This window comes from Equus asinus, chromosome 21 (genome assembly GCF_041296235.1).
Source record: "Equus asinus isolate D_3611 breed Donkey chromosome 21, EquAss-T2T_v2, whole genome shotgun sequence".
Taxonomy (NCBI): Eukaryota; Metazoa; Chordata; class Mammalia; order Perissodactyla; family Equidae; genus Equus; species Equus asinus.
In genome coordinates this window covers 28,248,517-28,359,593 of record NC_091810.1, presented here as the reverse complement: position 1 = coordinate 28,359,593, position 111,077 = coordinate 28,248,517, and the positions used below count along the sequence as shown (strand labels likewise).

Here is a 111,077-nt window from a genome sequence, read left to right as displayed (position 1 = left end):
TCCCCAATAGGGGCCACGCAGGTAAATGCAAAGAAGCAAGCTTACTGGGTAGAGATGGGCACAGTGGAGAACACGTGATCCACCAAAAGGACTGTCATTCAGAAACACGGGTCTCAGTATTTTTGATATTTTTATCTGTTCAAAAGAAAATGCAAATCTAGAGTTTTAGAAAGTGAAATCCATAGATTTTTAATTAATAGGCTAATTTAAAAAAGATTTTTAAAGAGAAAATGCCATGTGCATCAAAGAAAATATTTCTGGAAGACAGGGCCCTGAGCCCTGAGCTAAAAGTTAGTCTGGGATCTAGAATCAAAGCCATGAGGTTTGGTGGACTTTTTTGTCATTCCTTGAGGTCCTAGGCCAAAGCCCTGGCAATCTAATCAGATGACTATCCTCAAGATAAGCCTATTTCAGCCTAAACGTATATGGGCAGCAAAGAGTTGCAAGCCCAAAACAAGACAGCTTGCTTAATGGCTTGAGTGGACATGGTGGGGCCACTTGATCAAACATTTTTGGGCCCAGCTAGTAGTTCTGGAGCCTATTCTCTTTGCCAGTGGAATCAGTTAAGTTTCCCCAGTTCCTAGCAAAAGAATGACTGCTAATCATTCCAACTTATTGGAATGTTGCAATTAAACAACTGGGAGTTTGGGAAGAACAGGAACCAGTGAAACTCCAGGAATCTTGGTTTTGCCAACAAGTAGACACGACATCAAGTATCTTTTGAGTCTTTGATATCTTAGCTGGAGATCCATGCCCGCAATCAACAACTGCTAAATGGCTCTGAATAAGGGACCAGTCAACTATGTTATGATACGCACAATGACTAGGCTGCAGCCATTAGAAAGAGTGTGGTAGATCTGTTTGCCAGACAGAGAAGTGGGGCACCATGGTCAACAGCCACAGAGTGGGCCAGGGAAGTTCCACAAACAAAAACCAGGAGAAAATATTCCTGGGTAGGCCAAAACAATATAGATAGCCACAATCATAACAGTTTTCTTGTGGAGATTTCCTCCTGACATTTCTTGGGAAAGTCATTTTTTTCTGAATCTCATATCCTGAGAAAAATGAGTTTTAGAAGTTAGGAAGATGGGGGAAAGTATTATAATTCTCTGTGGGAATAAAAGATTATTACTCAATGTAAAGACATTACTCTTCAAAGGAATCCAGTGATGTCAAGAAGAAAGCAAGAGCAAGAAAAGCTGACACGCAGAGTTGAAGGTCAAAGTCAACATTTCTGGTAACCAGGATGGGGCAAGGAGAGAAACGGTCACAATGTAATCAGTTTAGCTCGTGTCCATGTTGTAAATATACATTCATGACCCTGTCTGCTGCTAATGGTGAACTCTTCTTACAAATAAAGTAAATGCTAAGGTTAGTCACATGGTAGCCTCTATGCTAAACCTATGAGTGGTGTTCCAAGAAACAACAAAGTTTTGAAAGAAAAATAAGTTCTTAAATTGGCAATTTCTACACACGCTTCTGTGTAGAGCCGTTCATCTTACTAGAATATTAGAATGTTACATAATTTAAAAACCACCCAATAATGTCCCCAGACATTTTCCAGTGTTTGAGTATTCAATCTGGACTCTAGTTCTTTATGAATATTGCTAAACTTATGTATCTTTCTTATTAAACATTTTTTTGGATATTCCTAATGATGAATTTAGTGTATGAAGAATGTTGGAGGTATTTTAATAACAATTTGTGATTAAATTTGAGGTATTTCTGAGAATTCCAATCTTTTTTCCAATTTTAATGTCTAATGTTAATATGTGTCTGGAGTTTGGAAATTAATTCTACCTGCCACAGGGAAGAAGGATTGTCCAAAGAGAGTGCAGAGGAGGGAAGCAGAGGGAAGGGATGCTGGCGGAGTCTCCCTAAGAGGGAGAGCTGAGGCTTGTCTTTATGCTCTCACAGCCCCGAGAAGCAGACAGAGACTCTCAGGAGAGGAAAGCAAAGGAGAGGCAGATCAGGCTCCTCCTTTAGGGAGGACTGAGGGAGGGACAGGTGTGACCGTGTGTGTGACACGGGAGAGAGCAGGGGGGAAGGAAGAGAGCAGAAATGAGCTCTCTCTAGGGGCCAAGAAAATCCGTCAGAATTCTAACTATTTTTGGAGTGTTTAAGATGGGAGAATTGTCCGAATGTGGCACTGGGAGCTCCATTTGGGCTGACCAGACAAGGAGCAGCTAGACCCGAGGTCCCTCCCTCCCGCACTGAGAGGGGGTGCACCTGCACATGGTTTCTCATGGGGCCGGCAGACCCCTTCTGCCAGGGAGAGGCTGTACCTTCCCATTGGCCTCAAGGTCTCTAGGAGTATACAGCTGGCACTCTCAGACCACTGCTGTAAACAGTGGGACCACGTTGTGGAAACTATCCCCTAAACTCCAGCGGAGACCCAAAAGAACTCACCTGGTGGGAGAAGGAGTAGAGGAATGAACGCTTAGAAAGAGATCTATCTCATCAATGACTTAGCTGACCATTCAAAAGACACGCTTAATGAATCTGTGAGGGGCATGAGGCCGCGAGGTAGAGTGAATGTGTGACTATACAGCTGGAATGTTGATGGAATTTGGCAGGCTGGAACAGCGAACACAATCTAGCAATGTCGGATCTCATGGATGAGGGTCAAGTCCTGACCTCGGGTCGAAACACTAACTGTGCAAGTACAAGCAGTGAAGAGACTCCAGAATTTAAATAGACAGGAAACTCAGTCTGAGTGAATAGTGGACAGGGCTGTTGAAAACCTAATGTTATATGTGACGAATTAACAATAGCATCGCTTGTGAATTGAATGAGATACCACACGCGGCGCCAGGAATATATTAAGTGCTCAATAAATGCTAGCTATTATTATTGCTATGGCTACTGTTTGCTATTGTTGACAGGAGGGCGAAAAGCAGAGGGGAGAGGGTTGATGACTGCAAGGTTTCTGGGTTTGCTCTCATCCTCCTGTTTCATCTCTTTTCTTTTCTTCCATGTTCCCCCTTAAATTACTTCAGCGTTGCTGGGATTGATCAAAGAGGAGTCAGGCGCTGAGCGGAGATAGGGGCTGGGACCAGGAGGCAACTTGAAACCCTTCCTGCCTTCCAGGCCCATGTCAGAGCTTTATCTGGCTTGTGGGACTGCATCCTCCCCACAACCGCCAAAGTTCCAACTTAGAGTTTCTCCATTTTCCAGATGGCAAACTGAGGCTCAGAAAGTGACTTCACTGATGTGGTACAGAGCTAACAGGAGGAGGCAGAACTGGGGTGTAAATCTACATCGTGACATTCTTCTCTGTGGCTTTATGTGGTGACTGGGGACCCCACTGTAGCAGCTGCGCTATCTGGGTCTGCAGCAGGGATGGTGGGGGTGGGGGTGGAAATGGGGCTCAGGGGAAGGGTTGGGGGGGTTCTGAGTGGGGAGAGGAGAAGAGGAGGATTACACAAGCCACTTATATGTGTGTATCATATTTCCAAACAATTCAAAATGTTTGTTCCCTTAAGCGTGGCTCGACAATAGTATCTTTGCCTTTAGTGCCAGAAAAGTGGTCGGGGTTTGGACTTCTTAATATGCCCACAGCCTCTGATGGGCCAGATAAAGTCCTTCCAATTTTCAGTGACCCCACCCCGCCAAGGAAAACTGAGTTGTGAGATCGGTTGTTAAGTTTGTATTTTCCTTTCTCTTTAACCCAGACAAAACTATCACACTCAATTAAAAAAAAAAGGTTTACAGGAAGAAAAAATCTCTTCCTTTGAGATAAAAATAGCATCTGCTTCTTCTGAGAGCGAGTCAGCAGCTGCAGGAAATTATTTATATCTTATCTCTGACCCTTTTCTAAGTTCGCTGGTCACTTTTCTGTTTAATTACTTTTGCCATTATGATTTAAAATGCTCACCATTTTAGTATCCGTTACTTCAGTCGCACCTGCATGCACAGATTTTTTTGCTCAGCTTTCAAGTTTAGCCAAGTTACACCAAATAGCAATTTTAGGAGCCCTTCACCCACTTCTAAACCCTTTACCCTGAAAACAATAGCTATAATTTTAGAAGAAAAAAAGTTCCCAAATAGTGAGTGACTTCACTTAGATTGCAAAATTTCAACAAATTCTTTGGGTTTGAATTAAGCTATCAGTTTCCAAAACCATGTAGGAAAAACAATCAAGTCTTGGGGGCTGTCTTTGTTTTCTCTTCAAATGTTATATTTTGAAGTAAATTATATTTTGAGGGGCATGGGGAAGAATACATATTTAAAATGTGATTTTTTTTCATTTACAGAAAAGCTTTCTGGTACCCAGTGGACTCAGGGTAGGCAGGAACCTTATCATTAACTAAAATTTGAGAACTCTGTAGTATGGTAACTTTGAAGTGCCTCTTTGTTGTGGTTTGAAGTCTAGGATGGGAGCAAAAGCTGTCACGAACCTTGGGAAATTACTTAAGTTTTCCTGCATTTGTTCCTCCCCAATATAAGAAACTGCTCTCTTCAGCATGGGGAGTAGTGAAGCATGCTTTAAGGACAGGATAGTTTTTCTATCTTTTTGAATTCTTTTATCCTTGGGAAGAAGGAAAAGGCTTCTAAACAGAACTTTGTCTCATTATCTTTGGTGATCAAAAAGTATTGATGCCGGGAGAAAACAGGCCAGGAGAGATGACAAACAGAAAGAGAAATCAGCAACAGTCCACCTCTCACCATCAGCACACTCAGATCAGAAGACTCACAATTATTTATGAGGTGGCCAAGTTGTGAGTTATTAACTGTAGGGTAATGAGGCTGCTGGTGATAGGATTTCATTAGTGCCATGTTTGTGTTAGCAAAGATTTGCTCTCACACTACATTGAGTGAACATTTAACAGAACTCTACCAAAGTATTTTTGTCAGTGTGTTTGTCATTTAGATTTAAGAAGAAAAAGAGCATCGACCTCATGCAATGAAAACTCTCACTTGCAGCCTGGAGGAAGCCAAAGACGTAGGGGTGATCCATATCAGTGCTTGTGTGGACAGGATGGGCGGGTGTCTGCCTCACAGGGCCAGCAGCCCTAGGGAACGTGGTTGCTAGGAACAAATCAGAACACAGTAGGTTTGCACCTTTCTGGGCTCAGTTCAAATTTCTTCAGGGGCGTTGGAACCCAGTCTCACAGACTGGAGAAGGGAATCATTCAGACAGACTGAATCTCACAATGTCAACTTGGCTAGTCTTCTGCCTTTGGGAAGGATGTAAATAGAGGACACAGGAAAGTGAATGCCCTATGGCAGGCATCTCTCCATTGAAAAGGTAGCATTTAACTTCAATGAAATAACAGTCTGGGACTGAACTTACATTTAAATTGACAAGTGTAATTTTGAATAGCTCATTAATGTTGTCTAATTTTTGAGTTAGAGCTAAACAAAAAGAATTCTGTGATTCCAAACTTTCAGTTTATAATGTAAAAACTAAAAATAATAAAATTCTGAATTATACTTTACCTCTTAGATATGAAATTCAATGACAAAGTTCCATAATAAACAATTAAAAATTTTGTTCCTTTCCTTCTCAATTGACCAACCGATAGCAAAAATCATCCTTCTGAGGCTAAAAGGAGTCCACATTTGGCATGTCTAAGAACTTCTTTTAACTTTGTGGTTTTAATTAATTTTCAAAATACTTGATCATTAGAATCAATACTCTCGCTTTCCATTTTGCAATCATTTAAAAATAAAAGCTTAACTCTGGAATTCAGTAAAGCATTTAAAGTATTCCATAAGCTCTGCTTTATAGGCAAAGTTGTTGATACTATGGTTCAATGAGCCAAAAGGCAGAGCAAACAGAATATTAGGAAATGTTCCTTCAGTCAATGTATCAAAGGATGTATTTGGTTCTTGGGTGCTTTAAGGTTACCAATGTGTGAATGTAGTGGTTGTATGATGTTTGAGGACCGTGTGTGCAATAATACCCTATGTTTATATAATAGTTTTACCTTTTTTGAAACATTTCAGACAGCCTCTTATGAAAGTACTATTTCTCTGTGAAAATACGCGGTTGAAAGAACATACATTGATGAAAGGAGAAAATGAGGTTAGTGAATTATCTCTGATAAGTGCGATGACCGTGGCATCAGATGCTGGGGCTTGAGATTCTGTCTGGAATGTGGAGAAAATTAATTTTCTCTTGAATGCAATGTCTGCCCAATTCAGACAACAGCATCTTCATTTCCATCTTTCTACTTTTTTTTTCTTTATAAAACTACTTAATCTGGTGACAGCTCTTGGACTTAAAAGTACTTGGAAGATAATTTCTTCTCCTTTAAATATTGCATATAATGACAAAATAGGCTGCATACAATAGAAAAAATACTTGAAGAAGTGCTCTGTCATGGTTATGAAGGGGGACTCTGAGATTGAGTGGGCCTGAATTGTACCCTAGCTCTGTCACTTACCAGCAGCAAGACTATGGGCAAGCCACGAAACTTTGTGCCTCAGTTTCTGCTTCTGTAAAATGGGAACTAGCAGTGCTTGTGCATAGTTGTTGGGAGAATTAAATGATAGGATGCATGTAAATATTTTGGAACAGGTCCTGGCTTAGAAAATTGGTTACTATGTTTGTTTAATTCACACATCAGAAGTTAATTACTATTATTTCTCCCTTATGGGTCATTCTTTTACTAAAAAGAATTTTTCTTAAAATTTGTCTACCACAAATTTTTATTTATTTTACACATACCCTAACTACTTTAAGAGTAATTTCATTCAGTTTAAAATGAAACAACGGATATGATAAGACCAATCAATGAATATAAAAGGCAAAAATCTGAACGAGAAATGGATGAATTCGAGTGAGAATTCTTGCTTGAAGAAAAATAGAGCAATGAGCACAAAACTTAGCTCTGCGATTCCCGGCAGCCAGGGCAGAGAGAAAACACAATGGATGAAACAATGGATTACTTCATCAACTTGAAGAAAGTGCTCTGGTTTGTTTCACTTACAGATAGCTGCATAACATACCACCCCAAACCTGTGGCTTAAACCATGCAATTTATGATTTTTCAGGGCTCTTTGGTTGGCTGGGTAATTCTTTGGCTGGTCTTGCTTGGGCCCACACACGTGGCCACTCATAGCTGGAAGATCACTAGAGGCTGAGATTGACTGGGGCTGTTCACTGGGATGTCTTGGTTTGTCACCACACAGCCTCTTGAGCCTCCTCACAGCATGGCAGTCTCAAAGCTGCACTCCAATAGGACGAGCCTCAACATGCAAGTGCTCATCCAGTCTCTGCTCAGTCATGCTTGCTAATGTCCCATTGATGAAACAAGTCCTATGACCCAGCCCAGAGGAATGCAAGGTAGGAATGTCCGAAGGCACGATCATGGGGTCCATGGTCTACCACGGTTTCTTAGGACAGGCCAATTTGGAAATCTGGGACTTGTTGCCACCTGTTTGTTGTTGCTTTTTTTTTTGAACCGCTCTCTTTGTGTTTCATATCCTTTTTACTACTAAATCTTGCTTCCATGTATTACATTGCTTTTTCTATAGTGAAATCATCAGCTCCTATCACTTGGACTTCAAAGACGTTGTTAGCCTGCTGCCTCTGGCAGCTCTGGAGTCATTTTCTCTGCCCTTTTGGTAAAATAAAACTTTAGCCATAGTCCTGCACGTGTTGTCCATGGATTCAAACACTTCAGCAGATCTCCTGTGAGCTGTGATGAAGGACTGGCAAAAGTTTTATGGAGTTGTAGGAGGTGAGGATCAGACCAACTGGGGGGAACATTTGAAGTGCAGACTCCTGGGCCTATCGAAACTTAATCCACAGCAAGCTGAGAGCATATGGGGCATTTCATGAGGACAAATAAAGACTGCTCTCTGAACTATACCCTCCTGCCCTTCTTCTGCCTTCTGACACTGATTTTTCTTTCAGTATTTTAATGACTTCTCTTTGGCCTATTTTACCTCTGTGTATACGAGAAGGGGTGAGAGAGTGGGAGCTACAACCAGATGGCCTTGGGTTTAATTCTCCTCTCACCTCTTTTGATAACTGTGATTTGAATAAATCACTTCACCTCTCTGAGCCTCTGTTTCTATGTGGGTTAAATGGAGTTAATATTTCCCGCCTCATATTATCTCTGTAAAGGTTAAATGAGACAATATAGGTAAAGTACAGTGTCTGAAACATAGTAAGAATTCTATTGTTACTCTTTTTTATTTTTTTTTATTTTATTTTTCCTTTTTTTCCCAAAGCCCCCCGGTACATAGTTGTGTATTTTCAGTTGTGGTCCTTCTAGTTGTGGCATGTGGGATGCCACCTCAGCATGGCTTGGTGAGCAGTGCCATGTCCGCACCCAGGATTCGAACTGGCAACACCCTGGTCCGCTGAAGCAGAGTGTGCGAACTTAACCACTTGGCCACGGGGCTGGCCCTATTATTACTCTTAATACTGCTGCTATTACTTCTTCTGCTGCTTTAGGTTGTGCTTAAGAGTAAAGCTAATGCAGAGGAAAACAGAGTTGAGACACAGGAGAGCTACTCAATTCCTGATGACATTGCTTGAGCACTTGGATCCAGCTGTGCCTGAAGCCATCTCCCTGTTGGACTTTTTAGTTCCTAGAGTTGACTGGTTCCCTTTTTGCTTTAAGCCAGCTGGAATTGGATGTCTGTCACTTGCAACAGAGATGTCCTGGCTTACGCAGGACCCAAAACTGCTCTGTATTAGTTTCATCTGATGAATGTGGTTAAAAGATGCTTGCTTCAATCCTTGGAGATTCTGATTTTGTTAGCTTGGGGTAGGGCCTGGGAATATGTATTTTTAGAGGAGCCTAAATGACTCAGATGTCACCAGCCTATACATGAGCTTTAGGGAACTGCTTCCTTAAATTATGAGTTCTTTATTTGGCCATCCCTCCAGGACCTTGTAAAGGGTCTGTACATAGAATGCCTTAAATATTAAAAATCTTAGCCCATTAAAATATTCGTTGAATTGAATGCACATTCCAAGAACATGAGTAATGAGACAGGACAGATTATCCTGATAGGCTGATTATATGAAATTGGCAGGATAGTTAAAAAGAATCAAATTACTTCCAGAAATTTCTAGCATTTTGGGGTAGCTACCTTGCTTGAATTAATTTAATACAAATTTAAAATGCTGTTTCACTTTCTTTTTCTAGCTTTAATGTTTTGGTTGTGATCCATTCATCATATGGCCTTGGACCCGTTTCCTGACATAATTTAATACTGCATTTTGGGTTTTTTGTTTCAAATTAAGACCTCGTTGCTACATATAAAGATTTCATGTTAGAGTTGACCTTTATGATAAATTTTATTTCAGCTGAATGATTGTCTAATAGAAGTTTCGGTCTCAGTCCAACCACATCAAGAGGTTCCCAGAAAAAACAGTTTCATACGTTCAGGATCCTGATAAATGGGGTAGGAATCCTCTCTTATTAAAGACACGCAGTCAAAGGTGCTACTGAGGAAAGCATTAACAGCACACGCTATCAAAATGGGAAGGAAATCAGAGCCCACCTGGAACAGAATTTGGCTTCATGTATTTGATGCGCACTTGGGCGATTTCACGTTCTTGGCCCCACAAATGTTACAATGGCTCCTTTGGAAAAATGCATCTGAAGGTCTGTCTGGATGGATTTTTAAGAGTTGTAGACTAGAGCTGACAACACAACCACAGAAAAAGATTTATTCCAAAGGCTTTCAGTGGGAACCACCCATCATTTGTGCTGAGAGGGAGGCCGTTTGGACGTGAGTCCTGAAAGATTACTTTTAAAAGCAGCATTGCATTGATGGTTCAAATTATAAAGCTGAAGGAGGCCAAAGATAACTATATTCAAACCAGTGGAATTAAGTTAGAACTTAGAAAGTTACAAGCCAGAAGAAAAAATGCATGCATTCATATATTAGGTCTCCTTCTGATTAGATGCCCATAAAATATCAGGGTGAGACACATCATCCCATTTTAAACATCATGACAAAATTTATACCCCCACAGATTTCACTCTACGTGATCACCATCAACAGCTCCATCAGAGCCGTGGGTTCCCTAAGTGGAAGAAAAGAGGCTGAGGATTTCCAGCAGGGAGGAAAATTCTCCGTTCCTCCTGCTAAAATGACACATCTTTTGAGATGGAAGAAAACTTAAGCATCGTATAGCCCAGAAATCCTTAACTCTGATTTCAAAAATCTGTTGCAGGGTGGAAGGGCTCAGTGGTTCAGGTTTACAGCATCTTTGGAACCCGTGAAACGTATAAATAAGATTTTGTGTCTGCGCGTATATAAGATTTTATTGGGCAGAAGACCCTGAGAAAGATTAGGAGTCGTGAATTTTCTCCACTAGACCCATTTTACAGATCACTGACGTGCCCAATGTCACACCATGAGTTACTCAAAGAACTAGCTCCAAGTCTTTGGCTTACAGCTGACAGCTGGGACCTGTCTGTGAACTTGAGGCAGATGGAACAGGAGTTGTGAAGTGAAAACCCTAGAGTGAACTTAGCCCACAGTCCAGCTCTGTTTCACCCGCACGGTGTTTTAATGCATTAGGAAAAGTCACCAATATCCAGCTGCTTCTCAAAAGTTGCAAAATTTGGCAAGAGGGAGCCCACATTTCTTGAGCATGTGCCCTCCGGTTTGATCTAGTCCCTTCCACTCTCTCCTATCGTATGCTCAGCTGCTTCGCTTATTTACCCTGCGCTGCCTGATCTGTGTTAACACCTGCGTTCATGGTTCTAGTTACAGAGACTCCTGACACCTGCTGGGGCCTGTGGGAGGTTTACAAAGCTCCTTTAGGTCTGGTTCTGTATCAGGATGGTTGTGGTTTATATAAAAACAAACAAAACCCAAATCATGATGGCTTAGAACAAGTGTTTCCTTCTTGCTCATGCTCCACGTCCATCAGGGTTGGGGCAGAAGCCTGCTGTTATAGTCATTTGGGCATCCAGACTGATGGAGGAGCTACCACCTCAAACACCCCCAGCAAGACTTCTGGATGGTCTCACACTGACAATGAAATGCTTTGGCTTGAAAGTGACACACGTGGCATCTGCTCAAGCTCATTGGTCAGCGCTAGTCTCATGGCCTCATCCAACCTCAAGGGGGCGTGGGGCTGTAATCCTACAACATGTGCAGAAGGCAGAGGCTGAGGAATATTTAGTGAGCACCACTGGCTCCTTCTGTCAGTCTAGTTGTGGAAACCTGCCCTGGGCCGTGAGCAGAGGATTGCTTTGGGCTTTTCACGGACACCTTATCTACAGTGACAGAGCACTCAGTGTGAGGGACGTGAAGGCAGCAAAGTCTACATGCGGTTCAGGATGTCCTGTGGACACAGTTGTCAGGCTTTTGTCCTGGATTCAGTCTGCAGGTGTTTTACTGTGTGATATTGGGTGAGTGTACCATCTCTCTGTGCCTCAGTTTCCCCATTTGTAACTTGGAGTAAGAACACCGTCTTATGGGTTTGCGGAGGTAATTGCGTTAAGTGAACTTAGTATGTGTAAAGTGCAAGGTCTCCATCAACTGAAGCTGCTAGTTTGGGAGGTGGTACCTCTTAGTGGTTATAAAAGTGGGCTTGCAAGTAGCTGGATGACTTTGGGAAAGTCACTGAACCTCTCTAAGCTTCGATTTCCTCATCTTAAAAATGGGAACTCACTGTGCCTGCTCCTTAAAGTTGCTATGATGGTTCAATGAGGTTACGTACGAAAAGCACCTCACACAAATAAAGCACTCAAGAAATGTGGCATCTGTATTTTAAAAATATTTTTATGTGTATTAGTATGTAGATACTGGAATTCTTTTCTTTTTTTTTTTTTTTTTTTATTAATGTTATGATGGATTACAAGCTTGTGAAATTTCAGTTGTACATTTTTGTTAGTCATGTTGTGGGTACACCACTTCCCCCTCCGTGCCCTCCCCCCACCCCCCCTTTTCCCTGGTAACCACCGATCAGATCTCCTTCTCAATATACTAATTTCCACCTATGAGTGGAGTCATATAGAGTTCGTCTTTCTCTGACTGACTTATTTCGCTTAACATAATGCCCTCGAGGTCCATCCACATTGTTGTGAATGGGCCAATTTCGTCTTTTTTTATGGCTGAGTAGTATTCCATTGTGTATATATACCACATCTTCTTTATCCAATCATCAGTTTCTGGGCATGTAGGCTGGTTCCACGTCTTGGCTATTGTAAATAATGCTGCGATGAACATAGGGGTGCAACGGACTCTTGAGATATCTGATATCAGGTTCTTAGGATAGATACCCAGTAATGGGATGGCTGGGTCATAGGGTATTTCTATTTTTAACTTTTTGAGAAATCTCCATACTGTTTTCCATAGTGGCTGTACCAGTTTGCATTCCCACCAACAGTGTATGAGGGTTCCTCTTTCTCCACAACCTCTCCAACATTTGTCGTTCTTGGTTTTGGATGTTTTTGCCAATCTAACGGGGGTAAGGTGATATCTTAGTGTAGTTTTGATTTGCATTTCCCTGATGATTAGCGATGATGAACATCTTTTCATGTGTCTATTGGCCATATTCATATCTTCTTTTGAGAAATGTCTGTTCATGTCCTCTGCCCATTTTTTGATCGGGTTGTTTGTTTTTTTGTTGTTAAGCAGTGTGAGTTCTTTGTATATTATGGAGATTAACCCTTTGTCGGATAAGTGGCTTGTAAATATTTTTTCCCAATTAGTGAGCTGTTTTTTTGTTTCAATTCTGTTTTCCCTTGCCTTGAAGAAGCTCTTTAGTCTGATGAAGTCCCATTTGTTTATTCTTTCTATTGTTTCCCTCAACTGAGGAGTTACAGTGTCCGAAAAGATTCTTTTGAAACTGATGTCAAAGAGTGTACTGCCTATATTCTCTTCCAAAAGACTTATTGTCTCAGGCCTAATCTTTAGGTCTTTGATCCATTTTGAGTTTATTTTGGTGTGTGGTGAAAAAGAATGGTCGATTTTCAATCTTTTGCATGTGGCTGCCCAGTTTTCCCAGCACCATTTGTTGAAGAGACTTTCTTTTCTCCATTGTAGGCCCTCTGCTCCTTTGTCGAAGATTAGCTGTCCATAGATGTGTGGTTTTATCTCTGGGCTTTCAATTCTGTTCCATTGATCTGTGCACCTGTTTTTGTACCAGTACCATGCTGTTTTGATCACTGTAGCTTTGTAGTATGTTTTGAAATCAGGGATTGTGATTCCGCCGGCTTTGTTTTTCTTGCTCAAGATTGCTTTAGCAATTCGTGGTCTTTTGTTCCCCCATATGAATTTTAGGATTGTTTGTTGAATTTCTGTGAAGAATGTTCTTGGGATTCTGATTGGGATAGCATTGAATCTGTATGTGTATTAGTATGTAGATACTGGAATTCTTTTCTTTAAAAAAAAAAGAACAAAAACCACATAATCATCCAGCCCTGCTGACCAATATCACTATCACTTGATTTGAGCCTGTTTTTGGCATAAAATGTTCTGACTTTACGACTTTCTTGGATATAAACCACCCTGGTCAGGGCTCCAGGCCTCCGTGGTGTTTTCTGATGAGGATGAACACTGTTCCGAGAATTTGGCAGCTCTGGCGATCTTTGATCCACATGCACGTCTGTGCAGCAGTCAGAAATGTACAGCACGGTCCAGGGAGCCCCTGCCAGCGCTGATCAGAGCCAAGCCGCTTAAGGAGAATTATGGGAAACCTTTAGCCTTATCTACCCAAATCCTCCCCGAGAACCAGTGAACACATTGACCCCAGGAAATCAAGCAGATTACTTTTTCCACAGATCTTATGAGTATCCCTGACAAGTAGATGCAGTAAGATAAGTAAGATAAGTAAGATCCCCGACAATAAGATACTTGATGCAGGCAAAGAAAAAAAATCAGGAAGTCCAGAGAGGGTTGTCTATACCCAAAACTTGAACCCCAGTTCCCCAAATGTCAGTCTTCAATGAAGACACCAAAGGATGAGAAAGCACATCTTTTGGAGGGCTACTACACACTTTATTATTCTATTGAATTCTCTAGACACTGCACTGTGAGGTGGTTCTACTTGTTTCCATTTTAGAGTTGAAGAAACTGAGGCCCAGAGAGGTTAAGCAATTGTCCAAGGTCACGCAAGATACACGGCAGATCTCAAATTTAAACCATACCTGACTAGCTTTTTCTACTATAGCATACAATTTCTCCTGCCAGGAAAAAGTTAGCTCTCAAATGTCAGCTCAGAGTCCCTTTGAAATGTGGCCTAGAGAGGTTACTAATTTTCCCAGAGAGATCAAATAATTTGCTGACGGTCCCGCAGCTAGTTAATGGGGAGCATTGTCTCCAAAGCCCGCGTTCTTGCCCTGATTCTGCGCAGCCTCCCAAACCAGGCTGAAACTCCGTCCAAATGTTGGCTCCTTAGGCTCCCTCAGGTTTCCCCAGTCACCAGGGACCTAGGGACTCATTCAGGCATCTTCCCAACTCACTTTAGAACCAAAAGACTTATTTCAGATAAATGCGAAGCCTGGCCAGTTTTGCTGGCTTTGGAATAAAGAACTGTGGTCACGTCTCACTACCCTCTCTCACATGGGGACCACATAACGTTGCTCCCAAGCTGCCAAGAGGCTCTGCATTTTGAACCAGTCTGCCAGCCAAAGATCACTTTAATTTTTCATCTGCTTTTTAAGGCAACTTTCCACTCCCTAGCTCTGATCGATACGAGGTATGACACCAACCCTGCCCAGGCAAGCCGCTTCAAGAGGACTGGAAGTGAGCAACCCTGGATCCTGAGCCAGGGAGAGAGTGATGAGGTCAGCACATCAGGTTTCAGCCCCCAGGTTTCTCTACACAGGAGGGACGGGTGCCCCACAGAGCCCGGCTCTCCCCCTACCCTGGGCGTGTCAGAGTCCTTCAGCATCAAGCTGGCAGAGGCTCTGAAAGCTTTTACGGAGGGACAGAGCAGTTTTCCCAAGTGATGGGGAATTTGTTTCAGAGGTGTCAAGAGATCCAAACCAGGCCTGACGCTTTAAACCCCAGCTGGCGCTCAACTGAAGCCCTTGGGGGTGGAGACACGAATTGGTGGTTCCTAGCGCCGAGGAAATAAGCCGCTGGCAGAGTATGGGATTGTACAAGGCCCTCGCTATGTCTTGGGCAGAGTTTCCTTCGGCGCCATTCCATCAGGAAGAAAAACGATGATGGTGGTGAGCAGAGAAGGATGTTTGGTAGTGACATGATTCTTCCTGACTCCTGATAGTTCCTTCCCAGACAGGGCACGCAACGGACAGAAGCTGTGCTGGCCTCTCTGCCTCTGGACTGCCTCCACCCAGCAGGGACTTCTCTGATTGGAAAATTTGGGAAGAAAAAACTAGATCTTCCTTTTCGTCCTTCCAGGTGTGAACCTATGAGTGGAAACATGAGTCCTTCTCCGCAACTCCATGCTGTAAATCTTATCTGGCAACACTGCCTGGGCTGGTTATGTTAATCTACCTGGCAGAGGGTGGCGCGTTGGGGGTTCCCAATTCCACTGCACCCACTTACCTGAAAATACAAACCACGTCTTCCATCCTAGCCTTTGCCTGTCATACAAGTGACAGTGGATTTTCCAAGCCGGAGCTCTTTTGTCTTATTTCTCTATTTGTTCAGAATCCAGGTGGGGAAGGGGGTCACATTTATTGGGTCCCTGTGATGGTTAATTTTATGTGTCAACCTGGCTAGGCTATGGTGCCCAGTTGTTTGGTTAAACATCACTCTGGATGTTGCTGTGAAGGTATTTTGTAGATGTGATTGACATTTAAATCAGTTGACTTCAGGTAAAGCAGATTAGCCTCCATAATGTGGGTGGGCCTCATCTAATTCGTTGAAGGCCTTAAGAGCAAAGACTGAGTTTTCCAGAAGAAAAAGCAGTTCTGCCTCAAGTCTGCAACATTGGATCCTGCCTGAATCTCCAACCTGCCAGCTTGGCGTCCAGATTTTGTACTTGCTAGCCCCCACAGTTGCAGCCAACTCCTTAAAATAATGATCTCTCCATGTCTCTATTCTCTGTCTCTGTCTCTCTGTTTGTCTGTATCTCTCTCTACATGTGTATTTTATTGGTTCTATTTCTCTGGACAACTCCAGCTAATACAGGCCTTTTAACACACCAACAAAAAAAACTAAGAACAGTGGCTGACATCACTGAGTCTTCCCTTAATCCTCCAAGTTACTTACATGGTCAGCAACTGCATTCTTCCTATTCTTAGGGCAGTTAAGTAACTTACTCAAGGCCATGCAACTTGTAAGTGGAGATGCAGCATTTGAATTCAAAGTTTCTTGAAACAATAGCTGATTTTTTTTTTTTGGAAGATTAGCCCTGAGCTAACATCTGCTGCCAATCCTCCTCTTTTTGCTGAGGAAGACTGGCCCTGAGCTAACATCTGTGCCCATCTTCCTCTACTTTATTTGTGGGATGCCTATCACAGCATGGCTTGCCAAGGGGTGCCATGTCTGCACCTGGGATCCGAACTGGTGAACCCTGGACCGCCAAAGCGAAACGTGCACACTTAACTGCTGCGCAACCGGGCTGGCCCAGTGGCTGATATTCTTAACCATTATACCACACTGCCCCCAGAGCAGGAAAGAAAAGCATAGTCAGAGTTATGATATGGTCTATAATTAAGGTTAAGTTGGATATACCCATTTGATTGTGGTCAAGTGACGAAAATCTTTGTCCATTGATCGTCTTGGGCTGAGTGTTTATATTTCCAGGCCCTCTCTGCTTCAGGGCTGGATGAAATAATTACATGCTAAGGCTGACACTAATAGCCCAGTGCCTGCTCCTCTGGCCGGCCTCCTTGGTGTTCACAGGGCCTGGTCTGGCATGTGACCTGTGGTTCTCAGTGTCCCTTTGATATTTGTTACTCTAATCTTCACCCAGAATCAACAGTTCCCAAGGCTGGCTACATAGAGCACACATTCCCTTTTTTTAGTTAGGTCCAAAATTTGCTATTATAAAAACTTCCAAAATTAGCAAGAATAATAGCTTGAAGAAACAAAGGACTCTTCCTAGATCAAATTCGCCTTTGAGGATTTATTCATCCATTATTCTACTCATAAATTAATAGTCAGCCAGAAAGGTTTACTGAGAATTTATTCTGTGCGTGTGTTTTACTTCACTTTTCGATTCATTCAAAGTAATTATGGAACTCATGCTACATGGTCTCTCTTCCTAGGCAGGCTCTCCTAAATTTCTCCATCTTTCTCACAGGAGCTGTGTCCTCTGATGACAAAGGACCCCCTCCTGCTCTGGCTTTTCCATACCCACCTCTTGAAAATGTACCCAGCTTGTTTCTACTCCCTCAGAGCCTTGCTCTCCACTTTCCGTGATAATACTTAATTTGATAAACTAATACGGAGAAACAGATTAATAGATCTTGAATAGCATAATGGTTACTCCTTCCAAGTAACATATATTCACTTCAAGAAAGATCTTTTAGAACTACACCATCACGATGCAGAAGGACTGGCTTTCATGACGGATGTTTCAGGAAATATATCATGGGTGGTTTTGGTCAGATGAGCTTTCTTAGTGTCCTCCCAAATTTTATGAGAAGTCAGCAATGTGTCATCCTGCATGATGTCATTCTACTTGTTAATTGCAGGATTTTATCAGAAAACAAAAAAGAACCAAGTAAGTATGTATTTGCATCAAGAAAATAATTTGTGAAATATTTACATAAGGTATAAGATAATGGTTAAAACAGACCAAGAGGTTTCAAAGTGTCTTCTCTCCAGGTTCAGGAAAATTTACTTTGCCCGTATGACGGACTGAAGTGACCCAGTCAATATTCACTCTTCTTGTATTTTCTAGTAAGTTAACCAACATTTTGGTTAGGATGCCAAAAATGTGTCTAGCTAAAAGACTGCATTTCCCAGCCTCCACGCATCCAGCCAATGGTGTGTGTACTGGTTAGTACCCAGCCGTGAGTTTCTTCTAGGAGGGTTCTTCAAAGAGAGCTGACTCAGCCAGTAGGTGTTTGCCTTTTGCTTTCCCCTCTCCCTCCTGCCCGGAAAGCAGACATAAAGGCCATAACGCCAGCAGCTGTTTTGGAACATGAAGCAACATGGAACTGAAGTCACATGATAAGACCGTAGAGCATAAAGATAGAAAAAGCTTGGGTGAGTAGGGAATTATTCTGTCAGTACTGGACTACTTACCTCCAGAATTCTTTCAGGTAAGATAGAAATGCCTACCTGATTTGAACTACTCTAATTTTTGGTTTTTTTGAGTGTCCTATGTGGTTGAACATAATTATAACTAGAGCATCCCTCAGGTGTATTATTGAAACCTATAAACTGTGTTATTCTAATAACATTTCATTAATGAGCCAACCTGGGATCTTGAGTTTACTCACAGCTGACTGTTCCAGCCGGTTAGTGTGAGCAGAAACTGAGTTCCTGAACATTCAGGTCCTGGGTCCTGCTCTCTTATTCTCAACAGAGACCCTCAATTTTCTTTGCTGCATTGCTATTGCTATTCATGGGTTACCCAATATATTTTCAAAGAAGTCATTGTCCAGAGAATGTAACTTTCACTTTAAGTGAAAAGCTGTTCATTCCTCTTCATTTTTTTTTCTTTCCTCTGAAGTGCAGTAAAATTATGCCTGGTGTCATTTATTGTAATCCCCCCCCCCCACCGCCCCCGCTCTTTCTCCTATACCATATCTGTCTGGGAGAATTGTAAAACATTTGTGACTCTCACTTGTCCTAATCAGGAATTAAATAAAAAGACATTTTGAAATCTTGGAGAGATTGAGGGTTTCTGAACTTAAACTGATCTGTTAAACCAGTTAGTTGAGCAAGGCCGGATGAGCCCGCAGGAAAAAATCATGAAAACTAAATTAAACTGAACACAAAAAGCAATTTGCCAGCAGCAAACCTAATTCACAATTTGCCTCCTCCGGAGAAGAGTATTCCGCCTTGGCCACGTGCCAACGAGAGCTCCGTGCGATAATCTACAGGATTGCACAATTCCTCTTAGGACGGTTATGAAAGGAAAAATAACATTTGTTCTGCCAAAGTATGTGGACTCGCTGACATTTGCTGAAATACAGATATCAACTGAGCGAAAAGCGAACAGGATGTTATCCTTAAGGTGCTTTAGAGAGCAACTATGTTACACATCTTTTCCACACATACATAAGGCGGCTTGAATTTCTGGTAACTGAGAGGGCTTGACTCTTGCAACTATTTCCAAGAGACCCCTGGTAGCTTTGGGGCCTTGTGAAGATCATCCCACGATAGACTTGACCTGGTGAGAAAGCGTTCTTCACAATTTTCAGTGATGTTTGTCTATTTCTCTCCTCGTTGCAGTGGTGATTTAGGGGGCTAGAATCTGGAGCTGTTGCTGGGGAGGGGAGTCAGCACACTTTAAATCAAGTGTACCTGTCAACTGAATTGCCTGATTCTGGACTGAACAAAAGAAACATGCTGGGAAAGGATGGGGAAAAGATGCCGTATATTACATCCTCTTTTGGAGAAAATGGGCGGAGATTTTTAAATGATGGAGTTTATCACCAATTTATACTGGATGCTTTCATGGGAGAAGGCTCCGGGCATGGATTTGTGGAGGGCAAAACGCAAGAAATTTGACAGCTAATGGCGAATCTGAACAGTCTTGCTTAGAAGATCTGTTGTATTTCACTTACTCCTAGGCATTTCACTGTTGAAAGATTCAAATCCAAAGTAGGCTTGGAGGTATGGAAAGGAACTCGTTGCAAGCTAAGAAATGGAGTATAATCAAAGTTAAACACAGATGCGTGGTACTACGCAGATGGTAAAAGCATCTCAGAGTGAAGTCTGTCGAATAGCTCAGAAGCAGAAAATATGAGCAGTGATGGACAAATCATTCAGTAACAGAATCAAAAAGGACTTGGCCCACCGTCATCAAACTATTAGAGGGTCAAAAAATAATCCACAGAAATCAGAAGATGTGTTTTAATAATATCTATCCCCATATATTTTAAGGATGATAGATACACGGGTGTGTGTGCATGTATTCCATATATATATATATATATACAGAAACTTATGATTGAGAAGACAACTGTGGAAGATTTCATATATACACAGATTGGATTTGATAGGCTCAAATTCATTGTTGACATTCTTTTATTCACTAGTAAATACAAGCACCTAGTTTAGACTGCTGATGTGTGATCTTGCAAGGAAAATGGTAGCCTTCTCTAAGCTGGCAACTAGGGTTTGAAGCTCATTTATAGCTGGGAGTGGGGTCAGTTGGAGGCTGAGAAACTATTAGTAAGTGAAAATGTCATGTTAGAAAGGGCCTTTGCTATCACAGTGATGTAAAATCTTACAGTTAAGCTGGAATGTTGCAGTTATACAGCACTTTTTGTGTAGATGGGGTGGTTAATGAGATGAAATATATAGTTGTCATTGAATCGAATTCAATTTAATTCACATCAATAAATACACAGACTGGCCCGGTGGTGTAGTGGTTAAGTTCACATGCTCTGCTTCTGTGGCTTGGAGTTCACAGGTTTGGATCCCTGGTGAGGACCTACACATGGCTCATCAGGCCATGCTGTGGCAGCGTCCCACATACAAAATAGAGGAAGATTGGCACTGATGTTAGCTCAGGGCTCACCAAAGACAACAAAAAGTTATGTATACAGTGCCCACTGTATGCCAGGTACTGTGCTAGTTGCTGTGAAGCCAAAAATAAATAAGTTAGAGCACCTGTCTCTAATAAACTTACAGTCCTCTGAAAGACACAAGGAAGACACCTAAGATATGAGAAATAAGCCAGAAAATGATGTATGTATGTAATGAGACATATACCATTCCAGGACATGTACAAGGTAGAGAAAGAAAATGATAAGGGAACAAGTAGCATTGTCTTGTGGGTGTGACTTTTTCTTTAGGGGTGGAGGAGGTGGGGAAAGTGAAAGCTCAAGGGAGAAATTTCCACCTGAGCTTTTTAAAGATGAGGAAGAGCCAGTCAGAGACATTCAAGGATGGAGAAGAGGAAAATAATGTGGGAGCATCAATGTAAATGTGTGCTTATTTGAAGGAAGGGAGTTAGAGCCAGATTACTCATTAGCATCTCTTTTAGACCCAGTATTAAAATCTAGAATTTCACGGCTCTCATTAAAGTTTTGGGTTTGCATATTCATCACATTCATTTTTTACCTTTTTTGACACAACTCAACGAACAAGCTCATCTCATGCTTACAGTTTAAAGGATTTGCAAGATCATCTTTGATTTCCCCATACATAGTTATTCAACAAATATTTATTGAGAATCTACTATGTGCCAGGCTGTAAGGCACTATTCTAGGCAATTAAAGTGTATCAATAAATAAAAGAGACTGATATTCTTGCCCTCGTGAAGCTTACATCCTGAGAGAGTGAGAGACAGACGATAACTAACACACATAATAAATATGTAAATATTATAGCATGTCAAAGGGCGATAAATACTAAAGGGGAAAACCAGAACAGGTTAGGTGTGGGGTGGGTGTATGTCTCTGTTTGCCCAAGGCAGGCTCAGTTTATTACCATTGTCCCAGCATCATTATTAATAGCACCCCCTTTAACTCTAAATGACATCCCAGTTTGGGTCAGACACTATATAAGTGAGTAACCATAGTTCCTAATGTGTGTGCATGCGTGTGTGTGCGCACCTGGAGGGCCACGTTACGATATTTAACATGGTAATCCAGGTAAGTCTCATTGAGGGGGGGACTTCTGAGCAAAGACCTGAAGGGAGTGAGAGAGCGAGCCACCCAGACACCTCAGTGAGGATTGCTCCAGGCAGAGAAGTACACAGGGCAAAGGCCTGAAGACTTCCAAGGAATGCAAAGGAGCCAGTGCAGCTGAAGTGGAATGAATGGAGGAAGAGCAATCGAGGACGAGGTCGGGAGAAAAGGGGCAGGGAGCCAGATAGGGTAGGGCCCTAAGCCACTGCATGGGAGCTGAGTTTTCTTCTGAGTCTGCTGGGAAGCTATAAATGTAGGAACTCGCTGGTTCCTGTATCAAAAGGACATAATCTGCCAGATCTTGCAGTAGTAACCAACGATTCCTTACAGAACTAGTTCAACAACTCTTGGGTTTTGGTTCTAAATGAGCTCTTTTTTAAAACATTTATTTATTTATTTTTTCAAGTAATTTTATTGGGACTATAATGGTTTATAACGTTGTGTAATTTCGGGTGTACATTATTGTTTATCAGTTTCTGAATACACTTCATCGTGCTCACCACCAGCAGTCTGATTTTTGTCCATCACCATATGTTCCCCTTTATCTCTTTCGCCTATGCCCCCAACCCCCCTCCCATCTGGTAACCACTAATCTGTTCTCTGTATCCGTGTATTTGTTATCTTCCACATATGAGTGAAATCATGCAGTATTTGTCTTTCTCTGTCTGGCTTATTTTGCTTAACATCGTACCCTCGAGGTCCATCCATGTTGTTGCAAATGGAACAATTTTGTCTTTTTTATGGCTGAGTAGCATTTCATGTATCTGTCTATCTACTCTATCTATCTATCTATCTATCTATCTATCTTCTTTATCCATTCATCTGTAGAAGAGCACTTGGGTTGCTTCCACATCTTGGCTATTATGAATAACACTGCAATGAACGTAGCGGGGCATAAATCTCTTTGGATCATTGATTTCAAGTTCTTTGGATAAATATCCTAACTGAGCTCTTAAAAAAAGAATCACTTCTCCCACTTTGCTTCAAAGCCTTGCCTTCCCTTTCAAAGCATCTGCAAAATGGTAAGTTCTGTTGAAGTTTAGTTGCACAAATAGCAGCTTCTGTCTCATAAATCTTAAGGATGGTTCTGATATGGAGAGTTCTGATTAACTGCAATGTGGTATGTGCACTACACTGAAAGAGCGAGTTTTGTCAACACAGGCCTTCTAAACAGTAACAAATAGGTAATCAATATTTTGAATGGTAAGCTTACATTTTGAAATGGTGAATATTGTTGATGGTAGGACACCAAGTGGTGACATGTTACTGTGAGTGGCAGAGTAAAGAGTCAGGAACTCTGCCCATGTCACTAACCATCCCTTAACCATTTAACCACCCCTTAACCTCTCTGAGACAAATGCCATTGGTTGTAAATGGAGCATTTTATTGTGATTGCAGCTCTGTGTCTTGATGTTCACTGCGTTTTCGGTTCTGACATTCTGCGACTCTGCAAGTACTTGGAAAGCCAGGTGAGGGGATCAAGGCTATTGGACAGACAATTAGGATCCTGAGCTCTCATAGCACTTTCTACTATTGTTATGGTTGTCTCAGTCCTCTTCTTTGCGTATGTGTGCAACCTGAGTTCAAGAACTGACATCTTTTTTTCCCTTTTTATTGAGTTCATAATAGTTTACACTGATGTGAGATTTCAGTTGTACGTTATTTCTTGTCTGTCACTACGTAAGTGCTCCCCTTCACCCCCTGTGCCCACCTCCCACCCCTCTTCCTCTGGTGACCACTGAACTGTTTTCTTTGTCCATGTGTTTGTTTATATTCCACATATGAGTGAAATCATCTGGTGCTTGTCTTTATCAGTCTGGCTTATTTCGCTTAGCATAATTCCCTCCAGGTCCTTCCATGTTATTTCAAATGGGATGAATTTGGTTTTTTTAATGGCTGAGTAGTATTCCATCATATGTATATACCACATCTTCTTTATCCAATTATCAGTCAATGGGCACTTGGGTTGCTTCCATGTATTGGCTATTGTGAATAGTGCTGCAATGAACACAGGGGTGCAGATGTCACTTTAGATTGTTGATTTCAAATTGTTTGGGTAGATACCCAGTAGTGGGATGGCTGAGTCATATGGTATTTCTATTTTTAGTTTTCTGAGGAACCTTCATACTGTTTTCCATAGTGGCTGCACCAGTTTGCATTCCCAACAGCAGCGTATAAGGGTTCCCTTCTCTACACACCCTCTCCAACATTTGTTATTTTTAGTCTTAGTGATTGTAGCCATTTTAACAGGCATAAGGTGGTATCATAGTGTAGTTTTGATTTGCATTTCCCTGATGATTAGTGATGTTGAACATCTTTTCATGTGTTTATTGGCCATCTGTATATCTTCTTTGCAAAAATGTCTGTTCATATCCTCTGCCCATTTTTTGATTGGGTTGTTTGTTTTTTTATTGTTCAGTTGTGTGAGTTCCTTATATATTGTGGAGATTAACCCCTTATCAGATATATGATGTGCAAATATTTTCTCGCAATTTGTGTGTCGTCTCTCTGTTTTGATCCTAGTTTCTTTTGCCTTGCAGAAGCTCTTTAGTCTGATGAACTCCCATTTGTTTATTTTTTCTTTTGTTTCCCTTGTCTGAGAAGACATGATATTCGGAAAGATCCTTCTTAAGGAAATGATATCTTTTCTGACAATGCATTATTCTCACAGGGCATAATCCAGAGATGCTCTTATCATGATGATTAAGAACACAGGTATGGAAAAAATTGGAAAAAATAGTAACTACATCCTAAGGGTATCATTCTAAAATATAAAAATAAGACAGATAATAACAATTAATTTATTATAACCAATGTTGATTAAAAGTTTACTATGAGTAAGGCACTATATTAAATGTTTTATAGGAAATCTTTTATTTAATTCTAAAGAAAAAAACAAACAAGACTCTATGGCTAGTTACTCTTTTTGGAGAGGGGGAAGCAGAACCAGAGAGAACTGAGTAAGTGCCCAAAGTTGTTCAAACCCAAGCAGTTGGCCTCCAGACCCTGCACCATCTTAACCGCCATACCCGACTCTCCCCAGTGCAGAGAGAGTTTCCGCAGCATCTGGCAATAGTGAGAACTTAATAAATGGAAGCTATTCTGATGACAGTTATTATAGCAGTGGGATTTCAATACCTCCTGGGTAACTGAATGCATCCATGAGTCATCTCTACGGAGGCAGTGAGGTGATAATTGAAATTAGGAAGAAATGAGCTCATCCAGGGGAAGAGGGCAGAGAAGAGCTGAGGACTGAAACTTGGAGGATGGATAACCGTATGCCCTAATGCACACCTGGATGGTGTTCAACGTGGAAGTGACTGTTCTCATAAGCTGCAGCAGAAACAAATGTTTCCTCTAGGGCTGGTGGAGAGACTTTTGGATTCTGCTCCTAACTCTTTGAAACCATTTCTCCCACTTTGCTTCAAAGCCTTGTCTTCCCTTTCAAAACATTTATAAAATGGCAAATCTTACCGCCAAAGAGTCCACTGAAGTTGAGTTGCAAACATAACCGCTTCTGTCTGGCAAAGATTAATGATGTTTCTCATATGGATAGTTCTGATTAATTGCTGTTGAAACTCTTGAGCTGAACGTCAAAGCTGGAGAACGAACTCTTAAATGTACTCAAAATGCAAGAGGCCTGTGTATCCTTGAACGTAATCCAATCAAAGAGATTGCAAAGGAAAACACAAGAGACAGTATTAAATTCATGGTGACATGAAAAATCCTTGTTCCGTTTGTGAAAAAACCACCAGGTCATCACTCTCTAAGTGAATGTCCTTTGATATTGACCTGCCTGAAATACAAAAAAAAGTCTTTCTAAAACATGACTCTTGACTTCACTTGCTCAAAATAAATCAGTTCTTGTAATCCTGGTTTGCAAGTCCTGATGCTCAAAGTCATATTAAAAGAACCAAATAAGAAAATTCAGTCAAAAAAATTGCAGCACTCAATCGCCTATAATGCAGATTGTTAGGTAAGGGTTGGTATCATCTGTTGGCAAACTGTCATGCTATTGAGACTAAGACTTAGTTCAGTCTTATTAAAGTTGTCCCAAAGGAACAACAGGGTCTTATCCCTGGACACTGGCACATGAGTATTATTGGATGGTAATATCATAACCAGGCAAAATTAACCCAAATCAACTGTTCATAAAGCTCGAATGGGACTAAGTTGAATGATGTTACGAGCATGTTACTTTAAACACGTCTACCAACATCACTGGTTCTTTCATCCTAACTAACTACTATGCTGGTTAAAGTTACCAATGATAAGGAGTAGGCTAAGTTTTTTCTTATTGGGCTAGTGATGAATATTCAATGTTAAATGCTACCCACAGATTCTTCCTATCCCTCGTCATCCTTCCCAATGTTAGGTAAAATGGGGTTTGTCCTGTGCCAGAATCACCTAGGATTCTGGTGAAAAATGTAAATTTCTGGGCTCCATACTAGAAATAGTGAATTAGAATCTGTGGGAGGTAGGGACAAGAATCTGCATTTTAAACAAAATCCTCTGTTGGTGCGCAGGCATACAAAGTTTGAAATCATTGGGTAGGGCACAAAGACATACTTGACTTCAAGCTCTGCCTCTAAATAGCTGTGTGAACTTGGACAAATCACTTAATGTTTCAGAGTCTCATTTCACTCGAATAAAATGGGGATATTAACGCCAATCTTGTTTACAACAAAGAGGTGTACAAGTTGAAATGAGGTTACAGATGTGAGACTGCTTTGTAAACTACGAAGTGTGGTGTATGTGTAGGATACTGTTGTTGTCATGGTTGTTGTGTAGCCTTTCCCCTCCTCCTCATCCATTCAGTTGGCTTGTGATACCATGGGCAGCAATTACATGCAAAACATGGGCAGAGAATTGCAGAGGTGTTTGATATCTTGACTCTAGAAGTCTGTTTTAAGCTCGTAATTGTAGATTACTAAAAGGGATGCATCTGTCTTCAACCCTTTCAATGAATGTTGACTTACAAAATTTTCCTTTGTGATGAAGTCCATGTTTTGAATCTGCTCTATTTATTCATCTACTATGTGGAAAATGAGGTATAAGACCTCAGATGACAACTAATCTGCTCTCAGCCAGCCATGATGAATTACAGTCAATAGCAATAGCTCTTTTAAAAACAGGAAAATACATCTGCTTTATGTACACATAGCTTAGAACTGACAAATACAATGAATATTTCTTGATTTTGAACCGTATTGATTGGTAAACACATTTGGTTCAATAAAATCTCTTAGGGAAAAATATATTCCTGGAAAACTCTATATGTTTTACATAGATGTATCTTGATTTTTAAAACTCTCAACAAAATGGGCATAGAGGGAACACACCTCAACATAATAAAGGCCATATATGACAAGCCCACAACTAGCATCATACTCAACAGTAAACAACTAAAAGCTTTTCCTCTAAGATTAGGAATAAGATAAGGAGGCTCATTCTCACCACTCTTATTTAACATAGTACTGGAAGTCCTAGCCAGAGCAATTAGGCAAGAAAAAGAAATAAAAGGTATCTAAATCAGAACAGAAGAAGTAAAACTGTCTTTATTTGCAGATGACATGATATCAACATAGAAAACCCTAAAGACTTGACCAAAAAACTGCTAGAACTAATAAATAAATTCAGTAAAGTTGCAGGATACAAAACCAGTAAAGCAAATCACTTGTATTTCTCTAAACTAATAGCAAAGTATCAGAAAGAAATTAAGAAAACCATCCCATTTAAAATTGCATCAAAAAGAATAAAATATTTATGAATAAATTGAACTAAAAAGATGAAAGACCTATACACTGAAAACTATAAATCACTCATGAAAAGAATTAAAGAAAACAAAAATGAATGGAAAGATAGTTCATGCTCATGGTTTGGAAGAATTAATATTATTAAAATGTCCATATTACCCAAATTACCCATATCACCCAAAGATCTACAGATTCAACATAATCCCTATCAAAATTCCAAAGGCACTTTTCACAGAAATCAAAAAAAAATCCTAAAATTTGTATGGAACTATAAAATATCCTGAATAGCTAAAGAAATCTTGAGAAAGAAGAACAAAGCTAGAGGTATCACACTCCCTGATTTCAAATTATATCACTAAGCTATGGTAACCAAAACAGTATTATATTGGCATAGAAACAGACATCTAGATCAATGGAACAGAATAGACAGAAGAGCCGAGAAATAAACCCAGAAGTATATGGTCAATTAATTTATGACAAAGGAGACAAGAATATACCACAGGGAAAGGACAGTCTCTTCAACAAGTGGTGTTGTGAAAACTGGAAATCCATATGCAAAAGAATGAAACTGGATAACAATCTTATACTAACCACAAAATCAACTCAAAATGGACTAAAGATTTGAGTGTAAGACCTGAAACCATAAAGCTCCTAGAGGAAAATGTATAGGATACACTCCTTGATATTGGTCTTGGCAATGCTTTTTCGGATTTGACACCAAAAGCAAAAATGGACAAGTAGGACTATAGCAAACTAAAACGCTTCTGTACACCAAAGAAAACCATCAACAAAATGAAAAGGCATCTTATGGAATGGAGGAAAATATTTGCAAATCATATATCTGATAAAGGGTTAATATCTAAAATATATTTAAAAACTCATACAACTCAATAGAAAAAAACCTCAAACAATCAAAATAAAAAATGAGCAGAGGATCTAATTAGACATTTTTCCAAAGAAGACATACAGATGGCCAACAGGTACATGAAAAGCTGCTCAACATCACTAATCATCAGGGAAATGCAAATGAAAACCACCATGAGATATTTCACGTTAGAATGGCTATTATCAAAATGACAAGAGATAAAAAGTCTTGGTGAGGATGTGGAGAAAAGGGAACCCTTGTGCACTGTTGGTGGGAATGTAAATTGGTGCAACCACAATGGAAAACAGTATGGAGGCTCCACAAAAAATTAAAAACAGAACTACTGTATGGTCCAGCTATTCCATTTTTGGATATTTATCCTAAGGAAACGAAATCACTATCATGAAAAGATATTTGCACCCCCATGTATATTGCAGCACTATTCGCAATAGCCAAGACATGGAAACAACCTAAATGTCCATCAATGGAAGAATGGATAAAGAAAGGTGATATATATATATATACATATATATGTAATGGAATATTATTCAGCCATAACGAAGAATGAAATCCTGCCATTTGCAGCAACACACATGGCCCTTGAGGGTGTTATGCTAAGTGGAACAAATCAAACAGAGAAACACAAATACTGTGTGATATCACTCATATGTGGGATCAGGGAAAAAAAAATTAAACTCACAGATACAGAGAACAGATTAGTTGTTGCCAGAGGTGGGTGTTGGGGGTGGGCGAAATATGTCAAGGTGGTCAAAAGGTACATACTCCCAGTTATAAGATAAATAAGTCCGGGATGTAATGTACAGCATGGTGACTATAGTTAATAATACTGTATCATATATTTGGAAGCTGCTAAGAGAGTAAATCTTAAAAGTTCTTATCACAAGAAAAAAAAATCTGTAGCTATATTTGGTGGTAGATGGTAACTAAACACATTATAGTGATCATTTCACAATATGTAAGTATCTCAAATCATTATGTTGTACTCCTAAAACGAATCCAATGTTATATGTTTATTATATCTGAATTAAAAAAAATAAAGAAGGAAAGAAAAAAATGATTTAACTAAAAAAAAGAAGAAATGAGGAGGAAATGTGATATAGATATAACCAGATTATAATCTAAAAAGAAAAAGAGGAATAAGAAACAGTGTCAAGTTATTCTCAGCCTTAGAGAAGAAGCAAATTAATCAGATCATCTCATATAAACTGAGATAATTTCCAAATAGTGGTTGGAAGGTGATATAACATATACATTGATTGGGAAATACCATGTACGTGGTAGATTGTAGTATTTGTTTGAAATATTCATTGTTTCTCCTTCTAGACCCATTCCTCTCAGGCCACCCCCTATGACCTGTCCTTGCTGGAGAATACTTGTGACCTTGCTGATATCAGCCTTGGCCATGGGACTCGCTTTGGCCAAAGAAATGTGAGTAGAAGTGACCTGTGCTATTTTGGAGCAGTAGCTTTAAAATTTATCATCTTGTCCTGCAATTATTCTTATCCTACTGCCACGAGAGGAGACCAGCTTCAGAGAAGGGTTATTCCTTCAGCTGGGATCACAAATGAAGACAACATGCAGGAGAGCTGATGTTGACTGCCATTCCCATCTCACAGGAGTGAGATATAAGCCTTTATTTTTCGGAACCATTAAGACTTTGGTGTTCTTACTGTAGCAGAACCTAGTCAGACCTAACTCATGCAGTGTGCTTATTCTATTCCCCTCTCTCCTGTTTCATCTTCAATCCACACTTATATAATACTGATAGGAAAGTTTGGCCAAAAGATTAGCTAGTTTGCTGCCTCTGACCATGACATTTATCACTGAGTGGCTGGGAAACAGGAACCCTCTTTCATGTGTTCAGTATAAAAACATGTCTCTAACAGGCTGAAATAAATGGAACCCATTAGGTGGATGGTGGATCAGGACTGTGAATTCACGCTTTGGCAGAAAGGAATAAAAGTATACATTAGCTATGGCAGGCTTTGTGGTATATTTATGATAGATCCTGATATTTTCTGTTGGCTTTGTTTGTGTTTTGGTATACCGAAATATATTTTATTTTTCTCTTTATTGGCTTTTAATTATCCATTCTTATGTAATTCTTTCAGTGGTTATAGTCCAATAGGCCTCGTTGATTTATGACAGTCTATCTCAAATTAGTACTTTTACCACTTCCCAAATTATGTAAGAAATTTAAGAGTTTAATTTCTTTTATCTTTCTCCTGCCTTTTGTGCTATGGATGGTGTGTATTTTACATGATACCTTACGAGCTACACAAGCTGCTATCAGTATTAATGTTGTAACAGTCAATATTCTTTGAGATTTAGCCCTTTTTTCCCTGTGTGGTGAGCTTCCTTCCTCTTGCAGTTCCGTGCTTTTATCTGGAACTAGTCTCTTCAGCCAAAGTACTTCCTTTATAATTTCTTGAAGTGGAAGTTGGCTGGTGACAAATTCTCAGAGGTTTTGTCTAAAAATGTTTGGATTTCATATTAGTATCTGAGAATATTTTTCTTAGATATGGAAATCTAATTTGATTTTTCTTTCTTTCAGCATTTGAAAGATGTCATTCCGTTTTCTTCTAGGTTCTATGGTTTCTGTTGAAAATCCAGCTCTTAAGCTTATGGCTTCTCCTTCAAAAATAGCGAGTCTTTTTTCTCTGGATGATTTTAAGATTTTCTCTCTTCCTTTGGTTTTCTAAAGTTTGACGTCAATTTGTCCTGGTGTTATTTTCTTTATTTATCCTTCAAGGGTATCACAGAGCTTATGGAATCTGTGAATTGATGTCTTTAATATAATGTCAGTATAAACACTTTGTAACTGTCTCTGAGACTAACGCTCCCATGAAAACCCTAAGCCAATCTCAAAAATTGAGAATTAGAAAAGAAAAAAATGGATAAGCTGAGATTTAATCAAAAGCCGAAAACTTGTACTATTCAAAGGACACCTTGAAAACACAAAAAGGGAAACCTCAGACTGGGATAAAATATTCCCAATACAAGTATCTGACAAAAGACTCAACCCAGGATGTATAAAGAACTCGTACAACTCAACAGTAAGAAGATAAAAAACCCAGCTTAAGGGGCCAGCCCAGTGGCGCAGCAGTTAAGTTCACACGTTCCGCTTCGGTGGCCCGGGGTCCGCTGGTTCAGATCCCGGGTGCAGACCTATGCACCGCTTGTCAAACCATGCTTTGGCAGGCATCCCACACATAAAGTAGAGGAAAAAGCGCACGGATGTTAGCTCAGGGCCAGTCTTCCTCAAAAAAACAAAACAAAACCCAACTTAAAAAAACGAGGAGAGATTTTGAACAGATATATAAATGACTAATAAGCACATTATAAAGTGCCCTACATTATTGTTCATCATTGGAAATGTAAGTTAAAACAACAATGGGATATTACAACATGTTCACTAGAACGGCTAAAATTAAAAGTCTAATGCCACCGAATGTTGGCGATGAGCCTTTTGGACTTGCATACATGGTTGGTGGGAGTGTAAAGTAGTACCCCACCTTGGTAGTTTATCATAGATATAAACCAAGAACGTGAGGATGTTATGAGATATTGGTAGAGGTTTAGGAAAATCTAACGTGATTCTTTTAAAAATGGTATATCTCATTCTCATTTATTCTCTGTACACGGCTGTGTGTATTGTTTCCTGTTTGGGGCCATCATGTAGGAAGCTGCTATGAACATGCATGCACAAGTTTTGTGTCGACATATGATGAGGATATTGAAAAATGGAAACTCTCATAGATTGTAGGTGGGAATATGATCGTACAATCACAGTGATGAGCAATATTTCTAAAAATTGAACAAGTGAAAGAATTGTAGGGAGTACCTAAAAAACTGACTAGTACTCTTTCCTTTGAAGTTTGAGGTTTGAGGTAGCCTTGGAGAAAAACTCAGAAAGCAGCGTCTCCCTTCTCTTTGCAAATGCCACCATCTAGAGAGATAAAGATATTTAACAACTGCTCTGGCGGGGTCACTGTCTACTCAGAACTGGTGGCGGGCCTGGAGGCCTTCTACTGTACCAGGTGTACCGTGCCCTAGCCTGCTGGATCACAAGGGGTCCAAGCACTCCAAGAGGTCCTGAGAAAGGGGCCAATGGCAGTAGTTCAACTAACCAGTATGAAAGCAATTTTGTATTTTAAGAAGTGGTACAATACAACAATACAACTTATATTTAATAAGTGGTACCAGTACTTCCTGGCTTAATATCAGCCCTGGAAACCTCCTTCTAGTATATTTGAGGGTGTGAGGAAAAAAGCATTCATCTGAGGTTTGTCCTGAACTTTACTCTCAATTCTTCCTGGGCCTCTGTGTTTTTCATTCTCATTGGATACTACTTACTCAAGACTATGTTCATAGTAGATAGTACTTCAGTGATATTGGATGACCTTCCGTCATTCATAGCTAGGAACCTAAAAATTGACCGTTAGATATTTCTGTCTTTGAAGGGCCTCCAACTACCATCATGGCCTCCACTGCGTGCCCACACCGGCTGTCATGTTGCCTATCCACCATCTTTACCCGTTACCTACGCACCATGCTTTATATGCTGTTCTGCTTGCATTAACTCCAAAGTTCTTGCTTTTTTGAGAAGAAAAGTTTAGTTCTCTTTGTCTCACCTTTCCACCGTCCCAGCCATGAACTTCAATCATTAATACATCTACTCACTCAAGAAATATTTGAGCCCCTTCTAAGAACCTGGCACTATGGAAAAATGAGCAAAACTGTGCTGGGTCATTACTCTGATGGAGTTCATAGCCTTATTAGGGAAACAAATGTTAAAGAGACAATTACACTAGAAATGCCAAATTGAAACTATGTGAAATATGGGGGCAAGAGAGCAAGGAGAGAATATAATAGGGAGATGGGGACGTGAGGGTGGGGAGCGACAGAGTGGCTTCCCAGATGAAGTGTTGATCACCCTGAGATCTGAAGAATGAGTGGGAGGTGGTCTTAGCTGGAACCCAAGCTTACTGACACTCCCTTAGTAGGCATAAGAGACTGTAGATGGAGTAAATTGAAATCTTTCTTTATACACATAGCTAAAATACCTTAATATATGAAACCAGTGTCTAAGACGAGCCAGCCTTATTTTGGACTCCACACTAAGTGAGGTTCTCCTGGATTAATGATGATCGCTATTTCTGGCTTCGTTGTTCCTCTGTGGGAGTTAAAGCCTTATTGAGGAGACACAGACACTCATAAATGAACAAAGCAATTTAGCTCTATAGCCTGGGGATGTTATTGTCAAAATGCACTTAAAAAAAAGTTTAAGAGCAGCTCTCTTCCTCTTCCGTCGTTGTATGATGGTGCTCCATTCTCCCAACCCCTAACCCAACACACCGCTCAAGCTTCTGAAACAGCTTAGTTCCTTTGGGCTTAAAATAAAAGAACTGAAGGGGGTTGGGGGCTAAGGACTTGAAAATTCTCTAGTAGGCTAAAATAATCTACTTATTAAGGAATATATTGGTATACATTTACATTATTTTTTTAAAGGTAATGTATGTATAGGTTAGAGAAAACATAGTCAACAAAAATTGTTGCTGAACGTTTGGGAATTCCTAACGCGTTTGGAGTTTCTGGGTAATATGAAAACAGGAAATGAGTTGACCATTTGTGATGATGTCAGTGGGTTAATGGTTAACCTGACTACGTAATTAATTTTAAGGTGACACTTCTAACTGCCTTCCAGATCAACCAGGTTATCCTCTCAGAGTTGACCTAGATTGTTGGGGCAGACGGAGCCCTCATTCACTTTTAGAGATTCTTAAATCTTTAATTGCTTCCTGTCACATACTCTGGACCTTGACTTGTTTCTCACTGTGCCATGTTTTACTCTGGGTGCTTATGAGATGCCAGAGGTTAAGCCTCAGTGGTACCCCACAGTGAGACCAGCCATTATGCAGGATACCGTACAGCCATAGCTTAATATGTGACCAGATTTCATTAAGATAAAATGGAAACAAGATTTTACACTTCAATATTGTGGAAATAAAGACCACCCAAACAAGAACAAGCAAAAGCTATCTATTCAGAGCTTGCTAAAGCAAGAGAGTCAGCCCGCATCCCTTGTGTTTTGGCAGACTCAAAGGCAGGCAGAGGAGGGGGAAGTTTAGTAGAGGAAAGGAAGGCTTCAGGTGTACCCTGATTGGAGGCTGGTGGTGTGGAGAAGCTGTCGGTGAGCTAACCAGAAGATCGGCATCCTATCTGATTGCTTAAGGTGCACATTTAGCTTTTTCTGATTGTTCCAAAGTTGGAAGCAGGGATAAAAATTAGGGAAACTGTCAGTAAAAGCAAATAATAATAACAAGAATCAAGTCTTGACCATTTTAGGCCAACATTATAGGGGTTATTGTTTGGCTTCCTGGATTGTTACTGGAGATAGAAGTCTGACTTACAGATAGCCAGCTGATTTCCTGGGCTGGTTGCTGCAGATTGTGAGTTGGAGTTTTATTTTTATACATGGCCTGGCCAATCTATGTTTGTATATTCCATATCTCAGTATATTTACTGTGCTCTGTTGGTTTTATGAGTTTTGCAGTTCAGATACTTGAAGTGTGCGTGTGCTTTCTTTACACAATCCAAACACTGAGATTGGCTGTAACTCTGGCTTTTGAAAGTTTCCTGATACCTTATCATACAATTTAGGATATTTTAAGAGGTAGGATAAAAAAGTTTTCATTTTTATGGGGCCGGCCCCATGGCCGAGTGGTTAAGTTCTTGCCCTCTGCTTCGGCGGCCCAAGGTTTCACTAGTTCAGATCCTGGGCATGGACCTAACACCACTCATCGAGTCATGCTGAGGTGGCATCCCACATAGCAGAACTAGAAGGACCTACAGCTAGGATATACAACTACGTACTGCAGGGGTTTGGGGGAGGAAAAAAAGGAGATTGGTAACAGATGTTAATGCAGGGCCAATCTAAAAAAGAAAAATGTTTGCACTACAAAACCCAATTATTTAATCATATCTGGGCACCGGTAGGCAAAGCTAATTAAAATACAGCAGGATATAGTAGAATGGGAGAGACTGAAACCCTGAAACTAAACTGAGCGCTGGATGGACCAGGCTCTGCCAGGGGATCCAACTTTGATAAAGATCTGGGATGAAATCTAGTCTTAGAAGCAGAGAAAAAAAAAATCAATGCTTACATTTATTAACTATCGTTAAATATGCTTTTACTTTATGCTAAGTGCTATATTAAGCATTTTTCTTTCACTCTTTTGTGTATTCCTTATTAAAATCCTATAAAGTCAGTTTTTAGACTATCCCTTTTTATAGATGAGAAAATTAAGGCTGAGAAAAATTAAGTATTTTGCCCAAGTCCCTACAGCCAATGTAGAGTAGAGCGGTACTGGAGACCAGCAGGCCCAGGCAGACTCCAGATCAAATTCAGGTTCCACCCCTTTCCCCTGCCTCCTTAGCTCCTGCTCCCAGTGGCCCATCTCACAGCCTAGAGCTGTAGGAGTCTCTTGGTTGGCAGGCAGCCCTCTTGGGTTCCTTAACAGCAAAGTGGCTCAAATTGTGGGGACTAAATAATCATGTCATCTTTACCCAAATTTCTTCTCCCTTGAGCAGAAAGAACAGAAAGAAACTTCAAGTGCATTGCCTATGCAAACATCATACCGGAGTAAGAAATTCCAGTCTCCCCCTCATTTCATGCATTCCTTCTCTCTATGAGTGGATGTGTCAAAATTTCCTTTCTCACTTGCATGCGAGAAGAGTGTGAAGTTCCGAGGGAGAAGAATGCAGGAAGGGACTGGAGCATTGGGGAAAGTCTTTGGCATCTGAATTTGACTTTCTCTCCACCCCTTTCCTATTATGACTTTGTTAAATTAACATCTGTTAAGTGGAGCACAGGGTGCTGGATGGTGAGCCATGGTTCAACAACAGACCACAAGAGAAATTAAAATAGAGAAGTTTATTACTCACAGGTCCTGGAGGAAGTACATAGCATGCCTCAAGGGGCTAAATGAGGAGATCAAGGCAGAGTACAAAGAGAGAGCCAGAAAGAGGCAGGAGCTGGGGCACATGCCTTTATTTGGATCCGTGGGTGGAGTGATCTAGGGCTCCTAGGCTGGGGCCGGATTGGTCAATTCAAACCAAAAGAGCAGGGTTTTGGTAAGCCCCGCGAAAGTCTCATCTAAGTGGTGCCTAAGGCACACAGGTGCTGGGAGGCAGAGGAGATTGCTGATTGCAAGGGCTGTTGGAGAAGTCATATCAGGAATTTACATTTGCTTGTTACTCTGCAGGCTGCTAACTAGGACACGGGCTTACATGAGGAGGCTAATGTCAGTTTAAGGTCTCTGCAGGCCACTTGGCCAAACAAAATGGATGCTGAGGCCACAATAGCATGTAGTAGCTTAGCTAAACTCCACATTTACCCCCTTTAGTAATCAGTTTATGTAAACGGAAACTAGCCAGTTGAGTTGGTTGACTGTGGTAGGGACTTTTCAGGCAACTGTTGGAAAGTCTGAGCTGCAAGTTGTTGTCCCCCACTGTTGATAGCTCTCTTTAGATCGTGGAGTACTTAGAGTCTGTTTTCAACTGTTGAATTTTAATAAAATGATAAAATAAAGTTGAGCACATAGAGGTGTTTAGGGGTGGGCAGAGAAGAATGCTATCCTCTTTAATTTGGGAGCCTCAGTAATGAGACGATACCTGCACCAAGTCTTTATGAAGTGTACTTAAACAGCAAAAGGAGATTGGAGAAAAGCATGTGCATTGTGAAGAAGGGAATGGTCAAAGCATGGAGGACTGAATAAGGAGAGGGATCATCCAGGTGAGAGGATTATAAGCAATCTGGTGTTACTAGAGTCAAAAGCCGGAAGTGGATGGTAATATCAGACTAGAGCTCCTTAAACACCCTATACTTAAATTCAGGATTATTTGTAAGGAAGAAGGGATGTTGAGAATGCAAGGAAAATCAAATGATCCCAAGCACTGTCAAAGGCAGCTGCAGAGATCAGCATTAAAACGCCAGGCTTCTCAGTGGCCATCAGCACTCTACCTAAACTAGCAAACATTCCTCTAGGCAAACTTCTTAAGAGGAGGGCATATTCTTAAATAAAAACTTATTTCCAAGTGCTTCATCAAAATCAATGATCACTATCTTCCAAGCTGTTTAAGAGACTCATCAACAAATATAATGATTCCATACAGAAATTTTTTTGTCTTTGTAAACTCAGATTTTTTTGTTTTTGTCCTTTGATCATAAGTGAAGACTGTAACCACGCCTGGTCTGGTTACCCTTGTACATTCAACTAGTCCCAAGGACAATGCCTCGAACATTGGACATTGGGAAAAAGTTTTAAAAATGTCGAATGAGTAAATAATGATCTTTTTACTTCTCCAAAGGAAAAATTCTTGATGATGTCATTTGATTAATGAAATTACTTAAAAAAAACTAACATGATATATTTATCAGGAATATTTTATCCCAGTCTGTGGCTTCTTTTCATTTTTTTCAAAGATCTTTTGAAGCTCAGAAGTTTTAAAATTTTGATTATAGCCCAATTAATCAACGTTTTTCTTTTATAATTCTCAAATTTTGAGATTGACTTATGGTTTTGAAGGTGGAGGGTAGTCTCAGAGACAGTTGCAAAGTGTTTACCTTAACCTTCTAGGGCCTCAAATTTTAGGCATTGAAGTGAATGCTTCTACTTCCAGGCAGGATGTAGTCACTCAAAGCAGGCCAACACTCCCACTGCAAGAACTAACGAAGACAGGTGAGTTACCAAAGACATATACTTGAAGATCTAGGGGAGCCATAGAAATAACAAGGACGAGAGAAGCTGGAGCTCAGAGTAGGGTGGAGGGAACTTCAAATGGGAGCTGAGAATCACCAGTCCTTTTTTTCTCCTGGGATATTTGCCGATTTAGGCAGCAGTCAGGCTAATGCTTTATCCAAACAGAGAAACTCTAGTTGAGGAAAGAGCAGACTTAAGATCTAGTACTTGTGGGTACTTGATCCTGGCTGATGAGTTGGAAACTTGAGAAGGCCCGAATGGGGTTGGTTTTCCCCACAAGACAGACAGTGAGTTCTGGGGTGTACATGGGAAGCTGGGAGACTGCACAAAAGGATCCTAAAGTCAGAGTGAAACTTGCAGTAATCTTGAAGACAAGTTGGAGAAACGGGGCTTTCTTGAAACACACAACCACTTTCTTTTTGTCAAAATTTGCAAGTTTTGAATCTTTAGAGATAGAATTTTAAAGAGCTGAGCGCAAAACTCCCAAAGAGCAGGATTGAATCTTCTGCCATTTTTTTAGGCCTAAAAAGTCAGGCTTGCAAATAAACATCAGAAAGGCCATGCCCTAGGAACAAGGATGAAGCAGAAGAGGATCAGATCTTACTGAGAATGCCATTACAGTAGTGAAGTCATGGAAACAACCTAAGTATCCACCGATGGATGAATGGATAAAGAAGTTGTGGTATATATATTCAATGGAATATTATTCAGTCATAAAAAATGAGGACATTATTCCACTTGCGACAACATGGATGGACCTTGAAGGCATTATGCTAAGTGAAATAAGTCAGAGAAAAACAAATACCGTGTAATGTCACTGATTTGTGAAATCTAAAACAAAAACAAAAACAAAAAACTCATAGAAAATGAGATCAGACTTGTGGTTACCAGAGGCAGAGGATGGGAGGAGGGAGAATTGAAGGAAGATGGTCAAAAGGTACAAACTTCCAGTTATAAAATAAATAAATACTAGGGATGTAATGTACAACATGATAGCTATAGCTAACACTGCTGCATCGTGTATAGAAAAGTTGTTAAGAGAGTAAATCTTGAGTTATTACCACAAGGAAAATTTTTTTTCCTTTTTTCTTTTCTTTTTATTGTATCTATATGAGAAGATGGATGCTAACTAAATCTATTGTAGTAATCATTTCACAATATATGTAAATCAAATCATCATGCTGTATGCTTTAAATTTATACAGTGATGTATATCAATTATTTCTCATGAATTTGGAAAATGTAAGTTGTAACAAATTTGCCAAAGTACAAAAATTAAGTTAATATTTTCCCATGTCCATATCCTCTTTCCTTCTTCCTTTTATGTAAGTTGATGGATAATTTATATACAAGAAATCAATCTCAAATGTAAAAAATAAAATAAAATATCAGAATAGTTTGTAATGTTTATCAATATGAAATATTTAGTAGAACTGTAAAAGCATATGTGGATAGGAGAGGAATTCACAGGGAGGGCTCAATTATATCCTGTTTAATTCTTTAAGATAATGAACAAGTGAAATAGCTTGACAATGTTGACCAGTGGACATACGGGCATTCCTTATAATTTTGTTTATTCTTACCTGTATGTTTGAAATATCTCACAATATCATGTAAAAATAATCAAGAATCTTTAGTGCTTGGAGGAAATTAAACATGTGTTTCCAGGGATTTCTTTTTTTTTTTTTAATTTCTGATGGTGGTAGGGAATGTGTGATTTAGCGCTTTTCCAGTTATTTTCCTGAGCTCAGAGCACCGCCTGTTCAGTGGAGCTCTCCATACAAGTGGATTTGGCTGCACAAGTAGAAAATTGTATTTCTGTTTCCACTTGATCTAGAAAGTCAGCAGAACTTGTGAAATGCTCAGCTGACACGAAAAAAACTCTACTCAAAGACTCCCCTTGAAAACTTAGGGTTTTATTTATTTATTTATTTATTTACATCATTCCTAAATTGAGTTGCTTTTTCCTTTGGCATCTTTGTTCTGGAAGGAAATTACTTCTCTTAGTACTGGGTGACATTTCTGCCAAGTTTATCAGCCAACGCCCTCTTTGCTCAGAAACTTTTAGGTATTGCAAGAAAAGAAAGCTGCTTGCTGGGTGTCATCATAAAACTTATTTTCAGATGTGCTCTTTCCAGATGCCTAAACTTAATCTGACTGCATGGGATTGTTTCGCGTGATGGACGGCCCCCTCTAACAGCTGCAGGCTGCGAGGATTATCTGAAGTTATGGGCAATGCCAAACCCCACACAGAAAAATGAGTAACTTGTATTCATGAAAGTGGTTTTACTTCTTGCAGAAATGGCCAACAAGCTGTTATGTTAAAGGGTGTTGTGTATAGACTCATCAAGGGGAGAAGGTCATTTAAAAGAAAAAGAAAGCCATCAACTTGGAAATACGAGTATGGGGGAGGAGCAAGGATTGAAAGACATTAGTAGCAGCTTTTGAATTTACATTCCATGCTAACGACTTCTGTAATGCCCCTTTTATCAACAGGGTTTCCAAAATTTAAATTATTACTTTTCAAAGTTTTAAGTAAAAAGGTAGCTAGAATACCTGTTTGTTTTAAATGGGCAGAGAGAAATTTTATTATTCATTTCTGATTACTCAGTCACTGAGATTAGATGACGATTTTAATGATCTAAAAGAGGAAATCAGATTCGATTATGCTGCATTTATCATGCCTCTCAGCAAAAACAGACCGAGGCCCTTCCTTTTTCTTTCCTCATCTTTTTCTTTGCCTGGGAAGAACATTTTATAGTAAAAATTTATGAGTAAAGACATAAAGCTGCAACCTAAGCAGATGATGTGGTAGTTTGACCTTAACTTTCATTTTAAATCAAGTTCAGATCACTTGAATGCCAAAAAATAGTAAATTGCAACTTTTTCCCCCTCCTCTTTATACTGAGTCACACATACATCTCTAAATACTATCATTTCCTTGGGACACAAGGACAATTCTGTACTTGCTATTTCCTTCTTGACTTGGGATCGAAATGGATAGCATTCTTTGTTACCATGGGAAGATCAACCCAAAATGTCATCAGAAATCTGTTAGAGGCACTCTTTACTTCATGGGGCCAGTGAAACTCTTCTTCCCATTACCAATAACTAGTTGGACAATAAACACAGGGAAAAGAACCAGTGGACTTTATCAAACCAAAGATAGACATTATCAAAAGTAACAATGGGCCCTTTAAATGATGCCTTCAACTGATGATACTGTATGTGGCAAAGATGAAGGAAAAAGAGCCCGTTTAATCACTGCTAAAAGACACAAAGTTACCAATTAGAAAATTTGCTACAGGAACTTGAATGGTGCCTGTGTAAGTAAGGGGCCCTGAAGTTTAAGCTTCATAGGACATCACCTTCTGCTCAAAAGCCTTAAAATGTGGATACCCTTTGGCCCAGCAAACTAATTCTCAATAGTATTAAAAATAACTATTCTAATAAATGTGCAAAGCTACACATTCAAAGATCATTCACAGCCTTGATTATGATACAGCAAGGTTTAGACCAACCTGAATATCTACCAATAGAAGATGGATTAAATAAATTATTACACAGCCATTCCAATAGAATGTCATAGTTACGAAAATGATAATGCAGATCTATACTTTAATAAGATCCATTATGAACTGCTAAGCGCATAAAAACTAGGTTACCAAATATAAAGTATGAAAATACGTAAAATGTGATTCTATTTTGTAAATATTTATCCTCTGTGCAAGATGATGGGAAGAATGGATTTTGACTTAAATAGTTCAGAGGAGAAACAGTCTAAGTAACTGAACAAAATCTGTGCAGGATTAGATATCCATGAAAGAATCTTGACTAGCACTTCACACCAAACATAAAAATTAATTCTAGATTGATTTGGGATCTAAATGTCAAAGATAAAACAATTAAGCTTTTAGAAAAAAATAGGAGAAGTTCTTCTTGACCTGGAGTAGGTAAAAATTTCTTAAGCAGAACACAAAAAGTGCTTTTATAAAAGAAAAAAGATAATTTGCATTACATTTAAAGAACTTATATTCATAAAAGAAATACCATTTAGAGAGTGAAAACACAAGCCACAAAGTGGAGGAAGATATTCACAGAACCTAAATAAGAGAAAGGACTGGGAACCAGAGCATACAAAGACACTCAAGAAATCAACAAAGGAAAAAGCAGATGACATAACAGAAAACTGGGCAAAAGACTTGAACAGGTAGTTGACAAAAAAAATAGAGATACCCAAACATAAGAAAAGATGCTCAGCTTCAATAGTCATCAAGGAAATGCAATTAAATGCTAATGAGATGTTGTTTCACACAACCAGAATGGCTAAATTAAAAAGAGAGATAATACTAGATATTGGTAAGGATATGGAACAACTGGAACTTTCATGTAGGAGTGCAAATAAGTACAATCACTTTGGAAATTCTTTGTCAATATTTACTAAAGCTAAACATAAGCCTACCCTATGACCTAATGATTCACTTCTATGTATGCAACCCCACAAAATGCATAAACTTGTGCATCGAAAGGCTCGTGCTAAATGTTCATAGTGGCACTGTTCATAATAGTCCCTAACTGGAAGCAATCCCAATGTCCGTTCATAGTAGAATGGATAGTGCCATAGCTGTACAATGGAATCCTAGAAAGCAATGAGAATAAATAGTGTAATGACATGGGAAAATCTCAACACAATGTTGAGCAAAAGAAGCCAGACACAAAAGAACACAAATTGTATGAGTCTGTTTATGAAGAGCTCAGAAAGAGGTGAAAGAAATCTCTGGTTTTAGAAGTCACAGATTCCCTGTTGGAGGACAGTCACTCCCTGAATAAGCTTGAGTAGACATTCTGGTGCTGGTCATGTCTTATTTCTTGATCTGCGTGCTGGTTACATGGGTATATCCACCTTCTTAAAAAGAAATTGAGCCCTATCCTTACGCTGTGTGCACTTTTCTGGTATATAGGCTATAGCTCTATAGAATGTGTATTTTAAAAAGGGGTTGTAAGGCCTTGAGATGCTACATCAACATACTGTTTCCACAACTCTAGTATTGTTAGTCTTGAAATAGCAGATGATATAGCTTACATGTTAAGATCAATTAATTCAAAGAAAGTAAATACAGCTCTTAAAAGAACAGAGAAAAATGTTTCTAATGACTCAATTCTTTCTATTGAGGAGTTTGTCTACAGTGAGATCTAATATGTGTTCTCATTCTTGCTTTTGTCAATTGAAACCTCATTTGAATGTTTTCCACCTTTCCATTTTATTTTTTTCCCCATAGATCTTCTCTCCTTTCAATGAAATATTTGACTACATTTAAGATGACTTCATAAGTTGGGGACTATCACAGGACAAAGAATTACTAAAGAAATAGAGATTGATGGATCTTACCACATTCTGAATTTCTGACATTTCTAGGTTTATTTGCAATTTTTCAGGGTGATGTCTTACATCAGAGAGGCAGTGCCTGAAACCAGATACTCTATTCAACGATTAGCTGCATTAATTATTAGCTTGTGCCAAGATACCAGTGGGCACCAGAGGAGCCATCATGGTCCATGCCATCAGGGGTCCAAGTGTGGAGGAGTCTGAGAAAGCAATTAGGCAGCAGATAATTTTATCCAGTGGAGAGGGCCAAAGACCTCTAATAATACGACGTATAAAAACAAAACTGCAGACAGGGGTCTGCGGTTTGCCAAAATGAATAAATAATATTATATTTCCAAAAATGACTGGTCAAATCTAGCCTCGTGGAGAAACTGCTGGTGCTGATGCACAGACATTTCAAGTCATCTATTCTTCCTTCTGCAACATCCTCGGCTGCGAGCCATCAGGAAGGAGGCTGGTCATTCAAACTAATGTGTTTTTGGAGTAGCCGATTGGAAATATCTAGCTGGGTTAATGGTCCATAAGGAATAAATTGGTAGTTCAGGAGTCTGCTGATATGACAAATACTTTAAGGCAAAGACTTCTTTTTTTGACAGGAATTATTATACTAGAAGGAAAAAAAAAAACTTCAAGTAAACACAGACTCATGCCAAAGTTATTTTCTAAGGCTCAGCAAATAATTCCTTCACTTAGCTGTATCTCATGGTCCTTGGTACACAAGATTGTAACACACAGGGGTGTCTTTAGATCCTTCTAGATTCAGATATATGGCCATGCCACGAGGGTAGTTACAATAACTATTTTTAAAAGCATCTCCTATGGTCCAGGTTCCTTATACATAGACGTCATGTAGTTTTCAAACAACCCCGAAACTAACAACAGTAGTAAGAGAAGCTTTAAAAAGATCGCTCCCCATGCTGAGTGCTTGTGACATGCCAGACACTGCATTGGGATATAATTTAATATACTCTCAAGGTGTGATATATGTTTTTAAGAAAAGAATATGTTGGAATCCTATCATTAATGTGTTCAACTGCCACGAATTAAACCCCAGTCCCTTGGCAAAGTGAGAGAGGGAGAAAGGGAAGCCCAAGGAAGGAGAGGAGAAAATGACTCTTCAAAGTGACTTTGCTCTCTGTTCTCCAGAAGGATCTTCTGTTCAGGACTTGGTGTGAAGAGGAAGGTGTCGACCTGCCCTTTCTTCCACCAGTCTGTTTCTTTGTTCCTCTCAGCGGGTGGGAATCACACCGGGGTGAGGACAAGTCAGGCGTTTAAAGATGCATTTTTTTTTCCCCACACACATGACCGACCGCTAAAAGCAAAAAGTCTTAATTTACAACTGAAGAAGTACAAACCTTTAAACGATGGGCACTTGAAATGATGTTCATTTTCGAGAGTAATTTTAAATACCGTTGATTTTAGTGTTATGGTGTGACTTCAAAACCTTCCCTTCACCCTCACCCCACCCCCATCCACCCGTACTCTCTTAGCATGAAGACACTACTCCACTTGCTGTACTGAGTATAAATGCCCAAGTTGAGAAAATTACTCAGTGGCGGCATCGAGACACTAACAAAATCCATTGGCTTCAAACCCGGCATGTTCCACTCACTGCATCTCTAATATGAGGTCCTCCTTTGGTGGCGCCGTAATTGTGGGCCTGAGAGCAGTGGTTCTCTCACTTAGTGCACACCCAGGGCCTTGTTAAGGAGGCATATATCTGATTCAGCTCTGGGGGCAGGGGTTGGAGGGGGGTGCTCAGCTAAGTGGTGCGTGGGATAAAATGGCTATACGTCGAGGAACATGGAACTGAAGACTCCAGAAGAAATTTTCTTAAACTGAAAAAAAAGTATCTCATCATCTAAGAAACACAAAATTATGATTTTTCCTCCCCCCCTCCTGGGAGGATGTCTGAACAGAATCTCTGTCTTGCAGTCTGCTTTTCCCAGCAGACTTAAAGCAAACTTTCTTCCCGTTAATCTAGTGATACTATAATTTTATGATGCTGTCATTAAGGCACTGTTGCTAAGGGAAAGTTACTTGTGAATTTGTTAAACCCTCCTTCATTAAAAAGATGTGAACCCAGGCATTAACCACAGGAGGCATGTCTGTTTTTCACCTTTTCTTTACTGTAATACACTGAGAGGTATTTAAAGATGGTAGATGGATTGAAGCTTGAGTTGGGGAGCATGAGTTGTGTCTCTGAACCGGCCTCTAGAAGATGTGTGACCCAGAGAAGTTATTCTACCTCTCTCTGGAGCTTGTTTTTGTATCACTCCAATCTCTGCCTCTGTCTGAAAATGGCTTTCTCTTCTTCTCTCTGGGTATCTCTAGTAAGGACATTTGCTATTGGATTTAGAGCCTGCTGGGATAATCTAGGATGATTTCATCTTAAGATCCTTAGCTTAATTTATATCTGCAAAGATCTTTTTTCCAAATAAGGTCACATTCACAGGTTCTGGATATTAGGATGTGAACACATTTTTTGGGGGACTACCTTTCAACTCACTACACACCCTATTTTGTAATAGGGTCTTGTGTTTTTAAAACAAATAACTTTCATATACACTGTCTCACTTAAAATTTTAATTATCACAGCATCCCTGTGAATGAGGATGACGCCAGTAATCCAATGAAGATTATGAAACTACTATGAGAGAGGGGGAGAGAAGGAAGAAGAGAAGAGAGAGTTCATATATGGGGATATTGAGAAAAATTTTCCTAGAACAAGGAAAAGCCTAAAATGAACTTGAAGGATGGGTAGAATTTTGAACCTTAGGTTTCTTTTCTATTTAACAGGGATAATTGGGGGCCAGCCCCATGGCCGAGTAGTTAAGTTTGTGCACTCCACTTCGGCGGCCCAGGGTTTCACTGGTTCAGATCCTGGGTGTGGACCTAGCACTGCTCATCAAGCCATGCTGAGGTGGTGTCCCACATAGCACAACCAGAAGGATCTACAACTAGAATATACAACTATGTGCTGGGGACTTTGGGGAGAAGAAGAAGAAAAAAAAAGATTGGCACCAAATGTTAGCTCAGGTGTCAATCTAAAAAAAAAATAAACAGTGATAATTCACATTATAGGCTTACTCTGAGAATTGAGAGACAGAATCAATGTAAAGCAATTAATACATAGCCTGTCATATAGTAAGCATTTAATACCTATTTATAATAATTATTATTAAATGTTGCTTTTTCAAGACCTGCCAAATAAATTATCCAAATTGCTAATAACATTCCTTTTCCTGTGCAGAATGTTGTACCCATTATACTTTAAAATGTTTTCCTCTCTTTACTTAACATACAAACCAATTTTGATAAATTCTTCTGAAAGGTGTCAATTATTTCACAAGATAAACAGAGATGACATTTATGCTGGAATATTCTGCCACCTGCAGGTAACCAGGGGCTACTACAATTCTCACAAAAACTAGCTGCATCCGTTAAGGTTAATTAAATGGGTTTCGACGGGGGGGCCTTTGCTCAGAATATAAGAGGGCTCAGAATATAAGAGGGCTTGTTATCTTCTTGTTAATATATTATTCTCAGCATATTTTAGTAAAAAACACTCCTTTAGGTAAGATATTAAAAGAATATTAAAAGATATTTATGGTTCAGTTCCATGCTCCTGATTTTTGAATTTCAGAAAAGACACACAAGTTCAGCCGTTAATAGATTCTTGGATCATCTAAATAATTGGTTCCTAAAGTTTTATTCCTGGATCAGCAGCAGCACCTGGGACCTTGTTAGTAATGCAAAAACGTGGGCTCCACCTCAGACTTAGGAAGCAGAAACTCTGGGGGTGGGGTTGGGGGCTGGCGATGGGGAGGTGCGAGGCTTGCCAGGTGGTTCTGCTGCGTGCTAAAGTCTGAGAACTGCGGATCTGGATGCTCGGAAGTGGGGTTTCTATAGAGTGGGTGAAATGGGGGACGAGGTAAAGCTGGGGTGCTTACAGAAGGGAAGAGAGAAGGAAAAAGCAGTGAGAAAAACCTGACTCCACTGTGTGGCTTCATAAATGGGCAAACAGAAGATAGTTATTTCTGATAAAAATAGATCTCATGGAGTGGCAACAATATGACTTCAGTATTTCTTTTTTCTGGCTAGGGAGTTATAATTTTTCTATCAAGGCTTTAAAAGAAAGGAAACATTGGCTTAGATTTTCTTATATTTTCTCTTACTTTAAAATCACTTATGAGATTAAACTAAATCCCTTAAATAACTAAAACTTTATTCACACACGCAGCTAAAACCCAAACTGCAAATCCTTTAGAGTTAAAAAGACAAATTATTCCACCTTGCCTCATTTAAAATCAGTGAAAAGTAATAATAAAAAGTAGGTCATTATTATCAAATATCCTAACATACACTAGGATGCGAGACCTTATTTGCAAACGCAGATTTGAAATCAAGTCACGTCCTTTGATTATGTCGGGATCTCAGGATTTTTTCATACCACAAAGTAATATATTTGAGCTTTTAAGTCTCTTTAGCTAAAAAGCATCATAGGGAGGGTGAAAAGGCTGTGAGTATATGCAGAGAGCTAGTGAAAGAAACATGAAGCGTCGTGGTAGAGAAAGAAAACAGAGCATCAGAAGAACATTTCTCCTATCTGGTGACAGCGCCTGTGGGGTCAAGGATGACAGAACTCCATTCAGTTACACTGACTTGGTTCCTCCCAGAGAAGGCAGGAGGAGAGGACTGTGGACGAGGAAGTTGGGGCTCTGAAGTCAGATTGCTCAGGCTGGAGCCCCATCTTCACCACTGACTGCGGCCCGAGGGACTCAAGCACCCTTAACCTCCCTTAACCTCTGCTTCTCACCCGTAAAAAGTGGATAACCTAAACTTACCTCCTGAGGAGGAGGCAGTGAAGCTTCTCAAACTAGTTCTGGAGCTGGCACTGGGTCTCAAACTTGGCCGCACATTGGAGTTGCCTGGAGACCTTTAAAAACGACTACAATGAGGTGTTACAAGGAAAATGCTTAGCGTAATGCGTGCCCTATAATAGGAGTGTGAGCCTATTAGCAATTATTACTGCTGCCTGTAAGGTATTATGGTCATTGGTGACCGCAAGCCAGGGTGCACGTTAAAATCACCTGGAAAACATTGACACCTAGGGCCTGTTTGAGGCATTCGGATGTATCTGATCTGGGTTGGGGGCATGAACATTTTTCGAGCTCCCTCAGTGACTCTAATGTGGAGCCAAGGTGGAGAATAGAATTGCTGTGCCAGCTATTGGAAGATGAATAAATTAGGAGTCTTCCCTTTAATATGTCCACAATCTCATAAGGGAGACAAACAAAACTGAAACGAATCTTGATAACACTAGGCTAAGACTTGAGTGCTTAACTATATGCTACATATCACATCTCTTTATAAAATCATATTCTAGACATCACTTCTCTTTATGATATATTTTAGATATCTCATCTCTTTATGATATTTTTAGATATCACATCTTTTAATGCTATCATATTTAAGATATCTCATCTCTTTATGATATCATATTCCAGGGATCTCTTTATGATATTATATTTTAGATATCATATCTTTTAATGATATATTTAAGATGTCTCATCTCTTTATGATATCATGTTCTAGATATCACTTCTCTTTATGATAACACCATAAGATGGGCACTACTGTTATCACCAATACAAAAACAAAGATAATTTACCCACTACTTTTTAAGAAGCTGAAGAGTCCCTTGTTTCATGGAAATGGGAGGTGAGTTTGGGATTGCGTAGATGGATGCAGGATCGTAGACAAGGCTTCTATGCATAATCGGGCCGAGGGGTTTAAAATGTCTGAAGAGGCCAGTAGAGGGAAAATCAGAAATGCAGGGGTTGAAGCGCTGAATGAGGGGTTGGGAGGGGAGGAAGGGTGAGGAGGAAGAAGGCTTCGGCAAGGCGGCAGAATTTTCAAGAAGGCATGCTCAAGTAAAATAGGTGTTCCGAAAAAAGTATAAATGTCTAAAATGCATGGTGTGACTGGATTTCTTGCAGAAACCAGTTTGTGAACTAGTCAACGTCGAGCTTAAACAGTCAACTCTATGGACACGGGGACAGCTGACACTTGAGTGACACACTCATTGGAGATGTGAGGAAGATGTGGTTTAACAGGTTAAATAAACTGCCCAAAGTTAAGAGCTGGTAACTGTTGAAACTGACTCCCAGGCCTGAATTCTTACCCATCTCATCCCACCAGGTAGACAGTGGCTGAGGCCGTGTTAAAGTGTTATGGATAAATCTCTCCGCCAGCCCGTGCCCTGGGAGGAGTCAGGAGGGACTGAAAAAGAAGACACTTAAGAGGGAAGGATGACTGGCTTTGGACAAGATGGGGTAGGAGAGAGCAGGTTGTGTGGAGATAGTGGGTGGGCAAGGATGCCGTCCTGTGAAGTACCAAGCGTCTTTAGGCGACGTGAAGCAATCTCATAGGGCTCAAAGCTGGACCAATGTCTGTGGATGCTGGGAAATCATGGGGACAAGGGAGGCCCCAAGTCAAATTGCAGAGTTCTGCATTTTTGAGGCTAGGATTCAATTTGTAGAAGAGTAGGGAGCAACTATGGATTTTTTCAACAGGAAAATGACACATTAAGGGAAATGACTGCATTTTAAGAACATGTCTAGCAATGGTGAGTTTTCTTGCTAAAAGTCCAACCACAGAACTTTTGACCTAAAAGAGATTTAGAGTTTATTCGTCCATCAGTTTCAAGCTAGTGGCCCCTGGGCCGGATAGAGTGCAAGGGTATATTTTGTTGGGTTTGGTCCCCATGGTGTGGTTTATCTTTTCTTTTTTTCTTTAGTGTTTAGCCTCTGATTTGTAGTTTCCTATCCTGGTGTGACAACTGAGCTTTGTGGAATAGCCAGGTGGAGCTGGGAGACATGAAGAATCCTTTGCCAAATAATCTCAAAGCAAAGTTCTGACCAAAGGAAAAGTGGTATTGGATGTGTTTCATTCCATTCCAAGTCAAATTTCAAAGGCAGGTTATTATTTTTTTAAACAGCCATGAATCTTGTGTAACCGTGGTCAGTGAGAACTCCCACTCTAAGAACCTGCGTAACAACCCAGAACCATCTTAAAAAACAAAGGATTCGAGTCTTGGAAATTGACAATGTGTCTTTAAGCCAGACCTTAGCTGTTTATAACCCACCATGCTTTGTAGAGGATGGACTTTTTACAGCAAATGCGTAGATTCCCCATGCCACTTTGTAATTATGCTGATTGATTTAATACCAGCAAGTTCTCATTCCCCCAAAAGGGGCTGGTTTTCCCACAAGAATTTCCTTTGTTTATAAAGATGTAAAGCATAGAAGAATTGGCATAACTATAATGAAATACAGTTTTTTGATTGTCTCCTTTCCCGAGTCCTTGCCACACCTTGTCCTCTTCCTGTTCTTAAGTAAGCCACAGGCTAATTGTCCAGAATTTGCATAAAACCCTTCATTTCAGAACACAAAGTACTTTGAAGGGGGAAAAATAATCTTCCACATTTTTAAATTGCAAGCACCGTCTTAATGATTTTTCCATGGTCAGAGATTGAAAACCCACAATTTACTAAATCATGTGAAGCACAGTGCAAAAAAAAAAAAAAAAAAGCTTTGTATTAGGTTTCTCAACCTCAGCACTATTGTCAATTTGGCCCAGATGACTCTGTGGTGGGGACCGTCCTGCGCACTGTAGGATGTTTAGCAGCGTAATGCTGTCTACCCACTGGATGCCAGTAGCACCAACACCCCCAGTCACGACAACCAGAATGTCTCCAGTCATCGCCAAATGTCCCTCAGGGGGGCAAAACGTGCCCCCCTTGAGAACCACTACTTAATATCAATTTTAATTTTGCTTTCCTGTTTTTCACCCCAAACTCTCTAGGCACCGTAGTTGATAAAAATATAAAATTTGGCAATAGGCAAATCAAAACAATAAAATCAAACACATTATAATCTTTTTTAATTAAAAGTTTAAGAGCATTAAAATGAACTTCCAAAAGTTGTAAATGGATGACAAAAATGTATTAAAAAAGACCCCTAAATATTCAGAGGAGCTGAAAGGAAAAAGGAAAAGTAAAGAAAACTTCTTAATACTTGAAAATGATGCTTCTCTCCAAAGGAATTAATGGTGATTTTTAATGTTTCTTTGATGTTAATAAGGTAGGGAGTATGTGAGTAATGAATATCTTTTCTTCCTTGTTTAGAGTAATTCCGGTGGAACATCTAAATGTTAACTCTAGAAAAGGTTTCTAAGCTTGATATAGGAACTGGTAACTAATAAGATAGAGAAAGGAAACATAAAAGTGACAAAAGCTATGTATATTTTTTCTTTTACGATGATTATGTTTGGAATAAGCAAACTGAAATTTATCTCTAAGTTCTCCCATGGCTATTAAAAGAAGGCACAGAAATAGTTGAGGTTCTCATTTGCTGTGGTTATCATGTTTTAACGTGTAGTAGTTGTATTTTGAACATATAATTTTCATGTTGTAGCTGTCTACGCATTCAGGCTAGACTTGTGTAAAAGTTAATGATTTTGGAATTAGGGCACTGTCACATTGACAGAACCCTAGAGAATACTTTGTCCAATAGTTCTTAACCCTGGTTATGGATTTCAAATGCTTAAAGAATTTTTTTAAAAAGATGCAGGTATCCAGGCCCTATGGACAGATATTTTGATTTAGTTGGTATGGGAGGAGGAGTCACTATTATTTTTAATATTTCCCAGAGTGATGCTAACATTAAGAACCACTGGTCTAATCCATGGGTTGCAAACCTAAATGGTTACAGGGACCAGGAAATTAATACAAAGTAATTGGGTGGTCTCAGTGTAAGACAGCAGGGCATGGTAAGGACTGTAGTGAACTGGAGAGTGGATGCCCTGCCTGAAAACATTTTGCTGCTCAGTTTTAGTCATCTGGAAATGCTGCCCTGATTTTTATCAAAAGGCAGACATCTAGGTATTTTAGAAAAATTTCTCCAATTTCTTTGAACACTTGAAAGGGGCCGAATGAACCGTATCTGTAGGCTGCCAGTTTGCAAGCCTAAATCCAGTCCAATTTGTTTGCTTCACCAATGAGGAAACTGAGAACCAGAAATTACAAAACTGCCCACAGTTAGTGGCAGAATAGAGATTGGACCCAGAGCCTGACTCCAAATGCAGTGTTTATTTGTTAGATTTTCCCAATTATCCCACATTGCTATGCTACACTGTTCATGATAATGAGAACGTTTGTTAAGTGCCTACAGCATGCCAGACGCTGTGCTAAGTGAAGCACACATACTATCTCTTTTAACTTCTCAGGGAATCTGTGGGATAGGGATTAATATTACCCCCATTTTACAGATGAGGAAATTGAGGTTGAGAGACATGGACCCACAGAGGTCCCGTAGAGCCTAGCATTGAATTCAAGTTCACCTGATTGCAAAGCTTGTGCTGTTAACTCCTTGCATCCTGCTTTCCTGGGCGTTTCCTTCTATGTTGTGTAAGGATACCATTTGAAAGGTACGCACAGAGCTCTAGTCCCTGGAGCATAAATCAAGCCCAGCCCAGCGATGCTGTCCTGTGCTGTGCCCATCTTTGGTGTTTATTATTAAAGTGGATCCTGCTCAGGGTGTGAGGGCAGCTCGCTACCAGGTCTGCTGGAAGCCCAGGAAAAATGACAGCCCTAAGGAAATGCTCCCTAAGCGAGACCCTGTCAGGCTTGCCACTGTTATGCACAATTGGCCTGTTTCAGAAGAGATGGAATAAATGGAACATTTGCTTCTCTGTCCCTCCCTGGGCTCTCAGTCAGACTGTGCTCAAAGACAAAGCCTTCCGCTGAAAGGCACCCTCAGGACAGGCCTGCTTTGCAGGGGAAAAAATTGTGTTTAAGAAGAATGTGGAAGAAGAATGAAGATGGTTTAACTTTAAAAGTCAGTCAGAATTAAGGAGCATATTGGCATAACTGATCCAGCGCTAACGTCCCTCTCTCTCGATTTTGACCTTAAGCTAACATTATTTCAATGACTGACAATCCCAAAGTGTACAAATATCCTTCAGACTTTCTCCAAGTTTTAGATGAGGACTAAAAAATTCATCATCCTCAGTTCTAAGCATGAATTCGAATTATAGACGGAAACCGAGAGTTCATTCATTTAGTTTCTAGTCCCTACTCTGCACAGCGCTGTGCTCAGGGCTAAGCGGCTGACACCTTGGGGTATCTGACCCCGAGGAACTCAGGGTGAATTGGAAAGGAAGCACATATTGAGTGGTAAGGCCATAGAAGTCACAATTATTGTTGTGAGGTCAGAATTGCTGTCATAAATTTTAAATTGTTTTTACTTCACTGGAAACACAATTTAGTTATAGGAAAAAATCTTAAAAAATAGAGACGAAAAAAGCAAAAAATTCTCCATCTGTCATCCCTCTGCTCCAGAAATACCCACCATTAACATTTTGGTGTGTCCTTTCTATATTTTTGATACCCATGTAAGTGGCTTTCTTTCTTTTTTAATGCGAGTAACGTCATAAAGTGAACAGTGTTTTATTCTTGCTCTTCGTTAGCACAGTAGAAAGAGCTGTGAGAGGAAGAGAAGAGGAGCTCAAGCTGTTCCTAGCCTGTGGCTAATTCATAAGGAAGGAGTTGGGTTCGTAGCCATTTTGCTTGGGCTGGAGCTGTATGTACTTAACGCACACGTGCGCATGGAGACCATAGCAAAGCTGTGCCTGTGGGGAAACAGGGAGCCTGTGTTCTGGAGACAACACAGAATGGAGCAGCAAATATCACGTCACTCCCTTCTTACTTCAGCAGAGATGTGGGAAGTTTAGACTAAACTTACCTTTATACTTTGCATTACGAATTCCAATTAGGTCAACAACTGAACAGCATCTAAACTGACAAACAGCAGCAAACTTGACTGTTGCTATTGCCCTTTACTACTTTGATTATCTTAGACTCCTCTCAGGGAAGCAAGTATACAGTGCCTTCACTCATTGCTTCCATCATTTATCCACCCATCCACCCATGGGTCCACCCATTCGTCTATCCAATCATCCATCCACCTCCACCATTCTACAGAGGCTTATTGAGAATTAACAGTAAGCCAGGCCCTGGCGAGATTACAGAAAACCAGAGACAATCTTTGGCTTCAAGAAGCCTGTAGTCCAGTATGGGAGAAAGGCAAGGCAGCAGTTTTTAGACAGAGTGATTCGACTCAGCATAAGAGAAGGAAATGGATACTACGGGAGGACAAAGGCTAGAAGCCAAATCAGACTTAGGCACCCAGGGGAGCCTTCATGGGAGGAAAGACACCTAACCGATTTCAAGAGACTTCACTTAGTTGAGCCACCTATAAGATGTCACCTTATCCTTGGGCTCCATCTGACTGAGACGTATATTCTATGCACAGTTTCTCTTTGGCTCCTTTCTCCTACCGTTTTCCCAACGGGTCCAGTATTGTTTCCACCCTTAGGTTCCAGGCTGCCTATTACACTTCTAGACACTACTTCCTGCCTTGTTTCTCTTGAATAACAGCATTCCAATAATGAGGGCCGTCCCCTCGAGTATCAATGAGCTTGCAGTAATCCCTTTCCAATACCTTAGCACCTGACATGCTGCAGTCGCTAAATAAATATTTATTAACTGCATGCACAGAGAGTTGATAAGTAAGGACGTCCCATGTCAGTCTCTTGAGCAGAGTAGCTTTATAGCTGCGTTTCCCCCTCAATAATGATTCCTTGAAATTCCAGCTTTACCATTCATTAGTGCTTCATTGCTCATGAAATGGCATCCTCCCAAAGGCAAGCTCTTGGTATTTTTCTTGCCTGCTCCTGGAGAAATTAAATAATGCAAACTTGGAGTAGTGAAAAGTCTCTGAATATCATAACAAACCATGGAAATATTTTCTTCTTAACATATTTTCAGTTTCATAATTTTCAGGGATAGAAGAGATTCGTATTCAAGGCATCAGATCACTAGGTCTAAAATTCTCTTTCTTGATTACTTCGCGAGTAAGTCCATGAAGTAATCATCTCTGGTTAAAACGTGTGTGCAGAAGCATAGACCAAAAAGAAAAGAGGGAAGACAAAGGAAGCAAAACCTAACAAGGTAGCTGTGACTTATAGAGAAAAGCTAAAGATTCAGAGCTATAGGAGTTTCTTTGAAAGTCAGCTTAGCATTCAAACTGATGTATATTGGAGAACTTTGGGGAGCAAAAGGGAGAGAAATCTTGGCTTATGACAATGGTGCATCCCATTGGAATGGTCTCGAAGGTCTCTGCTTCTGGAGGAAATCTAGCCTATGTAATACTCTCTGACTTAGGCACAGAAGGTTACATACCTTAATAAGGAATTAGAGAGAGTAGTTGGGAATTTTATATGCAGTCAGTCTGACACAGAGTCTGTGCTCTCAATATGAGTTGATTGAATGATTCATGCACTAGTATCTTAAATACATTATTTTATTTATTATTGATGGGGTAGCAGTATTTCAGATTTGTAGGTGAGAAAACTAAGACTTAAAGGGATTAATTACCCAAGGACATAAGGCAGGTAAGAGAAAGAACCAGAATTCAAATGTAAATCTGAATTTATGTCATATTTCAATTTTCACCTAAGAGTTTGTGGATATGGTTTGTAAAAATATAATATTAGCTATTGTTTATAGAGTTAGTGTTTAAACTTTATCATTTAATCTTTACCACTGTACAAATTTTCATTTCCTTTTTTGTTTCTTTGCTGAGGAAGATTCTCCCTGAGCTAACATCCATGCCAATCTTCCTCTATTTTGTATGTGGGTTGCCACCACAGTATGGCTGCTGACAAGTGGTGTGTAGGTCCGCATCCAAGAACCAAACCCAGGCCACCAAAGTGGAATGCACCGAACTTAACCACTAGGCCGTGGGACTGGCCCCTGTTTCCATTTTAAAGTTAAAGAAACTGATGGTTGGAGACATTGAGATACCGAAAGTCTCACAGACAGCACAGAGGAGAGCAAATGTGTAACCAGGTATGTCTGACCTCACTTTCCAGGTATGCCCAAACTCTCAATCTGCACATTTTTGCCACTTTTCTTCTTTTGTGTTCTGCTTGCTTCTCCATGGAGATTGGAGCTCACGCTCTAATTCCTAAGTAACAATGAGACAGCTGTTGCACCAAGAAAGTTAATAAAAGGTGAAACTCAGCTGCCACTGCTTACAAGCATCTCTTGTAGCATCCAGAATTTAAATTAGGAGAGAATCTTACAAAAACTTCAACATATCTGGCTCTGTTTTTTTTAAAAATCTTTTTCATGTGCATAGTGGGGATGTTGGCCAAGAGCCTTAGTCAGAAATAACAGAAATTAAGGATCTTGAAAGGGATACAGTGAAGCCTGGAAACAGAATTTTTATGAGTCATATTCAACAGATATCCCAGGGAAGGTGGAATAGGCCAGCCCACATCAACTGAAATAATGGCATCTTGACTGTCAATATCTCATAGACCTTTGGAATAGACTGTTGATTAAGCAAATCAACATCGAAATGTGTATTAGACCTATTGCCAGCGAGGGAGACGCCACCAGGGCAGAGCCTAGTAGCATTTCAGAATGGGGAAGTCAGGGAAGGGTGTTTATAAGGTTTTAGGCCAGGCTGAATGCTTTTAAGGTGGGTCTTGCAAGGTGGGCAATAGTTGGGATTGGGCATATTTTATGACATATTAGCTGTCCTCCATAGGTAGACACAGAGAGGAGAAGGTCTTGAATTAAATCTTAATGAGCAAGCTACAAGTCTTGATAAATAAGCCGTTTTAATTTGTAGGCAGTCCTAAGTTCCTTGAGGAAGTATTTCCTTCTGGGACCAGGCAGTCATTTACTTTTGCTTGTTCTCAGTATTATTTAACACGTGCACGGGAAAATATACCCCGTCCCAGAATTGTTCACCAGGGACAGGAAATCAGGCTGGTTTCAGCTCTCAGACAAAAAGTATCAGCAACGTTCAAAGGCAGGCCAAGGTTCTGTTAACCTGTGTTAGTTAGCCACAGGCCTCTTTACAGAACCAACGTGACAGCCAAGAGTCCTTCCTTCAATAATTACCAGATGATCAGGCAAGTCTCAATTTGCATTTTCTTTTCCCAAAAGCTCTGAAGAGACACAAGCTTCCTCTGGATCTTCAGAAGTGTTTTTTCTTCTCCTATAATGAAAGCACTTCTGAGTTAAAGAGATAACAAGGCTGAGAGTGATCCAGTTCCCCTCTGATAAGCATTTATCCTTAAACTTTGGTTGTGTAAGAGTTAGTCAGAGAACCTCTTAAACATGCAAATCTTGGACCCCATCCGAGAAGGGCTGTGGAGTAGGGGCCAAGACTGAATTTTCAATGAGCATCTCCTCCCCTGCCCCCAACCACTTCCACTGCCATCACCATTATCAAATGGTGCTTGTGTAGAGGTCCCAGGACCACACTTTGAGAAACACTGGAAACTGAGTTTTCCTGGGCAGTGTAGTGTTTGCAATTGCCACCTGCAAGTGGTGAGTGATCTCTGTTCTCTCTGGAGTTTCCAGGGGGTCCATTGACATCTCTGGGCCTTACAACATGGCCATGTGCTAAGGAACTAATTGGGCTTACTTCAGTTCTCTGGTAGGTTATGTAAGAGATTGGTGTCCCAGAATCTATGGGATTTGTTGAGAAAGGCAATTCATTCTGTTCATTCTGTTAATTATCGCACTCCTTGTCAACTCTGATGCTTCCGTGGAAGATTATCATACTGAGGGTGATCTTTAAGGGGAGTATTTTTGCACGTGCATATTTGGGAGAATATAATCTCTGCTCCTTCTTAAAAAATAAATGGATTTGTTTATAGATTATTTTTAAAGAGATGATACTACAGAGAACTATAAAGAAGCACATAAGACATCTAAAATTCTACCTTTTAGGTATCCTAACATTTGTGCTAAGACTTTTTTTTCTGCAACCACAAAATTTCTATAAAACTTGGATTAAACTATAATACCTTTTTTTTTGCTTCTTTAAAAAAACTTACTATGTCATGAACATTGTTTATATTAATAAATTTATGTGAATGCTTAATAGTTTTCCCTTTTTTTATTACGAGGAATACATTCCAGGGAACATTCTTATACACATATTTTGGCACAATTGTTTTAAAAACTGCTTATGTTAAATTACTACAGGTTGGACTACGGGCTCACACTTAAGATTTAAACACATGCTGTCAAATGGTCCTCAGGGAAAGCTTCTAACTGTCTGTTTTCCATACTCTCAAATGTTGCCTGCTCAGAAAATCTTTCCATGACGATATCACACTAAATAAAATAAATAAAATTCTAAATAAAATTAAAAACCTCTACCCCAGCGTTCTTTATCCCATGACTGTGTTCATTGCACTTATCACCACTCGGCATATTAGACATTTCTTTGTTTATATTCTCTCTCCTCCAGCAGACTACATGCCCCATGACTGCAGGGACTTTATTTCTTGTGTTCACTACTATATCTCCAGCTCTTACAACAGTGCCTGGCAAATAGTTGGTGCTCAAAAAATATTTGTTGACTGAATTAATGATCTGTTTCTAACACAAGATATGTTCTTTATTCTCCTTTGCAAAGAGCCATATTCCAGTTGAATAAGAAGGTGAAGTACGGTTACATGAGGGCAGCTCAGCCAATGAGTGTTTTGTGCTATACCTGCTCCCCATCTGTTCAGCCAGCTCGTCTTCAAAAGTCCCAGATTTGCTTACTCCAACTATGAAAACATTACCACTGTCAGGATGACAACATTTTTATCCCACTCACGTAGTGGTCACACCTTTAGATGGGGGGTTGGCAAACTTTTTCTGTGAAGAGGCAGGTGACAAACGTTTTAAGCTTTGCTGGTCATTTAGTCTTCATCGCAATGCTCAGCTCTGTGGCTGTAGCATGAAAACAGCCGTAGACAACAGGCAAACAAATGAATGTGGCCGTGTTCCAATAAAACTTGATGAACAAAAACAGGTGACAGGCTGGGTTTGGCTCACAGTCTGCAGTTTGTTGACCCTTGCTTTAGGATCAAACTCTTAGTTTTCATTGACTCAATGTTATATAGAATTTAGAATAGCTCTGTCCAATAAAAACATAATGTGAGCCACAGATGTGAGCTAAATATGTAAGTTGTAAAGTTTCTAGTAGCCACATGACACAAAGTAAAAAGAAACAGGTGAAATTAATTTTAATAATGCGCTTTAGTTAGCCAAATATAGGTAAAATAGTTTCAATATATAAATTTCATTAAAGATATCATTTACATTTTCGTATGCAGTTTTGGGAATCTGGTGCGTATTCTGCACTTAGAGCACATCTCAATTCATTCTAGCTACATTTCGAGAGCTCAGTACCCTTACGGGGCTGGTGGCCACTGTAGAGGACAGTGCAGATCCGGAGCAGGGTTTCTTAACCTGGGCACCACTGACGTTTTGACAGGAACATACTCGGTTGAGAGGGGCTATAACAATTCACAGTAGGATGTTTAGCAGGCATCGCTTGCCTCTACCTGCTACATTTCAGCCATGCTTTCTTAATTGTGACAATCAAAAATGTCTCCAGACATCACTAAAAGTCTCCTGAAAGGCAAAATCGCTCCACTTGAGAACTACTGATCTAGAATAAGCTTTCTACAACCAGGTTAATGAGCCCCCTGGAACTGAACACGACATTTAGGGCCTGTGTGCTTAGGTGCGCTTTTTGAGGAAGTGGTGAAGAGAGAGGGAGAGGGTCAATAGCTTTCTGTAGTTTCTCAAAGGCATCTGTGACCCAAACAGACTAAAAATCACTGGTTTAGTGGAAAGAGATATTAAATTATGCAATTAGATGTATACCATTGACGAATTCACACCACAAATACAAACTTCTATCTGTGTTCTTTCCAAAGAAAATCAGTTCAAGGAGGCTGGCCTGGTGGCGTAGAGGTTGAATTCGTGTGCTCTGCTTTAGCGGCCCGGGGTTCACAGGTTCCGATCCCGGGCACAGACCTAGCATTGCTCATCAGGCCATGCTGTGGTGGCATCCCACATAAAATAGAGGAAGACTGGCACAGATGTTAGCTCAGCAACAATCTTCCCCAAGCAAAAAAAGAGGAAGATTGGCAACAGATGTTAGCTCAAGGCCATTCTTCCTCATAAATAAATAAATAAATAAATAAATTAATTAAATTAAATCAGTTCCCATGATGAACCTAAACACTTCAGTCTTAAACTGTACCATTGCTTTGCCATCTTAATCCTTTAATGTTGGGAAACTGATTTTGAATGTTTCATTTCTGGTACTACTTAGCAAGAAAATCCACGAAGGAATAGAATCTAGTCAAAATATCACAGCAATAAAGGGAGAATGCATGTAACATTTTAGCCACTGGAGAATCATTACTATTGAAACTTCAAGTTAGCAAAATGGAAAGGTCATAAGATCGAGAGTTAAGAAACCTTCCCGTAAACAGCTATGTGACCTTAAGCTGAGGGGCACTGGCCCACATGCTTTCTCAGATTGCATAAGAAGAAAAGGACATGACTGACATAGAGAATATTAAGGTTATTGTCTCCTTAAAACGGTAGTTTTGATTTACACTGAAAATTCTTCTTTACTGCTTATATCTATCTGCAAACACAGGCTGGAGAAGTTCAACTGATGACAAGGACGATAGAAGTAAACTATAATTAGCTTTTCCTATTTCCTCTAGATGCTATAAATATTCCAAAGAGTTGATAAAATCATTAGAATATGAACTATCCCTAGTGGACGTGGCATCCAGAGAGAGAGTTCCTCACCCTCTGCTTCCATTTTGAGGTGATTATGATCTGGTCACGATACCGCGCTCCCCAATCTGTGGTGCAGAGGTGGGGGCTCCATGTGCTTTTCATCCAGCTAAACTTCACAGGCTTCAAATCTGAATTCACCAAGGATTGTGTGGGTGGGTGTTACTAAGAGACCGTCTAACTCTCTCCCTCGTTGAAAGACTTTCCTCAATTCCGACTTGTTCTTGTGCACGAACTCACTCCCTTGTTTCATTGCATAGAAACACTCTGCTTCTCTCTTGGTCTCTGGGAGAAAGCTGAGCCTTCCTTTGGTCCACATCACATTCAGGAAGGGCTGAGACTTTTGATGTTACATAGTTTTAGACTTTTGATGCTATCATATCCTCACTCAATGAATTTATACTTATTGTTAGAGAGATGTAGTGACAGGATTGAAGGAGGATGGTGTGCTTTATACACCTTTACAGCTGTCAGCTTTTACCAGCTCTCCTTTCCATGGTATACTAGGAGTCACATTTTTAAAAGTCCCACCAGCAATCTCCTCAGGAATAATACAATTATATTGCATGTTAAAATTATTAATGGGAAAATATATTCCAATTATGGAAGTGTTAGAATATACCAGAATTCTGCTATATATTGTGGCATTTCTTTATAATACACCAAGAAAGTCAAGAATATAGGTACCTTAGGCCTCTCTTGATGTCTGACAGGCTTTTCCACTTCCTCAGATCCAAAGAGAAGTGAAGACGTGGACACTTCTTGGAAGGAAGACCCTGGAGGAAGGTGGGAACAGTCTGTGGGAGATCCAAAAAAAACCAGGCAGGACCCGGAGACAGCCTGAGGAGGTCAAGGCAAAGCCTTTAAAATAATAAGAGAAGTAAATGACCCAGAGTGTGACTAGGAAACCCAAAGCTAGACATTTATCAGGTGACTGTGTGGCCATCAGCTTCCTCATGGAACACCCACATCAGCAGGCAGCATGGTCGGTGCCTCTAACAAGAAGCAAAGAGTTTGTACCCCTATGTGAGGACCCGCTCTTTCCAGGATGTGTGAATGCCTTCAAGCTAAAAGGAGTGTCATAAAGGAATGTGATAAAAGGGGGATCCTTCAGCCTGAGGATTTGAAAATGCCTTCCCCACATCTTCCCAAGTCAGTTGAAATGGAGCACCCTTTTGCCAGCGAGTAAGTCAATTTTACTTTAAAGGCAAACAAACTACTTCCTTCACTGGCACCTTATGACCCTACAATGTAAAACCAAGTCCGACCCGAGGTCGTGGTTTTATTCTTAACTATTGGGCTCTCAAATGGTTTGGGCTCATTCGTTCAAAAAGCCTGAGACGTGAAATAGAAGGTACCTTGAATTTTCCTTGACTACAAACTCCCTCCTGTTTTGCCACTGGAGGGCATCAGTTGACAATATTACTCTCCCACCATGATTTTTCTTATTCCTTTTTCCTCGCTAACTTGCCAAGGACTAAATAAAGTCCTGTTTCACAGATTAAATTGATGCTGCTTTATCCTTCTATAAGGCAGAATTTCAAAGACCAATTTCTTAGGATAATTGGAAATCATAACATTTCCTACTCATTTCTGGGATCAATGTTTTTAGCCCAGTTCACATTAACCTAGGAGGGTCACTCTCAAAAGAGATGACACGGAAATATTTACTCCTAATCACTCAGCGATTATTGTTTATCTTAAGAGTAAATCTGCAGGATCTGACCACTGAAAATGTGCAGTTTAGTAACATTTAAAGAACAAGCAAATCCAATCTAAATACCTAAGTTCATTTTAAAAATCTTGCTTTCAGCTTGTTTCAGAAATACTTGGAGAGACCTTGAACTAGATATTTGAATAGACATTTTCCCCCTTGATTTGAGCACTCCGGTTGTATCACTCTTGTGCATTAATGTTCTTACAGGAACAATCAACAATCAATCATCTGTCTCTACACACACCCCGTGGTTCTCTCTTACCATCAAATGCTACTGAGGCTGAAGTGAGTGAACTGAGGAAAAACAACTTCTGTGGGGAAAGCCATCTTTCAGAACCCTACTTTGAACCAGAAGAATCTATTCTCTTGAGACTATCTGCTGTGGAGAAGGTAGCCTTATGAAGTTCAAGTTTTGAAGTGCAAGTTACACAGATTTGGCTTTTTCCCTTTTTTTATTCTGCACACCCACTCCATTTCTCAGCTGCCTGTTTGGCTGCTGTTACTATAATCTTCATTGTTCTGCTTGTTATTTCTGCTCACTGGGCTTCTTGGCTCTCGCCAGTTTTTGCTATTCATCCCAATCTGAACTCGTATAAAACTTGGACAGACTCACACTGCACACTGGGATCATTTCATTCACGTGAGTTTGCCAACATTTGGGTATTAACTGGCAAAGGTGGCTGAAGACGGGGATTTGGGTATTAACTGGCGAGGCGTCCGCATGTGTGCTGTTTGCAAAGCTTTGCTGATAACATTGGCTCTTATACACTCGATTTCATCCTATATGAGAAATTCCTTTGGGTCTACACTCAAGAACTTTGTCTTCAAAGAAAAAATTTTGTCGTCTCTCAAATACCTCACAGGGATGTTTTGACATTAAATGAATTACGTTAAACGGTCAGTGCCAGCATAGCACCAGTCACGGAGACGCTTAATAAGTAGGACTTTCTTCTCTACTTTCCTCCTTCCGTTTCCTTTTCTCTTAGAGCCTAGAGCCAGATTTTATATCCATCAGAGCAACTGCATTGATCAATTTGGTGACTTACTTGCTGTACTGTTTTCTCAAGCCTGCTATTTTAGTAATTTTTTTTTTAATGAGGTGGGCCTTCATTTTTTTAAAAAAGCCTTGGAAATGATTTGGGGCAGAAATGAGTATCTGAAGAAGGAATGCAGTGGTTCCTCCTGGGATGTCATATTTCTGAACAATCCCCAACATTAGAGATGTTTAATCAGAGATTGGGTTGCCACTTAATATCCTTTTAGGGAGATCTGTGCTTTTGAATTAGGATGGAGACAGACTTTTGCTCTGGCATTTACAAGTTGGGTGAACTTGGGTGGGAGAGAATTAAGAATTTTGGAACTCCTCTCTCTCAGCTATAAAATGGAGAATGGGGCCCGACCCTGAGGCTGAGTGGTTGATGTTCCATGCACTCCGCTTTAGCGGCCCAGGTTCACGAGTTTGGATCCTGGGCACAGACCTACTCCATTCACCAGCTGTGCTGTGGCAGTGTCCCACAGACAAAAAAATAGAGGAGGATTGGCACAGATGCTAGTTCAGGGCTAATCTTCCTCAAGCAAAAAAAGAGGAGGGTTGGCAAGGGCTGTTAGCTCAGGGCGAATCTTCCTCAGAAAAAAAAAAGAGAATAATAATCTTTAGCCGGTGGTATTACTAAGAAGATTAAATAAGATGATAAAAATAAATGTGCTTGATATCATTATTTTTGTTACTGTTATTACTCAACTAGATGCTTTCCAAAGGATCTTCAGATTCTAAAGATTTCATGAATCGGATTGCCTAAAGTAATAGGTTTCTGCGTGTGACGCCTTACACAGTCCCTCTGCTTCACCCAACTGCTCATCTCCCTGGCCATCCACACACTCTACACTCACCTACACTTGTACTTCAGTTCACATCATTCTTTTGCATTGGAATCTGCCCCACATTCACCCCACCTCTTCCTTATCCTTCCAGGTCCAACTCACATCACACTTTTAGGAAGCATCCTTGGCCCAGAGCAAGAGGACCTGATCTCTCCCTCCTCCAAATGTTTATCATTCTTGCCATTTCTTCTTGCTGGGTGCAGCTTCCCTGGTTCCCTGAATGCCAGGATGGTTATTCCACTGGTTGTCAGACATGACTCCAGCGAAGCACATATCACAAGACTGAACTCCTTGAGGGTAGAGTCCCTGTATCCCCAGTGCCTCGTTCAAGGTCTAGCACGGAGTCCCTCAACAAACACTGCAGGAATGAGTGAGGAAATCGCTTATTTGGTATTACTATTATATTTTTGTATATATTTATTTTATGCCCTCATAAGAGACTTAAAAGTTCTTTGAAGTCAAAGACCTACGTAGAGCATTGATGTTAAAATAAAAATTGGGGGGGAGAGAAAAAACAGATAAGTGCTTCCAGATGGAAGAATATACCACCACCTTTGATAAGAAGTAGTCTTATCGAAAGAATTGATCCTGAACCCCTCATTTAGATCTAACCACAACTTATAGGAAACACAAACAATAGAGGAACACGTTAATGACACGCGAGGCTGCGATTAGCACAGAGCAGACTGTGAGATCTTCTACGATAGACATCTGTCTGCTAACTACCGCCTAGGTCTTGCTGGTGTTTGTACACTCTGGAGCTAAGAATGGTTTTACATTTTAAAAGGGTTGAAAAAAAAATAAAACAAAGAATAAAATGTGACACAGATGCCTGCTCTAGGAGACTAATGACCCAGTTTTTTTTTTTTTAACAAAAACATTGCAAATGAAAAGAGAGAGTGAAGAAAAGAGACTGAAGTCTTACATGAACTGATCGCAATGAAATGATCATATTTGATTCTGATTCAAACAATCTATAAAATAGAAAAGAAACATCTATAACAATTATGACACAATTGATATTTAGCGGTATTAAGATATCATGGACAATATTTTAACGTGCGATAATGGGTTGGGAGTTATGTTTTTAAAAAACAGTCCTTATATTTTAGACATATATTCTGAAATATTTATGGATAATCCTGTGTGGGATTTACTTCACAGTAATAAATGGAGGAGGAAGTGGATTGGTTAGGAACGAAACAAGATTGTCTGTGAGTTGGTAATTGTTGTTACTGGATGACTGATTCGTGAGGATTATTATACTCTTTTGTCCAACTTTAATTATGTTTGAATTTTTTATAATAAAAAGTTAAAGAAAAAAACCTAGATTTTGGAGTTCTATCTGGGGCTGATTCCAGTCAAAAGACCTCTCTCAAAGTACTTAGCTTTTCTGATTTGTTTCATTATCTGTAAAATGGAGATTAGAATAATGCCTTCTTCATAAGGTTCTGGTGAAAACCATATGAGCTAATGCATATGCAGAGCTTACTTAATGCCTTGCACATAATGAAGTATTCAATTATTGACAGTTAGTGCTGCTGCCACTGTTGTTGTTAATTTTTTCTTTTAAAGATTTTAGCTTTTTCCTTTTTCTCCCCAAAGCCCCCCGGTACATAGTTGTATATTCTTAGTTGTGGGTCCTTCTAGTTGTGGCATGTGGGACGCTGCCTCAGCATGGCTTGATGAGCAGTGCCGTGTCCGCGCCCAGAATTCGAACCAACGAAACAGTGGGCCGCCTGCAGCAGAGCGCGCAAACTTAACCACTTGGCCACGGGGCTGGCCCCTGTTGTTGTTATTTTTACCTCGCAGTACGTGTTGATATTTGTGGTATTTGTCAATGCGATGGTAAAGGACGACATGACAGTAGACTACCGTATTGATACAGGGACTGGATGGGCATGGGGCCGTGGGGGAGTATGGGGACTACAGAGTCCCCAGTAACTTGCAGGTTGCAATGGCTACTATGGACTGAGTTGTGTTAGACTTTATAATGGTGTAATGTGGGACAGGCTCTCTGGTCGGGCACTGAGGTTTTTCACTCATGCATATTGTCAGGGACCTAGCAACACAATCCAACACTCAAATCAGACCTTTGATACTTCGTAAAGCTCTGTTTTACAATAATTTTCTGTCACTGATGAGAGGAGTTTGGCAAAAATAAAGACTACCACAGGCTTAAGAGAAAAAGCAACTTTACAAGTATTATCACATTTTCATTGAATATCAGCGTTTCATGGAGGCAATACACCACAGTGATTAGAGCAACCCCATCCATAGTGTTGGTCTTTGATGAGATAAAGAGCTTGCTGCAGAATGAAAATCCACACATTGCTTCCTTCATTGAAAAAGTCTTGCTATTGAGAAAAAGTCATTGAAAGTAAACAGTTCTTAGTGACATAGTTGATTTGCATTCTGGCACAAGCTTCTTATGATTGCAGTCTGGGAACTCGTGCAAGGTCTACATTTTTTAGTAGCACTAGCTCAGAGCAGTGGTTCTTAATTGGGGGCAATTTTATTTCCCGGGGTCACTTGGCAATGTCTAGAGACATGTTTGGTTGTCACAACTGAGTAGGAGGTGCTACTGGCAGCTGGTGGGTAGAAACTGGGGATGCTGCTACATACTCTACAGTGTACAAGACAGCCCCCCACCACAAAGTGTTATTTGGCCCAAAATGACAGTGCTGAGGTTGAGAAATTCTTTTAGAGCATGGCTTTAGCATCAGACAGAGGTGGGGATCAAACTCTTGCTCTCACTCACCAAAAGTGTGACCTTCACCTAAATGTTTAATTTCTGTAAGCTCCACTTTCCTCCACTGCAAAGCATCCAGCTGGTGAGGTGGTTGTGCAAATGTAGTCGCACATGTAGACAGACTCTTTAGCATAGACCTGGAGGAAAGCAAGTGCTTGGTGTAGAGCAGATATTATTACTATACTCTTTAGACATAGCTCTTATCTTGGTGACCCATGAATTGTCTAAATTCATGGGCCAAGACATAGTTTTGCAATCTTTCATTTTGAGGACCTAAAATGTAAATTTCCTTTCTTGATGAAGATGAATGCAAAACAAAATAAAACAAAACCCTGAGTTAGCTTCCTTAAAAGATAGACTTTATCATCAGAAAGAGCTGCTCCATAGACAGAGCTGGGAAATTCGTTTGAAATTCCTCCTTTGTCCCTCAGGATGAAGTATGATGCATGCCCGGGAGCTTAATGGCTTACCAGTTGGGACTCCCACTGTGTCTTTTTTCCGCTGGTGATTTTATGATTTTCCTACACACAACATGATGGATTCTCGAGTATCCTGAGCTTTGAATCTGTACCTTTTTTTTTTTTTTTTGGCAGCTTGAGTGAAACCCTTCAGGCAGAGCTGTGAAGATGTAGTTCTTAAATAAAATATTTTTCTGCTGTGCTAATAATTCAGACATTCTCCACATTTCTCTTCTATACTCAGAGTCAGTGGGATACGTCCCTTTCTCTTAATTCTATCTTGCCTGTTTTTCTCTGGCTTCCAACAGCTTTTCATGAAAGCACAGCGTGGCTTCTTCCAGGTGCTGGTATTTGGGGAGGGCTGAGGTCTGCGGAGGGAGAGGGGACACTTTCTTATTCTTTCGCATCACTCTGTTAACAATAGCCTTTTAATGATTTGAAAATTCTTCTTCGTAAGTGACCTAATGTGAAATATTAGCATTACAAACCCATGGAGGAGACACAATTCAAACAGTAGAGGCAATAACACACTTTCCTCCTGCTTCTTTTTTAAGGGAGTGTATTTTATTGCGAGCCAGTACACCTCCTTTTCCTCACCAGAGAAGCCACGTACTTGCTGGACCGCTAAATCTCTACGGAGTTGACATACTTCATTAAAAACCTGGATATTTGGATTTCTGGGGTGGGGAAGATTGTGGTGTCAGAAGTGAAGATGTTACGCATTTTAAGTGTGAGCGTGCGATCTCACTTATGTACATATGCCATCACGGTCTACTGGGACCTGCCGGGCAGTTAGGAAACGGGGCGTCTGTTTAAGCCTCTGCCTTCTGTAAGATCTTTGAACAATACGATGTAGCACAGCTAATATTGTTCTTTAATTAAAGTGCAAGAATTGTATTTGAGCAAATGAGTGACTAAATAGTACACAATTGGTATACTTAGAAAAGTTTACTTTGTAGATTCCAGGCATATAAGATTCTCTAAATATGATCTAAAGCTTATTTTTCTTAGCATATGTATCATTTCTTAAAAATCTGACATTAAAACTACAGAAGTTGGAAGAATTGTGTGGCCTTTCTTCTGAGCTCTCATCTCCTACGGGGAAGTGATTTAGTTTAGCTCTCATGGGCAGTGCTTCCAAATGTCTTTGCAGGGATGACCCTTCTCTTCTGCTTTCTGGGTTTCTTCTTGTTCCTCCCAAACAGGAAATATTTCTTTCCTTTTAGGTTTCCTACAAATCAGGACATCTTTTTAAAAATCTTCATACAGTTTATTTCTTGTGCCATAGATTGCTGAGTCTTGTCGTACAGTTAAAAATCAATACTCTTCATTCATCATCATTCATTACAATTATCTCCAAGGACTTACCAAGGCCAAGTAATCTGTTAAATCACCCAGGATAAGGTATACAAGTCACGGATCAAGTCATCAAGAAGCTTCAATCTACTGAGGGATTTAAATTATACATGTTGATAAAAAGAATGTAAAATAAAAAGTAAATTAAGAGAGGTATACATAAAATGCCGTGGGGAGATCAAAGAAGAGGCCATACTGATACTGGCTCAACACAAGGTTGACAGAAGGGAGGCCATATTGTAGAAAAGAGACTATATTGTAACTTTGAATGACCTCTAATTAACTAGCCCAGTTGGCTATGCACCCTCTAGGAGATATACATGCTCTGTAGATTTTATCTTCCCTCCCAGCTGCCATAAGATGATAACTTTGTTCCTTTGAGTTCCCTAGGAACGTGATGACCCCTGGACATAGATTCTATGCTATATCCATGACAACTGAAAGATCTGGTGTGGCGACTCCGAGTCTGTAACACCACAGGGTCAAACATTCCTAACCCCCTTCCCTATAACCCACTGGCTCATATAGCTGTTTCAAGATTCTGTGTCCCCTTTAAGATGTTTATTTTGGACATTAGTCCTCCGACTTCCACCTTGCTAGCAAGCTGTAATAAAACCTTTCTCTCCTACCACCTTCCCTCTCAACTGTTGGTTTGTCTTACAGCAAGTAGACGACCCCCTTTTGGTAGTAACAATAACTGCAGCTGGGTTAAAGGTAAGAAGTCTTTTAGAGAGAGAGAGAGGATTTATGTTGGACCTTGAATGATGGGTAAAATTTAGACATGAGATAAAAGAATGATGATATTTAAAAACAGCATTCCAGGTCAAAGGAACAGTGAGCATACATTCAGGAAGGAAGAAAACCTGGAGTTATTAGGGAATAGTCATCTACTATAACTTGAGATGTGTCAGGAAAGTCGGACAGAAAGCATGGAGCAGGAGGTGTAAGCTAATAAGCAGCTCTATTCTGGAGAGCACAAATGAGGTTCCTTTGGTGTTTGGTCTTTCCACAAGTTCCAGTTCCAGTTGTGAAGGATCAGAATTGCCTACCCCAAAATGTGTCTCTTTGGCTCGATTTTTTTTTTTTTGAGGAAGATTGACCCTGAGCTAACATCTGCTGCCAATCCTCCACTTTTTGCTGAGGAAGACTGGCCCTGAGCTAACATCTGTGCCCATCTTCCTCTACCTTTATATGTGGGATGCCTGCCACAGCATGGTTTGCCAAGCAGTGCTATGTCTGCACCCAGGATCCAAACCAGCAAACCCCAGGCTGCCGAAGTGGAACTGTAAACTTAACCGCTGTGCCACTGGGCTGGTCCCAGGCTGGATTATTTTTAACAACAGAAGACTCTGAAAGAAACTCTGACCTTCCAGTTAACTGCCTAAAAGAAGTTAAGATAGGTCTGTTCCAGGAAGTAGCTAACACTGTAAGATTAAACTATAGTATAACGTAAAATGGGTGGGATAGAAAGGCACTAACAAGCCCATTTTTATGAAAATTCTTTCTCTCTGGTCAACTTGCCTATAGATGGCCCAGCAAACACTTGTTTAACAAACATTTGCATTTCCATCTCCAAGTAAATTGCCTTCCTCCCCTTTGGAGTCTGAAACCACTACTTCTAACATCGTCCTTTGTCTTTAGCTGAAGATACTATTTAAGGTGGCAGCTTCAGCCATTCTGGCAAGTTCCTCAGTTTTGCTGGGCTTCTCCCATGTATACACGTTATTGAACTTTGTTTGATTTTCTCCTGCTATTCTGTCTCATTCAATTTAATTCTTAGACCAGCCAGAAGGACCTAGAGGGTAGAGGAATTATCTCCCTCCCTTACACAGTATTAGTGTCATTTCTCATTAAAGAGAGAACACTCAGGATTTTATTAATTAATTCATCTAAAAAATTTGTATTCCACTTAATTTAAAAAAATAACTCAAGGGTGAGAATGAAGGTTAGATAGTTCTCTGGGCACATGGTTATCAGTCCTTAATAGTCATAATAGCTTGGGTTATGCTCCAACTCCCAAATCTCAGTGGTTTAGGACAACAAAGATTTATTTCTTACACTAGATGTCTACTGAAGGTGAGCAGAGCAGTTCTGTTTGGCTAGGGAATTTCAGAGAACCGAGTATTGGCAATTAAATGCTTCCCTGCAGAAGTAAGAGGTCATCTTGGCCCACATTTCAATGGGCAAAGTAAACTTCTTGGATGCATCTAACTTCAAGAGGGCAGGAAAATACAATCCTTTTGTGAACTTAAAAAATGGAGAATGGCTTTAATGTCTGCTACAACATCCTCGGGTGGTTTCCATAAGACTATGTCTTATTTTAGCACTACAATGCATTCTCCTCTAGAATATCCTCAAAGATTATTTCATTTATTAAGTGTTTAATCGGTGCCAGGTACTGAGCTAACTTCTTCATGTGAACTTTCTCTTTGAATTCCTACAAGAATTCTCTGATGTTGGTTTTAGCATCCTCCTGATTGGTCAATTCAAGGCATTTCTCTTCTTCCTCACAGGATGCATAAGACTGCCTGTAAGTGGTTCATCATTAGATGTGGTCTTTTAGGAGCTTCTGAAAGATTACTGAATGAGCAAGAGAGGATGGAGACTGGACCTCTTGTGCTGTTGCTGCCACCACCATGGCCACTACCTACATACTCATGAATCCTCATATTTGCTGAACATTCTCTACAGGTCAGACACTGTGTTTTGCACCTGTGAGATAGGTACTATTATTTTCCATATTTTACAAATGAGGAATCGAGGTTCAGAGAGATTACATTACTTGCCCAAGATCTCACAGCTAATAAGAGGCAGAGATGGGTTCAACCTGAGTCTAGCTTACACCAAAACTGATATTCTTAACAACCATGCTGTATTACTAGAGGGGCTAGATAGGAAGGGAGAAGAGATGAGAATTTGAATTATAATTATGAGGCTTAGGTTGGATGGAAAAGAATGTGGAAAACACCGGAGAAATGAACACCAACCTAGAGTATGAGAATCGGGATTGGGAAAAGAAAGAAAGATTTGAAGCGTTTTATACATGTGGAGTTCAGAAGACTACGGAAACTGACAGAATGTAAGAGAAAGAGAGGAAATGAAAATGACCCCAAGTATTAGCATGACACTTGTAGCTGGGGAAAAAATTGAAAGGAAGATCTGGCTTGTGGGGAAATAAATTGTATTGGATTTATTGAATTTTTCTATGCAAATGAGATATTTGTATAAAAGTGTCTATTCATTCATTCAGTATGTAAAGAACGCAGATCTATGCCAGGCATTAGAGATACATAATAAGCAAAACCTAGTTCCATATATGTTTAGAAATGCATGGATCTGAAAGATAACAGATTTGAACTTCATTCATTTATTCATTAAAACGTGTTTAGTAACTTTTGAAGAATATGATAGATAAAGCAAAGGCAATAGAGGAATTCATGAAAATAAACGTGATCATCAAAGGAAACAGTAAAAGACGAGAAGGTGAAAGATGAGACTTGAGAGTGGGCCTATATTAAGGCATATGGGAAGGAGGAAGAGAAATTTAAAAATGAGTGGTTGTCAAGGAAGGAAGGGACCAGAACAACACATAGTCCAGAATTTAATGCATGAGAAAGATTTGAGGAAGAAAATCATGCGGACTCAATAGGGCCAAATACCACAGGTATGTCAAGATTGGTAAGCAGCACTTAAAGATGTATTTTAAAAGATGAGAGATGGGGTGAATGTAGAGAAAGCATGCACGTTTATTCTTTTATGAAGCTTGGCAGGAAGGAGAGAGAAAGAGGTGGTACTTTAGAGATAATAGGGCTATAGGGAGGTTTTTTTCCAGGAGAAGCAATTTTACAAAATGAGCTAGTGAAGAGGGAAAGGCTTTGGATGGGGATTGGGAATGGGGGAGATGGGTATCTTACTAGAATAAGATCATGCAGTAGGTGGAAGAAAATGTCATGGAGGCCAAGGATGGTGCCCATGTCTGACGTCACGGATTCCTGTGTCTTATCCTACTCAATAGAAAGATAACATACAAACACCTAAACTTCAAGCAGGAGAAACAGAACAGGTCAGAATGTTCATTTTTGTGTTAACCACTACACTTATATAGCATATACCCATTTATTTACTCATTCAACAAATACTTATTGAGTGCTTACGATTCATAGTAAACTGTTCCAGGATCTGGGATACAGCAGTAAAACAAACAAACAAAAACAGCTTTGTTCCTTATAAAGACTGCAATTTGTGAGGAAAAAGATAAACAAATGTATAAACATACAAACACAGAATATGTCTTACGTCTTCTCATAGAGGAAAGCAGCCACTTCATTAAGGCTTAGCATCCCCCTTCATCTTGCATATACAAATAAGCTCTTGTCTTTGTAAAGCAGTAGATTTGGAGAAGTCTTTGTGCAATTCTTCTCTGTGTCCAGAGAGAGTTAAAACATGGCTGGTACCACAATGAATAAATCGATCAAGAAGTCCTTCAGAAATATTCATGCATATAGAAGTGAGAAAGTGAGAGAGGATGTTGGAAACATTCTTGGTACAGTGTGGGATGCTTATGGTACACTTTAATCCTTTGCATTTTAGGTCAACTTTCTTCGGAAGGAATCAGTACATTAAAAAAGCAACATATGTATTTGAGTAATGAATACAGCAGTCCCCCCTTATCTGCAGGGGATACGTTCCAAGACTCTCCAGTGGGTGCCTGGAGCTGTGGATAACAGTGGAAACACTATATACACTACACTTTTTTTCAGTACATACATACCTATGATAAGGTTTCATTTATAAATTAGGCATAGTAAGAGATTAACAACAAAAACTAATAATAAAATAGAACAATTATAACTATATACTGTAATAAAAGTTACCATAGATCTTAGCAACCTCTGCATACGATTTGTTTTCTTTCCTTATTAAGTCAAGAACTTTCATCTTTTCACTTAAAGGAAGCACTTTATGGCTTCTCTTTGGCATATCCGAACTGCCAGCATCACTATGCTTTTTACTTTGGGGCCATTATAGAGTAAAATAAGGGTTGCTTGAACACAAGCACTGAGATACCTGACAGTCAATCTGATAACAGGGAGGACTACTAAGGGACAAATGGGCAGGTGGCACATACAGTGTGGATACGCTGGACAAAGGGAGGATTCACATCCTGGGCAGGACAATGCAGCCAGCGCGAGATTTCATCACACTGCTCAGAACAGTGCACAATTTAAAATTTATGAATTGTCTATTTCTGGAATTTTCCATTTAATATTTTCAGACTTCATTTGATCGCAGGTAACTGAAACCATGGAGAGCAAAACCTGGATAAGGGGGGACTACTGTAATTGTCTTTCTTTTTGGCCAATTGACATTGGCCGATTGACCCTTCCTGTGTCTGTTGGGGAACTTCCCTTCTGTGAATCCCGAGGGACAGCAGCTACAGAATCCCACCACAGATACTGAGCACGTCTTTGCAGCTAGTGCACTGGCATGTGACAGAGCCTCAATCAGAAGCAATCATGCATGGTTTGATGATTGTTCCAAGATCAAATTCTGAGAGTGGAAGCGGCAGCCATACAAATGTAGTGTCCTATTCAGTGGCGGCACCAGTTCTCCTCTCTGACTTGTTTCTAGTATGGCTCTGGGTGCTGCCCTGATTACTTGGCCTCAGCCTACTCATTTCATGGCTCTCAATAATTCTGTGACTTCCCATATTTTAACTTTTTAAGACGAATTATTTTTCTCCTTTAATTTGTCCACCGTCAGCTTTAGTTGCTTATATCTAAGAAAATTAAATGATATACTGAGTTTCTAGGGACATTTTTCAGTTGTTTGTTATTTAATTTTCCATTTATTCAGATACTTATTGAGCACTTACTATATGCTAGGTACTTTGATGAAAACTAGGGGTATAATGGTAAATAAGGCATATCTAGTCCTTGGAAAATTCATAGTTTGGGGCAAAAGGCAGACAAGTAAGCAAGCAATTGCAATAAGATAAATTACATGACATGATAGGGCAAGAGAGCACAGAGGTAGTCTGCTGGTTTTATCCTAATTCGAACTTGGTGGTCAAGAGGGAGGGGAGCCCAATTAGATGCTTGGGGTTATAGAAAGCAGGGTCCCACCATGAAAAAAAGAACTGTCAAGAACTATGTGGAGAGTGAGGGGTAGTGCCTAACCTAGAAAAGAATTCAGGTGGGACTCTAAGTCATATTGGAAACCCAAGAAAACAGGTACTTCACATGGATTCCGGACCAGCAGACATGGGGATGTGGATTAATTACAGATCCCTTTTCTAGTGGGGCAGAAACTCCTGATATCCTGTCAGAGATAGGTCTTTTTAGAGCTAGGAATAAGTGAAACTGAGTCTGCTGGTAGTCTGTTCTCACTCTAACATTTGAGTTGATCAGATACTGCTTTTACATGTATCAGACATTAACCATGTGCTAGGCACAATCATATGTGATTTCATTTAATCTTCTGAGAATTTTGAGACAGGTTCTATTGCTATGTGGTGCAACTTCTAACTGTTCACCTTAATCTGTTTCCACATTCCTGGGCCCATGCAAGACTACATTTCCCAGCATTCCTTGCAGTCAAGTATGGTCATGTGACTAAGTCTCCTCTAATGGAATATGGGTGGAAGTAATATGTGCCATGTCAAGGCAGGTGATATAAGACCATGGGCAAGCTTCCTTGATGTCCTGTATCCCCTTCAGCAAACCAGAACCCGTGGAAACCCAGCCTGGACCCTACAGATAAAAATAAAATTCTAAGGAATATCAGAACAATGTGAATGAAGATCTCTAAATGATTGTGTGGAATCGGGCTACCCACCAATCTGGAATGTTCCCTTCAGACTCTAGTGTTTAGAAGATATAAACTTCTACGATATTTAAACCCCTGGTTAATGTCGGCTCTCTTTGTTATGGAAGCCTAACCCCAGCCTAAATTAATATCCTGCCCTCATTCTATATATGACAGGTGTTGTCATTGCTCTTGTAGATGAGGACACTGGGCTCAAGAAGAGATGGAGTACTCCCCTTTCAGATCACACACATAACAAACAGAGTCAAATCTGCTTGACTACGGACTTCCTGCTCTCAAATACTGTGCTTTCATTGCCTTAGTACTGGCTGGCTCAACCAGGCTGTAGGACAAACCGGACAGACTAATGTTGTAGTGTCTGCTATTTAGAGAAGTGCCAAGGAGGCCAGAGACAAACTTCCCCCCAGCATTGCTTCACTTGGAGAAAACACACGGTTATGCAGTTAGGCTCTGGTCAAGAGACTAAGGAAAAGGAAAAAATGTTTCAAAGTGTTTCTGTGAAAAATGCAGGAGGGCTCATTAACAAGATCATGTACCATTTGTTGAGCAGAACAAACAAACAGATTTTTGGCAAAGAGATTTACTTCCAAGAAGAAAAGAAGTGCCTGCAGTGGTGGGATGTGGGGGGCAGACTGCTGACACACAGATGTGAGAACAAGATGCTTGTACCAGCTGTGCACCGAAGAAAGTTATCGCAACTATCAATTTTCTATTTTTGTTTTAGTAATTCATCAGTTAGACTTATCACACCGAGTGAGCCTTGTAATGGGGACCGCAGTTTTGAAAATGCAAGAGCCAGAGTTAGCGAATGTTCTTAATACACACACTGGCTCCCATGCAACACGCGGAGAGAAACCACACAAAGGACAAAAGTCAGCTCTGTGTTCTGCGCATCCGTGGGCCCCCATTACCTTGGCTTCAAATTATGCCTGTTCATGAAGAACAGGTGTTTGAAATAAAATCAAGGGGAAAACCACCATGAATTCAGCCCCTCTAAAGTCATTGCGAGAATTTCTAAAATTACTCTTCTTAGACAAATTGCTCCCACAAGCCCAGAAGATTTTTTATCTTGAGGGTGCACAGGGGATACTAAATCTTCCTGCCAACGCAAACGTGTTTTCAGATGGGCCGGAGATTCCATTCATCATGCATGCAGGGCTGGGATGCTCATGCCACATTAAAGGTTAAAGCCGAGAAAGTCGAGGAGACGTAGCCCTGGCCTAGCTCGGGGAGGCCGTGTCCACAGACGCCAAAGGTGCTTTTCCATTTAGCAATGCACAAGGATGAGTAAGCTCATTATTGGCTTAACTAAAAAAGCCCAGAATTAAAGTGAAAGTGTTTAAGCTCATTTGTGTAAACAGAGTCTTTCAAGATAAAAAGATTAGTGGATTTAAGGGTTAGTGAGCCCCAAGGGAATGTGTGTATATATACATATATATATATATACATTTTTAAGTGAGAGATATACAAGTGATTTAGCTGGCTTAAAATTGTAGACACATTTTGCAATGCCTTCTGAACCAAAAATATACTTTAATAAGTATATTTTTTAGTGCCAGATACTAGTGGTTGGCACTTGCTTAGGCAGATATCGAGTTTACTTTGCATAATAGAGTTCTCTTTGGAGCCAAGGGAATTCTCTCTAAAGGAAAACCTTTCCCAGTTCTTCTTAAATATGCCAACAGAGTTTTCTGCTGGACCAAGGAAAGCAGAGGAAGGCAGACCTGAAGGAAGAAAGCCAAGTTCACTCATTAGCAACTTCGTAAACACTCTGTTTAACTAGCAAATTTATAGCTAATGTTTTGTCACAAAAGATTTTGGATTTGTGTTCTTTTCCCACAATTAGAGGCTGTCATTGGTCTCAGCCTTCAGATCAGATTGAGAGAATGTAATCAACTGCTCAAGCCTGGCTTTAGTCAAATCTAGACAAAATAAATTATGGGATAAAGACATCATCTTAGATTACCTTTCAAAAATTGACAATCAGGACAGGAAAGATTAGAATTTTATCTACCAAATTAGTTGCATTCATCTCTTGAACTGCAGCTGCCAAAGTGTCAGAAATCAAACTGATCACAGCCAAGAAATATTGAAAGAAGTAAAACCCCAGGGGAAATGAAAGTGCATTCAGCCAAAGGGAGGAAATACAAATAATAATGGAAACAGACACCTTTTAGTTAATTCCTAGTAGGGAATTGCTTCTTTGCTAGGGTGCCAGCACATGCACATTTGTGTCAAGTCTGAACAGCTTAAAGAGGCTGAATTCAGGGCTACTAAATCCTCAGTCCATTTGATGTGGATGAAATGGGATTTTAGTGCAGGGTCAGAATCTTTAAGCAATGATTCATCTCTTACTTCCACTCAAGGCAGGCACTGGAGATGGTTATAATTTTTATCCATATACCAAGAAGTACAAAGGAAAGGAATTTAGAACTCAAGAAAATGGATGAGAGAATGGTTTACCACCTGGTTCCTACAATCGAGCCAGGAAAATCCAGGAGAATGCAAATATTCTTCAGTTCTTAATTTTAGTTTCTATACATAAAGCTAAGTTTAAAAGAATGAGGCACTCTACCACTGTAAGTTATTAATTATATCAAGTTATTAATTATATCAATTAATTATCACAAGAAAATTATGTTAAATTTAATTTAATTTAATTTAATTTAATTTTGTCTTATTTCTAGCTACAAGGACCAATGAGTTGCATTTACTTTGTTATTCTTCTTGCCTGAATTGGAGTCACTTCACTGGCTAGAGATAGGGAGGGCTTGGCCACAAAAAGTGATGATCCTGGGAAATTCTATTGACCACAATTCAGGGTAGACTAACTCAAGATTTTGGTGACTGTGGCTCATTTCCTAGAGGACGCCCATAAACATGACAAACAGCAAGTGTTGACAGTGCAAGGAAGGGAAGTGACTTGATAAAAGAGTGAGACTAAAGGTGAATATGTGGGAAATAAACCAATTTTATTGACCTATTGTATTAGTCTGCTAGGGCTTCTAGAACAAAGTACCATACACTGGGTGGCTTAAACGATAGAATTTATTGTCTCACAGTTCTGAAGGCTAGAAACCCACTATCAAGGTGTCGTCAGAGTTTGTTCCTTCCAAGTGCTGTGAGGGAAGGATCTGTTCCAGGCCTCCGTACTGCCTTGTACATGGTCATCTTCTCCCTGTGTCACTTCACGTCATCTCTCCTCTATGTGAATCTCTGTGTCCAGATTTCCCATTCTGTAAGAACACCAGTCATATTGAATTAGTACCCCTGGCCCAATGACCTCATCTTAACTTGATTTCCTCTGTAAAGATTCTATCTCCAAATAAGGCCACACTCTGAGGACCTGGGCTTAGGACTTCCATATGTGAGTTTTGAGGGGATGTAATTCAACCCGTAAACATATTTATACATGTCTAGTTTTTTGGGTTTTTTCCCTCTCACACGTAATCTCAAGTCCTCAGAACAATTCTGCAAGACTAGTATCACTACCTTCATTTTAGTCTTCCTTTAAGGTTCGTGAGCAAAAGGAAATTCCTCCAAGTCACTGGTTAATAAGTAGAGTAAGACTTTGAAGTCAGGTCTTCATGATTCTAAGACCACAGTCTTTCCACTCATAGTCTTTCCACATGGAGTACCATTGAGTGTCAGACACTAAAATAGACACCAAGGAATTCAGAGATCACAACAATTCTTCATACCTTTGAGGACCATATATTCTTACTAGGAAACATTTTGTTCCATGAAAGCTGTAAGAGTAATGCCATTCTTCCATAAAGTATGTAATCATAAAGCATGCACGCACATAACACAGGGCATTTTTGGTGGACCAGGATGTTTAATGTTTTTGATATCTTCCCATTGCTAAGAAATGATTAAAAATAGTAGAAACCCACTGGAATGAGTCAAAATTCCAGTGCAGATTACGTGGTTGGCAAACATGGCAGGCATATGTTTATGAGACTTTAAAAGAGAAAGATCAGAGATAAGATGAACGTTTAGTTTTGATGAACTTATCCAAAATTTTATGATTAGAAAATCTAGAATTAATCTATTTTTAATTTCAGTATATAGCAGTGTTTTGAGTTTATAGTTTACTATTTTTTTTAATGTATTGCTTTAGTGTTTATGGCCTCAAACACTCAATCAAAAGCTCTAGGGAACGCCTTCTCTCCTTCCAACTTTATTTCCAAATGCCAAATGTAGGCTGAGTAAGGATTGTTTTTACGAATCGATGCAATGAATTAGAAACAATGAATTGAGGACAATGACTTAACATCTAGTGCCTTTTTCATTCTTTCTTTCAAGAAATAACCCACTGCGTATAGTATCACACTTATTCTTTCATGTTATTAAATTTCTTGTCAAAATCTTCTTTAAACCACAGAGACAAAGACGAATTATCCCTCAGTGAGTCTGCGCAGTTAAATTCACTTCTCTGACACACTGCAAGTTGATTTAGAGCTAATCTGTCTGCTTTTTATTGGCTTCGTGTAAAACATTGCTTTTCTTGGTTTCTTTTCTTTCACTCTGCATTGTCTTGTAGAAATATGTAATTTCAATTTATATGACAAAAAATTACGTCTGTCTGAGAAAAATTCAGGAAGACTTTTATAACAAAAGAAAAGCCTACATTACTCATATGCTTTCAGGTTTCCCCCACGTAACAACAAGCTGGAATGTGGACAATCGGAGGGGAGAGAGGGGTGACAATCAATACTTGGAAAGTAACACTAATGAAAAGTAAAAACCATGATCCAGACACAGTTAGCAACATGACAGACTGCTGCATCTACTATTCATCTGTGTTGAAGTCTGGCCTCCCATCCTGCCAGGGGCAAAGAATATTTGACTTAGATCCATGACACCAAATTCGATTCCTCTATTTATTTTATTAATGAACAGATACGTTGTGGACATTTAGGAATAAAATGAAAGAAAAGCATCGGTAATCCTGGAAAACCAATACAGGTTTCCTGAGAACTAGTCCCAGAAATAAATTTCTTTTTCTGATATTTGCTAAGTTTGAAATGTGGGCAAGTAATAGCCTATTGCAGTGAAAATTCAGTCTTAGGCTTTCAGGACGTCCTTTGGTGGAAATCTGGATTGGGTGATAGTACAGGGAGGTAGATTTCTACCTCTTTAAACAATTATATTTAAAGTTGATTAATCAATTAATGTCAATTTGTAAGAATTCTAGTGGCGCGATCATAGAATCTGAATGTAGTTTTTTCTTATTCAACATTTTTTCACCCAAATATTTATTGATAGCCTAATCTGTGCGTGGTGCTTGGGCTAGGCATTGGGGGTGTCACGGGTGTCAAGATATGGTCTCACCTTCACGGAACTTTCAGTTTGGTGGAGAAACCCAAGGAAGAAGAGAGCACTAACGGTAAGGAATGATATGTACTCTACTCTGTAATACCCTACTATACAGTACTCTACTCTACTATACCATACCATACCATACCATACCATACTATGCTCTACAATACTATACTATGCTATACTTATTGTGACAAGATTAGGGTTCTGTATGGTGCTATAGGGGCATTAAAGAGAGAGAGAAGGTAATAGGAGCCTAAGGAAGGTGTTATGGAGACAACGCTATCTTGAATGAGAGCTGAAAGAAAACCAAAACAGAACCAGATAAAATGCAAGAGTAAGTGTTGGAGAACATCCTCAGGGAAAGATCTCCCAGGGAGAAGGAAAAGCATATACAAAAGTCTTAAGTCTCATCAATGACTTGGATAAAGGTTGAAGAGAACAATATAGTGGACTCTGGTGCTGTCTCCCTAATATTCATTGTATAGCAACTCCATTGTGAAAGACTAAGTGGTTTGTCACCCTGACCACATTTCCAGGAGTTGGACTTGATTAGTTCAACCGATCCAAACCCATATTCTTTGCCAATGATTGGTTTGGAGGCCAGGCTTAAGCCATTCAGTTCACAGCACTTCTCTGACATGAGGGCTCAGGAGGAAGTAGACCAATGGGGTACAATGGGGCATTTTTGGGGGGTTTCCAAGAAATTGTTACTGGAATAGAAAGTATATCCTGTCTTGTATGTGACTGTGGAAGCATGGAGCCCCAGTTACTCTAGCAGGATCTCATGACTATAAGGAGGAACAGCCTTATGATGCAGTTGACACTACTGCTAGTGAAGAGTGGAAAGCCCTTGAGTCCTTGACAACAAACGCAGCTAAAACATCCCACTCCAAAGCATGGGCTACCCAGCACTTCTGTTATACGAGCCAATGGTCTCCTCTGTTATTTAAACGAGCTTGACTTCGACTTCTGTTTTTTGCAGCTGAAGCGTCTTAAATTGTAATGTTTCATAATCATATTTACAGATGACTCAAAAGTAGGAAAGATAGCAAATAGCTTAGATCAAAACAATAGGCTTCAAAGGATTTTAATGGGCAAGGTGGTGGGTTTGAACAAACAACGAGAGATTTAACAAGGATAAGTGAAAGGCTTTTTGATTATATAAATATTGTTTAAATCATACAAAAATGGCATGGAGGAAACTCATGCTATCTTCAGTTTGTGTGAAGAATACTCAGGGATACAGTGGCACAAAATTAGCTGTATGACATGGATACCAAAATATGCAACCAAGCTCAAATACTGCATAAATCAAAACACCTAAAGTATTTTGAAACAAATCAGGCTTTAAACAGAAATTAGTTAAAACACGTATTTCAAAATTTACATTGATGCATTTTGGGCTTTTAGGGTCTTCACAACTAATGATATTAAAACTACAAACAATGATTTGCTTTTACATTTTTGCAAATCATTTCTAAAAGGATCTTCAAGTTCCAAACCTCCACTCACGTTCAAGCTCCATTCACTAAAGGCATATTTACACGAGTTTTAGAAGCACATTTACCTTGACAAAGCCATTTTTCTCCATCTTTAGGTTTTGAATGAGTGTATATATGGTTTGCTCTATTTGTGGTTTGCTCTAAAATGTCCAATCTTTTCCAATAAAGTTCAGAGGCACTTCTCTGAAGCTTGGGTGCACTTTAGACTCAGTCAGAGAAAATTTTAAATATAGATGTTTAAAACTTACCCCTAGAAATTCTGATTGAATTGACCATTAATATTTTTGAAAAGCCCCCTAAGTGGTTCTAATGTCTAGCCCAGTGGAAAATAGTGGTCCATAGCATCAAGTTCAATCTTCTCAGCATGGCATTTATTGGTTTCCAAAAAAGGTTCAAACCTACCTAGATTCAGAACCCACCACACTCCACCAATCTTGTCCTATGTATCTTACGCTCAATTACTATTTTTTAAAATCCCTTTGTCTTTCTTAACCATATCTTGAGTAAACCTTTCACGGTTTCCTTTTAGAACCTGAAATAGGCACAAACTGGAAATACAGCAGGTCTATTACTCCAAAGTCATTCACAGTCCTCTTCATCTTTGTTTGCTGTTAGTACACAGACAAGCACACCAAAATATTTGATTTCCTGACTCTAATGAAGTTTTGAGTTGGCCATGTTATATCACTTTTGTTAATGAGGTCAAAGTTCCAGGGAAGATTTTCTTTCTTGAAAAAAAGGCAAAGTCTCCCTGAGGAAAAAAGAACAACCTATGTCTCTTTGCATTCCTCCTTCCTTCTAGCCTGGAATACAGACCTGAAGCTATCTTGTAATCAGGCAGTAATCAACACGGAGGTGAAGGCCCCCAGATTAAAGTTGGAAAGCAGAAGAGCATGTGTGCCTGTTGATATCAGTGAACTGCTATGTCACTCCTGAACCACCAACCCACCATCATCCAAAAATAGATTTTTAAGCCATTGTAGTAGATTTTTCTGTTATTTGCAGCAAAATTTATTTCTAAATAAAATTGCTATGATTATATTTTGAAGTCTTTGATTCATCAGATTATCGAAAAATAAATCCAATGACTTGAAACTAGGGACTATCCACAAAATTTTGGTGTCAGAATTAAAGAAAAATAATATACTACACACAAGGATTAACTTTATAATGAGCAGAAGTTATACTTATTAGCAGGGTAGGGGAAACATTGGGATAACAATTTGGGGATGTCCAGAAAAATTTTGTTTTTTTTAAATGGCTTCACAAACGTGTTTTCGCTTTAGTGCCTGTGATTTTTAAAATTTTGCCACAGCTCTATCAATCCTTTCATTTGTTCATTCATTTATGAAATCAATATGGCACCTCAGACTTACAAAATGGCTGGTGTCAGTTTCTAAATTCATTCAAGATTAATAAGGCTTTAAAATGAACATGATTTTGATTATTCATGGGTTGCATACATTCATAACGGGGTACAAGTTCTTTCTTGCAAAGGATGCACATTATTTTTGTCATTCAGAACTGTTCCTTTGATGAATCCAATAAAATCTACTCAATTGTCAGGGCCTATTGAATAATGAGAAAATTGACCCTGGAAAATTTAGATATGTGGTGTGGAATACTGTCTATTTAAAATATATCCTTTATTATGCTTATTTTCTTTAAAATCGGATGGCTGGATTCTATAATCAAATGGGTTTTGGAGCCCAAGTATGGTTTTTTTCTTGATAATGAGAATGGGTCTATAAAGCATTTATGACAAAGTTCAAAATCTAAGGTTAATGCAAAAGGGTTGGAAAGCAATCACCACGTAAGTAGAAATTTAGCGTAGGAAATGAAAGGCAAAGATGGGGAAATAAAATGAAGAGAAGCACTGGGCATAAAGGGATTTGAAAGGAACGTTAATGCTTTGCATAATGAAGAAGAATATAGGTAGATGATAGTGACTATGGTAATGGCGAAGAGTAACTGATGGAGTTTCTTCAGTCTACACTAGAGAAAGCTGATAATGAATAAAAGTCACTTGGCAGATCTGTGGGTGTTCTGGACTTTTACAAGACTGATAAATCAATTGCTTGTAATGTAAGTTTCAGGATGAGAGAAGCACATGGGGCTGGCATCTAATTTCCCAGACTTCAGGAAAATGCGTGTCATGTCTATTGCAAAACAAAAACAAATCCAGGAGAGCTGTTTAACATACACCAGTGAAAATAAAGATCAACAGAAATTGCCTTCTAAAAATATTTTTGGAGGAATTTAAAAGTGATGAGGCCCTCATTATTTCCATTTCTCTACAGATTGCCAAAGTGCCTCTATTATTTTATGCTCTGTTCCTTTTAGTAAATGCTAATGAGAAAACAATATGCATATGCATAATCTTGGCAGAGCTACATATGTGAGATGATCCTCAATGCATTAGTTTGCCAGCTTCATTTCTGTCAGCCTCACATCTTTCAACAGGTGGAAGAAATTTCTGGAACAGGAGATTTTACGCAGTCATGGTGAGTACTCAAGAAGTCTGGCCATTTTTCATAATTACTAACACAAAACAATGGACCTGGCCAGAACTCTGAAAACTTGCTGATTCTTCTCTTACTAATCACTCCACTCTCAAAAAACAACATGGTTTTGGTCAGATCTTTTCATGACAGCTGGATAGCCTGTTCTCTTTTCATCGCCACTAAGATTTACGCCTGTTCATCGCACACATAATCAACAGTTTGTGTAACAATTTCCAATGTATGAATGTAACAAATTCCATGAAAGAGAGAAGAAAGAAGTACCTGAGACATCACTGAACAAACAGTTTTGGCAAACACATCTGGCCATGGTTGTCTAGTCCATAGAACTGTAATTGAATTTCACTTTTGAAGAGATACCCAGTGTCCATAAAATCCAATATTAATTAATTTTTCAAATTCCTTGCATGCATCATCTTTCCAAGTGGTTAAATCCTTGAGTAACCTGGGTTCAAATCCCAGGTCCTCCACTTACTAGACATCTGACCTTGGGCAAGTGAATTAACCAAGAGTTTTCTCTTTTGTGAAATGAGTGTAATAATAATACTTAGTTCAAAGCATTGCTCCAAGATTTGAATGAGATGATGAAGATACAACACCTGTACTTTGATGTTTTCCCAGTATACCAGATCACTTGCTTTTAGGCCATAAAATACTGATTAGGTGATTGGTAAGGAAAAATAGCCCATACCTGTTAACAATAGGAGAGAGAATATTGAGTTTATTCTTTATAATATTTAGCCTCATTGACCTCAATAAGATTGGACCAATGGTGGATATCCCTTATCACGTATGTCTGGTAGTGACTGGTTCATGAGGAGAGAATCTAGGAAATCCTGAAGGGGGAAGAGCACAGGACCTTAAGAGCTCAGGGTAGGACCTAAGACCATGGGCACTCGAGAGTATTTGTTGTTTAGGTAATTTCAGTTTTAATGTTTCACCTAGTTTCTCTACTTTCCCGGAGTATTGAAAGCCATAAAGACAGTGAAGTTCTTGCATTCAGGGCAAGGCCTCACGTAATTCACAAATATCTGTACAGTAAAATGTGTTTTTCTATCACTTGACTGGTAAGTTGGAATGTCCTACATAGGGAACACAATTGGCTTGAGACCTTCATTGGCTTCAGGTCTAAGCAGGCACTGAGGAAATTTAGGCAAAGATTTTAAAAAACTCAATCTGGAATCTTATAGGTTCTGCTCTAGTTATTTTTGCCGAAGTGTGAAGAGTCTTCTGTCCATAGAGTTTCTGGAACTATAGTTAACACTGTAGGTGTTTTTGAGTCACACACATAATGTAGGTATATTATCGCCCATATCAGTTATAATTTCCTCGTGTGTAGGAGAATTTTCTGCAACTTCTAAAAATAATCCTTCTGTGGTATGTTTTATATGGCAGTTTCATTTGTTCAGTGGATTCTTACCTATTAAATTTGCAGAAGCTGTGTCAGAGACAAGAAAGGAGTGTTTTTCTAATAATAGTCCCAAAGTGACAATTTTAAGTTGGGACATTGGAAAGGATTTAGGATTGTTAGAAATTCCTACAATCTGAGTGGTTTTAGTCCTCTGAGGGATCCGGTCCACTAAGGCAGTGGATTGAAGGTATGTGGAGTGGCATTGTATCAACAAGAAAAGTGTACTGTTCGTTTATATTTGTAAACAATTCATCTCAGGAGTTTAACAAAAAGAGGGGAATTATTGGGTTTTAATATTTCCCTTGGAGCAACATCATTGAACAGATTTTGGGCAGCTGTCCTTTGTTTTTCAACCAATAAATGATAATGGCTCTTCCAATAACTCTTTTTTTGCTATATCTACAAGTGTCCTTATTTATAGTTTCTTGATTTTTAGAGAATAAGGACCTTTTTTCTTGTTTTTATTTTCGGGGAACAGTTGTTTTATTTGTAGAGCCAGATGTTTGTTTTCATTTTTAGCTTGTTTACTTTCTAGGACTTTTTGAAAATATTTAGCTACATGTTGGAGCTCTGCTATGTTGGTAATTTGCCACTCCGATTATCTTTCTGACTATGCTCCCATTTCAGGCTTGAGTCCATTACAAAAGAGAGAACAAGTCTCCTTTGACTTCTACTGTTGAATCTACTCCAGAATATTGGTCGAAATTTTCCTAAAGTCTGTTTTAAGACTCCTATATACTCATCTCTATTTTTATTTATAATTCTGAATCTTTGACCAATCTATTCATAAGGGAAATGTTTTTGGACCTCATGTAGTACATTTTCTATTTTTCTTGCTGTTTCAAGGCCAATTTTCAAATTATGTGCCATTGGAGTATTTAAATATTCTTCTGATCTTTCCCCTCCTACTGTTTTCAATCGTTTTCTCTGTCTTAGGAGTTTACAATTTAGTGAACTAGTTTGTTCAGATATAGTAGAGCAGAATAGCAAATATCTTACAAAATCTGGAACTCTATATGAATTTTTTTGGTCTATCTTGCTAAGGTGGAGTAATTGTAGCCCTGAACACAGCTCTGTACTGGGGTTTAAACTCAACTTGTACAGATCTGCCATCTGGTTTAGCAATTTTAAGTGAACATTGTGCAATGTGATTGTTTTTAAAATTCAGATTCCTCTTTCTATCATGGATTGTTTAGTTGGTATTTCTTCTCGACCCTCAGTAGAATTGAGTCACGATCTTTCCCTGGTGAGTTGGTGTCTAGGATGTGAGGAAGACTGATGTTTTCCCTAAAGTACACCCTCATTTCTTTGAACATTCTTAAGTTTTCTGTCTCTTGGAAATTTGAATTATCCCAAATTCTGTCATTTTGTGAAGACAAAAATGACCTGTTAATGAACTGAATTACCTTTTCTAATTTAAGAATTTTGCACCCAACCACCATCCCTTATTCAAGAGGCATTCTCTATTTCTGTTCCTGGAGTAAAACAGTGTAAGGGATTGAGGACAAGTCAATTTTCTTCCCTGTTTATCTCAACTGGTGATCTCTTTTTCTAAAGACATTTCCAGGCTAATACTGAGGACTGGCATTGGGAGTGGGAAAAAAAATTCGTTTAAAAAAATCTATAAACTGTAAATCTTTGTGAAAGTCAATAAAATTAATCTAAAGTATATGTCAAGGTTATAAATAATTGTTAAAATATACAACCCCTAAAGTGGTCAAATCTGCTGGTCACTCTCCTCTCCAGTCACCTTGATACCTTCTACCAAGAGGCGGAAAGAGAAACAGTTGACTTGACCTAAATCACCTCCAGGTTTCAAGTTTGAAAGCCTTTGCCTTGTGATTGTGTGGCTCTAATGTTTTATAACAGTTCTTAGGAAAATGAGTTTTACCCATAGGTTCCTTCTAGGGATTTATGACTCCTGAAATGTGCATTAGTGTTTGCATAACTTTTCAACTTCCTTTCTCCTCTATTCTCCCTTTCTCCTTCTATGATACAGCCATTCAGAATTTGGAATTCTTCAGACACAGTTCCCTCAACCTAAGACTTCAAATGTGCTGCTGCCCTCTTTGGAATATATTCCCTTCCCTTCCCCCACTGTCCTGATTAGTGCAATTCAACTGTCAGGTTTCACCTTGAACAGATACTCTCTCTGTTTAATCTTTTCCCTCCCTATTAAAATGCTAAGAACCGTTAGCTTAGTGTTGGGCTTGTTTTTGCTATCTCTGCAGTGATAACTCAGCACCTGATGCATAATGAATGCTCAAAAAATATGTGTTGAATAAAATAACTAATACCATGTGTAATGGGTTCTAAGGTAATAAAGGGAAATTGAAAGGTTGTCTATGGATAGTGCCACATGGAAATTTTTGTCAACTGCAAAATACCATTCAAATAGCTTTGAAAGAAAAAATATCACCCAATATTATCACCAGATTTAATAGTGCATTACAAAATAGATTCTAATATGGAAGATGTATATTCGAGGGAATGAGCTGATGCGTAGACAGAGCGATGCTTTTATGTATTTAAAACACAGGAGGGATAATCTTTAAATTTACCTGTAATTATCTACGAAGCACAATTTATTTATATAAAACCACAGTAAATGAGCTAGAATAAGTCAACAAATATTTAAAATATTTGAGTGCTCATTATATGTCAGACGTTATGTAAGGACTGGGGACAAAATGGTAAATGGATGAATACAAATGCAATGAATAATCCAGCAACTGGTTATCATGAAAACATTTTTAACTCCACCGGCCACCAATTGCTTTGGGTAGCAAGTACAAGTCACAGACTACAAGCTAAGAAATATAAGAATTTGGAATATTTTTAGTTTTAAGAACTTTAGTGTTTTAGGACCTAATGTCTATTACAAGGAATACCCCCACTCCCTCCCTTTCTCTAGGTTTGTATCTAAATACCAGAGGTTTGTGTAATGGCAGAGCACATTAGCTTGGAGTGGCGGTGAGCGCAAGCTTGTTTGGGTCATTACTCTCTCAGTGTTGGCATTTGCTAACACTCCTAACATTTGCTAATTCTCATTCCTATCTGAACTTTGGTCATCAGTCCATGTGGCTACTGCGATTCTTCCTTGTTTCCAACTGCCAGACATTTTCAAATCCTTCTGCTGTCTATCTTTTAGGGGCCTGTCGTAAACCATCTCCCAGTCCTGCACTACACTGAGTGTGGGAATCTCTACTCTCATGCTCCCTGGCCCTCTCAAACTTGCTGTAGCCATGGAAACTCTGAGGAGGTCTCAGTCTCACCCGTCTAGACATATCTTGCAGAAATTTCTTCTATGCTCATACCATGCTGGGTGGGGAAAACCAATATCTGGCCATCTTTGTGGCTTTATCTAGTATATTTGGATAGCGGTTGAGCTTTTATATCAGACATCACAATAATGTCACTTCAATAAGACAGAAGTTCATTTCTCCCTCATGTAAAAATATGGGAAGGTGGTTCTGTGCTGGTATGATGGTTGAGGCTGATATGATGCTTTAAATTATCCAGGCATCTCTTAGCTTGTTGCTCCGCTATCCTCAACCTGTGGTTTCCATCTTGTGGTCCTGTGTTCACCATTCTTTCTCATAGTCAAGAGGAAGAGGGGAAAAGGCCATTCCTAGTCACACGATCAAACCTAGCTGCATAGAAAGCCAGGAAAACGTCTTTTGGCTGGAAAGCCACATGGCAAGCGAAACTTGTAAGTTCTATTACTAAATATAAGAGGAAACGGATATGGTGTATGTGTGGGGTAACCAGGAGAATACGGTCACCAGGGACAGGGGCCCTGTCCCCTTGCTGTAGGTTTTCCATATCGCCAGGTTGGGGCTCAGTCTAAGTGTTCAGGGCTCCTTCCTGAAGGTCACTCACATCCAAGTTCTCTTTTTCCCCACTAGTTCTCCTTCCTTTTCAGCAACCCATAGAATTATTATTAGGCTGGGAGTTAGGGGAAGGGATAGAAGGCTCAGGAAGCCTTCTCTCATGAAGCATTCACCTTTTACCATAACAATGATTATTCTTCTTGAAAGTCAAAAGCTGAAAATTGATCATTTTGTGTTCGAGTCATCTTTTTTCTGAGGTCTTGAGTATAAAACACTTAAGCTAGAGCCTTAATGGGGGAGGGCCATGAGGTAACAACAAATACTAGAAACTAAAAACAAATTGGTCAAGATATCGAAAGATCTGATTACCTATGAATAACCTGAACTCTAATTTTTAATAACTTGAATTCTAAATTTTGGTCTTGTTGCTCTCAATTAACTTTGACAACCTTCTGACGTTCAGCATTTTCTTAGATAATTGTCTATGTAAACAGAGGACACAGGGACTATTTAAAAAAAAATGGCTAAGCATGCTTTATGAGAGCAAAATAAGCAAGGATCAAAGTGGAAATTTCTTGCAAAGTGTTTAACTGGGAGAAATGTTTTCGCTCCATGGACAGACTGTCACCCCTTCAAAGAAGAGACAATGCTGAACCCTAGATTAAAATTTAAACTTTCACAATAGGAATACAATCCAGTGGACTTGTATTAGTTTATATATTACTATGCCCCTGAGAAATTTATTTTGTGACATACTTGACATTTTGTCAAATATCTTATTGGAGTAGCAGAATATGTGTAACTAAAGATTGCCTTCCTCATTTCACTATGGGTCTAGTAGGGTTAAATTCCCAGTGCTTCTAGAGAATAATCAGAAATCGCACTTTATTTTTATATTCCTCTTGTATTTATTATGAATGGAATTTCAAATGTGCCAAATAAATTCTTCAAGTGTATAAAATTGTTGTAAATAGTTATTTTTCTAACATGTCCTCAAATTAAACCCTTGACCTAAATGGTAGCTGGTTTTTAATCAAAAATGATTATACGGGCTAATCTTACAGACAACAGTCTTTTGACTCAAGGATAATTTAATAAAGATATTTCTCTATTTGCTGACTCTGCAATGAATTGTGCCTGAGATGTTAGTCCTATCTTTTTATTTAAGAATTGCTGTCAAGGGACAACTCATAAAAATAGAATCTCATTAGTATTAATTTTAATAATTCACTCAGCAAGCTCATATACCCAATTCTGTCTGACTATTCTCTGTGTCACAAAAATGGCTTCCTAGCTCCAATTTTCATAACAAAGCTTTAACTGAATCATCTCCCAGTTAGATTATTCTGCAAACAGAATGAAATTTAATGTATTCAGAATAAGAAAGATACTGCTAGAAGGGGCATTAGTGATCAAAAAGTCCCACCCGTTGGTTTTATAGATGAGGAAACAGAGTTCATGTGACTAGCTCAAGGTTATACAGTTATGTTATATATGCCTCAAATTCAATTATAATGAAAATAAGAAAATACGTGTGAATAAGTACAAATGTTCAAAGCTTAGACTTAGAATAATATAAATATGACAGAGTTGCACATTGCTTGGGTATTATAGTCTAAAGACATTAGGTAAGGTGAAAATCATATATAGTCATATATAATGGTCAAATTACCATTACATTGCACCTGAATTCTCAATATTGTACTCAGTAGACAATTTGATACTATGGCTTGATAATTTCCAGTCTATATATTTTGGTAGCAGGGATGCAAGATATGCTATGGTCATATTTATGCACTACATTGGAAACTGACATGGAATTTCTCAAGTCAAACACAGCTGGTTTTCCTCCATTGAAATAGACCTTGATTTCTTCAATTGAGCAACAGATGACAGAGCTGACACATGTTGAAGGGTCATAGTGTATGAATAATACATATAGTGAGTCCCCGGCTTCACACTCAGCATGGTGTAACTATTATAATATGAGTTCCCATAGGGACTAAAACATACTTCAGACAGGGTAGTCTCTTATCTCTCTCTCTTGCTTACTCACTTTAAGACATGTGCTTTTTGGATAGAATTGTCCATATTATTTAAATTATTTCTTTCTTTGAATTAATTAAACTATTTCTGTCTTTTGCTTCATTTTTCTCCTATGGGAGAAGTGAAAATATTAAAGTTAGTAAAATTAAATGAGATGGTGGAACTCCAGTGAATATTTGTATAATCACAGTATTATGTGGCCATGTTCTATTCAGTTCAATAAACAGTTATTACAGGCCTACTATATATTTGCAGGCACGCAGCGTTTATTTAAAATCTTAGGACCAGTCAAGAAAGACCAATGGGAAAGCACTGCATCAGATGTAAGCCCTTTTCTCTCTGCCTCTGGTTTTCATACTGAACTCTTCTATCCTTTGGGTTAAATAAGAAAGTGGTATTTTATTTGAAGGACAGTGATGATGACAGCGAGGACAGAGAGGTAGAGTTCCTCTTGGTGAAGGTGTAGAAGAGAACCAAAGGGATTTACAGTCTGCCCTGCATATTTTATACTTAATTATATTCAGTCATTTGTACTTTTTCACTGTTGTGATATAGATCCTCCTCCTGGTCATTTTATAACCGGACATATTTGAGTGATCCGGTGCTGGGACTCAGGCCCTACAAACAGACAGAGATATGTTACTTCTCTTTTAACATATCCATGGGACTATGAAGCTTGGTTATTGCTGCCTAGAGTTGAGTGGAGATTCCACAATATTGCAGAAGAGCAGGGAGGCCTTCTGGACTGGGAGATGACCAAGAGTTTTTTGAGACTTGACAGAAAAGGATCAGATCAACTGGGGTGGCTCTGGCCATGCCTAAATAGTAGGAAAGTGCAAAGAGGCTCATGAAAAATAATTCACTATTGAGGTAGAAGGAGATGGGATTAGTGAACTCACTTCTCCCAGAACTATCCAATATGGAAGTGAAATGTTGGTGCTTGGTCAGAGAGATTGCTTCCTAACCCTATCATCCTGCAGAAAAGGCTACATCAATGATTCTAAAAAGTTAAAGCATTTGGCAATGAGCATCCTTAACTGAGTGTAATTTCAACTATGTGTGACAGTAAGAGGTGGATAAGTGGTGATAGTAACAACAGCATCCAGTTTCTGACATTACAAGCATTGACAGTGATTGTCTTTCAGCCTCAAGGGGTCAGATCTTAGCAATACAATAATAGTATGGGACTTCAATACCCCACTTTCAACAAAGGATAGATCATCCTGACAGAAAATCAGTAAGGAAACAGTGGACTTGAATGACACTATAGACCAATGGGCCTAACAGAATAATACAAAACATTCCATCCAACAGAAGCAGAATACACTTTCTTTTCAAGCACATACAGAACATTCTCCAGGCTAGAACATATGTTAGGCCACAAAACAAGTCTTAACAAATTTAAGAAGATTCAGATAATATCAAGTATCTTTTCTGACCACAATGGTATGAAACTAGAAATTAATAACAGGAGGAAAATTGGAAAATTCACAGATATGTGGAAATTAAACAACATACTCTTGAACAACCAATGGGTCAAAGGAGAAATCAAAAAGGCTTCAAAAAATATTTTGAGACAAAAGAAAATGGAAACACAATATACCAAAACTTAGGGTATACAGCAAAAGCAGTTCTAAGAAAGAAGTTTATAGGGATAAATGCCTGTATTAAGAAACAAGAAAGATCTCAAATAAACAACCTAACTTAATACCTCAAGGAACTAGAAAAATAACAAAGCAGAAGGAAGGAAATGATAAAGATCAGGGCAGAACTAAATGAAATAGAGACTAGAAAAACAATGGAAAAGATTAATGCAACTAAGAGTCCGTTTGTTGAAAAGATAAACAATCGACTAACCTTTGGCTAGACTAAGAAAAAAAGAGAGCAGACTCAAATAATTAAAATTTTAAAGAAAAAGCAAACTTTACAGCTGATATCACAGATATACAAGGATCATAAGAGACTACTAAAACAATTAGATGCCAACAAATTGGATAACCTAGAAGAAATGGATAAATTCTTAGAAACATTCAACCTACCAAGACTGAGTCATGAAGTAATAGAAAATCTAAACAGACAAAGTGCTAGTAAGAAGATTTAATCAATAATAAAAAAACTCCCAACAAAGAAAAACCTAGGACCTGATGGCTTCCCTGGTGAATGCTACCAATACTCAGAGGAGAATTAATGCCAATCCATCTCAAATTCTTCCAAAAAACTGAAGAGGCGGGAACCCTTCTAAACTCACTTTATGAAGCCAGCATGACTCTGATAACAAAGCCATATAAAGACACTACAAGAAAATAATATACAGGACAGTATCTCTGATGAATATAGATGCAAAAATCCTCAAGAAAATACTAACAGGTGGGATTCAACATCACATTAAGGTGATTATACACCATGAGCAAGTGGATTTATCCCTAGGATGCAAGGATTTTCAACATACACAAATCAATAAATGTGATACCCCACACTAATAGAATAAAGGATAAAAGTTCTGCATCTCAATAGATGCAGAAAAAGGATTTGACAAAATTCAACATCCTTTCATGATAAAAATCTCCCAAGAAATTAGGTATCTAAAGAACATACCCCAACAGAATAAAGGCCATATGTGACAAGCCCACAGTGAGCATCATACTCAATGGTGAAGGCTAAAAGCTTTTCCTCGAAGATCAGGAAACATATCCTTTGTTCATCAACTGAAAGAATTAATATTGTTAATATGTCCATACCCAAGTGATCCACAGATTCAATGCAATCTCTATCAAAATTCCAATAGCATTTTTCATAGAAATAGAAAAAAAATCCTATAATTCATATGGAACCACAAAAGACCTTAAATAGCCAAAGCAAACTTGAGAAAGAAGAACAAAGCTGGAGGCATCACACTACCTGATTTAAAAATGTATTAAAAATCTTCAGTAATCAAGACAATCGGATCCTGCCATAAAAACAGACGTATGGACCAATGGAACAGAATAGAGAACCCAGAAATGAATCCATGTATTTACAATTAATTGATCTTCTACAAAGTTACCATAAACACACAATAGAGAAAAGACAGTCTCTTCAATTAATGATGTTGGGAAAAGTGGACAGCCACATGCTGAAGAATGAAATTTGACCCTTATCTCACACCAAATACAAAAATCAACTCAAAAGTTACTAAAGGTTGAAACATGATATCTGAAACTGTAAAACTACTAGAGGAAAACGTTGAAAGAGAGCTTCTTGATGTTGGTCTGGGCAATGATTTTTTTGGATATGACCCCAAAAGCATAGGCAATAAAAGAAAAAATAGACAAATAGGATTGCATCTGCACAGTAAAGGAAACCATCAGCAGAGTGAAAAGACAACCTATGGAATGAGAGAAAATATTTGCAAATCATAATCTGATAAGGGGTTAATATCTAAAATATATAAGGAGATCACACAACTCAATAGCAAGAAAATAACTTGATTAAAAAATGGACAAAGGACTTGAATAGATATTTCTCAAAAGAATACATGCAAATGACCAACAGGTATGGGAAAATAAGCTCAACATCACTATCATCAGAGAAATGCAAATCAAGCCACAATGAGATATCACCACACACCTATTAGAATGACTGTTATCAAAAATATAAAAGATAAGTCTTAAGGATGTGGAGAAAAGAGAACACTTGCACATTGTTGGTGGAAGTGTAAACTGGTATAGGTATTACAGAAAATAGTACGGACATTTCTCAAAAAACTAAACATAGAACTATCATGTGATCCAGCAATTTCATTTCTGAGTATATATCCAAAGGAAATGAAATTGATATCTCAAAGAGATATCTGCACTCTCATGTTCATTGCAGCATTATTCACAACAGCCAAGATATGGAAACAACCTAAGTGTGTATCAGTGGATGAATGCATGAAGAAAATATGATATATATTCACACAATGGAATATTATTCAGCCTTGAAAAAGAAGGACATCTTGTCATTTGTGACAACATGAATGAACTGGGAGGACTTTATGCTATCTAAAATAAGCAAGGCACAGAAGAACAAATACTGCATGATCTCACTTATATGTGGAATCTAAAAAAGTCAAACTCACAGAAGCAGAGCATAGAATGGTGGTTGCCAGGGGCTGGGGAGGGGGGATGGGGACATGTCTGTCAAAGGGTACAAAGTTTCAGTTATGTAGGATGAATAATTTCTGCAGATCTAATATACAGTATAGTAACTATAGTTAATTACACTGTATTGTATTCCTGAAATGTGCTAAGTGAGTAAATTTTGGATGTTACCACACACACAAATAGGTAACCATGTGAAGTGATGGATATCTTCATTAGTTTGATTGTGGCAAACATTTCAGAATGTATATCAAAATTTCACATTGTCCACCTTAGACAGATACAATTTTTGTCAATAAACCTGAAAAAAATGTCCAAAAAAAAGTGGTTGTGTCTCAATTTCTGATATACTTGGTGAGAGGACATAGCAGCTAGGACTGATCTTTGAACGAGACTAAGCAACACTTGTATTCTTTGACATGACCCCTGGGAAAGAAAGCCACAGGAAAAGAATGGATTCCTGCCTGTCTAATGACGTGGGGAATGTCAGTGCGGGATATCCCAAGCTATTGGAATGGGATATGTGGTTTACGTTTTTCATTGAGAAGATATTTATGGTGCTTGTCTATCTCCTTAGACTGAAAGCTATGTGAGGGTGGGGGTCACGTCTTTGCAGTTCCCCAAGACTCATTCTAGTTCTTGGTAGAGAGTACATAGGCATTCAATAATGTTTTGAGAAATGCATAAATGACAGAATGGCTGTATGCTTGATTGCACCATTAGACTGTGAAGTCTTAAATTCAGTGACAATCCTGATGCTTGCTTCTGTGATGTATTATTTCCTGTAGCACTTGGCACAAAGTTGGGCACATGGTAAACAATAAAGGGACCTTGGATGGGTTAGAGGAGGTCTCACACCTCCCCTTTGGAGCTTCTGTTGTATTTTTCTTTCTCCTTTTTGCTCTATAATATCTTCAGGTCAATAGGGATTTCTTTTCTACTTTTCATCTATTTGGGTTTTTTTTTGAACTGACCTCCAAATATTTCTGGCCTTGCATCTCTTGCCTTCTCATCCCCTAGTGTCGCTCAGAAAACAGCTAATCTTCTAGTTCCACTAACAACTTAATGAGCCAGGCCACTTCTCACTCAGTCCCCACAATTCAAGTAGTAGATTCACATATCTTTCGTTTGGAAAGAGAAGCAACTTATACAAAGTAATGTTCAAATGCAATGTTTTTCTGTTTTTAAAGCATCCTATTACAACCCCAGCTTCACAATTCCTTAGCAACAACACAAGGTCTGAAAAAAGGTGATAATTTTACAGCAAAAGGGATAGTTCATCTCTCTGGAGAATAAAACTGTCATTGATCTTCATGACAAATTGAATCTCAGGGTCTGAAAATATAGACCTTGTTTTCCTTCTTTTATTTTTTTTTCATTATAAGTATGACCTTGCCTCTATTGTAAATCAAAAGTAACTAGGGCTTTGCAGGTTTTATAAAGTTACAAGGAACCAAAAAGGGCCCAAGGCACTGGCTCCTTACTATGCACCTCATATGGGGAGACTTCATAGGTATGTCCCCTTTGGTTTCTGTGTGTTGACATTTGTTCTTCAGTCTCCTGGTTAATGACAGGGAATAGACAAACTAAGTTTCTCCATTGTAAGGGGGCAATTCTTTCAGGAAAATTTCATGGCTGTAAAAGAAAACCAAAAAGTATTACTTCCAGCTCAATCAAATGTCAATGCTTCTTTCATTTTAATGTAACTAGAATCTCAAAAGACAAGATCAAAATACCAGATTTAATTTCCATTTGCTAATTTAAACAAGGTGAACAACAAATTAAAAATTACTTTCTAAAATGTAACTACATTTTTCCATTTTAAGGGTAGAAATTCAAGGTGGAATGAGACTAGATATGCATTCAGTTCTACTCAAGGGGTATTTATTGGGCCGTGCGCCTTCAAGAAGCTTACATGACAAATCCACCCATAATTCAAACTACGGATGTGGCAAGAAAAAAGATGCTATTAGAAAATGGAAGACGGGAAGCTTAATGTTAATTTAAAAAATCACAGGAAAAACTAACACAGGTGATGGCATCTAAAAGATGAGGGTTGTTTGAACCGGCCTAAAGGGGGGATGACAGAAGTGAGGGAATAGCATAAAGAAAACACTGAGATAGCAAACTACAGGGCATGTCACAGACCATGGGACGTACAGCTCTGTATTGTAGGAGATGGGACTGGGAAGATAGCATCAAGTCCTAGCATGGAGAGACTAGATGATAGATTAAGGGGCTTGCTATTAATTCTACAGGCAATAAAGCACAGGGGCTACAGGTATGGGAGTCTGAAATCTGGAAAACTTGAGTTCAAGACCCAGTGCCAGCATTTAATAGCTGTGTGGGCTTAAGTAGTTTACTAGATCTCTCTGAGACTCTTCTGTAATGTGGTATGATAGTAGTTCCTACTTTATTTGGTTGCTGTGAGGGCAAACAACCTAATGCATGTGAACACCTAGCAGTGTGCCACTACTAAATCAGTGTGGGAAAGTGTTACCCATTACTATTCTAGGTAATAGGGAACTATCAAAAGTTTCTGAATTGGAGGATATTGACATATGTATTGGCTAAGAAAGTTGAAGGCAGTGTGAAGTGTGGATTCAGTGTATGCTAACATTAAAGACAGGAAGATCATTTTAGAGATGATTGCAAGAGACTCTGAAAATCTAGAGCAATAAGGAGTAAGTTCAGTGGCTGGAGACCATGTCTAGAGGAGGATTATGAATTTGGCTAGGTTTGAGACAAATTGGGAAGCTTTCTGCTTGTCACAGTTAGGACGTATGAAAGGACATCAACCAATGAAATGGGTAAACAGTCAGCCATTGAAGATTAGGAAGCTGGTAACTAAAATTTTTTCATTTTTTGCAATCACTGATTACAGCTTTAGATGGTCACCTGCCTGTTGTTAACTGTGCTGTTTAGGCAATGTGTTATCTGACTCCCACTAGGTTCGTATAGATAACATCTCCCTGGAGCCTCGGTCACTGTGGTAATGGGGGTTTGAGCTGTTTTTCGGGAATTAGGACCCCCTTGTCCAGTTCAGGCCAGTTGAGACCACCAACTCATCAACTGGGCCCGTGCAGATGCCCAATGAATGACAATTTGATGTCAAGAGGCTAAAACTCCACCCTCAGATCATGTTAATGCCACCATTTTGTGAACATGCGTCCTGTGAAGAGGCATGAAATCTGACTACACTTGTGCAGATCATCAATTACCTCACCTCTTCTCACCTCCAATCATCTATCTCCACATTTCAGACCACCTTGTTCCCCCCATCCCATAAATATCCCTGAGTCCCCATTTTCAAGAAAGTAGATTTGAGACTCATTCTCTTGCTTCCTCACTTGGCTGCTTGTGATTAAAACTCTCTGCTGCAATCTTGTTGTCTCAGTGTTTGGTTTTCTGGGAGGCGGGCAAAAATGAACCTGGTTGTGTAACACCAAGAATACACAAATTTGTGTGCCAATAACTCAAACACTTTTCCTTTTAAAAGCTAGTGTGGCAGATTGAGAGTGCAACTAGTCTAGAGGTGAAATTAATGGTCATATTCTAGAGTGTTGTAATTACAATGATGTTTAGTTACATTAGACTAATTTCTTCCTGCACCCAGGAAAATGCCAACAAAGTTTCAATGAGGATACCAAAATATCTTAACCTTCTAAGTTTTATAACAAAGGGATAGCAAATCAAATACATATTTATAGTAAAACTAATTCTGAGAGTTCTCATTAATTCAAGTGAATCTTTGTCTAGTGAGAGTTAAAGCAAGTGCTTGAGATAACCTCATTTCTGATCAGCCTGCTTACCTCAAGACAGTCTTTTAAAATCAATAATGAAAATCTTTAGGAAAACCATAAAATTTGTTGTATACTTGGGGAAATTGAGATTTTCTAGGTAGATATAGAATGGCCTGTGACATAACGTTGGTGTGAACAAAACAGAGTCAGCTGTACCAGCATGAGACCATTAGCCACTCTTTGGGTTGCAAAATGTTTGCATGTTGGAACTAGTTTAACTTTAAGTGTATATTAATATTTTTTATTGGACAATTAAAACATTAAATAAAATTCAAGGGTTTTTTAAATTAAAAATTCTGACTACTGTAACAACAGTTTCCATGTTATATTCTGTATTTAGAAATATTGCTTTATATGCACTTGAGATCATCAGTATGCATAGTTTGGATTCCTGAAAAAGTCATAGATTTAATTAATAAATGACTTAGATGTGATGGAACATAAAAATAAATAAATAAATAAAGTGGGTTATGAGAGTTCATGGGCCAGGACAGCGTGGCAAGTCAGCAGGAGGAAGTCTTTTTGGTTGTACCATTGATCATGGTTGGGTACGATACAATTAAACTAGTGTTGTAATAATCAGTCTGAGATCCAAAAAAGCTTGTGTTGGTATCCACAACTTTACGAGGGTTGGCTACTCTTGGGTCAAAGAGAGCTGACTTTGCTAATTGAAAGCGAGAGGAAGAGAGAGAGAGAGAGAGAGAGGGAGAGGAGAGAGAGACTTGGAACCCAAGGCCTGAAATCAATCGCTTCCTCAAAAATATCTCATTTCTCTGAAAGGCTTTTCCTATGGAGATGGCTAAAGGAAAAATGAAAGATCTTTTAGAACAAAAGGAAAGAAAGGAGAATAGACACACAATGTTTGCTCAGGAAAAATAGGACTTTTACAAGAAACAACTTTACTAATGGTTACTATTTATTGACATCTAGGTCTGCTTTTTGCTGAGAGTTATGTTTCTCATTTGCACTATCTTATTTATTCTTCATAGTACCCCGAAGAGGCAGGAATTACTATTCTTATGCTCTGGAGAAGAAGCCAGTGACAAGAGAGGGGAAGGAAATTGGCCAAGGCCATAAAGCCAGTATGTGGTGGAGTAGAGATGTAAAAATCCTGTCAGTTGGACTCCACTTAACCACTATTCCATAATTCCTTCTCCCTTAAATATCTCTGCAGAGTTTACTTAATTTTTAGAAATGAAAATTTCCCCCAATTTGTTAAGAACAGTTATTTTGATTTTGAAGAATTTCTCCACAGGGCTTTAAATTTGTTAAGAACACTGCTGTATATTCTATTACATAATCTAGGTCTGGGTGGAATCTTGGATTTTCTTTAAACTGTACTTTTTTGTGCAAATTTCTTAAGTAAAATGGGAAACTGAAAGAGAAGGGGTTCAACAAGATTAAATCATGATAATTCATAATTTCTAAACTCTTTAGTGTCTCCTTTTCTCTCTAGGAGAAAATAACAAATGATAGCTTGTTAAGGAGGCTAATTATGGAAGGTTTCTTGGTGGGGGAGAAAGCTAAAAAACAAAAAATAATTTTAACAAATGTAAGTTATGTTTCAATGGAAGTGAGTGAGACTCCCATACAGCAGGAGGAACTTTATTTTCAGGTACAACTTTTATCAATTAGATGGTATTCCCACTGAAAATAATCCATTTCTGCAATTGATATGAAGTCTCAATTAAAATGAAAGACACTGGCGTGTAGGCGTGAAAAGTAAATATTTTAGGACCAAACAGAACTGTATTTGAGACTCAGGTCCCATACTGGTCCTGATATCAGTTCCGCTTCCTTAAACCCGGCATATATGGGGTTAAAACCAAAGCACTCATCCCCTTTCCCTGCTTTCTCCTCAGCTTCCTGGCACCAGAATCCACAACCCAACATGGAGGCAGACAACCAAAGATACTCACCTGCAGATTTCCTTATCTCTCCATTGAACTTTCTACAAGCAGCCTTGCAAGGCCAAATGCAGGCTGGTGGGAAAGCAATGACCCCCTCTCTACAAACAGCCACATTCCTTGCAATCTTTAAAACCCCTTGCCTCCCATCTTTTGGGGAGATGAGATGAATTTGAGGGCTCACTCTCATCTCCCAGCTGATGTCACCGGAAATAAAAACGCTTTCCTTATTATAAGCCTGGCATTCCAGTTTTTATTTGGCCCCGCTTGTGAGGCAGGTGAAGAATCTATGTTTGTAGGCTGTGACGGGTCCGCCACTTACCAGCTATAAGTTCTTGTTATGTAAAACTGGAATAAAGCAGTGTCTTCCAAAAAGAGTAATTGTGAGTATTTCGTAAGATAATGCATATGAAGGGCTTAGCACAGTTTCTGCCATGGTTTACATTCAATAAATAGTAGGAGATGGTGGGGGTGGTGATGGCACTGGAGAACAACCTTGCACATATCTTTTAGAGTAGGACTTCACAAACTTTGACATGCTTACAAATCACCTGGAGATCTTGTTAAAATATGGATTCTAATTCAGTAGGTCTAGGGGGAGCACAAGATTTTTCACCTCTAAAAAACTCCAAGGTGATGCTGAGGTGTTGGTCTGAGGATCACACTTAGAGTGGAGCTCTAGACTGAGGACCCTGTAGATGATGCATGTGAAAAATAATAGATGATGCCATTAAGATCATTCCTCAAATGAAATAGCGTGTAGAGGCTTTTGCAGTAATTCTATTCTTTAGAAACGATTTTTGCTTTCCAATCCTGTGCCTTGACCATTGGACTATTAAATTTAGTCAGTCAGTTTGGTTGAGCAGTTCCTTCCTGACCTCCACAGTGGTAGACAGATATGCAGATGTGGGTCCTTCCTGTGGGGAATTTACAATTTACCTGGAATGACAAGATTCGCATGAATAAAACATTGAGATGGCAATACAGGGATGAATAAAATAAAATGCAGAAATGTACAGAATGAGAAATCCATGCTTCTACAGGATAGAAAGGGGACAGAAGCTGCTGTCTTTTAGTCGCCCATGGTGATTATGGCAGAGGCTTTCTTTTCTTCTCACAGATAGGCCACTATACAGATAATGACTCATCTCAAGGAGCCAGAACAACTCTTCCTAGCTATGGCGGGCATTAGGAGGACCCCAAGACATGCAAACCTGAAATTCTATAGGAAAAATCACCAGAGATCCCTGGTGAAGATGAAAACAAATTTGTGGAGAGAGAGAAATACTGCCCTTGGTCGTGGTCTAGACACTCCAAACTCAGCAGCTCTCAGTAGGGTGGGAAAGTGGCTATCCATGATCATCAAAATGAGAACTGAGTTCTATGGTATTTCAAAGCTTGGAGTTGCAGGCCTATCCAAGAAGAAAGTGGTGAGCTATTCTTAATACTTTTGGGATGGAATGATGATGAGAGAGGTTACTTTATATGTCTTATAAAGCCTCACCCCTCAAATGCTTACTACTTCAAGAAAAGTAACATTGAAAACAGTGCTAAAGACATACCTCAAATCAGACAACGAAAATCAGATATGGTGAAAATATTTATATCATGTACAACATGTATTTTCTTTGCTTCTCTTTTCGAGACTGTTACTGGGCAAAGTCAGGGGAACAGCAGCACTTAAAGAGGCACACGCAGCTGTGTGTGTCTGTGTATATATATACGCGAACTCACACATGAACTTTGACAAAGGCCCAAAGGCAAAAATGCTGTATCATTTCACAAAAATTAATTAAAGCAAGTGAAGAATGGAATCAATTAGAGGTAAAGTGCTGTGTAATATAAAATGCTTTCTAATCATTGCATCTAATTAAAAGGAAGAGAAAATCCCAACTTTTAAAGGGCCTTAATTACTATGGAAGAAGAAAGTTAATTAGCAGAAATTCTCAGCAGGACACTCAGGGCTGTCTTTGGACAAAAGGGTTGTCCAACTAAGAAGAGTTGGCAGGCCAAAAAGATCAAAGGAACTTCTGAGAATAGGAGCTGTTGAGAACTCTGGATAATGCAAGCTTGTTTCCTGATCAGCAGAATGTTTATAGTGCATACTAGGACCTCAGAAGAAGATACACTATATTCTGAGACTTGGCAGTCTAGGCTATAGGGATTTCTGGCAAATCACTCAGCCTTGGTTTTATCTTGGGTATGAGAATTGGACTGATTCCAAAGAATTAGCTTTGTGAATTGATCTACACTCAATGATCTGAAGGCATTTCAAGATCTTCCAGTGGCCTCAGGGTTTTCATTATAAACATGAAGTATTTCTTCTAATGATGGAGTAAACTCTGTTGGTCATTATTGTTCTGCTTAATACCATGATGGATGTCAGCTTTGCTTCTATTAATTCAACTTTCTCAATCTCATATTCTTTGTTTTTGGATGATTTCCTTCTTCTTAGAATATTTATTTTATTTTCTAATTATACAAATAACACATGCTCATTGAAGACACTGTAGAAAACACAGTAAATGCTCAAAAAGAACAAAGGAAAATCAGGTCATTTTATTTTACTATAACTATGGCAAAAAGCCTAGTGTTAGAACTATGAGATTTCAGAGTATCACAATTTTTTCCTGTGTACAATGAGATTGTGTTAATCAACTTTGACATTTCTTTTTTTATCATTTCTTTTTTTATCATTTCTGTTAAGTATTATCCTTAATAGATGCTATTTTCACTATTATTTAAAAAATCAAAATGGTGGACATATTTGTATAACCACTTTGTTGAACAAGCCATAATCTGTAGACTGGAGGCAGAAAGTCAGCTTATTCTTTCTCATAACTGGCTCTGCTCCCTCATTCTTGTAGACTTGTGCTTGCCCATCTCTTGGATGAAACTTCAGGCCAGTCTCACAGATTTTATGACCAGTATGATATAAATAGCCCAGATTCTCATCAGCTTAAAACTTTTTCCTTTCTACAGCTCAGACCAGCTTTTGGCTTACAAGCCTGACATGGGGGAATGGGGTGATGGGGGAAGTCATAACCAGCCCCTTCATAATTTTCCGACATTATGTTTCACTTCCAACTGCTGATTTCCTATGCTGCCTCTAGTTTTGCCAGGGCAGGAACAGGAAGAGGGAGAAAGGTAAGGGTCACAAATGTCTTTCTAGGCTGGTCTAGTTACCATCTTGCTTTGGTGCCCTCTTGGTATGTCTAATGTCCAAAATGGATTCTACATTTCCTGGGTAATTTGATGAGTTCTTCACAGACCTTGCAAATTCCCCTGATGAAAGCATCACCAGCTGTAGATATAGCTACCACCTCGGCACCTGGTTTCTGGCAGATCACCCTTCTTTTGGGCCCACCTCTCCCCTCCAGGAAGTGCTCTTGGAAGGATGGTTCTTAAAACAATCCTTTCTTGGGGGCGGCCCGGTGGCGCAGCGGTTAAGTGCACATGTTCTGCTTCTCGGCGGCTGGGGGTTCACTGGTTCGGACCCCGGGTGCAGATATGGCACCACTTGGCACGCGATGCTGTGGTAGGTGTCCCACATATAAAGTAGAGGAAGCTGGGCACGGATGTTAGCTCAGGGCCAGACTTCCTCAGCAAAAAGAGGACTGGCTGTAGTTAGCTCAGGGCTAATCTTCCTCAAAAAAAAGAATGCAAAAATTCCCTCTCTCTGGTCCATGTCTGTGAGCACCCTTGCCCCCTCAAAGCTTCAGTGGGGCAAGCTGTTCTCCAGGCAACTTAGACATTTCTCTCCTGCCAGGCAGGTCTCTCCAGTGTGTGTCAGTAACCATCTCAGGATCCAAAAATCCTGGTTCCACACTGCAAGCTCTCAGAGTGGTTCTCCCAGAAGCATCCCCTAAGACAAAGTTTTCTGTGCAGAAGTTTATGTGAGAGGTGATCCTGGGAAGCACCATTACGGGCTTAGGACTAAGAAGAGCAGGAAGTCGATAGTGGGCATGTTATCAAGCAACTTAGAACACTGCAGGCAGTTGGGCCTCATTCCCAAAAGGGGACTCTGGGAGACAGTGGCACACATGACTTAGAGTCATCCCAATTGGGGAAAGATAAGCTGGAGTATGTATCTACTGATTCCTTTCTGCCTTTCGCTGAGGGTTTCTTCCAGGGGATTATTATAGCCCCTGCACTTCTGCCTGGCCCATGCACAGACCAAGTGAGCTCAGGAGACTAGAGAAAGCCTCAGGCAAAGAGTTCGCCAAGCTTGCATTTGGAATCCACTGGGTCAGCTCACACTGGGATGGAGGGTGTCCATGGCAGCATCTGCTTTTCTTCATTTCTCAACTGGAAGGGAGGAAGAAGCAGTCTGTTTCTTCTATGTCCAAGCACTTATTTATTTATTTATTTATTTAACTATGCTTTTTGGTGAGGAAGATTGGCCCTGAGCTAACATCTATTGCCAATCTTCCTCTTTTTTCTCCCCAAAGTCCCAGTACATAATTGCATACCCTAGTTTTAGGTCATTCTAGTTCTTCTATGTGGGCCACTGCCACAGCATGGCTTGATGAGCAGTGTGTAGGTCCATGCCCAGTATCCCAACCAGTGAACCTCGGGCCACCAAAGGGGTACATGTGAACTGAATCACTCAGCCATGAGGCCAACTGGCCCTCATTTTTTATTTTTAAATCTATTATGAATGTATATATGTATTTGTATTTGTATTGTGATAAAACATACATAACATAAAATTTACCATTCTAACCATTTTTAAGTGTACAATTTAGTGGCAGTAAGTACATTCATGATGTTGTACAACCATCACCACCATCCATTTCCAGAAGCTTTTCACTGTCTTCTAAGTACTTCATATAAGTGGACTCATACAATATTTGTTCTTTTTGTGTCTACAAGCCCTTCATTTTAATACCTTCATAGTGGATGATAAGCTAAGATTTCACAGAACTAGTTTCACAAACTTTTTATCACATCCTGCTCTGGTGGCTTGGGACTTCTTGTGGTAGTCTCGATTTCAAGGCCTGGGCCAAAAGAAAGGAGGCGTTCCATTTTGACAGCCTGTCCACATCTGCATCAGCTCAGGAAAATTTAAACAGGATGGGTTCCACTGAGAAATCCAAACATATGATTTTTCCCATTAGCATTACACCTTCCCATGTCACACACTGCATGGACCTTGATGCAATAAGTACTATGAATATGAGTTTTAGTTGGTCATAGTCTGTTTTTCCCTTCAAGATTTTTCTTCACAAATCTGGAGGGAAATAAAAATAACTTCTTTAAATGCATACTCACTCACTAGGATTAATGTTTATACACTTTTTTGTCCTTTAAAAGGGAAAATGATATTGTTAATAAGGGGTAAAAGTATTCCAGACTTTACTGGGTTTTAAGGTCAAGAAGTAGTGATGTAACGAGCAAGTCTGCTCCTTAAATGCCATTCCTGTCATTTATTTATTTGACATCTTTGTCATTTAATTTATGTCTAGTGTTGTTTCAAAAAAGACTTGAGATTGGTTTCAAATGGTTTGGCAGTGTTAATGAAGACAGTTATATTGACAATTTGTTTTATCTTTGTTGAGAAAAAAAGATATTCTTGACATTCTTGACATAAATTCATCATCTCCCTGGTAGCTTCTGCTTGATAGAAATGAATATGGAGAGCATAAAGTTAAAGTAAAAGTTGGCAGATTTTGTTACCGGCTCTTAGTTACTATGAGCCCTGATATTGGTTCCCTTACAGTGAACCCAGCATATATGGCATAAAACTAAAAGCACACATTCCCAGTTCCCTGGGTCTTTAGTTACACTCATATGTAAATGCTTGTTTCTCTAACCTCTGACTCTCTGAGCTTTACGACCAAATAGAAGTTACAAATTGTTAAAGTCCAGATGACCTCATGCTGGGCTCCCACTAAAGTTGTGGCTAATCCCAGGACCTTGAAGTTCTTTTACAGAGAAACTAATGTCCAGAGAATATCAAGAAACCAAAGCTTCCCAGGCCCAACTCCTTGGCTTCCTGACATCAGAGTCTGCCTCCACCATGGAGATAAACAGCCAAGGACATTCATCGGAGAAATCCTTTGTCTCCTCCCCTGGAAGCAGCCCCAGACACAGGCCGATGGGAAAATGCTGACCAAGAAGGCCACGGCCCGCCTCCCCTACCTAAGACCCCAAATAAAAACCCCACCCGTTTCTTAACAGGGAGCTGGCAATTTTTGAGGCACTAGCCCTTGCTTTGCTCCCTCCGCCTGGCAAAGTAAAGCCTTTCCTTTTTCACCTAAGACTCTGTTCTCGTTATTTGGATTGGCATCAGGATCAGAGACTGAACTTTTGATAACAACTTCACAATCTCTCTTCTTAAAAAACTTAGGAGACAGCCAGCTGAATCAGAACTTGGCTGTGTCTGCTTATAACTTAGAGACAGAATCGTATACGATGCATAAATATTTTTAAAGACAATTCAATGTGGTGCTAGCGGGAGGTGAGTGGGGCTGGCCTACTGGGGGGTGATGACATTGAGAAGTCTGTTATTTTCTAATAGAAATCCAGCATATTTTTAGATTGAAGCCTCAGGGCTGGAACTGAGGATGAGGAGGGAATGTAAGCACTAAATTGAAGCAGTAAGTTTCAGAAAGCATCGTAATAGCCTTTTTAAAAAGGAAAGAAAGGGGGAGACCTCCTAACTTGAAGATAAGCTTACCTTAATTTTCATTTACCTTCCCATTGATTAGGAATTGGGGAAAGAATATAAGTGGACTGTACAGGAGTGAGAAATTTTAAGGTTACTTAGCAAATCAGGGTGAAATTGGATCAAATCGACCGCAGTTTCAAGCCAGCCTGGCCTTACAATTTTTTGTTTCATTTCATTGCAACTGCCATTGCAATCTTAATTTTTAAGTAGTTTTGTATGTTTATATGTGTCAAAGTCAGTCAAGTAACATTTATTAAGCATGTGTTATAGAAATGGGGACTGAGGCAGATTCGAATTGGAAGTGGAAGAAACAAAAGTCATCGCCCCTCCTACGAGGATTAGGTGCATTCATGCTTTTAAATTGTTCCAAGAGTAATCTCATGTTCGAAACTGCAATTTGATGTGCGGTTCAAGAAATTCATGAGCAACATGCAGCCACGTCCAATTAATTTGTACACAACCAGTTTGAAATCTGTATCTAGGAGCCAGACTGGAGTTTGCTTTTGTATCTTCAGTTTTGGCAAACAGATAGCATAATAAGTGGAACCAGTTTATTGAACAGTGAACTGGAGAGGGCAGCAGTATGAAATGATCTAATTTATTCCGATAAGTGCCTTCAATCTTGCACTGTCAAATCTTTCCTGTCCTTTAAGGGCATCTTCCACAGAATCTATAACTTCTCCCTTGATGACCTCTACCCAAGGACCACCGGAGCACACCTGTGGTTGACAAATTGGGATATCACTCATTACAGCAAGAGAGAACGCACACCATGGAGAAACTCTCTGCTGCAGGGTGGTGGAAGGAACTGGGTACAGGATTTGGGCTTGTTTTAGATGATTTTAGGAAAGGTTTAAGGTTTGGGAAGGGTTTCAGGAAGTGGGGCTTTGCTGTGGATTGGGTGCTGTCAGGAAGTGGAGGTAATTCTATGATTGGGTGTTTTACCAAATCTCTCTAGACAGAGTGCAGACCTGAGCCAGGCTAAAGCTGTAACTGGTATGGAAGGAGCAGTCACTCACGTTGGCCAGGAGAGGGACTGTTTGGAACTGTGGTTTGCACAGCCGACTTGTTTATGTCTCTGCTTAGAAAAAATTATAAAGTGGTCTTGTTTTGTTTCACTTCATGGTTGCAGAGTGTCCTTGTCTGATGTTGACTGTCTACAAAATTGTTTATGGGCAAGAGGAGAATACCAAATCCTCACTGTGAAGGACAGGGCAGCTCATAGCAACATCAAGGCCTAGCTGGCAATATGAGGCCAGCTCTTGGCTGTCAGCGACTGTTTTTTCCTTCCTCACTCATCACCTTTAGCTATTATCAAGTCTACTCTGGATAGTTTATCTCCTTCCCTTTCTAGCTCAGGCTTGACCTGTCATTCAAGGACCTGTAGCAGAGATGGGAGCTTGCCCAATGCTGGCTGTCCCCTGGAGTACATTTATTAGATAGCTGGGGACCTGCAAATCTTCTTCAAGTTTCAATTCCCTGACACCGAAGATCAAATTCCTGTAAGAACTCTCACCATTCCCCTCCTTTCTCCCCACAGTGTCTCACCTCATACACCGGGATCCCCTTTCTCTACCTCATCGTTTCCCTTAGATTTTCTTCTTCCCTGTCTACGTAAGCCCAGGGCAGGTCAGCAAATCCTTTACCTAAGCAGAAGCCCAAGGGGGCTTTCTCCTCTTCTTGCAGCCCTCTGGATTTCTACGCATGGTTCCTTTGAAAGGCAAGAGCAGCTCC

General features: G+C 39.4%; 1 long non-coding RNA gene across 1 annotated transcript; it reads left to right on the top strand.

Moving 5' to 3' along the window:
• The first annotated feature begins 17,932 nt into the window (after positions 1-17,932).
• Positions 17,933-102,884, top strand: LOC139041404 (uncharacterized). Its single transcript, XR_011496480.1, has 3 exons — positions 17,933-18,119; positions 29,631-29,735; positions 102,626-102,884. It is a non-coding gene; the product is annotated as an uncharacterized lncRNA (long non-coding RNA).
• Positions 102,885-111,077: the final 8,193 nt, after the last annotated feature.